Source organism: Saimiri boliviensis, chromosome 12, assembly GCF_048565385.1.
Source record: "Saimiri boliviensis isolate mSaiBol1 chromosome 12, mSaiBol1.pri, whole genome shotgun sequence".
Lineage (NCBI taxonomy): Eukaryota > Metazoa > Chordata > Mammalia > Primates > Cebidae > Saimiri > Saimiri boliviensis.
The window spans coordinates 74,181,097-74,301,174 of record NC_133460.1 but is presented as its reverse complement, the minus strand read 5'-3'; the positions used below and the strand labels follow the sequence as shown (position 1 = coordinate 74,301,174).

Below are 120,078 nucleotides of genomic sequence, written 5' to 3'. Positions count from 1 at the left end.
ATTGACACAGTCAAGCTATAGAATAATTCCATCACCATAAGAATCTGTCCTGCTGCCCTTTTGTAATCCCACCCACTCACTTCCTTCCTGCCACTGCCTCCTCAACACCTGGTGACCACTAAACCATTCTCCATTTCTTTTCTTTCCTTTTTTTTCCCTCGAGACAGAGTCTCACTCTCTTGCCAGGCTGGAGTGCAACAGTGCGATCTCAGCTCACTGCAACCTCTGACTCCCTGATTTAAGCAATTCTCCTGCCTCAACCTCTCTAATAGCTGGGATTACAGGCATGTGCCTCCATGTCCAGCTAATTTTTTTTTTGTCTTTTTAATTTTTATTTATTTATTTTAAGACGAGATTTCGCCATGTTGGTCAGGCTGGTCTCGAACTCCTGATCTCAGGTGATCTACCTGCCTTGGCCTCCAAAGTGCTTGGATTATAGGCGTGAGCCACCACACCTGGCCTAACTGTTCTCCATTTCTATAATTTTGTCATTTAAAGAATGTTATATAAATGTAATTACACAATATGTAACCTTTTGGAACTTACTTTTAAAACTCAGCATAGTTCTCTGGAGATTGATTCATGTTGCATGTATCATCAGTCAGTTCCTTTCTATTCCTCAGTTAGTATTCCATGATATGGGTATACCACAGTTTGCTTAACTGTTCACCCAGTGAAGGATAGATGGGTTGTTTCTGGTTTTAGGTGACTATGAATAATGCTGCTATAAAAATTTGTGTATAGGTGTGAGATAAATGCTCAGAAGAAATTGCTGGATTATATGGTAATTACATGCTTGCTTTTTCAACAAATTGCCTTACTATTTTCCAAAAAGACTGTACCATTTTACATTCCCACTGGTAAAGTGTGAATGATTCAGTTTCTCTGCAACTTCGCTAGCATTTGGTATTGTCACTACTTTTTATTTTAGCCATTCCTGTAGCTATGTAGTGATATCTCTTTGTAGTTTTTGTTTTTTTTTTAAATTTTTTGGATGTGATGTCTCACTATTTTGCCCAGGCTGGTCTTGAACTCCTGAGCTCAGGGATCCTCTTGTGCCAGACTCCTGAGTAGGCGAGACTACAGGCATGCAACACTGCATCTGCCTCTCTTTGTGATTTTTAATTTGTGTTTTCCTAATGCCTAATGATGTCAAACACCTTTTCATGTGCTTATTTGCAATCCGTATAACCTGTTTAGTGAGATATCTGTTCATGTCTTTTGCCCATTTTCCAAAAGAATTTTTTTAACTGTTGAATTATGAGGGTTCATTATATATTTTTAGATACTAGTCTTTAGTCAGATATGTGTTTTGCAAATATTTTCTTTCCATCTGTAGTTTATCTTTTCATTCTCTTAACAGGGTCTGGATCTTTCACAGACTAAAGTTTTAAATTTGATAACCATTTTCAATTTTTTTCTCTTATAGGTAGTGATTTTGATGTGAAGTCTAAGAAGTCTTTGAATAGTGCTAGAGCCCAATTTTTCTCTTTTATAGTTTTGCATTGTACATTTATGTTTGCGATCTATTTTGAGTTAATTTTTATATGATATAGGACTTAGATTAATGCTTATTTTTTTCATCTGTGGATGTCCAATTGCTCCAGCATCTTTAGTTGTAAATGCTCTTTCTTTTATTGAAATACTTTTGCAATTTTGTCAAGAATCAGCTGGGCATAGTTCTTCTGAGTCTGTTTCTGGGTTCTTTATTCTGTTCCATTGACATATGTGTCTATTCTTCTGACAATACCACACAATCTTGATTATTTTAGCTATATAACAAGTAATAAAACTGGGTAGACTGATTACTTTCATTTCTTTTTCAAAATTGTTTTAGCTATTTCTAGTTGTCTTGCCTGTCCATATAAATTTTAGAAGAAATTGATTTATATCAAAAAAAAACTTTCAGGGATTTTGATTTCCCTCATGAATATAGATGTGAGACCTCGGTAATATATTAGCAAATCAAATTCAGCAATATATTAAGAGAATTATACACCACCACCAAGTGTAGTTTATTCCAGGGATGGAAGGCTGGTCTAATATTTGAAAATCAATCATATTAAAAGATCAAAGAAGAAAAATCCATGATAATTTCAATCATTGCAGAGAAGGCATCTGAAAGAATTCAATACCCACCAAGGTATGAATGTTTTTGGGTTTATTCTGCTTTTGGTTCAGTCAGATTCTTTTAATATGCAGGTTTATGTCTCTTGCTGAATTTGGGGAATTTCTAAATATTATTTCTTTGAGTATCTTTTTAGTTTCTCCTACCCTTTGGAAACATCAATGACGTACATATTAGATCTGTTGTAATCTCACATATCCCCAAGGCTCTGTTTATTTTGTTCAGTCTACTTTTCTCTTTTGTTCACACTGGGTAACTTATTGCTCAATCTCCCAGTTCACTGATTTTCCGGTCCTCTTCATTCTGCTGTTGAGCCCATCCACTGAGGTGTTCATTTTGGTGGTTCTAAAATTTCCCTTTGGTTCTTCTTTATATCTCTTATTTCCTTGCTGAGACTTTCTAGTTCATCATTCATCTCAAGCATGTTCATAATTGCTCATCTATGTATTTTTGTTATGGCTGCTTTAAAATCTCTTTTAGATCATTGTTGCCTCTTGGTCCTCTTGGTGTTAGCATTCATTAATTGTCTTTGCTGTTCAGTTGAAGTCATTCTGGTTCTTGGTATTATGGTGATTTTTAAAAACTGAAACCTGGACATTTTTGTCTTATTATGAGACTCAATCTTATTCAGACCAATTTTAACTGTTTTTCTTTTCTTTAAGAGCCCTGACAAGGATCGGAGGGGCACAGCCTTGTTAGCACTAGGTGGAAGCAGATGTCTAGGCTCCCACCAAGTCTCCTGAGGGCAGGTGGGAAGTCCCTGTTACTGCTGGATTGGGTGAGAGTTTCTGCTGCTGATGGGGTCTTCGCTGACACTAGGGTGGGGTGATATCATTGCTACCAGGTGACGCTGAGTGTCTGACTCTCCAATAGGCTTCCTCTGATGACATCTTCCTTATGTGGTAAGAGGAAGGGGTGCCTCATTACAACTGGGTAAGAAGTGAAAGTCCAGAGTCCTCCAGTGATTTCTGCAGATACCACCATGGGACAAATGGTGGAAACTTGTTATCAGGTTGTGTGGTTTTAGAGATGAAAATCTTGTCTCACTACTTGGACTTTGTTAACACTTCTCTGGTGGCAATTTTGGAATGCCTCATTGCAGCTTATTGAGTGAAGTAGGGTAAGTTCCCACAGTGACTGTCTGCATGAGTGAGAGGGAGACCACAGTTTTCTTCTTGCTGTTTGATTGGAATAGAGAGGTTATAGCTAAAAGTTTTCTGTCTTGCTAGGCTTCTCCTTTCCTTGTCCTTTCAGATAAAGAAGGCCTTTTTGTCTGTGCTCATTGGCAATCTTAGGTCTCTGGCTTCTTCAGTTCCCAGTATGGAATATGTGACACATAAAGGGAACCTGGGGTAACTCGCTACTTTGTTGTTTCCTGGGTCTCTAGGGTCCTAGCTGGTCTGGTGCTCCTCTCCATATAATGTCTAGAGTTTTACTTGTATTTAACAGAGGGAATAAGGACAAGTACTTCTACTCAATCCTGCCAGAAGCAGAAGTCAATCAATTAATTTTTCTGATCAATGCATTTTTATTCCACATACACTCTCTTGAGTTCAGTAAATAAGAATCTAAATAATTCACAAAGGGACATGGACATACTCAGAATATACATGCAGAATCCAAACATCATTCACCTTCATCACAATCTCTACTGTGGTCCAAACCACCACTGTCTCTGATCTGAATTATTGTAATGATCTTATGATTGATTTCCCCTGCCCCTACTTTCTATATTCATTACAGAATCCATAGGGATTCTATTAAGACATGAGTCTGATCACTGCTGAAAATTTTCCCACGTGTTCCCCAACCACCCTCAGTAAAAGCAGAAATTTGTACAATGGCTTAGAAGGCCCTACAAATTCTGCACCCATCCTTTTGATCTCATTTCTTCCTCTTCTGCCTCTACTCAATCTGATGCGTCCGTGGTGTTCCTCTCACATGTTGGTCTTATTCCCACCTCAGGATCCTTGCATTAGCTCTTTCCTTTGTCTGTAACGCTCTTGCCCCATATTTCCTCATGGATGGCTCCTTCATTTCTTGTAGATCTTTTTTCAAATGTGTAACCTTCCCAGGCCATTCCTCAGCATCTTGGTTAATGCTGCAACTGTCTGTCACTTGCTCTACCCTCCATGTTCCTCTTCTTGCTTTATTTTCTCCATAGCAATTTCCTCTTCTGATATACTATGCAATTTACTATTTTATTTTGTTTACTTTTTGCCTCTCTTCATTAAAATATAAACCCATGCGTGGCTTATTGTCTATTGCCATGTTGTTCACATTAAAAACAGTGCCTGACATAGAGGAAGTGCTCAATAAATATCTGCTGAATGAATAAATGACTTTCCAAGTTTCGTTGAGGTAGAAATGTTTCATAATGCAGCAATGGCTCTGGTGGTCTGGCTGCCAGCAGCTGTGATGACACAGAATGAACTCTATTAGATATTCCTTTGGAAGCACTTATACATGGATCCCTGTCTTAATGTTCAGCTATATTTCTTAGATATTCTTTCACCCTTTGCTTCCCTCTGCCTTTCCTAGTCCAAACCTGCTACAAACTATATGGTTTTCTCAATAATCTCTAGATTTAAAAAAAGAATTTAATTCATTCAGTGAATTGACAAAACTCCTAGAACATCTATGACATTATAGGTCAGTGGCCAGGGAATTCCCCTTGGCTAACTCCTGGGTCGTGTGGTATAGTAAATGGCTACCTCTGCTTGATAAATTGCCTAGGGCAGTTCTCTCAGCAACAGCAAGAGGACAAGGCAGAGGCCCAAGAATGAATCAATTCTTTTCTGATGTGCTGATATAACTCCAACAACTCTGTAGAATTGTAAAGTTTTAGATTTGAAAATAAAGTCTTCAAATCCTTCTATTAACTGTTACATCTGTATCCAAGCTACTCAGCCAGTATCTTAGAAAACAAAAACATAATCATAGCTAAACATTTACCAAAAATGACCCCTGACTTTTTAGACATTCTGGATAGGAAAAGATTTAGCTCCTTGAGAAACTTAAGAATCTATGCAACAGGTAGCAAATAGTTTAACTCGACTTTTATTTTTGACATAAAATTGAATTTTAATGTAGAACAAGATTTTTCTCTTGCATTTAATGTTTTGTCAGAAAAGTGACAAAGCCCTTTTTTTTTGAGGCCTCTGCTAGTGAGACCCCACAAGACCCTTGAAAGTTCTTGGGGAGTTGGGGGTATTCTGTGTCTCAGATATGATGGCTACACTACAGTGCTTTTCTGAGATATCTGGGAAATATACAAAAACAAAAATGTCAGAACCAACTGTTGCTGCCCAGCATGACAGGTAAGAAATGGCAGTTCAGAATTGGTGTAAATTTTGAATTTTTGGTAGGAATTCTTTTCCTAACCATACTCAGGGGAAAAACTGCTTCTAACACACAGAATGCAATTAGGCTCGTTGTATAATCTTTCACTTTTTATATAACATGACAGATACATTGTAAATAAACTGTTCCATGACAAGCAGCTTACAAAACATGAGGAAAATAATATTAAGCATATTTTTTGCTTAGGAAATGTCATATCCAACAGCTGTTTGTCATGTTGTTTGGAGAGCTTTTTTCTCTCTTATCTACAGATGAAAGGAAAAAGCTATTATGAAGTGCAAAAAAATTACTAAATCCCAAAGAGCCAGTGGAATGATTTCATATGAGTATATTTAATTTTGGAGAAATGGGACCAATTTCAAATTTCAGAGACTTTGTTTTCACTTTTCTTTAGAATCATTTTCTTTTTCCTATTGAACACGAGGTATTGATTAAGCAAGCTTTTATTTACTTTTCATTGAACCCCTCCAAAAATAGAGCCAAAAAGTTTACCTTTCGTTGGTGGCATAAGTAAATGCATTAGCAAAATGAACATATAAATAATATCTTCCTGTTTTTCTACCTTATGGAACATTCCTTTATAATTGAATAAGCTTTTAATTCTCCTGATTAGAGTGCAACATTACCCAAATTGAAAGGAGATAGATTTAATAGTAGCAGGTCTAAATTGGATGAATTATCTGCTGATTAGAATAGAATGACAAGTAATTACCATGCTTTTTTCATCTTCATTTGCCCAATTATCTTTACCTGTTTAATTATCATGGGTGGAAAATGAGGCCAATAAAGTTTTCAAGACAGGCATTTGTATCATTTTAGTGCAGCTAGCATTGACAAACAGCAGACAACTAAAATAATCAGGACACAATGTCAACATTTAAAAAGTCAATTTTGTGATATTGCTTTGTTAATATTTAGTGTACTTACTGTTAGCCATTGGAGCCATAGTGAATCTGGCGCAATCACTAAACAAAGGTCTTAAGAGGGCAGGTTGCTCTTTCCCCCTTTCCTCTGGCCCTAATAACACTTCAGGGCTATACATTTCTGAAAAATTAAACACCAATTTGCCTAGCAGACAGCATCCAAGAAGGATGTAACTCTGCCAACCTCTACTGATGAAGGACCTGAAGATTTTCTGGCATAATTCAGCAATGCAGAGTAGATGGAGCTGCACTGAATTGGAAGCTTCTTGAGGGCAGAGACTCATATATTCCTCTTCATAACCCCAGGGTCTAAAACTGCCTGCCACATTGCAGGCAAACATTTAAATTTGGCAAAAGCAAATACAGGTGGGGTGAGAAAGGTAATTCTTTCCTATGTTATAATAGTCGGTCTTTCCCCATGATATTTCCCTACATCAAGAAAGGTTTACTTTATATAAATGCTCCGGTATAAAATTGGAGGCTAAAAAGCACAGCAGTGGCAAGAAAACACAAGCATGGCTTATTTCTGCAAAGAGATGCCTGTTTATTTGGGCAGGTATTTCTAAGTAGACTGCATGGTCTAAACATGGGTCCTTGCAGGCAGTCATAGGTAACAACGACATGGTCCTAAATAAAGTACTAACCCCTCTGACTCGTTTCTAATTTGCATACTGCAAAGGAGGACTGGCCTTCAAATACAATCATGTGAAATCAAGCAATTACTAAAAACATTAAGTCACTACTGTAGTATAGTAGATATGAATTATTCAACAGCACTCTAGTACAAGAAATTTACATTGCTTTATTTGTGTAAATCAAATTTTTGTGTCATGGCCCCACTTTTCAAGGTTGCGTGAAATTCAATTATGAATGTGTTTTAGGAGGCCCTCCACCTCCTTAGAGGTAGTCTTTCATGTTGCCCAGAAAATGAGGTTCCTATCACCATCTTTGCTCCTTCTGCATTTTGCTGTTGAGCTTTCTCATGGGAGTCCTCTCCAAGTTCCTGCCATGGAGGCTTTGGCTCTCCTCTCAAAGTGGCTGTACTTGAAAGCCTGCCTCCACGGATGATTCATGGCACAGCTATCCTCCAGTGTGGCGTACCAAGTGTAAGTGGGGCATATATGTCTGTCCGTCAAAGATACTCCCTAAACACTCATTATCTTCTCATGCTTGAAAATATTAACATGTAGTCTCTCTCGTTCTTTCTCTCCTGCCTATCTGCCTCTTTCCCTTTCTCTTTCTCCATGTCAAGATTTGCTTTTTCGACTCCCAGCGGCAACTTCTCCCTTTTTGCCCAACTATAATTAAACTCCCAAAGAAACAATTCAAGACAGAGAAATGTCCTGAGGAAGTATAGCAGGGACTTGAACTTTTCATTTTTAACTCTGAGAGCAAATGCTATAAGCAAGCCCTTGAGACAGAGGAACTCAGAAGTACATGCCACCTTCAAGGTACAGGGAAGTAAATATAACTCCAATTCTACTCTAACAACATCTGACATTAACATTTTAATAAGTTATATATGCACATAGGTACTGTTACTGTTTGTGCTTTAGATAAAAAGGACTTCTTGGTTGGATTTCATCGATGGAATCCAACTGTCCAGCCATAGAAAAGGTGCTCAAAGTAGTATGACCTTCCTTGTAAATTCACTGTGACTCAGAACCTATCCCTTGTCTGTGCTTGGATGCTGAATTGTGCTATAGAAGCCAACAAGATTGTAATTAAAAAGTCATAATAGCCACCAACTAACTGAAAATCAGAAATAAAGTGGGAACCAGACCAGATACTCATTTGAATCTGATCAGTAAATTAACTAGCAGTAGACAACATCTATATAGGAGACCAAATGATGCCATCGCTTGATGAGCATGAAGTCAGATCAAAGTGAGTGCACTGTATGTCTTAGCCTGACGCATCAGTTTTCAGCAACAGAGAAATGGAAACACCAGAACTTGGGCATGTGTCTGGAAATTGTCTCTAAAATGATCCTGATGGTCATGTGCCATAATTTTTCCTTTTCTCTAGGCTTTAGTGGTAATCTATATCTGCCTCCTTTTTGACTGACATTCTGTATATATGTTAGAACTTCCAATCTAGCTGGTGAATTTTCCCTAACATGGGAGCCATCTATTAGACATACCGTGAAAATTTGCATGTATTTAAGAAGACATCAAGCTTCACACAATGGCCAACTATGTACCCACCACTTAGCTTTAGAAATAAATCTAAGATAGTCACAGCCACCTCTCCTGTATGCACATTGTCTTATGCACTCCCCTCCTTCCTTCCTTCTCTTTCTCCCAGAGGTAAACATCATCCAGAATCTGGTGTTATCATTTTCTTTCATTTCTGTGTATTTTTATTATGTAGGTATGTGTTTCTAAGCTATATACGGTATACTGCCATGTGTTTTTACACTTTACAAAAATATTCTATGTGTGCTTTTGGCAGCTTTCCTTTTTCTCAGTATTATATTTGTGACATCCATATGAATACATGTGGCTTTAGTTTATTCATTTCCATTGCTGTGTAATATTTCAGTATAGGAATAAAATGAGATATTTGTTTTTCCAAAGAAAAAGAGAGCCAGACACTTATTAAAGGTAGCAAGACAGATGTTATTTTATTGATATTGCTGCAGTAGGAGAGAGAGTCCAGTCTAAATTCCAGCTCAAATCCAACTAAGAGGAAGGTGGCTGAGATTTTTAAGGGGAAAACAAGGAATAAAGGATTATTGGGAAGTACAAAAGGGGAAGAAAAAAAAAGGACTAAGGGGGTATGTGAAAATGGAAAATGATAGAAGAGGAATTAGGTGAAGAATTGCTGAAAATTGTTTGGCAAGATGAGTTGAACGATATACATTTTGCCTGCCACATTGTAGGCAAACCAGGTTGCCCAGGCTGGTCTTGAACTCCTGACCTGAAGTGATCTGCTCACCTTGGCCTCCCAAAGTGCTGGGATTACAGGTGTGAGCAACTGCGCCCAGCCACCCATCACAATTTTTGTCCTAATATTATAAATAACATTTATGGGTGTATTGGTTCCCTAGGACTGTTTTAACAAATTGCCACAAACATAGTGGCTTAAATTAACAACATACAATTTATTCCCTTACAGTTCTGGAGGCTAGAAGTCTGAAATCAAGGTCTTGACAGGCTACTCTCCCTCTGAAATCTTAGGGAAGAATCCTTTCTTGCCTCTTCCAGGTTTGGTAGCTCTAGACATTTTTTGGCTTGTGGCCACATCACTGTAATCTCTGCCTCTGTGGTCACACTGCCTTTTCTTCTTTTCTGTTCTCTGTATCTTCTCTATGTGTCTCTTATAAGGACAGTTATCACTGTATTCAAGCCTCACTTGGCTTATCCAGAATAATCTCCTCATCTTTAGATTTTAAATAAATTATATCTGCAAAGATCATTTTTCCAAATAAGGTCATATTCACAGGTTCCAGAGGTTAGGTCATGGACATGTCCTTTCGGGGGCCACCATTCAGGCCACTACAATTGGTTTTCTTTTTCTTTTTCTTTTCTTTTCTTTTTCTTTCTTTCTTCATCTCTTTTTTTTTCTTTCTTTCTTTCTTTTTTTTTTTTTTTTTTTTTTTGAGACGGAGTTTCGCTCTTGTTACCCAGGCTGGAGTGCAATGGCGCGATCTCGGCTCACCGCAACCTCCGCCTCCTGGGTTCAAGCAATTCTTCTGCCTCAGCCTCCCGAGCTGGGACTACAGGCATGCGTCACCACGCCCAGCTAATTTTTGTATTTTTAGTAGAGACGGGGTTTCACCATGTTGACCAGGATGGTCTCGATCTCTTGACCTCGTGATCCGCCCGCCTCGGCCTTCCAAAGTGCTGGGATTACAGGCGTGAGCCACCGTGCCCGGCCTTCTTCATTTCTTTTCTTTCTCTTTCTTTCTTCCTTTCTTTCTTCTTTTTGGAGACAGAGTCTCGCTCTGTCACCCAGGCTGAAGTGCAGTGGTACCATTTTGGCTCACTGCCACCTCCACCTACCAGGTTCAAGAAATTGTCCTACCTCAGCCTCCTGAGTAGCTGGGATTACAGGTGTGCACCACTATGCCAGGCTAATATTTTTGTTCTTAGTAGAGACAGGATTTCACCGTTTTGGCCAGGCTGCTCTGAAACTCTGACATCAGGTGATCTGCCCATGTCTGCCTCCCAAAGTGCTGGGATTATAGGCATGAGCTGCCATGCACAGTCTACAATTGGTTTTCTTCTTTTATCGCATGTTAGGTTTTGGGGTACATGTGAAGAACATGTAAGATTGTTGCATAGGTACACACATGGCAGTGTGGTTTGCTGCCTTCCTTCCCATCACCTATATCTGGCATTTCTCCTCATGCTATCCCTCCTCAAAGTCCCACCCTCCACTGTCCCTCCCCTATTACCCCCTCCACAGACCCCAGTGTGTGATGCTCCCCTCCCTGTGTCCATGTGTTCTCATTGTTCAACACCCACGTATGAGTGAGAATATGTGGTGTTTGATTTTCTGTTCTTGTGTCAGTTTGCTGAGAATGATGGTTTCCAGGTTCATCCATGTCCCTGCAAAGGACATGAACTCATCATTTTTTATGGCTGCATAGTATTCCATGGTGTATATGTGCCATATTTTCCCTGTCCAGTCTATCATCCATGGGCATTTGGGTTGGTTTCAAGTCTTTGCTATTGTAAACAGTGCCAAAATGAACATTCGTGTGCATGTGTCCTTATAATAGAAGGATTTATAATTCTTTGGATATATACTCACCAATGGGATTACTGGGTCAAATGAAATTTCTATTTCTAACTCCTAGAGGAATCACCACACTGTTTTCCACAATGGTTGAATTAATTTACACTCCCACCAACAGTGTAAAAGTGTTCCTAATTCTCCACATCCTCTCCAGCATCTGCTGTCTCCAGGTGTTTTAATGATCACCATTCTAACTGGCGTGAGATGGTATCTCAATGTGGTTTTGATTTGCGTTTCTCTAATGACCAGTGATGATGAGGATTTTTTTCATATGTTTGTTGGTATCATGTATGTCTTCTTTTGTAAAGTGTCTGTTCATATCCTTCGCTCACTTTTGAATGGGCTTGTTTTTTTCTTGTAAATCTGTTTTAGTTCTTTGTAGATTCTGGTTATTAGCCCTTTGTCAGATGGGTAGATTGCAAAAATTTTTTCCCATTCTGTTGGTTGCCAGTTCACTCTAATGATTGTTTCTTTTGCTGTGCAGAAGCTCTGGAGTTTGATTAGGTCTCATTTGTCTATTTTGGCCTTTGTTGCCAATGCTTTTGGTGTTTTAGTCATGAAGTCCTTGCCTATGCCTATGTCCTGAATGGTTTTGCCTAGATTTTCTTCTAGGGTTTTTATGGTGTTAGGTCTTATGTTTAAGTCTTTAATCCATCTGGAGTTAATTTCAGTGTCAGGTGTCAGGAAGGGGTCTAGTGTCTGCTTTCTGCGAAGGACTAGCCAGTTTTCTCAGCACCATTCATTAAACAGGGAATCCTTTTCCCATTGCTTGTTTTTGTGAGGTTTGTCAAAGATCAGATGTTGTAGATGTGTGGCATTGCCTCTGAGGCCTCTGTTCTGTTCCATTGGTCTAAATCTCTGTTTTGGTATCAGTACCATGATATTTTGATTAATGTAGCCTTGTATTGTAGTTTGAAGTCAGGTAGTGTGATGCCTCCAGCTTTGTTCTTTTTGCCTAGATTTGACTTGGCTATGTGGGCTCTCTTTTGGTTCCATATGAACTTTAAGGTGGTTTTTTCCAGTTCTGTGAAGAAGGCCATAGGTAACTTGATGGGGATATCATTGAATCTATGATTACTTTGGGCAGTATGGCCATTTTGACGATATTGATTCTTCCTAACCATGAGCATGGAATGTTTCTCCATCTGTTTGTGTCCTCTCTTATTTTGTTGAGCAGGGGCTTGTAGTTCTCCTTGAAGAGGTCCTTTACATTCCTTGTTAGTTGTATTCCTAGGTATTTTATTCTCTTGGTAGCAATTGTGAATGGCAGTTCGTTCTTGATGTGGTTCTCTTTCAGTCTGTTATTGCTATATAGGAATGCTTGTAATTTTGGCACATTGATTTTGCATCCTGAGACTTTGCTGAAGTTGCTTATTAGTTTCAGGAGATTTAGGGCTGAGACAATGAGGTCTTCTAAATATACAATCATGTCATCTGCAGATAGAGACAATTTGACTTCCCCCTTTCCTAATTGAATACACTTTATTTCTTTTTCTTTCCTGATTGCTCTGGCTAGAATTTCCAATACTATATTGAATAGGAGTGATGAGAGTGGGTATCCTTGTCTAGTGCCAGATTTCAAAGGGAATGCTTCCAGTTTTTGCCCATTCAGTATGATATTGGCTGTGGGTTTGTCGTAAATAGCTTTTATTATTTTGAGATACATTCCGTCAATGCCTAGTTTATTGAGAGTTTTGCCTTCTCTGCATCTATGGAGATAATCATATGGTCTTTGTCTTTGGTTCTGTTTATGTGGTGAATTACGTTTATATATTTGTGTATGTTGAACCAGCCCTGCATCCCAGGATGAATTTTTTTTTTTTTTTTTAAACAGAGTCTCACTCCCCTTCCCAGGCTCAAGTGATTTTCCTGCTCAGTCTCACGAGTAACTGGGATTATAGGCACCCACCACTAGGCCTGGCTAATTTTTGTGTTTTTAGTAGAGATGGGGTTTCACCATGTTGGCCAGGATGGTCTCAAACTCCTGACCTCAGGTGATCCACCCACCTCAGCCTCCCAAAGTGCTGGGATTACAGGCATGTGTGCCACCACCCCCACCCAGTAACCCCAGTTTCTTTTTACCAACTTTGGTTATGGAACTCGGCACGACTCCCAGGTTCCCATAATGCAAATTGTCCTCCCTAATTATAACTGCCAGTTTGTTTTCATCTAAAAAAAACAAAACAAGACAAACAAAAATTTAAATGCTGGTCATTTCTGCGGACAAAAAGATAAGTATGGTCAGGTGCGCTGGCTGATGCCTGCAATTCCAGTACTTTGAGAGGCTGAGGTGGGCAGATCACCTGAAGCCAGAAGTTTGAGACCAGCCTGACCAACAAGGTGAATTTCCCTCTCTACTAAAAATACAAAAATGAGCGACGCGGGATGGCATGCGCTTGTAGTCCCAGCTACTCAGGAGGCTGAGGCAGGAGAATCGCTTAACCCAGGAGGCAGAAGTTGCAGTGAGCAAAGATTATGCCACTGCACTCCAGCCTGGGCAACAAGATCAGAACTCCATCTCAAAAAACAAAAAAGAAGTAATATGACTGCGATTTTCTGGTTATAATCACAGAGTTCATGTGGAAAAGCTAAGCAATATGGAAACATACAGAGTTAAAGTTTTTTAAAATTACCCCACATTGGATCAGCAAACCTTTTTTTTTTTTTCTCTTGAGACAGACCAGGTCTTGCTGTTGCCCAGCTGGTGTGCAGTGGCACAATCACAGATGACTGCAGCCTCGATCTCCTGGGCTCGCTCTGTGCTCCTGCCTCCCAAGGACTGGGACAACACCTGGGACTACACCAGGTAGGTACACACCCCTACACCCAGCTAATTTTTAAAAATTGTTTTCGTAGAGGTGAAGTCTCACTGTATTGCCCAGGCTAGTCTTGAACTCCTGGCCTCAAGTGATCTTCCCACCTCAGCCTTCCAAAGTGCTGGGATTATAGGCATGACCGTTACAGAGGTCATCAAGTTAAAATGTGTCATGAAGGTGGGGCCCTGATCCCATATAACTGATGTTCTTACTAAAAGGGAAATTTGCTGCCAGTAAAAGAAAAAGAAAGAAAAAAATATTTTTTTCTTAAGACAGTCTTGTTCTGTTACCCAGGCTGGAGTGTAGTGGTGTGATCATAGCTCAATGCAGCTTCAAACTCCTGGGTTCAAGTGATCCTCCCACCTCAGCTTCCTGAACAGCTGGGACTACAGGTATGTTCCACCATGCCCAGCTAATTTTCTGTATTCTACGTAGAGACGGTATCTCACTCAGCCTCCCAAAGTGCTAGAATTACAGGTGTGAGCCACCACTCCCGGCCTTGTATTTTTTCAGTAGAGATGGGGTTTCACCCGATTGGCCTGGCTGGTCTCGAACTCCTGACCTCAGGAGATCCTCTCATGCTCCCAAAGTACAGGAATTACAGACATGAGCCAAGGCATCTGGCCTGAGACAACAAATTTGTCTTGTTCTAAGCCACTTAGTTTGTGGCACTCTGTTACAGCATCCCCAGTAAAGTTATACCCAAGGAATAATCCATTTCATTGTTAAAGGACACAGAAGCTCATGCCCTAGGTCATTCATGAATGTGTAATTAGGTTTTGGCCAGGAACAGAGGCTCATGCCTGTAATCCCAGCGCTTTGGAAGGCTGAGATGGGAGGATCACTTGAAGCCCAGAGTTTGAGGCCAGCCTGGCCAACATGGTGAGACCCCATCTCCACACACACACACACACACACACACACACACACACACACACACACTAGTTGGGCATAGTAGCATGCATCTGTAATCCCAGCTACTCAGGAGGCTGAGGTGGGAGGACTGCTTGAGCCTGGGAGTAAGAAGCTGCAGTGAGCTATGAATGTACCACTGCACTGTAGCCTGGACAACACAGGAAGTCCCTATCTATCTGTTAAAAAAAAAAAAAAAAAGGGTGGGGGTTTAATTTTGTGTCTTTGTTGTTGTTAATGTTGATTTTTGAGATGGAGTCTCACGCTCTGCCCAGTCTGGAGTGCAGTGGTTCAATCTCCGCTCACTGCAACCTTCACCTCCTGTGTCGAAGTGATTCTCCCACCTCAGCCTCCTGAGTAGCTGGGATTACAGGTGTGCACCACCACACCCGGCTCATTTTTATATTTTTAGTAGAGATGGGGTTTTACCACGTTGGCCAGGCTGGTCTCAAACTGCAGACCTCAGGAGATCCACCTGCCTTGGCTTCCCAAAGTGCTGGGATTACAGATGTCGGTCACTGCACCCAGTCGATTTCATGTTTTGGCTGGGTTGGATCTGGCAGGTGTATGGTTAATAAACCAGGTCTAAATATCCCTAGGCTACCGGTGGCTCGGGCACGAACTGACAGCAGTGTTGTGGATGGTGATATTGGCTTTGAACATGGATGAAAACAAGATCTGGTCTCCTTTTTTCACCCAGACAGTGTCGACGAGCTTTTACCTAGGAGATAAAAGGACAGGTACATGAGGCCCCGTGTATATCCTGGGAAAGGGGATGCCAACTGCTGGGACCCCAGGCCCCCTGCCACCACCCAGCCCACCTGGCCAGCGGCTCTTCCATGTTCATTACAGCTTTTGAGAGGTTTGCTATTCAAAGGTGGATGAATCAAGGAAAGTACAGGTGTGGGGCACAATTCTGTTAAACATAACAATGAATATGCTTTGGTTCAAGAAAACCCATGGCCAGGCACGGTGGCTCACGCCTGTAATCCCAGCACTTTAGGAGACCGGGGGCAGAAGATCATTTGAGCCCAAGAGCCTGAGGCCAGCCTGGGCAACCTAGTGAGACCCCACCCCCACCCCCCGCAACTCCACCAAAAATGTAAAAGGAAGAAAAAAAGATGTAACTCAGGCATTACCCATCTCCAGGTAGCCTTCCTGATAGTGCCATACCCAGGTGGGCAGCCTCTGTTCTCCAGACATCAGAAGCTGCCTCCCTAGGGCAGTAGTCCCAGGTCAGCTCCTGCAGGAGTCCAGGCACAGAATGACAGTGGATGGATCAGGACTGAGGGTCAGAGATGCAGAGAGGGAGACAGCTTTGGGATGCACTTGGTGAGATCAGTGGGATTTGCTGCAGTGTGACTGTCAGGGTGTAGGGGAGAATTCTGGACCGGCCGTGCCTTCATCTCTCTCTTCCCTCCAATCCCAGGAAAGCAAATGAGGCAGAAGGACTTGCGGGCCCTGCTCACCAGCTCCATCCTCAGGAACTCGAGGACCATCAAGTACCATGGCTGGGAGGGAGCCTTTCTGGACAGAGTCCTAGGCATCCAAGGCCAGGAGCTGGGCGCCTTGCGGACCTCCGGCCTCCTCTTCTCTGTGTCGCTGGTGTCCTTCCAAGCGTCTACCTTTCTGGTGATGTCACTCCAGTCTCTATGCTGAGCAGGACTGGAGAAGGAGTGTGGGGGTCAGGGGGTAAGGTAGGTGGAGCCTCCCAGATCTTACCACCCTGTCTATCAAAACCCACACATTCTGGATCCTGTTCTTGGGGTTCCTGCTGTCTTCTGCATGAACGAATTAATCACATCATTCTGGTGAAGGTGGCAGTGGCTGATGAGGTCTGCTTTTTTTAGAGTTCCAGGAGGAGGATTCATGTGCAGGCAGGCTGCAGAGGTAGAATTCGGGGTCTGAGTGGCTTCTTTGTTGCTGGCCAGCAGATGTCCACAGCCACCCTGTCACTGACGTGATCCTTGTCCTGCCATTCTGTCATTTATTTCTGATGGCTGTCAGAACACTCTTCCTAAAGCACAGCTTTCAGAAGAATTTAAACATGTTGATGCAGAGGCCAGGTGCAATGACTTATGCCTGCCATCCCAGCTCTTTGGGAGGCTGAGGTGGCTTGAACTCGGGCGGTGGAGATCACAGTGAGCCGAGATTGTGCCACTTCACTCCAGCCTGGGTGACAGAGCAAGACTGTCTCAAAAACAAAATGAAGCAAAACAAAACAAAAGGACCACAAATGGCACCAACACCTAGAGCCCTCCCGGGCTGCTCTCCCCAGGAGTCCCCAGGCTCAGCCCTCATGTCTATCACCTTCACAGAGAGGCCCTTCCTGACCACCTTCACCACCACCACAGCACCCCTGCTCATGCTAATACACCTGCACCTGAATTTCTCTTTACTTTTTTATTTTTGAAGACAGGGTCTTGCTCTGTTTCCCTGGCTGGAGTGCAGTGGTACAATGTCGGCTCACTGCAACCTCCACCTCCCGAGTTGAAGCAATCCTCCCACCTCAGCCTCCTGAGTGGCTAGGATTACAGGCAGGTGCCACTATGCCTAGGTCATTTTTTTTTTGTACTTTCAATAGAGATGGCATTTCACCATGTTGGCCAGGCTGGTCTTGAACTCCTAACCTCAAGGGATCCATCTAACTCAGCCTCCCAAAGTGCTGAGCTTAGAGGGGTGAGCCACCATGCCTGGCCATGACCTGTATCTTGTGTGACCTTCTGTCTCATCCTGTGACTTAGAATGCCTAACCATCTGGGAATGCAGCCCAGTAGGTCTCAGCCTCATTTTACCAAGCCCCTATTCAAGATGGAGTTGCTCTGGTTCACACACCTGTGACAAACGGGCAGGGTTATGCTCCAATAAAACTTTATTTACAACAAAAGGTGTAGGCTGTAGTTTGCCAGTCTGTTTTGCATCAGCCAGGATATCTTCCTCTTCCCAAAGTTTTGATCTAGCCGTCTTCCCCAGGCCCCCTCTCCCTTGCCTGCCCCACCTCCTGATTTGTTCTCTGTATTTTCTCTGTGGGTTCCTTGGAGCATGTGTGATTAGCTGGAGTAACTGCATTGGTCATCAAACCTGCTCCTTCAAGAGGGTCTGAGTTCCTCCCACCACAGGGACACAGATGGCACTGATAACCCCAGGGTGTGTGGGAGCCAGTGCCAGGTTGCTCAGGGCTGGCTGTCTCTCTGCACAAGGCAGCCCAGCATCTCCTTGGTGGCATTCCAGGTCTTCATGGACATTCACAACGGCAGCTCGGGTTTTGAGCATTCTGGACGCATCCTGATGGGACCCACATCTCTCAACTACTCTGTGAGCTGCTGTTACCATGATGAGCATCTGGAGCTCTCTGGCCAGAGCCAGCAGAACAGTGAGGCCTTGTGGGCTGGATTCCCAGGCGAGGCGCCCCTGCTCGCAGAGCGGCAGATACATGGTAAGGCACTCAGCGCACAGCCCTGGGACTGGGGAGCTAGCCTCTTCCATGCCTGGGCCAGCCAGCAGCCTCAGGCCTGGACCCAGATAGCACCCCATCAAGCCCAGTGTGACCCTGGGCTCTGGGACAACCAGGACAGCCTTGCCCATGAATGGCTTCACTCCCAAGGCAGGCAGATTAGTTTCCTAGGACTTCTGCAACCAAGTCCCACACACCGAATGGCTTAAAACACAGGAATCTTAGCCAGATGTGGTGGCACGTGTGTGTGGTCCCAGCTACTCAGGAGGCTGAGGCAGGAAAATCACTTGAGCCAGAAGGTCGAGGCTGCAGTGAGCTATGATTGCAACACTGTACTCCAGCCTGGGTGACAGAATGAGACCCTGTCTCAAAATAAAACAAAATAATCCGCAGTGGATTGAATACCCATCTGTCTTAAATGTGAAGTTATTTTTACTTATTCTATCGGTAAAGATGATTTACTTATTTATTTATTTATTTATGACAGAATCTCACTCAGTCACCCAGGCTGGAGTGCGGTTGTGTGATCTTGGCTCACTGCAACCTCTGCCTCCCATGTTCAAGTGATTCTCCTGCCTCAGCCTGCTGAGTAGCTGGGATTACAGGTATGCACCACCATGCCTGGCTAATTTTTGTATTTTTAGTAGAGAGAGGGTTTCGCCGTGTTGACCAGGCTGGCCTCAAACTCCTGACCTTGTGATCCACCTACCTCGGCCATCCAAAGCCCTGGGGTGAGAGTTGTGAGCCACCGCGCCCAGCCAAGACCCTATTTCTAAATAAGTCATATTCATAGGACCGAGGGCGAGGGGAGTGGGACTTTATTATCTCTTTTTGGGGTCCATGGTTCAGCCCATTATGGGGGGAAAATAAAAGCAATAAGAGGAGCCAGCACTGGCTGGGCACTTACTACCTACATGCCAGGCAAGCTTTGTACACACAAGAGCTCAGTACAGTACAGCTGTCCCCATCACACAGGGGGATGCCACAGCTCTTAGAGGGGCCTGCAAGCTGGCAGATCCCGCCCCCTTTCCCCATCTCACCTCGTCTCCAGGCCCCCAACCCCACCTGTTCCACTCCTTTCTATTCTTTAACATACCAGGTTTGCTGCTGCCCCAGGACCTTGGATGGGCTGGTCCTGCCGCCTGGAATGCCTCTCTCCCACATACCTGCCTGTCTCCCTCGCCTCCCTTAGCTGTTTTTCCAATGGCATCTCAGGGAGGCCTCTTTTCCACCTCCCCATCTTCTCCCACCCTCTCCCCTGTTCTGTCATTTGAACACACCGTGTAGTATGCAAATATCTTGGTTTTTCATTTTCTCTACACAAGAATCACCAGAATGTGTGCTCCATGAGGGCAGGGATGATTGTTGTCTGCTTTGCCACAGGGCACATAGTAGGTTTTGAACATGCGTGAATGAGCATATGAGGTAGGGTTAGGAATGCCATTTCCATTTTGCAGATGAGGAATGGAGGCTCAGAGAGGTTAAGTCACCTGGCCCAGGCCACACAGCTGGTAATGATGGAGCAAGGATTGAACCCGGAGCTACCCTCTGACCCCCAGATAGATTATGGAGACCTGGCTCTCAACCATTCAGGACCCCTGGGTCTCCCTAGTCCCCTAGGAAATCTTCTGTTGGCCTCAAACTTTTTTTTATTTTGGGGGCTTGGTGCCATGGCTCATGGCTGTAATTCTAGCACTTCGGGAGCCTGAGGTGTGTGGATCATTTGAGGTCAGGAGTTAGAAACCAGCCTGGCCAACATGGTGAAACTCTGTCTCTACAGAAAAAATTAGCTGGGCATGGTGGTGCATGCCTGTAGTCCTAGCTACTCAGGAGGCTGAGGCATGAGAACCACTTGAACCTGGGAGGTGGAGGTTGTAGCGAGCCAATATCGCACCACTGCACTCCAGCCTGGGTGACAGAGTGGGACTCCATCTCAAAAAAATAAACAACAACAACAAAAAAACAACAAAAACTTTATTTTTCGCCCTCAGTCTCCTGAGGGGTGAATGGGGGACTGGATCACATGAGAAAATTGTCCCTAGTCTGAGCTGACCTCAGAATTTGTTGGGGACAAGTGATGGAGTGACGGGAGGTCATTCTGAATGAACACTTTCACACCGCTCTAGTTTCTGGCCCAGGATGCCTGGTGTGGCCACCCCCAGCCAGGAGTGACCTCTCCCTCCTCCCATGGCTGTCCGCAGTCTGCTGTCCCCACTCTCGGGGACACTTTCTGCCTGTCATTAACATTCTTGGTACCTCTGACAGCCAGGCGCTCCGGGCATGGGAATTGTGTTCCCTCCCTCCTCTTGTTCTGCACGTAGTAGGTACATGTGGTTGAATGTGGAATGAGGAAGGAAGGAAGCATTTCCCAGGCCTCCTGCATGCCCCACAGGCGGTCCTCTCCCAAGTGTTACCCCCTTTACTCTGGATGCTGTCCCTTGAGGTAGGTGGGCTGTGCCCCCCTTCCAGATGAGGACGTTGAGGCCCAGAGCTATGGGGCTTATCCACCCTGCTGGCCAGATGGGAGGTGCTGGAACCTGGCTGAGTGTCACTTGGGCCTGAGCCATGAGCTGCACCCCACGGGGACCTGGCATCTGACATAGAGTAGGCGCCATCTGTTTGCTCGGGGGCTCCTGGACCCGCTGGGTTTCTATGTGTAGCAGAGGGAATGTAAGTCAAAGAAGAAACTCCTATTGTGAGCCAGACTCTCCTCTTCTGTGGGGGGTCATGGGAGGGATGGGACCCTCCAGCCAGGGCAAGGTGGCCGCAGGTGGGTATCAGGTCGCAGTGGCCATTTATCAAAGGCAGACCTCATGCTGATTCATCTGCAGGCTGCTCAGAGAATCCCCAAGAATCCCTACAGAGAAGCAGCTTCCCTCAGTCATTCAGAAAGTACTCACTGACTCCCTGTTGTGTGTCAGGAGCTGTCCTAAGAGAAACCCCATGCCCGGGGGGCTGGCATTCTCATGGAGTGGCAGTAGGGGAGCAGGAACCTAGTAAATAGGTGAGTGAGGTCATTTCGGGTTGTGCTGGGAACCCCACTCCAGGGAGTTGGATGGAGGATACCTGGCAGCAAAGAATTCGGAGGGACTTCAGAGGGGTAGTCAGGGGAGACTTCTTGGAGGAGGTGTCATTTCAACAACTTCAACTTCAATGAAAGGAGGAGCCACCCAGGCCTAGATCCTCAGGGACAAATGATGACAGATGATGTCAAGGAGGCTCAAAAGGGGTTGACCCCACCCAGCCCCCCATGGGAGCCTTTTCCTTTCCCGCTGGTGTTGTGTTTGAGGGCCACAGGGCATGGCCCTTCCCGAAGTCTGGTGTGTTCCTGGGCTGGGAAGGGAGGTGAACCTGTCTTCAGTAGCCTGTGCCATTTTCTGTCTCTGGAGTCCCAGACCCAGGCCAACATGGCCCTCCGTGGCAGGGTCGGTGGTGCCAGCATGGACCTGGCAGCCCTGGTGGCTTGGCCACTGCATGGCCCACTGCAGATGGTGGCCAATGCCAGCCACACAGTGCCCGCTCTTCAGAGGCTGGGCCTGCCCTTCTCCAGCCAGGTAAGGAGTGGATGGGGAAGACCTCCCTCCAAATTCTGCCCCCTCTGTCCAATTTCTGGGGTGCAGAGGACCCACTGTGTGCAGGGCAGATGGGGAGGGCCAGGCCTTGGGTATCCCCAGCACTTTACAGTTTACAAAGGCTTCATTTGTAATCGCTGTAACCAGGTCTGCTGAGCAGTCTCTGCCTTCCCAATCACAGGGCTGGTGTGGACGGGTGCCCTGGATTAGCGTCTGGCTTCTCACCTGTCTTTCTGTCCTGCAGTCTTGGGTCAGAATCAAAGCTCCTGCTTGTCCAGTGCCCGCCCCATGCCAGCCCCCTTTGAAGGGTTCATGGGCATTTGTTAGTTTTATCCTCCCAACGTCCCAGAGAGGGAGAATGGCCCCTTCCTTACCAAGCTTTTCCCAGTGTTTGGATCCCACCTCTGCTGCTTGCCAGCTGTGTGGCCCTGGGCAAATTCCTTTACCTCTCCGTGCCCTCATCTCTTAATCTGCAAAATGGGGATGATGATACTATCTATAGCAGGGAGGGTGTGAGGATTGAGTGAGTTAATCTCATGAATGCCTGAGTAGATGCTTAAGAAGCACTTGTTGTGATAAGGATGAAAAAGGTGATGCTGATGGTGTGACAGTGACCATTATCATTATCACCATTGTATCTGGGTCACAGGCAAAAGTGTGGGTGACTTGCCCAACGTCACCTGGCAAGCAAGCAGCAAAATAGGGCCTCAGACTTGGACCCAGGCCCTTCCTCATGGGGCCTTCCTGCCTCGGCGGAGGAACCCACAGGGGGCCATGCCATGGCCACTGTCACTTGGCATGAACTTGCCCTGCCTGGCTGGCCCTCCTTCTCCAAGAGCCACAGAGTGTGTTCCAGAGCAGGCTCCAATGCTTCTTTCACATACACACTCCTGTTTCAGATTACCCAGCAACCCCTGCCCTAGTCCACTCTGCAGTGGGAGGAGAGGGTGGCTCCTGGGGGTTCAGGGGGCCAGGATGTTACCCCTCCTGCGAAGGATCTCAGCTCTGTACCCCACAACTGAGTGGACTGGATACCCCATGCCTCTGACTTCATCTACACTCTATCCTGGACTTGAGGCCAGGTGATGGGGAGCCCCCCGGGGAGCATGTTCTCGGCTGATGTCTGGGCTGCAGCTGTCCTTTGAGTGGGCATTGCCATCTTGAGCTGCAACAGGGACCGACCCCTTGCATCCTCAGTACCCATGAGAGTGTTGCATGAGTCAGGCCTGTGGGGCTTGGGGACAGGGACGTGCTGGGCTGTAGAGCTTGGCTGGGGTCCCCACCTGGCCGGTAAGGGTCCTCTGGCTGTCCCTACCCGCACACCTCACAGTCTGCTCCCTCCTTAGCTTGTGTTTCTAGGACTCTGGGCAGCAGAAGAGATGAGCTCCTCGCTGCTGCTGACCTGCGATTCTCAGGCCAGCTTGGTCGTTGACGTCCATGGCCAGAACCAGGGAGTCAGGTGAGGCCCCCACCTACCAGGAGGAGAGGAGTTTGGGGGAGGAACCATTGGCTGGGCACCTACTGTGTACCGATGCTGGACACAGCACCTCTCAATCTTCTGCTCAGCCCCACTGCACCGATGTGGGCGGGGAGGCTCAGAGAGGGCAAGTGACTTCTCCAAGGTCACCTAGCTATAAAAATCCCTCAGCCTCTCCAGGCAGAGCACTGATGAGTTCTTGGTCTCAGAAACTAAGTGCATCCCAGGCTCTAGACACTCACTAGTGATTATGACTGCCCTTAGGGCTGGGTGCTTGGTGAGGTGCTCGGTGTTCCCACGCATGTGCTACATCCGGCGCCACCAGCCAGTTTCCACTGCTCAAATCTCAGCAGCTAGGGAGGGAGTGAGGAAACCACTTGCTGAGGGGGTAAACCAGTAGTTCTCACTTAGAGGCGACTGCTTCCCTACCCCTTGGACTTTTGACATGTCTGGGGAGTTTCTGGTTGCTACACTGGGGAGGAGGACACTATGAGGGTCAGTGTACAGATGCCACGGATGCTGCTAAGTATCTTACAGTGCGCTGGATACACCCACGACCGTGAGTCCATGAGCCAAGACGTCAGCTGTGCCAAGGCTGAGACCCTAGGGTGGAGAGGAACCCGCAAGGCTTAACCCTTGATACCAATGGGGAAACTGAGGCTCAGAGAGGGGCAACTGAGATGTTTGCCCATGGTGCCAGAGCTAGGTAGAGGCCAAGCTGGAATTCAAACTGAGGTCACCTGGCTCCAGAGTTCAGCCCTAACCAGGACACTGTATGACCCTTGGGTCTCAGGGTGTGCGAATAGCCCTGCATAGGGCCACTGATGTGATCCTGGCTCTCTGATTCTCTCTTGGGGAAGTTGACTTGGTCTCAACCTGGCCATGGGGGCACTGGACAAGGCGGCGTCTTGCCAGCTTCAAGCCCTCTCTTTCCTTCCTTCTAGCAGAGCTGCTATTCTCAGGCCGGCATCGCCTTTCCTCCCTCCTGGGCTGCTGCCCCAGCTCAGCCTCAGTCTCAGCTAAAGTAACTGTGCCCCAGCCACCTGGCTCCTAACTGGTTCCAGATACTTGCCCCAGGTGGTAGGGGGCCAGGCCCCTTTGGGGCACGTTAACGCATGCTTTCCCAAACATACCCAGGTTTACATTCCTGGGCCGGCCCACAGCCAGGCCCATGAGCCCTTTGGGAGACGGGGGAGGCCTCCTCACCCAGTGTCTGGCATTGCTTCACCCAGCCTGGCGCACTTGTAGAGGCTGGAGCTGATGCCGCAGCCGTTTGAGCTGAGCCAGTGTCACCCCTGTTTCTGCTCTGCAGGAAGGACTAGGGGGTCCTGGGAGTGGACAGAAGGGCCCATTAGACTTAGGCCAGGTTCCTCTGTCCCTTTGAGCTGTCGTCCATGTCCAAATCTGGAGCTCCCTGGAGGGCATGCCTAGTGCCTGGCACAGGGGCCAGTGCATAGTAGGTGCTCAGTAAAAAACAGAGCATGAATGGGTGAGTGCATGCATGAATGGTCACATCTGCCAAGTGGTCATTTCATTTTCCGGCCAGCCACCATGTTTTGCTAGGCACCCTCCTAGTCCTGGCCCAGGCTGAATTTCTTTACAGAGCACATGCTATGTGCTGGGGCTCTCTGCCGAATTTACACATGATTTTGGAGTTCCCTACACTTCGCTACAACTGCACAATCATTCAGGGAGCTTCTTTCTTTCCTTATTTATTTATTTTTTTGAGACAGACTCTTTCTTTGTCACCCAGGCTGGAGTGCAGTGGCATGATTTCGACTCATTTTAACCTCCCCCCCGGGTTCAAAGGATTCTCCCGCCCCAGCCTCGTGAATAGCTGGGATTACAGGCACGCACCACCACACCCGGTTAATTTTTGTTTTGTTTTGTTTTTGTAGAGATAGGGTTTCACCGTCTTACCCAGCTGGTTGCAAACTCCTGACCTCAAATGACCCACCACCTCGGCCTCCCAAAGTGTTGGGATTACAGATGTGAGTCACCATGCCCGGCCTTGCTTTTGATTTTTAAAATTTCTTTTTGAGACAGGGTCTTGCTCTGTCACCCAGGCTGGAGTGTAGTGACATGATCATAGTTCACTGCAGCCTCAAGCTCTGGGGTGCAGGTGATCCTCCCGCCTCAGCCTCCAGGGTAGCTGGGACTACAGGTGGTACCGCCACACCTGGCTCCATTCAGGTAGCTGCTTAGTTTTCCTCCGAGTTTTGTTTTGAGTCATTTGAACCTATATAAAAGTTAATGTGGGACAGTGAACATTGATCAATTGTTAATGTCTTTCCATATTTCTCATCTATGTTACATAAATTTGTATTATCATACATTTTTTTCTGTATCATTAAGAATTAATATAGAGATGTTTCTGAACATGTCAACTTTTTACTCTGAAATACTTCACCTCTTTCCTGAAACAAGGATATTTTCTGATTTAACACAATAATTACAGCATTCAGGAAACTGAACATTGAAGTAATACCTTCATTTAATATATAGCCCATATAAAATTTCCCAGCTTTCCCAATAACGTTCTTTCAAAAAACTGTTTTGTTTTGTTTTAAATCTGGGATGCAGGCCAAGATCCACAGTGTGCATAATTGCCATGTCTTTTTAATTTTCTTAATGTAGAACAGAGGTCTACAAACTTTTACTGTAAAGTGAAAGGTAGAGGAAGCAGGCCTTATGATCGCTGTTACAGCTACTCAGAATTGACATTGTAACACAAAAGCAGCTCTAGAGGACATGTAAGTGAATAGGCACGGCTGCGTTACAATAAAACTTTATTTACAAAATCAGGTTGTGGGCCACATTTGACCCAAAATCCAGCTCCTGATCTTGAACATTCTTCCACACGCTACCTTTCCTTAACCAATGTTTTAATTTTTTATTTTATAACTTTTTTTGATACATAGTTTCTCTGTTACCCAGGCAGGAGTACAGTGATGCAATCTTGACTCACTGCAACCTCCGCCCACTGGGTTCAAACAATTCTACTGCCCCAGCCTCCTGAGTAGCTGGGATAACAGGCATACACTACCACACCTGGCTAAATTTTGCGTTTTTAGTAGAGATGGGGTTTCACCATGGTGGCCAGGCTTGGTCTCAAACTTGTGACCTCAAGTGATCCACCCACCTTGGGCTCCCAAAGTGCTGGAATTACAGGCATGAGCCACTGTGTCCAGCACTCCCCCAACATTTTAGTATACAATTTTTCAGACACTAATAAATGGAAGTAATTTCACAGTTGAACACCCGCATACCTAGATTTTCCTGTTTACATTTTATTTTGCATAATCACATAGCTCTCCATCCATCTTAGTTTTGGATACATTTCAAAGTAAGTTGCAGATATCAATATGATTTCCCCTAAACATTTTACTATCATTAACCACCTTCAAAAAAAAATCCCAAACGGATGCAGTGGCTCACACTTGTACCAACACTTTGGGAGTCTGAGATGGGAGAACTGTTCAACTTCAGGAGTTCAAGACCAGCCTGGGCAACCTAGGGAGACCCTGTCTCTACAAAAAACGAAAAAATTAGCCACACATGGCAGTGCCTACTTGTAGTCTCAGCTACCCGGGAGGCTGAGGTATGGGAGAATTGCTTGAGCCCAGGAGGTGGAGGCTACGAGCTGTGTTCACACCACTGCACACTCCAGGCTGGATGACAGACCCGACCCTGTCCCTGTCTAAAAAAAAGAAAAAACTGCATTGACAATTTTGAAGTGTCAGGAAGTTATTTTGCAAAACATTCTCCTAATGTGGATTTGTCAGATTGTTTGCTGAAGACAAGATTCAGATTGAGCATTTTTGACAGGGATATCACTAATGTAATGACACATCTCTGGTGAGCTTATTAAAAGTACCAGTTCTTGGCTAGATGTGGTGGCTCAAGCCTGTAATCCCAGCACTTTGGGAGCCTGAGGTGGGCAGAGCAACTGAGGTAAAAAGTTCGAGACTAGCCTGGCCAACATGGCAAAACCCCCATCTCTACTAAAAATACCAAAATTAGTCGTGCATGGTGGCACATGTTGTAATCTTAGCTACTCGAGAGGCTGAGGCAGAAGAATCACTTGAACCTGGGAGGTGGAGGTTGCACTGAGCCGAGATAGTGCCACTGCTCTCCAGCCTGGGTGACAGAGTGAGACTCCATCTCAAAAAAAAAAAAAAAAAAAAAAAAAAAAAGTACTAGCTCTTGAACCTCTTCTCAGAGACTCCGCTTTTGTAGGTTTTAAGTGGGAGCCCAGAACATATTTTTAGTGTTGCCCCTAGCGAACCTGCTGTTCAGCCAACCTCGAAGTTAGCACATTATTTCATACAATGTTGAAAGCAACCCATAATAAAATAGATGTCCTTATCCCTGGTTTTGAATTAGAAGGCTGAGGCTCAGGTGGTTAAGGAACTAGCTGGAGATCACTCACTTCTCTGTGGTGCATCCACACTTGGAGCTCTGTGTGTTTGATGTTGACACAAGCCCAAGCATTGTCCTTTCTGCTAGACTGTCCCCTGCTGTCTGCCACAGTACTGCAACTAGAGTTCTTGCCTGCTAGTGCCAAGCTGGTAGATATTTTCAAGTCAGTGTTCTAGCAGGGAGGGCCTGAGAATATAGTTGCTATGGCCACATTTGATGGCCTAAACTGAGGCTCCAAACCCTTACTTCGCCAAAGTTCCTCCAGCCCAGGAATCTGTGGGTCTCTTGGGCCTGGGGCTTCAGGAGGCAGAGTTCACGGCTTAAAGCCAGCATCTGCTTAAATGTTCCATCAGAGCCCTGATGAGATTTGTGTGTGTGTGTGTGTGTGTGTTTTCCTGATTCAGCTACACTACTCCAAGGGTGAGGTTCAGAGCATGTTTGCCTTGGGCATGGAGGAGCATCGTTTTCGCATCAGCACCCATCTGGTAGCTGCTGAGGCCAGTCTCACCAACTTCATGAAGCTGGAACATTCCTTCCTGCAGGTGTGTGGAGGACAGCTCAGGCCAAGGGCATGCTGTGGTGGTGGTGGGGGGCTTCTGGGACAGCCCTTGGAAAAAATTGTCCTAATGTCATGATTCCTGGGAAGAGGGGCACGCAAGGCTGTGAAATGGACAAAATTTGCTGGAGTAGATTATCAGCTGGTGTCTTTATCCATCCCTTCTTCCTTTGGCATGATTTATTGAACATCTACTAGGTGCCAGGCACTATTTCAGAAGGTGGGGTGTGGCCTAAAATGGAACTGATCAATCCTTCCTCTCATTGTGTACTGTAGTGGGGGAGATTAACTACCCAAAATGACACAAATAGACAGTAGTAAGATCTGGAGAAAATGTACGGAAGTGACTGAGTGAACAGGGAGTGTATTTAGATTAGGTGGCCAGGGAAGGCTCCACTGAGGAGGTGGTGCTTGAGCTAGCCTTGGATGATAAGTGCAGCCATTTAAAAATCTATGGGAAGGCCAGGCATGGTGGTTCATGCCTGTAATGCCAGCATTTTGGGAGGCTGAGGTGGGTGGATCACCTGAGGTCAGGAGTTCAAGACCAGCCTGACCAATATAGAGAAACCCCATCCGTATTAAAAAAAAATATATATATATATATACACACATATGTATATATACATATATATACGTATATATATGTATATATATACATATATGTGTATATATGTATATATATACATATATGTGTATATATGTATATATATACATATATGTGTATATATGTATATATATACATATATGTATATATATGTATATATATACACATATATATATAATTGCTCTTGTGTATTATATATATACACATATATATTTTTTATATATATATATATAATTAGCCAGGAACAGGCATCCCTGGAAGGGGCTGTCATTCGTGGTCTGTGCAGCCATGCAGACTGTCAGTTTCTGTGTGAGAAAGCCCCCTGGGCACAGAGAAGAGCCCAATCCCAGGCCCACCAGGTGCAGAGACACAGCGCAGACCCCAGCCTGGGGGCACGGCTTGCCAGGAGGCTTGATGGAATCCTCTCAAGTGTCACATTTGCCACTTGTGTGCCCTGGAAGGCAGAGGAAATGAGCAGGTCCTCAACAGGCCAAGGCAGTGTGCATGTGTGTATGCCTGTGTATGTGTGCACGTATGTGTGCATGTGTATGCCTGTGTGCATGGGTGTGTATATATGCACATGCACGCATGTGTTTGTGTATTTGTGCCACCCTTGGTGAGCCTCACAGCTTGCAGCCCCACACTGTGGTCACCGTGTTGCACGTGGTGGGTCAGCGGGTGGCAGGGAAGAGGCTTCCAGCCCTGCATGTGGTCAGCCTCCCCAGAATTAGTGACTGGGTGATGCCCCAAGAACTAGCCAGTGTCTCTGGGCACAGCTCCCTGCAGCCCATCTGAACAGGTGGGTGCCCTTTGTACAGAGCTCAGAGCTTACCTCAGCACAAAGAGCCCCCAGGCAGCCTCCTGCTGTAGGGGTCTGGGAAAGCAGGACTGTGCAGGGGCCTCAGGAGGCGGGGGTCAAGTGATGCAGGAGGTCAGGGCAGCTTGACTCACCTGGGGGACAAAGAAAATCTAGGGTGTGCTGACTGTTGCGAAGACTCAGCTATGGGGTGCCACCTGTCATACCCCGAGATGGAAGGAAAGCATAGAACTGGGTGGCATGGGGACGTGGGGAATCTGAGAGGCTGCAGGTCACCCTTGCATGTGAGACCCCCAAGAGCAATGCAGGTTGTTGGAGGTTGAGGTTGCTCCCATTAGATCTTGATTCAAGATGGTAAAAACCTGCTCTGAAACTCAGAGGCATCAAGCAAGCATTGGTCCTTGCTCACAAGGCTGTGGGTTACCTGGGCAGCTTTTCTGTTTTTCCACCTGTTCAAGGTCTGTAGGGTGAGCAGGCGGCTCTGCTGGCCTTGGCTGGGCTCTCTGACCTGCTCGGGGGCTGGCTGTCAGCTTTGCTCGAACATCTTGAGCTGAAACCAGGCTCCCTCCAATCCTGGGTGGCACCTGCCCAAAGGCGAGCAGGGTTGGTTCTCATGTGGCTGGGAAGGGGTTCAAGGGAGGAAGTGTGGTGAGGCCTCTTAAGGCCTGGGCTTAGAACTGGCGCTCGCTTGGTCACTTCACCAAATTCTATTAGAATATCACGAGGCCAGCCCAGGTCTGAGGGCTGGGGAGGCAGATGTCACCTCCTGGAGAAGCCTTGAAGTCTCATTGTAATGGGTATTCCCATAGGGACAGTGCAGGGTGTCAAGTGGTAATGGTGACAGAGTGAGCACATAGCTTCAAAATTTTGTGAAAATTATCTGGGTGTGTGGCCCCGAGTGGACACCTGCCTGAGCTGGCAGCGGTGGCAGCTGAGAGTCCTCTGAACGACACTGGGGCTGGAGCTGCTGACCTCAGCTCACATGGCCTAGCCTTTGTGTGTGTACTCCCCCGCCTAGTGGAGTTCACCCACCTGCTGCCCCTCTCCCTGCCTCGACACTGCAGCCTCCACCTGTCCTCAGAGCATTCGAGAAGCAGCCACCGGGAGGGCCTGGTTGTCAGCTGGGATGGCAGGAACCAGGTAGGTGTCAGGGCTGAACTCCACCCTGCAGGCTGAGCAGGGTCCTTGGGGCCCTCCCCTGCTGGAGGAATTTTACCTGGGGCTGAGAAGGCTGCACCATGTCCCAGTCTCACTAGAAGGGCAGCAGGAGACCTGGGTCTTTACAACACCTTGACAGGCACGGCAGTGACGGTGGCTGACAGGCCCTGAATACTTATCCCATGATAGGTGCTGTGGGTCAACCCACACCTCAGCCTCCAATCTGCTCAGTGCTATTAATAGCCCCGTGTTCAGATGATGAAATTGAAGGACTTAGAGATGGTGTGACCTGCCTGGAGCCACAGAGCTAGGGAAGACAGTGGAAGAGGAGGGCGACCTCCAGTTTCATCTGTCATGTGTTCATCCAATCCTCTCCAAGCCTCGATGTCCTCCTCTGAGAAACGGGCTGAGCTCTCCCAGGGCCTTGCACAGGGCTCGGTTTGTGCTCAATGCCATCTGTCCCTGCAGCCTTGACCTTGATGGAGACGGTGGTCTGTGCAGGTGGGAAAGAGGTGCAGCCTGTCTGGGTAAGGCTCCTGGCTGAGTCTGTCCCCCTCCCCAGGTGCTGGTCTCTTTCTCCCTATGGCTGGGGAAGAGTAAGCTGGCTGCCCGCCTGGCCCTGGCTCACCCATTCAATGTCTCCTGGTGGCAAGCTGAGGCCAGTGGCCTTGCTGAGAACAGAGGTGGCAGGCTGAGCCGGCAGGTGAGCAAGGATGTCCTGGGCGCCCTTGGCGGGGGCAGGAGCCAGGAGCCAGGAGCTATGTGGCTGAGCCTGGGGGCGCTGGGCACCTCAGGTAGGAGGAGACTGTGTTCATCGGTGACAAGGACTTCTCCAGAATCACAGCTCCCTGAAGCCTGGGATCTCCAGGGTCCTTCATTCAGTTGTTGCTTTATCAGTACCTCATTAAGCACCTACTGTATACCATGCAGTGTTTGCAGACAGCTCACATTTTAACATGGGAAACAGGTCTGGTTGTCTCCAATTCATTTATAGTTGCCTGTTTAGAGGTAGCTTTGGGGACTGAGTGAGCAGCTGGGCACCCCATCTGGCTAGGTGGCCTCTGGCGTCTCCCATCGCCTCTCTGAGTCTTTGGTTTTTCCATCTATGAAAGGGAGGACAATATGCCAGTTGTGTGCAGGCAGAAGGTGCTCTCCAGAATTCAAGCCAAGGAATGAATTTAAAAATCAGAAGGTGTGGTAAGCACCATAAAGCAGTAAAGATGGGCTGGGCGCACTGGCTCACGCCTGTAATCCAAGGACTTTGGGAGGTCGAGACAGGTGAATCACTTGAGGTCAGGAGTTTGAGACCAGCCTGGCCAACATGGCAAAACCCTGTCTACTAAAAATACAAAAGATTAGCTGGGCATGGTGGTGCACACCTGCAATCACAGCTACTTGGGAGGCTGAGGCAGGAAAATCGCTTGAGCCCTGGAGGCAGAGGTTGCAGCGAGCCAAGATCGTGCCATTGTATTCCAACATGGGAGACAGTGAGACTCCATCTTGGAGGAAAAAAAAAAAAAAAAAAAAAAAAAAAAAAAGAGTACATAAGATTGAGAGTAACTGGGCAGGTGGGTGTGGGAGCTACTGTAGGCGGGTGGTCAGTAAGGGCCTCATGGGGGAGGCAGCACTGAGATGGGAAGGACCAGGCTTGCGAAAAGCTGCAGAAGCAGCACTGCAGGAGGCAGGAAAAGCATGTGCAAAGGCCTCTGTGGTGGGAAGGAGCCTGGTGCTTCGGGGAGAGCTGGAAGGGGAATAAGACAGGGGCGGATGACCAGGAGATGAGGTCAGATGGGCAGGGACAGATCCTGCTGGGCCTGGAGGCCCGCGATTGCTTTCTGCTTTTGGAAATGCTGAGTCTGGGTGTTGGGGATGAGGCGTTTTTTCAATCTAGATGCTTTCACTCTGCAGCCTGGGAACAGCTCTGGGCTCTTCCAGAGATGAGGGGCTGGGCAATCTCTTCACCCTCCATCCTAATTCCTCTACAGGGATATTGCAAGGGGGCGGTGTCAGCTTCTCCATCCTCCCTAGCCTCTCATTTCCCAAGAGAGATGGAATCTGGGGGTGCCATTAGCCTTTCTCCCCCGAGTCTCCCCCTTAACCCCACCACTGCCCTCCCATCTCAACACAGGTACAGTTCACCTGGAACAGAAGACAGCCTGCGACTCTGCAGCTCGCCTGGGCTGACAGGTTCTCAGCACACAGCACTGCCTGGGATGGCTGCCTGGCTGCCTCCCTGGGACAGGTATGTGGGGTCTGGCCGCTGTGCCCAGTGTGGGGCTCCCTTTGCTCCAGGCTTCTCGGCTGCCCCGCCTCCCAGGTCATGTCTCCTATTCTCTTCCCTATCTGCTCCAGGAAACTTAGGGGCCTGTAGCCCCTCCAGGCCTGCAGGGCCATAACACAGAACCCAGGAGTGTTCATTAAACAGCTCTACCTATCCTGGGGCCAACAGCACATGCAGTAGAACCTGACATACAAGGTGAGGCCTGGGGAGCAGTGTCTAGGCAGGGAACCCCCACACGGCTCCACATGCTGCAGGAGTGCCCCACTCTGGGACTGTGTGGTCTTGAGTTCCAGGGCTTGTGGGACCCTGGGCAACTCACTTCCCTGCTGTGCACCTTGGTTTTCTCACCTGTGAAATGGGCACAATACTTCCTTCCTACCTGGGATGTGGTGAGGGCTCTGGAAGACAAGGAAAGCATGTGTTTCTAACATGAGATGCTGGAAACAGATGGGGAAGGAGGTGGGTGTCAGTGGGCTTCTCAGGAGAGGGCAGAGGGAGATCGGGAGCTCAGGTTCATGGAGGCATCATCAGGGACCAGGTCTCCACCAGCATCACTACCTAATGGGCTCCTCATGGGGCCGAGCACTGTTCTGCAGAGCCTCGGGCAGGAACCCGCCCATGGAGAACTGGGGAGAACTGGCCCTGGAAGCCCCCTCCTCTTCTGGGCCTCGAATCTGGGTTCCTGGGGCTCTGAGGCCCATCCCCCTAAGTGCTCACAGCAGAAATCCTGCCATGGTCAGGGTGCAGTGGCTCACGCCTGCAATCCCACCACTTTGGGAGGCTGAGGCAGGGAATCACTTGAAGTCAGGAGTTTGAGACCAGCCTGGCCAACATGGTGAAACGCTGTCTCTACTAAGAATACAAAAATTTTTAGCTGGGCGTGGTGATGTACACCTGTAGCCTCGGCTATCTGGGAGAATCACTTGCACCTGGGAGGTGGAGGTTGCAGTGAGCTGAGATTATGCCACTGCATTCCAGCTTGGGCTACAGAGCAAGACTCTGTCTCAAAAAAAAAAAAAAAAAAAAAAAAAAAAAAAAAAAGAAAGAAAGAAAATACTGCACCAGAGTGTTAAGGGAGTGCTGTGGCTGATGAGGGCTCTGACGGTGGATTCCTGGGACACGTTCTTGCTAGGTGAGGGTCTCCACCTGCAGCTGGCCATGGGCATTCTCTTACACGATGAGCCCCTGACACATGGGATCTCTCATTCCAGAGGCATCGGCCATCTTAGCCAGGCAAGATCATCATGGAGGCCATGTTGGAGCACATCCTCAGGGCCTCTTGTGCCCGGCACAGCTTCTGGGGAGACGTACAGACTACGCACACTGGCTGCAGCACTCCCTCCACCTGGGGGCCTGTGATCTGCGCAGGGTGAGTTTGCCCAGGGCAAGGGGGCAGCTGGAGGACCAGGGACCCATGGTGATGGGGCAGTACAGACGGTGGTGCCCGCAGAAGGCAGGGGTGTGAGCGAGGCAGCCAGACACCAGCATGGTGGCTCTGCCATTTGCCTGCTGGGTGACTGGGCAGGGCAAATCTCCTCTCTGAGCTTCCAGTGTTTCATCTGAGGAATGGAAGCAGCAGCAGGTTCCAGGATGTAGGGTGATGGTGAGAGTTAAGAGAGATGTAATGCAGGAATGCTCAGCCTTGGTGCCTGGCAAAGAAGTTAGCATTGCTGTTGTCACGATTGCCTCAGAAGAGAGGTGTTGGTACCCCTTTTCCTCAACCCCTTTCCCCTCCTGTGGTTGGTAGCGGGTTCATTGGTTCTTTTATCCACCCACCCATCCATGCATTCACCCATCCTTCCTTCCTCCTTCCCATCTTTCATCCATCTCCCTATTTCTGCCCTCCCACCCTTGCATCTCTCCATCCCTCCACCATCCATCTATCATCATCCACCTACCATCCATCCATGCATCCACAGGATCCACACTCTTCTGTAAAGGGACACAGTAAATATTTTAGGCTTTATGAACCATCCAGTCTCTGTTTCAACTACCAACTCCACCACTGTCTTGTGAAAGCAGCTATGGATGATATATAAGTGAATGCATATGGCTGTATTCCAGTAAAAGTATTTGTAAGAGTTGGTAGTGAGCCAGATTCAGCGCTGAACCATCGTTTCCCACCCCTTATCTATTCCTCTGTTCATTCAGAAAACATGTATGTGTTTTACCTATACCAGGCTGTGCTCTAGGTTCAGGGACTGGGTAGTGAAAGAGACAGCCCAGATGCCGGCCTCCTGGGTGGTACATTCCAGTGGGGCCAGGAAGATACAGCAAACTAGAGCTGTTTGGTCTGTGGTCAGGGCGTGGTAAATGCTGTGCAGGGAGGAAGGAGGGAGAGGGGGCAGGGTGTTGGAAAAGGGGCCTCACTGGTGAGGGTGAGCCCTGCAGAGGGCAAGTGCCTGAGGCAGGACTTTGTCTTGAGGACCATGGGGCAGCCCTTATGGAGGGAGCGAGGGAGGTAAGGTTGGGAAGACAAAACAGTCCACAGGCCATGCCAGAGCCTGGCTTCTCTTAAGTGCAAGGGATAATGTCTGATTTGCTTTTTTTTTTTTTTTTTTCCTGAGACAAATAGTTTCGCTCTGTAACCCAGGCTGTAGTGCAGTGGTGCAATCTCAGCTCACTGCAACCTCCGCCTCCCAGGTTCAAGGAATTTTCCTGCCTCAGCCTCCTGAGTGGCTGGGATTATAAGCGAGCGCCACCATGCCCGGCTAATTTTTGGTCAGGCTGGTCTTGAACTGACCTCGTGATCCACCCACCTCGGCCTCCCAAAGTGCTGGGATTACAGGTGTAAGCCACCGAACCCGGCCCTGATTTGTGTTTCTTAGAGGTTAGCTGGGGCAGGGGCAGGTGTGGAGGCTGGGAGGTGACAGCTGCTGTGATATTCCAGGTGCAGGGGATGGTGAGAAGCAGCTCTTACCGCCCTCCCCCTCGCCCCCCGACCGTGTCTGCCTGACACCCAGACTCTTTCATCCTAGGCCCTCTTGATCTCCGGGGAGCACATCCTGGGCCAGGGTGGGCTCCTGCTGCATTCCCACTGGGCCTCGCCCCAGCCCCAGACCACGGCCTGCACCTCAGCCTGACCCTCCAAAACCACAGCAGCTCTCATTTGCCTGAATTCTCCAGGGAGCTGGAGGTGGGCGGCCAGGACCAGGCTGATAGTCCCTGGGCAAGATGCCCGGACTTCCTTCCCGTTCCTCCCTGGCCAGCAGGTCCTCACTGCCTGCGCATCCTCGCCATCTAGTGGCCACCTGAGGAACTGCAGATGAGCACCCTGGATGGGGCCAGAGCATCACTCTGGGTGCAGGGAACACCTGCTGAACCCCAGGCTAGGCTTGGCGCCAAGACAAATCAGCTCCTCTACCGGCCCAACACCCAGCCCTTCCTATAACGGAGGTAGTAGCTGAGCTGCCTAAGTTTGAATCTGAGCCCAGCTGCCTCCTGGCACCTGAGTTTCCTCCCCTGTAAAATGGTCATAATTGCACTGGCCCTATCTCCAGTGGGGTTAATATTGAAAAGATCACATACGTTCATAGGCATAGATTGCTTAGAGCAGTGCCTGATGGAAAACTGCCACTATGTAAGTATTTGCTGTCATTAGCCATTATTGGCCCCATCTCCTCCCCTTCCTGCCTCCCAGCAGCCCTGCGAAAAGGCAGAGTTTGCCTCCAATGCCTACTCTGCCCTGACCTGGCCAGGTGATCCCAGCAAGGAACATCTTTGAACATGTTTCCTCATCTTGGATCAGGTATTTCATAGGGTGGTTTTTGAGGATCAGGATAGCAGTTCCCACTGCCTGCATAGCCAAGGCAAGTGACACAGCAGGTGCTCTCAGTGTTTCCATTGGCCTCCTCTGTCTCCCTGGCTGGGTGAACTTGACCTTGTGACTTCCTTTGCTGAGCCTGTCTTCCCCACTGTCGAATAAGAACATCTAACATCTCCCTTGCAGAATTCTTAGGAGGAAAACAGACATTTGTACATCTGCACATAGTAGGTGCTTGTGAGAAGGGAATTCCCTCCCTTCCTGGCATCTGGAGCTGGATGAGGATGGCATTTGTGGCTTGATAGTCCAGCAGCTGTGGCCATTTCAAAGGAGCTTCTCCTTCCAAGCTTCTTGTTCTCTGGGACTGATGGTCACTTCCCGTTTCCCACCCAGGCTCCTGGCTGCTCCCAGATCTGTAAGCCCCATGCCCGATGGAACCAGATGCCTGGGAATGAGCCTGTGGTGGACACTCAGCAAGTGACTGGTCTTGCTTCCGTGTCCCAGATTTATTTGGGACAGCTGTTCCGGTACCTCCTCATTGGCTCCATTCTGGGATCTGTGGAGTGGTCAGAGGCTTTCTCAGCCTTTGTTCCTCACCACAACCCAGTGAGCCCAGGAAAGATGAGGGACAGATTCAGGGAGGTCAGGCACTCTCCCAGGCTGCACAGAGGCATGTGGGGCCCTCACTCTTCAGTGATAGCCAGCAGGGCTGAGGCCGACTCTGTGTGGTCTGCAGACTGTCCCCTGCCCCCACCTGCCTGGCAGGATCACATTGTGCTCTGTGAAATTCCACAGGAGTCTTAGGCTGTACCTTCTTACCAACTTGGATCTCCTCAGAGATCAGTTGTGCTTCTGCACGTTTAGCAAGCACGCTGCATTAAGTTCCAAGAGCTACTGTACTAAATTGCCACCAACTAGAGGGCTTAATGCAACACACGTTTGATATCACAGTTCTAGAGACCAGAAGTCCAATATCAAGTTGTCAGCAGGGCCACATTGCCTCTGAAAGTCCTAGGGAGGATCCTTCTCTACCACCTCTAGCTTCTGGTCGCTGCCGGCAATGCTTGGCTATGGTGGCATTGTACCAGTCTCTGGCTGTCCCACGTGGTGGCCTTCTGGGAACAGCATTCATTGGGTGTGTGGCCTACCTTCATCCACTGTGGCCCCATCTTAACTTGACATTTGCAAAAAAATCTATTTCTAAATAACACCACATTCACGGGTATGGGGGTTCACTTCAACATATGTGAGGAACCAAATTCAACCCATAACAGACACGTGTACACGTACACACACACACACACTTTTAAGTCCTTCTAAGTTTTGTGAACCATTGTTCTGTATGTTTTACAGACCTTGGAGCTGAGGCCCAGAGAGGGTGCCGCCCTTACTGAAGGGTGCACAGCTTCTTAGCTGCAGTGTCTGGAGTAGAATACGGGGTAGCTGAGGCTCCTTCCCCCGCAGGGCCTCCTGCAGGCTTGTGTTCTCTTGGGACCTCTGAGCCTCTCCCCAACCCCATTCTAGACACCTGTCTTGGTCCTGTTCCCTGCCATGCCCCAAGGATAGGCGCCTGCAGGGATTTACGTAAACTGTTCAGTGCCTGGGGTGTTATGCCAGGTGTTACCTGCATCTCCTTTAACTTGCTTAGACCTTTGCAGCGGTTCCTATGCGAACTCAGAAAGCCTGGGCTGTTGGCAGAAACACTGGGGAACTGCAAATGTTAGTAACACAAATGCCCGGGGTGCCCCCTCAAACCAATTAAATCAGAGTATCTGGGTGGGGCCTGGGAAGCCACCTCTAAGTTGGCCTGTGAAGGCTGCTGCTTGGTTGGTGGGCTCCTAGATGGTTTTTTTCTTATTTTTTATTTTTGGAGAAAGAGTCTCACTCTGTCACCCAGGCTGAAGTGCAGTGGTGCCATCTTGGCTCACTGCAACCTCTGCCTCCCAGTTCAAGTGATTTTTCTGCCTCAGTCTCTCAAGTAGCTACAACTACAGGTGTGTGCCACTACACCTGGCTAATTTTTTGTATTTTTAGTAGAGACAGCGTTTTACCGGGTTAGACAGGATGGTCTCGAGCTCCTGACCTCGTGATCCATGATCCACCTCCCTGGGCCCCCCACAGTGCTGAGATTACAGGCGTGAGTCACCGTGCCTGGCCTAGATGGATATTTAAAAAATTGTTTAAATCTATTTGCTAAGGGACTGGCTAATTTTTGTGTTTTTGGTAGAGGCGGGGTTTTGCCATGTTGCCCAGGCTGGTCTCAAACTTGTGGGCTCAAGTGATTTGCTCACCTTAGCCTTCTAAAGTGTTGGGATTACAGGAATGAGCCACTGTGCCGGGCCCTGAGTATTCTCATAGGTGCTTTCTGTCATGAGGCACTGGGAGCCTTTCGGGAGGGATGTGGCACAGAGAACCTGGTGCCCTGGAGATTGGGTGTGGTTATTGTGCCTTCCCTTTGTTTCCTACAGGCCTGACTGCAGCCTCCTCAGCCAGCCTCTTCCTAAGCCTGGGGCTGGCAGGAGACAGAGACCAGGGACAGACTCCACTCAGGACTTTGCCCTCCCGCTCCCAGCTTCGCGGCTCTGAAGCTCAGCAGGTTGGTCTACTGGGATGTGTCTCCACCTCAGATTCTAGCAGCCCAGTCCAGTTGGAGGGAAATGTGGACAACAGGGAGCAGAAAGTGAGGCTGTCCATGTCCAGGGCTCCAAGCTGTCTCCAGGCTTGTGTGTCCCAGGAGGAAAGTGAGAGGTAGCTGGGTCCCAGCTCGGCTCACTGGGTCATGGCCCCCATTGGCTCAAGAAAGGGTCTGGGCATTAAGATTTCAGAAGTCAGGACTGGGCCCAGGGGCTCACACCTATAATCCCAGCACTTTGGGAGGCCAAGACAGGAGGATCGCTTCAGCTCAGGGGTTCGAGACCAGCCTTGGCAACATAGTAAGACTCCCATCTCTACTTAAAGCCTGGTGAGGTGGTGTACTCCTGTGTCCCAGCTGCGATGGTGCCACTGCACTCCCGTCTCAGTGACAGTGAGACCCTGTCTCAAAAAAAGGCTCAGGAAACCCTGTCAGGACTGCATGGCATCCCTCACTGATAGCCGTGTCAGGTGAGGCTGCTGGGAAGGGTACAGAAGTGGGGGCTTCAGGTGGCTCAGTGGGTTGGTTGAGGTGGCGCAGCTCCAGGTTCTCAAGTCCTAGGGCAGGCGTCCCCAAACTACGGCCCACGGGCCGCATGCGGCCCCCTGAGGCCATTTATCCGGCCCCCTCGCCACACTTCAGGAAGGGGCACCTCTTTCATTGGTGGTCAGTGAGAGGAACACAGTATGTGGCGGCCCTCCAACGGTCTGAGGGACAGTGAACTGGCCCCATGTAAAAAGTTTGGGGACGCCTGTCCTAGGGCTTTGAGGCTTGGCCTGAGGCAGTAGGGAGCTACGGAAAGCGGTGGAGGAGGAGGCTGCTGGAAACGTAAGCGTGCCCCAGCAGGTCCCCTTCTGGCTCCAGGGGGCCGAGAAGAGAGTGTGGTACTGGGGTCATGTGCCCACTGGCAGTCAGCAGAGGTGGAGGTCCTGTTCCAGGATGGCAGGCAGCCCTTCCAGCCCCTGGGACACCTGACCTTGCAGGCTGCCAACCACAGCCTCCTGCTGGCTATGTACGGCAGCCAAGAGTGCCTGCTGGGCCATGTGGAGGTGAGAGGGCCTGGATTGGGACACAGGGAAGGGGTTACCATTCTCTCTGGGCAGAGGCCACAGTGCCAGGAATCCTGAGCCCTTTGGGTCCATCTGTGCCCAGAAACCAGAGCACACAGCCCCAGGGTGAGGCCTGCACCTGCCGCTGGCACCGAGACCTTTTGTCTATTTCATTCCTATGTGGCCCCGAGGGAGTCCCAGCCTCTTCTCTGTCCTAACAGTCCAGGACTGCAGCAGTTGGCTCCCAGGTGCAAGCCTGGCTGGAAAAGAAGGTTCAAGGCTTGGGTGCCTCTGTGAGAAGCTTCCAGCACCTGGTGGGTGGCACAGGGGAGAAGGATTGGGTGGAGAGCTCCCTCTCTAGCCTGGCTTGTAGCCCCCACTTGCCAGGCATCCCACCCCGGGAAGGAGGGTCTGGAGCTCTCTATGCCCTGGACCTCACCCTGATTCTGCCTTGGCTTCCCTACCCAGGTACAGCTGGCATGCACCCTGGATGGCGTGGCAGGCCTCCTCTTTCGGCTGTCCCAGGCAGGGCTGGAGGCCATGCAGGTGAGTGGTTGGGCGGTCACCACCTTGTGGGGCCAGAGCCAGGCCAGGCAGGCACTGACCCAGCACCTGCCTCTTTACCTGGAGCAGCTGCAGGTGGGGCTGGAGCAGCTGTGGAATGAGCTGGAATATGAGTGTGGGAGGGAGGGCTCAATCCTGCACCAAAATCCATGCCCAGTCCAGGGCCCTAAGCCCTCACATTGGCCTCTGGCACTGTTTCAAACAGTGGTGGCCTTGCTTCCCACGGGCCTGCAGCCCAGCTCTGTTGAGACCCCGCCTTACTTCTTACAGACCTATAGCCTTTTTTTTTTTTTTTTTTTTTTTTAACACGGAGTCTTGCTCTGTTGCCCAAATTGGAGTGCTGTGGCACGAATTTGGCTCACTGCAACCTCTGCCTCCTGGGTTCAAGCAATTCTTGTCTCAGCATCCCAAGTAGCTGGAACTACAGGTGAGCGCCACCACGCCCAGCCAATTTTTCTATTTTTAGTAGAGATGGGGTTTCACCATATTGGCCAGGATGGTCTTGATCTCTTGACCTCATGATCTGCCCGCCTCAGCCTCCTAAAGTGGTAGGATTACAGGTGTCATCCACCATGCCTGGCCCAACCTTTTTTTTCTATTGTCTGCCGTCGTCTTCTTACAGGGTCTCCAAGCTAATATCCCTTATGCCTGCTGCCTAGGTTTCTCCAGTCTTCCGCCTGCTTTCTTTTGAGTGGACAGCCTGGTTTCTGTGAAGTTCACTGCTGCACCGTCTCTTTCTGGTTCCATGATGAGCTCTCTGTGGCCGTGTGGTCGTTAAACGCTCACAGCTACTGCCCTCTTGGCAGGACTAAGAACTTCTGGCCTCTCCATCATCCAGGGCTAATGTCCGGCCCAGTGCAGAGCCCCCAAGACCCTGCCCAGCGTCAGGGTGGGTATCCCTCTGACTGGCTGTTGAATGTCACCTCCATATCCTCTCTGCTGTGCCAGAGTCCCATGGCCACCCACACGGCAGTGAATTTGAAAGAGTGCTCCATGACTCGGCACACTGTGCTGTTCAGAGCTGTCATTGACTACAGAGACAGGAGGCAGGAGTGTTGGTACAGGGAAGGGGGCCGGGGCGGAGTCCAGGGGGAACCAGGGCCAGCACCTAGTGTCCTCTCCCAGTCCCAGCGCCTTCACACAGGATGCACTTGGCTGTCCTAGCACTATGTGACACAGGGTGTCTAGTGGGGCTGCCCCATTGGCAGGTGCTGCTTGGTGCAGACCACACTGTCAGACTTCTAGGAGGCAAGCAGGGGTTCAGCATAAACCACGTTTGTGCAAACAGTTCAGGTGCAGAGAGCCTCCGTATCACTTTCTAGGAGTGGAACCCTTCCTCAATCCAAGTTCCCAGACAAGCTATGAGCAGACCATGCAGAGGCAGTTCGGGTCTGCTGTGACAACTCACCCACAATCTCCAGTGCCTGCTGCTCTATTCCTTTTCCCCCACTCCCCCACCATCTTTACCCAGAAAGAGACCCTGTCTTCTTGAGGCCTGGGCTGGGCCTCTGATCTCCCCAGAGGCCTCATGGTGGGTGTTGGCTGCCAGTTGCAGGGCCCCTGGCCACACTGAAGGACTCCTACCTGGAGGTGATGCTGGGCCCCTGAAGGAGGTGTCATAGGAGCGGACAGAGGAGGCCATGTGGCGGCTGCAGACCTGGGTGCCCAGGATGCCAGGCAACGGGGGTCCCAGGCCCATCAGGGTAGCCCTGGGGGCCATGAAAGGCACCCTGGAGCTGGTGAGTCAGAGCAAGGATGGGGCTGTGGCTGGCAGTTGAAGACGACCGAGACAGCTCTCACTGTCCCCTCCCTCTCCAGGTGGCCCACCAGTGCTGTCCTGGGCTGAGACCACATTCTCACGGGCACAGAAGAGACTCTGCAAACCCCTGCTGGACCTGTATGGCCTCACAGCCAGGTAACACAGGGTTGGGAGTGGCACATCCAGCATTCCTGCCACGTATCAGGTGCAATGTTGAATGCTTCCACATGCTCTGACTCACTGACTCCTCTGACCATCCTGCACAGAGGCTTATTCACTCCCCATTTCACAGAAGAGGAAGTTGGGGTTTCTTCCTCACTCCATAGAGACATCATGAGCACGGTTCCAGTGCAGCCAGGATTTTAGTAGCTGCTGTGGAGGGCGCAGTGGGCAAGGCTGACCCCTGCCTTCAGGAAGCTGTTTTTCTGAGACAGACACAAAGCCCAAGAAATCTGCAGCAGGGTGTGCACAGCTCCCTGCAGAGAGCCTGAGAGTCACCTCTTAAGCAGGCCATTCCACTGTCACATTTCCTTTTGTTTTGTAATCATCTTTTTTTCTTTTTTTGAGATGGAGTCTTGCTGTGTAGCCCAGGCTGGAATGCAGTGGTGTGATCTCAGCTCATTGCAACCTCCGTCTCCTGAGTTCAAACGATTCTCCTGCCTCAGCCTTCCTAGTTGGTGGGACTACAGGTGCGTACACCACTGCACCTGGCTAAGTTTCTGAGTTTTTAGTAGAGGCAGGGTTTTGTCTCTACAGGCTGGTCTCAAACTTCTGATCTTAGGTAATGCATCCCCGCCTTGGCCTTCCAAAGTGTTGGGATTACAGGCATGTGCCACCACTCCCAGCCTGTTTTCTAATCTTTTAAACACACAAATCCCTTCTTTCTTGCAGGCCATGCAGAAGCTGGCCACAGGCTGGGTGTGGCACACTGCTTATCATTTACCACCACTGAGCCATACCTTAGGTGGCAAATGCTAGCGATGGAACATTGGTGAGATGGTGGGGTGGGGATCCTATGGTGTGGCCATGGCCAGCTTTGAGGAGAAGGTACAGTTCAAGCAAGAGCTATGGGGCCAGTATGGCAAGAGAGCTCCAGTTGCAGTCACCACTGCACAGAGGCCTGGGAGAGGGATGTGCCTGGCCTGTTTGTTTTTGAGATGGAGTCTCATTCTCTGTCACCCAGGCTGGAGTGCTGTGGTGTGATCTCAGCTCACTGCAACCTCTGTCTCTCAAATTCAAGCAATTCTCCTGCCTCACCCTTCTAAGTGGCTAGGATTACAGGCATGCGCCACCATACGTGGCTAATGTTTGTATTTTTAGTAGAGTCAGGATTTCACCGTATCAGCCAGGCTGGTCTCAGACTCCTGGGCTCCAGAGACTTGGCCTCTCAAAGTTCTGGGATTACAGGTAAGAGCCACCGTGTCTGGCCTGTTTTAATAGCAAGCTGGTTGGGCTGAAGCAGAATGTGAGCAAGGGAGAGTGGATGCAACTGGGAGGGACTGGGAGGTCCTGAGGCCGGGGCGGGAGGACTCTGGCTTCTGCTCTGACCTAGGAAGGACAAAATCACCCTTTGACTTCAAAAGGTCCCTTTGGTCCCTGTTTTGAGAACACGGCAGTGGTGGATGGAAGTGGGGACCCAGTATCCTTTTCCCTCCTAGGCATGAGACTCACCAGGAACCGGGCTCCAGGAAGGGAGGCAGCTCCCTTCTTCCATGCCGGTGGCCTCCCAGAGCGTCTGGACTCCAGCTCTGCCTCGGCTCTGCATGCCTGTTTTCCCAGCTGTAGAATAGGGACTACGCCTGCATCATGGGGAAAAGGCTCCATGTAATACAAGTTCCTGCTCCTGCTGCCTTGCGGTCAGAATGTAGGCCGAGGAAGGGAAGAGCTCCCAGGGCAGGGCTTTGGCTTGGTTGAAGAATCACCTGCCTGGTTATTCGCCTACCTGGTGAGTGGGATCTGGTGGGGGTGCCAAAAAGTGGATTTAACAGGCAGGGAAGGCATTCAGGCTGCTTCCTGCCCCCAGCTGCAGGGCCTCTGGGCTCCCTAGAAGGTAAGTCCACCTGCCCCTGCACCCCCTTCACCAGCCCGTCAACAACAGAGTGAGCAATGTTCCTCGTCCCACTCCACCCAACGTGAGCAGAGATTTCCCTGATCATTCAGATCTCCCAGGCTTGACCCTACTCTACATATTGAGAAAGTTCCAGTCCTCCCCTCAACTGTAGATATTTCCTAGACCTGTTAGTCAGGCACAGTGACTCATGCCTGTAATCCCAGCACTTTGGGCAGATCACTTGAGGTCGGGAGTTCAAGACCAGCCTGGCTAACATGGTGAAACCCAGACTCTACTAAAAATACAAAAATTAGCCGGGCATGGCATGAGTGCATGTAGTTCCAGCTACTCTGGGGGCTGAGACAGGAGAATCACTTAAACCCAGGAGGCAGAGGTCGCAGTGTCAAGATAGTACCACTATACTTGAGCCTGTAACACAGAATGAGATTCTGTCCCAGAAAACAAAACAATTTCCTACACCTTCCAGCTCCTGTCCTTGGCATCCCCACATACAGGCCCCACGCTGCCCAAGACCCAGGGGGCAGATCAGGCATGACATCAGACATCTGTGGACTTGGATTCCTCCAATGTAAAATGCAGGTAACCATGTGGCTTGCTCACATGGGTAAGGGGCATGTACGGTTCTTAATGCATGAGGGAGTCCCTCATGTCCTCAAAATAGGGCAGGTTGTTTCTGTCCTGGCCTCAACCCCACCTCCACTGTCATGCCAGCTTCTGTGCTCCTCTACCTTGTTATGGGATTTCCTAAAACAAGGACAGCCCCTCCCCAAGAGGGCCACCGCCACCATGCTTTCCATGGCAGAGCTCTTTCTGCAGACCCGTGAGCTCCCCCTCTGCAGCCAAAGGAAGCACAGCTCGGCCAGGCACAGCGACTTGTCCTGTGCGTTCCCTCTAGGAGCTACTCAGTGGTGATGCTGCTGCTGCTGCTGCTGCTGCCTGGGGGTGACGTGGCCTGGGTGACTGGCTATCTGGTGGAGGAGAAGATGTTGCGGCCACTCCAACAGCTGTCCAGGGCCAACGTGCTGGCTGAGTTCTACCGGCTCAGACACCGCCTGCCCCATGGGCACAGCAGCAGGGCCATGTAGGGGCAGGTACTGTGGGGGCACAGGGAAGCCTGTAGAGGCTCGTGGCATCACAGTGCCAGGCCCAGAGCTTTCTGGACTTCCCAAAGTCCTATGGGACAAGGGCTGAGGTTATGCATCCTGCTTTTGTCCAGAACATAAGGCCTGGCCCAACAGAGGAGCATAGTGGGTGGTTTAGGGCTTCAGGCCAGCTCCCTCCCTGTGGGCTCTGCTGGAGCAGAAGGCAGATCTCCCATTACAGCTGGAAGGGCATTAACTGAGTTCAGACTCGCAGGTCAGGGGCGATCTGGTGCTGGGATGACTGGCTCTGGACTCCTGGGGAGCTTGCATGTGGCTCAGGTGAGTCTGCTAACCTCTGTGGACTTGGATTCCTCCAATGTAAAATGCAGGTAACCACGTGGCTCGCTCACATGGGTAAGGGGCATGTACGGTTCTTAATGCATGAGGGAGTCCCTCATGTACATGGGGGAGCCACAGTACCCAGGCCTGGCAAAGAGCGGTTTATCTTTGTGTGACTTACATGGAGGCCTAGGGCTCCCTAGAAGCGTGGATGCAGTCATGTCTAAGCAGCACGCTGATGCCGTAGAAAACAGCCTGCTCTTCAAGTTTGTGTGTGACCATGGGCTTCTCTGTGCCCCTCAGTTCTGACAGCTGACCACGGTACTGGTAGTGCCTCCCACGGGATGCTGGCCCTGGCCAACAGGTGTCTGGCTGTGAACGATGGATGGTGCTTTCCCGCCACGGGCACGAGCACCCCCAAGGCACAGCTCAGGGGCCTCGCTGGCTGGACTGGTCAGACCTGCTCCTTCACAGTCCGTCTCTTCCCTACCCTGAAGAGGGCAGGTCTGCAGGACACTGCTGTCATGTTTGAGGGAGCCGATGGCCATCCACTTAATGTCTTTTTTTCCCCCCAGTAGCTTCCTCAAGATTAAATGGATGACTTGTGTGATCTGTTTTGTTGTTGTTTTTGAGACTAGGTCTCACTCTGTTGTCATGGTTGGAGTGCAGTGGTGTGCTCTCGGCTCACTGCACCCTTGACCTCCTGGGTTCAAGTAAGCCTCCTACCTCAGCCCTGCAAAGTGCTGGGATGGCTTAGCACCACTGTGCCTGGCCAATCTGTGAATTTTAAGTGCACGATTCAGTAGCTTCTAGTTTATTCAGAGTTGTGCATGCCTCACCATAATCGATTTTAAAATGTTTCTATCATCCTCAAATGAAACCCTGCAGCTGCCAGTCTGCCTGCTGTGTCCATGGCTGTGCACTGGACATCTGATATAAATGGAAGCATAGAATATGTGGTCTCTGAGCCAGGCTTTGTTACTTAGCACAGCAGTTTTGTAGCGGGTCTCAGGACTCGATTCCTCGTTAGGCTGAATTCACTGTAGCCCTTCAGCTCATGTCATCTTGAAGCTGGTGGGGGATCACTGGGCCTCTGGCTGCTGCCAGAGGCAGGAGGGGAAGGGGACTCCTGGCCTCAGGGCAGCCTAAGCTGGGGCTCTAGGCATTGGGGTGCCCAGCAGGCTTTGTGCTCCCACTGCTGTGGGTGGAGCTGGCTCCACTCACCCTGCCTTTGGGTCTGCTTCTCCCTAGACCATGCCCTGGTGGCCGGGGCCCAGCATGTGGTGACTTTCGACAGCAGGGTGTGGAACCTCGGTGTCCAGTGTGGTAGCATCCTCCTGGCCCAAGACTTTGCTCATAACACATTCTCCCTGATCCTGAGTCGGACAGGCTTGGGGCTCATGGCCCTGACTGTGGAGCTGAAACACGTGACCCTCGTCTTCTACCCCAGCCTGCAGGTGAGGAGGAGAGGCCCGAGCTTCCCCTGAAGACCTGTGCCTGGGGCAGGTTGCCTGGGGGATGGCACTTTCAAGCTTGTTCCCTGGCTGTGGGTCAGCCCTCCTGCCCACCCCCTCTGGTCCACAGGACTATAGGCTATACAACTCCTACCAGCGGGGGGACAGCTGTCCAGACCTCCAGCTGCCTCCTGCCATGACAAGGAGGGTCATCCCCAGGATTGAGCTGGCCAGTGAGGACGGGGTCTCCATCTCCTGTGACATGCCCACCAGCCTCTGCAGCCTGACCCTGGGCCTCTGGCACCACGGTGAGTCTGGGCCCTGATGGGGTTGGCCCCACCACCAAGAGCCTCTTTGGGATGCATCATTCTCAGCTTCCAGTACAACAGGTCCCCGGGCTGTAGGTGGCGACTGTGGTTGAGATGATGGCACTGAGGCCCAGGGCTTTCTGCCCCCATCCCTGGGACATGCGGCTCCCTGGGATAAGGGAGAAGTGGGCCCTTCTGTGGTCCCTCTGCCAAGGAACATAAAGGGTGGGCCTGGATTCCAGCCACTCGAGCTGAGGATGTGGAGAGGGGTCAGGGGGACACATGCCATCCTTAGTCCCTGTGCTTTCCCTCCTTCCTTTGATGAGGATATAGAGCCAGAGCCCTGGGCTCCGGGAGTCTGGGGTGGAGGTGGCGAGATTCTACCACTTCTCAGTGTGCCTCAGGCTTGCCTCTCATACAGGTCTCCAGGGGGAGGATCACGGGCTCTCAGGTCCTCCTCAGCTTCCCTCCTCCCGACAGGCATATCCACTGGCCCTCTGGGTACCAACGACAATGACGCAGGCAATGAGCTGATGTTGCCGGACGGCTCTGTGGCCCACAGCCTGGAGGAGCTCAGCCTGGCCTGGCAGGTGAGCAGGTGCACCTGCCCTTCCTCCCTCCGGCTGAGGCTCCTGAGGGCTGCTCGATGCAGAGTACCAGGAGAGGAAGGTGGCCTGCTGGCTCTGCAGAGGTCTTTGCAGACCCAGGGTTGGGGAGAGTCTCCTGCTGAGGCCGATGTATGTGGGGGAGCCACATGGTCCAGTGGGAGGACTGAGTCTTGCATCTGTCCCGCCAGGTGGATGGTGACTGCTGGGCCACTAAGAAGACTCAGCCGACCTGCTCAGGACAGAGCCCCACCTGCTGGGCCTTCTTCCAGGACCCCGTTCCAGCTTGAGGAACTGCTTCTAGGTGGTGAGTGTGAGCCTGGCCCCTGGGGCATAGAAAGCCCTTTCCCCAGTCTACCCTTGGGGGTGGCATGGAGGAGGGGCCCAGGCTAGAGACAGTGACTGGGTGGCCCTGATTTTAGGTGGACCTTGAACCATTCCTCAGCCTGTGTGTGCAGGACCCCTGTGGCACCTGGGAGCTCCAGCCTGCCTGCACTCTGGCGGCCGCCTACATCCACCTGTGTGCCTGCAACTTCGGGCCCCTGGCCCCTCCTCCACAGTCCGGTAAGCCACCCCAGCCGGCTGGCACTCTGCCCTCTCTCTGGCATCTGCCTGCCAGCTGGAGGGAAAATCTGTCTCGTCTCTCTCTCTTGCCAGGGAGAACAAATAATTGTCATTCAAGGAGCTAAGAGTCAAAACAAAACATTTACTGCCTGATACAGCTTGGATGTGTGTCCCCTCCAAATCTCACGTTTGTTAGAGGGGGTACATCCCTCATCGATGGCTTAGCATCCTGCGTTTGGTGAAGCGTGAGTTCTTGCTGTTAGTTCACCTGAGAGCAGTTTGTTTATAAGGAGCCTGGCCCCTCCTCTCTCTCTTTGCACCCATTCCCATTTCTGCCATAATCATAAGCTTCCTGAGGCCTCCAGAAGCCAAGCAGATGCTGAAGCTGTGCTTGTATGGCCTGCAGAACTGTGAGTCAAGTGATCTCTCTTATTTACAATCTACCCAGGCTGGAGTGTAGTGGCACAATCTCACCTCACTGCAACTTCCACTTCCCAGGTTCAAGCAATACTCCTGCCTCAGCCTCCCCAAAATACAGGCAGGTATTTTTGTAGAGATGGTATTTTTCCATGTTGGCCAGGCTGGTCATGAATTCCTGACCTCTGGTGATCCACCTGCCTTGGTCTCCCAAAGTGCTGGATGACAGGCATGAGCCACTGTGCTCAGCCTCACTAGGGATTTGAATGTCCACTCTCGTTTAGGGAAAATGCTCAGCCCCTGTTTTCCCTCTGCTCTCATACAGCAAAAATCATCATCAACACAGAAGATGACTTCTGTGAGCAAATGTGTGGGGGTTTGTCCCTACTATCAGGGTGGACCTCTAATTCAGTTCTAACGCTAGCTACCTTGAGATTCTTTAGCCAGTGCTGCATATGATTGCCGCAGCCAAAGCCCCACTAAAAGGGCATAGAAGTCAGTGGCAACAAGAAGAGTGGACTTCCAAAAGCTTCAGATGCTGGAATTAGTGGCTGCCATTCACAGACATTTAAAACTTAATGAATTCAACAGCAGAAGAGAAAATTAATCAACTGGAAAATACGACAAAGGGCAGATGACATCAGAGGATCCAACATGTCTCAAAGAAATTCCAGGCCAGGTGTGGTGGCTCATCCCTGTAATCCCAGCACTTCGGGAGGCCAAGATGAGTGGATCACCTAAGGTCATGAGATCAATCTGGCCAACATGGTGAAACCCCATCTCTACTAAAAATACAAAAATTAGCCAGGTGTGGTGGTGTTTGCCTGTAATCCCAGCTATTTGGGAGGCTGAAGCAGGAGAAACGCTTGAACCCAGGAGGCGGAGGTTGCAGTGAGTTGAGATCTTGCCACTGCACTCCAGGCTGGTGATAGAGTAAGAATCTGTCTCAAAAAAAAAAAAAAAAAAAAAAATTCCAGAATGAAAACAGAGACAGGACCCAAGACCCTTTAGAGTCAGGAGGCACAATCTCCAAATCCATCCATACCTAGACCCATCCAAACACAATTGCAGAAAAGACAAAGAAAAGGTCCTAAAAGCTACTGAGGAGGGTGGGAAAAAGGAAGAACATGATGACAATTGCTTTCCCACCAGCAGCAACAGAAGACAGTGGAGTAAGAGAACGTAAGCATGAGGTTAGAGATAATCCACAGCTTAACTATTACTGAATGAAATAAGCTCTTAGCACAGATCTGTCTAGAGAGCTCTTTACCACAAATGGATGCTTACTCAAGGGATACATCCACATGTTCATTTACATACTGTCTGTGTCTGCTCTCCTGCTACAGCGGCAGAGTATTGCCAAGAGAGACCATACTTTTGCTCTCTGAAAAACTCGATTAGAAAGATGGAAAGACAAGCTACAGATTAGAAAAAATGTTTGCAAACCACCTATCAGACCAAGGACTCATCTCCAGAGAGACTCATCTCTAGAATATATAAAGAACTCAAAGCTCAAAAGTAGGCCAGGTGCAGTGGCTCATGCTTGTACTCCTTGCACTTTTGGAGGCTAAGGGGAGATGGCTTGAACCTGGGAAGTCAAGGCTACAGTAAGCCATGATTACACTCCTGGCTGCGTGACAGAGTGAGACCTTGTCTCACAAAACAAAACCTCCAAAGTAAAAAATGGGAAATAAACACATCAACAATGTTTGCACTCCCAGCCGTAGAGAAACAAGTAAGTGCTACACACCTGAGCTCCGGTGAGTTCCAGTGACTCTGCGGCATAAAGCATTAGTTGAACATCCAAATGGCCAGGTTGTGATTTCAGCATCCACTTATGAGTGTACTAGAAAAAGCACTGTTCTAGTACCAAAAAGGTGGTGGCTGCTGAGAATAAAGCTAGGCTTAGAGGCAGGAATCAAGGTCATGGTCTACCAACCAGATACTCTCGGGAAGCAGCATTGGACTCATGAAGTGCCAAGACAGCAGGTGGTGTGGCTCCACGGGAAGGTTAGAGAATCTGGGAATCAAGCAGAAGCACTCATTGTTCTGACTGTGTAAATACAAAACTGTCAGCCACTACAGCCATCAACAGAACATCTGGCAGGACAAGCAACTCAGATTTATAGCCACAGGGTGACAATGGACTCTTATCTGCAGTTAAGGTCCTCTCCCTTCTTCTTAGGGTGTATTTATTTATTTATTTGAGACAGAGTCTTGCTATGTCACCCAGGCTGGACTGCAGTGGCACAATCTCGGCTCACTGTAACCTCCATCTCCCGGGTTCCAGCAATTCTCCTGCCTCAGCCTCCTGAGTAGCTGGGATTACAGTCAGGTGCCACCAAGTCCAGCTAATATTTGTGTGTGTGTTTTTAGTGGAGACGGGGTTGCACCATGTTGGCCAGGATGGTCTTAAATGTCTGACCTTGTGATCTGCCTGCCTCGGCCTCCCAAAGTGCTGAGATTACAGGTGTGAGCCACAATGTCTGGCTGGGTTTATTATTATTATTATTTTTTAAACAAGGGCGAAATTCTTCCTCTCTCTTGGACACCAGTGAAGTATTTAAGAAAAGCAGTCACCAATTATAGTGAAATTTTGAAAGACAAATTAAAAGGTGGTTATAATGTGACATGGGATATGCCCCATAAAACTGCATAACTCAGCCATATGTCGGCTTTCTGTTGAAATTGCTCTCTGTAACCCTGATGTGACAGGCAAGCAGTCCATACCCACGCCATCTTGGCCCCTGCGACTTGTAATAGGTAACTAAGGTCTGTAATTTCCACCCTATCCAGACAATGTGTAAACTACGCTTATCTTGACTTCCGTGAACCACTTAAGTAACAACTGGAATGACCAAAGAACACTGGCCCTGGGAATGTCTGAAGCCCCTCACCCTCACCCTAACCCAGGACGTGGTTTACAGGCATAAAAGGTCTTGACATCCTCCCTTTGAGGCCACGGGTTAGAGAGACTCGAGTCCTCAGCACCACTGGCTATGAAGACCCTGTAATTTGGCCTAGTCTTTGTCTCAGTGGTGATTTTGCGCTCGTTCGGTTACAACAATAAGTTACAACATAAAGGCATCTCATGAACTCTCATAAGAAACAGAGGAAGAAATTAAGACAGTTTTTATTATCTTTTTGAGACAGGGTCCTGCTCTGTCCTCCAGGCTGCAGTACACTGGTGCAGCCTCCCAAGTATTTGGGATTACAGGCATCTGCAACCACGTTTTTGTATTTTTAGTAGAGATGGGGTTTCACCATATTAGCCAGGCTGATCTCGAACCCCTGACCTCATGTGATCCTCCCACCTCGCACCTGACCAGAGAAATTAAGACATTCTCAGATAAACAAAAGCTGAGAGAGTTCATTACACTGGGACCTACCCTGCGAGAAATGCTAAAGGGAGTCCTTCAAGTCGAAACAAAAGAATGCTAGGTGGACATTCGAAGCCACATGTAAAGACCTGTATTATTGGAATTTTGATTGATATCTCTGATTTTAATTATTTTATTGGATTTAAAAGAGATGTGTAACCATAAGTCTGTCTTGAATATATAATTTATTTGTAAAAAAATTAGGCATGGTGGTGTGCATCTGTAGTCTCAGCTATGGAGGATCACTTGAGTCCAGGGGCTGGAGGTTACGACGAGCTATGACAGTGCCACTGCACTCCAGCCTGGGCGACAGAGTGAGACCCTCCTCTCTAAAATGTAGATATACTTTGTAACAACAACATAGGATGGGGTAGAGCTGTCAAGGAGCAGATTATTTGTATGTGATTGAACTTCCTAGTTTAAAATTGATTGCTACAACTTCAGGATGTATTATGTAATGGTACATTACAAAGAAATGTAATTACAAAGAAAATGGTAATTACAAAGAAAATATCTATAGAATGTGCACAAAAGGAAATAAGAAGGGATTCTAAGTGTGTCACACCAAAAAAATCAATTAACACAAAGGAAGGCAGAAGGAAGAAAATGAGAGAGAAAACAAACCATAAGCTATGCAGAAAACAATCGACAGAGTGGCATCGGGAGGCCCTGTAAATGGTGGCTGGAGTCCTCCCAGAGGAACTGCTCATTGAGCCCTTGGCTGTGGGCCTCATGGCACAGTCACCCAACAGGGTAGTGAGCTTCGTCAGATGATAGTCTTTAAAAATGCAAATGAATTCTACAATCAAAAGACTGTAAGAGACTTACACATTGGTTGAAAGTGAAAGGATCAAAAAGGATATTCCATGCAAATGGTAACCAAAAAGAGGAAGGAGGAGCTAGACTAATCTCAGACTAAATAGACTTAAGGTCAAAAGCTGTTTTAAGAGATAATAACAGTCAATTCACCAAAAAGATGTAACAGTTATAAATCTGCATGCAGCACACCTCAGAGCTCCTAAATACATGAAGCAAACACCAACAGAATGAAAGGAGAAACAGATAGTTCTATGGTAACAGTAGGTGACTTTAACATGTCACTTTTTTTTGAGACAGAATCTGACTCTGTTGCCCAGGCTGGAGTGCAATGGCATGAGACAGGTCACTGCAACCTCCTGGATTCAAGTGATTCCTGTGTCTCAGCCTCAGAGTAGCTGGGATTACAGGTGTATGCCACCATACCTGGCTGTTTTTAGTAAAGACACGGTTTCACCATGTTGGTAAGGCTGGTCTTGAACTCCTGACCTCAGGTGATCCACCTCCCTTGGCTGCCCGAAGTGCTGGGATTACAGGCATGAGCTACTGTGCCTGGCCCAATAACTCACTTTCAATAATGGATACAACACCCAGACAGAAGATCAAGAAGGAAACAGAGGGCTTGAATAATACTATAGACTAATTGGACGTACCAGACATACACAGATGAGTTCACCCAGCAGCAGAATACACATTCTTTAAAGTACACATGGAATGTTCTCTGGAAAAGATCATATATTAGGCCTCAAATCAAGATTTAATGCATTTTAAATGACTGAAATCATACTAGCAGGAGGAAAACTAGAATATTCACAAATCTATGGGAACTAAACAACATACTACAAAACTATGGATCAAAGAAAAATAATAAGGAAAATTATAAAGTATTTTTGAGACAAAACATATCAAATCTTTTGGGATGCAACAAAAGCAGTGCTATGAGGGAAATTTATAGCTGTACATGCTTACATTAAAGAAAGCTGGCCAAGGGTGGTGGCTCACACCTGTAATCTCAGCACTTTGGAAGGATGAGGAAGGCAGATAACCTCATGTCAGGAGTTCAAGACCAGCCTGGCTGACATGACGGAACCCTATCTCTACTAGAAGCATAAAAATCAGGCAGGTGTGGTGGCAAGCACCTGTAATCGCAGCTACTTGGGAGGCTGAGGCAGCAGAATCACTTGAACCTATGAAGAGAAGACTGCAGTGGGCCCAGCTTGCACCACTGCACTCCAGCCTTGGCCAGACAGCTAGACTCCATTTCCCCCAACCCCTGCCCCCCTCCCCCCTCCCCCCACCACACAAAGCAGCAGCAGCCAGGCCTATTGACACTGTTCTATAATCCCAGCTACTTGGAAGGCTGAGGCCAGGAGATTACTTGAGCCCAGGAATTTGAGACTAACTCAGCAAGTGGCAAGACCCTCTGTCAAATAAAAGAAAAAAGAAAAAGCTCTCAAACCACAATCCTAACTTTGTACCTTAAATTATTAGAAAATTTATGAAGAACAGCCTAAACCCAAAGCTAGGAGAAGGAAGGAAATAATAAAGGTTAGGGTAGAACAGAAATAAATAAAATAGAAGATGGAAAAACTGACTTATAACTACCAACGAGATTGAATAGGTGACCAAAAACTTGACAAGAAAGAAAAGTACAAGAACAGATGGTTTCAAGGGTGACTTGTACCAAACATTTACAGAACCAATACCAATCCTGCTCATCTTCAAAAATCCTGAGAAAAGAATATCTCCAAACTCATTCTGTGAGGCCAGCACTACTGATACCAAAGGCAGACAAAGGAGCAGAAGAAAACACACCACTATCCCTGATCAATACAGATTCAGAAGTGCTCAAGAAAATACTAATAAGGAGAATTCAGCAGTGTCATAGATGAATTATACAACATGATCAAGTGAGAGTTCTTCCTGGAATGCAAAGGTGGTTACCATAAAAACATTAATGTAAGATACCACATTAACAGAATGAAGGAAAGAAAACACATGACAATTTGTTTCAATTAGTATAGAAAAAGCATTTAATTAAGTTTAATATCCTTTCATGATTAAAAACATACTGACTAGAAATCAAAACAACTTCAACGTAATAAAGGTCATATGAACAACTTCCAGCTAATATCATTCTCAATGATGAGAGACAAAGTTTTCCAAGATGATGAATAAAACAAGGATGCCTGGTTTCACAATATTGGATATCCTAGCCAGAGCTATTAAGAAAGAAAGGAAAAAGAAAAGGCATCCAAATTGGAAAGGAAGAAGTAAAATTTTCTCTATTAACAAACGACATGATCATCTTTGTGAAAAATACTGAAGATTGCACAAAATAAACTGTTAGAACTAATAATTTGTCCAAGTTTCAGGATTATGAAATCAACATGCAAAAGTCAGTTCCATTTCTATATACTAACAATGATCAAAGAAGGAAATTAAGAAAACAGTTCCTGCTGGCTTGGTTGTGGAATGCCCATAGTCCCAGCTACTTGGGAGGATGAGGCAGGAAAATTGCTTGAGCCTGGGAGGTCAATGCCGTCAGTTTTTATAATGATTATTCCTGTGAATGGCCAGTGTACTCCAGCCTGGGCAACATAGTGAGACACCATCTTAAAAAAAAGAAAACAGTCAGTTTACAATAGCATCAAAAAGAATAAAATAGGAATAAACTTAACCAGGAGGCAAAGACTTTGGCAGGATTTAAAGTTCCAGAGACTGGTTGTGTAACAAATGTAAAATACAAAAAATCTTGTATTTATAGATTATAAGGCTTAGTTTCATTAAGTTGTCAATAGGAAACAAAGTGATCTACAAGTTTAGTGTAACTGCTCTAAAAATCCCAGTGACATTTTTTCTTCAACTATAGAAAAATCTACCCTTATAAACTGTGTAAAGTTTATATGCAATTTCAAGAAATTCCAAATGGCCAAAGCAATCTTGAAAAAGAATAACAAAGTTGGAAGGCTTTTACTTCCAAATTTTAAAATGTATTATTAAATGCTACAGTGGTCAAAAGTGTGGTATGGCAGTAAAGACATAGGAGACCAGTGGAATGGAATACAGAGTGCAGAAGGAAACCCTTACACATACGATCAAATGAGTTCAATAAGGATGCCGAGACTTTTCAATCAGGGAAGGGACAGTCTTTCAACAAATGGTGTGGGAAAACTAGATATCCACAGGCAAAAGAATGAACTTAAAGCCTTATCTTATATCATGTTAAAAAAACAAACCAAAACCACCTCAATAATGAATCAAAGACCCAAGTGTAAGATCTAAAACTATACAACTCTTGTTTTCTTGGAATGGAGCCTCACTCTGTCGCCCAGGCTGGAGTGCAGTGGCATGATCCCGGCTCACTGCAACCTCGGGCTACCGGGTTCAAGTGACTCTCTGCCTCAACCTGCCAAGTAGCTGGGATTACAAGCACCCACCAACATGCCTAGCTAATTTTTGTATTTTTAGTAGAGACAGGGCATCTTGATCAGGCTGGTCTTGAACTCCTGACCTCATGATTCACCCACTTTGGCCTCCCAACGTGCTGGGATTATAGGCGTGAGCCACCATTCCAAGCCAACAACTCTTAAAACATAGAAGGAGAGCTTCCTTTGGCAATGATTTCTCGGATATGACATCAAAGGCCCAAACAACAAAAGGAAAAGTAGACAAATGGGATTGAATCAAAGGGTACTATTAACAGAGTGAAAAGGCAACCTGCGGAATGACAGGACAGAGGTACAAATTACACGTGACAGAGTTCCCATCTAGAATAGATAAAGGACTCTCACAATGCAACAACAAAAACCCAACTAACGCAGTTCAGAAATGTGCAAAGGATGTGAATAGACAGTCCTCCAAATAAGAGATGCAAATGGCCAATCAGTACATAAAAAGATGCTCACCATCACTAATTATTAGGGAAACAAACCAAAACCACATGGAGAGGCTGGGCATGCCGCTCATGCCTGTAATCCCAGCAGTCTGAAAGGCTGAGGTGGGTGGATCACTTGAGGTCAGGAGTTTTAGACCAGCCTGGCTGACATGGTAACACCATATCTCTACTAAAAATAGAAAAATAAGCTGGGTGTGGTGGCATGTGCCTGAAGTCCCAGATGCTGAGGAAGCTGAGGCAGGAGAATTGCTTGAACCTGGGAGGTGGAGGCTGCAGTGAGCCAAGATTGCACCACTGCACTCTAGCCTGGGTGACAGAGCGAGACTCCATCTCAAAAAAAGGAAAAGAAGACGACCTACATGGAGAGGCCACCTCAGAATCATTAGGATGGCTGCAATCAATACAGAAAATAACAAGTGTTGGCGAGGATGCTGAGCAGTTGGAACCCTTGTGTACTCTTACTGGGAGTTTGAAATGGAGCTGCAGCTATGGAAGACAGTATGACAATTTATCAAAAAGGTAAAAATAGGCCAAGCGTGGTGGCTAACACTTGTAATCCCAGAACTTTGTGAGGCCAGGGCAGGCAAATCACTTGAGGCCAGGAGTTCGATACCAGCCAGGCCAATAAGGTGAAACCCTATCTCTACTAAAAACACAAAAATTAGCCAGGCGTGGTGGTGCAGGCCTGTAATTCCAGCTACTCAGGAGGCTGAGGGATAAGAATCGCTTGAACACAGGACGCAGGGGTTGCAGTCAGCCAAGATTGTACCACTGCATTCCAGCCTGGGTGACAGAGCGAGACCCTGTCTCAAAACAAAGAATTACCATATAATCCAGCATTTCCACTTCTGGGTGTGTACTCCCTACAATTCAAAGGGCCTCACACATTTATACACTGATGTTCATAGCGGTGTTGTTGAGAGCAAATTCTGATGTGTGTGAGAAATCATATTGTTTGCTGAGAAATCCTATTGAGAGTGGTGACAAGGGAATCCTAGTGAGCCCCCTAAAGTAGAAAACTGCCCCCAAAGCAGAAAACTGCAAAGCACTATAAAACAGTAACGAATATAAATATGTCTCACGCCAGATGAATTAGTTCTTTGAACACAGGATATGTGACCCTTTCCTTTGTTCCCTTGTAAAGAGTGCTTTCTAGTTTGTCTTTAACCAATAGTAAACACACACTAGCTGCCTGGTTAGTTTACCTTTAACCAATTAAAGAACACAGAGCATCTGCTTGTAAAACTTGTCACTGTAAAGTCAAGAATAAATACGTAGGTCAGAGTTTGCTCTGGACTCTCAGCTGGAAATGCTGTGAGACCCCTGGTACTCTACTCTGAACCCACCTTTTGCTCTCTATCTCTGTTTCTTAATTCCTTCAGCACCGGGTAGGTTGGGGATCCCCATGATTGAGCTGGTCTCCTTATTCATAGCAGCCAAAAAGACAGCAGCAATCCAAGTGCCCAATGACAGATAAACAAATGTGGTCTCTCCATACAGTCAAACATTATTCAGCCTTAAAAAGGAAGGAAATTCTGACACATGCTAGCATATGGATGAACCTTGAAGATGTTATGCAAAGTGAAATAAGCCAGTCACAAAAAGAAAGAGAAATACTGTATGATTCCACTTATGTGAAGGACCTAGAGTAATCAGATTCACAGAGACAGAAAGTAGAGTGGTGGCGGCCAGGAGCTGGGAGAGCCAGTAATGGCTTATTTAATGGGGATAGAGTTTTAGTTTGGCAGGATTTAGTGAGTTCCAGAGTTTGGCTGCACAAAAATATGAATGTACTTACACTGAAGTATGTACTTTAAAATGGTTATAGTAAATGTTTTATGGTTTACCACATTGAAAATTTTTGACATTAGGAATGTATATTTATTGAGCACCTCCGTGCTGGGCATAATGATATGATTATGAACACTGTAGTTATAAAAAGCACTCTTAGGAAGGTACAATTCTAAGTGTAAAAACTAGCACAGAGAGTAATAGACACAGACCTACAGGACTCAGATAGTAGGCGTATTAGAGATTATAGATTTCAGAAGGGAACTAGAAATTATTAAAATTACTAATCACTAAATTTGTAGTTCAGTAATTAATTTAGCCAATTAGCTAATTTACTAATTACTGAAAATTACATACTGAAAAAGAACCAGAATGTAGTAGAAAGAGATGACAGAAAAGGCCACCTAAAATCCATCTTTTAGACAGTGGTCTTAGCAGATGAGGGACAGAAGGGCACTTTCTGGCCAGGCGTGGTGGCTCATGCCTGTAGTCCCAGCTACTCAGGAGGCTGAGGCAGGGGAATCACTTGAACCCAGCAGGCAGAGGTTGCAGTGAGCCGATATTGCACCACTGCACTCCAGCCTGGACAACAGAGCAAGACTTGATCTCAAAAAAATAAATAGCAGGGTGCAGTGGCTCACACCTGTATTCCCAGCACTTTGGGAGGCCGAGGCGGACCGATCACTTGAGGTCAAGAATTGGAGACCAGCCTGGCCATACCCATCTCTATTAAAAATATAAAAATTAGCTGGGTGTGGTGGCAGGTATCTGTAATCTCAGCTGCTCAGGAGCCTGAGGCAGAATTGCTTGATCCCAGAGGCAGAGGTTGCAGTGAGCCACTGCACTCCAGCCTGGGTGACAGGATGAGACTCCATCTCAAAAAAATTAAATAAATCCCATCTTTTAAACAGTTCTCCTAGCAGATGAGGGATACAAGAGCGCTTCCTTACCCTGGCAGCTCTGAGTGTCCAGTCTGTGCCCTTTACCACCACACTTGATGGGGAACCAGTAGAGCAGCCTCCATTGCAAACTGTACTGAAGATCCCACCCACACAGTGAGAGTTCCCTTTAGCCTGAACTTTGGGTTGGATGCATCCCGAGCTCTCAATGCATCGTGTGCTAAGTTCCACCCTCCGCCGGGCTGGAAAGTATGTCTTGGTCTTCTGTCTCCAGGGTGCTGGTGGAAGAGCCTGACATGGAGTGAGTGCTCCATAGATGCTTGTTCAAGTTCCTAGGAACTCAGCAGGCTGGGCCTAACACCACTGCCTGCAAAGGCTTGGCAGGTGTAGGGACTCATCAACCCGTCCCTGCTGCTCTTACAGAAAGGGGAGAGGGAGATGGGTGTGAGTGGATGGAGAGTTGTCCTTTTAATAAGGAGGGCCAGCGGCTGTAATAGGGGCCCTGGCATAATTTATTTCAGGAAACAACAGGGGCCCCTAGCCTGGCCTTACTTCTCTTCTCTCTTCTCTCTTCTTTACAGTTTGAGATTTTGTTTAAGCCAGCACTAGGCTGCCAAAGACTTCAAACTCCTTCACCTTCTACTCTAATTCCAGCTCCTTGATAAGGGCAAGATGCTTGGCTGGGACAGAATAACCAGCATGGAATGCCAGGAAACTCAGAACAGCATGTGCTTCAAATGCAGGGAAGCAGAGCTATTTGCCATTGCAGTCAAAATACTTCTGAGGACATGAAACTCTCCCACTGGTCTGGGTAATTCCCTCCCTCCCTCCACTGTAAACCAAGAGACAGCATAGCCAGCGAGTCCCAGCCCTGCAGAGAGAGCTCTACCCACCTCTTGTTCATGCCCAAGGTATTTATTCACTTATTCAACAGTCACGTGGGAAGCCACAGCTTCAGAACACTGACTGTGTGGAGTGGGACAGGAAGCCAGGTTCGCAGCTGGCTGGTCCTAGCGTTCCCTGCCTGATCCAGGGATCTCCTGAGGCAGGAGGTTCTTTGAAGAGAACTGATAGCTCTTCAGAAGCCCCAGGCAGAGAGCTGCTCTCTTTGGGATAGACACACTGGGACTGAATGCTTCGGAGGACCTCTGTTTTGGTAGAGGCACCTGAGAATTCGGGCCCCCAGGCTAGAGCATTCAAAGTTTTTAAAATTTATTTTGGAACATAACCTTTTCCTTTGAGTTTTCAACTGAAAAATAAAGCTAGCAGAATCCAAGAATGTGTCTCTGGATTGCTGGGGCTGATCATCTGCTCAGGAGATGGGGAGACATGGGCATCTATGGAATCTTCTCACTGATAGAGGGTGCTCTTGAGCACTCTTTGGGCTGAGACTTTGGTAGGAGATTGTAGGGTCTAGATTTTAGAGCAAAGGGCCAGGTTTCAGCTACAGGGACTGAGGCAAGCTGAAGGCCAGACACCAGACTTGGCTGTCCCTGACCTCCCCACCCATGAATCCCTGGTGCACAGCAGGTGCTAGATAAAGTTCAGAAGAAAGAACTCCAGGGTAAATGGGAATGAGAAGATTGGTTCTCCACATTCCCACACTGGAGCGAAGAGAAAGGAGGGTGGCTGGGATCTGAGTGTTTGCTATGGTTATAGCCTAAAGACCTCGAGCCCTAGCACTGCTGTGAGTGCCTTGAAAGATGTTTGACCTTAAGCCTTGCAATAGTCCAATGAGGAATGGATGATCTCCCTAATGAGGGAAGAAACCAAAGCTCAGAGATCTGAGGGGATTCCCCCAAGGTCATATAACCTACAAATGGCCAGGACGGTGCTGATACGGGCCTGTCTGCCTCCGAATGCTTCCCAAGCTCAATCACCCCCCACCACTTCTGCTTTTGCAATAATAGCCTTATGTCACATATTCTACCAGTTACTTTATGAAAGGAAGTCAAGTAAACTTTAGCCATATCCCAAGCCATAACAGGTAGCTCCTGTTCAAAATACCCTGTAAATCAGGTCATGCAAGATCAGCTATGTACCCACAACTGTTACAGGTGCTGTGCTAGCCACTATTTTGGGGAACTCAGCCTAGGAACATGAGTGAAGAGACAACTCACAAAGAAAAGCAAACCACTGGCACGCAGGGGGCCCTGAGCAATTCAGAGTCAGAGGCAACCAGAATGTGCGGCTACCTGACCTGCTGGTTTCCTAATATGCTTAATGGATCCATGATGTCAGGTCCACAAAGGAAATCCAGAAGCCTTCCCTTCCTGCCTCCCACACTCTGTGGGTCAAATATTTACCAAAAACACAGCAGTGGACTGGACAGCAGCAGAGATACAAAGAGGGAAAACCAGTTCTCCCTTCACAAGGCAGGTTGGACAACATCAATATTTTGCAGTTAGGATGTGTGGGTGGAGTGTGTGTGCATGCCCAGAATTTAAAGATAAACAAATGGGAGAGTGAATAATTCCAGCAGAAAGACCAATAAATATTCACATCTACAATGTGCACTGAACTGCAGCCTAGACAACATAGCAAGGCTCTGTCTCCATGAAAACTTTAAAAATTAGCCGGATGTGGTGGCACATGCCTGTAGTGTCAGCTACCCAGGAGGCTGAGGTGGGAGGATCACTTGAGCCCAGGAGTTTAAAATTACAATACACTGTGATCACATCACTGCACTCCAGCCTGGGAATCAGAGTAAGGCCCTATCTCCAAAAAAAAAGCAAGACATTTACAGAAAAATCAATATATGAAAATCCAAAATAAAATATTAGCAAATAAACCCTATTGGGGCTTAAAAATAAAACTTACCTAAACCAAGAGAGACTTGTACACTGTGAAAGGGATGGCTCAAAATTAGAACTTTTCATTTTATTTATATTAATATATTGAAAATCATAATCATCATAGATGTTAAAAGGCATTTGAAAAATTTACTGCAAAATTTAAAAAAGAAACATCAAATTAGAAAGAGGGATACTCCCTTAAATTACACACAATAAAGGAAATTAAACCCAGAAACACACCCTTCAAGCCAAAGCCCAGCATCATTTGTAAGGCATGGAAGCGATAGAAGCTTCCGTCAACCTCTGGAACAAAAGAATGCCCTCTGTTACCACTATTATTTTGGAGGCCCTAGCTAATGTAACTGGGCGAGGAAAGTATGACATTAAAGAGAAAAGCAGAAGGTGAAATAGTTACATTTACTCTGAAAAGTGAGGCACAGATTTTGCTAAGGAGTTAAGTACAAGGGAATATACTAAACAGCCTTCCTTTTTCTTAATTTTTAAACTATAGAGATGGGGCTGGGCACAGCTCATGCCTGTAATCCCAGCACTTTGGGAGACCGAGGCAGGTGGATTGCTTGAGGCCAGGAGTTTGATACTAGACTGGCCAACATGGCAAAACCCTGACTCTACTAATAATACAAAAATTAGCCAGGTGAGGTGAAACACACCTGTCATACCAGGTACTTTGGAGGCTGAGGCATGAGAATTGCTTGAACCTGGGAGGTGGAGGCTGCAGTGAGCTGGAACTGCATTACTGCACTCCAGCCTGGGCAAGAGCCTGTCTCAAAATAAATAATAAATAAATAAATAAATAAATAATAGATAGATAGATAGATAGATAGATAGATAGATAGATAAGATAGAGATGGGGTCTTATTATGCTGCCCAGGCTGGTCTCAAACTCCTGGGCTCAAGCAATCCTTCTGCCTCAGGCTCCCAAAGTGCTAGGATGACAGGCCTGAGCCACCACACCTGGCCTCTGAAAGTCTTCCTATGTACAAACAAGCAGTTAGAAAAGAGAAGAAAACATCCCATTTGCAAGAGCAAACCCCCCAAAAAACAAAACTCAGAAATAAATATGCAAAAATATGCACACACCATCCATATAAAGAAATCTTTCAATGAAACACTTTGAATGCAAAGAAAGCCACGGCTGCACATGTTATTGAGAAAGATTCAACATTAAAAAGATGTCACAGTCAGATGTGGTGGCTCACACCTGTAATCCCAGCACTTTGGAAGGCTGAGGTGGGCGGATCACAAGGTCAGGAGTTTGAGACCAGCCTGAGAGGCATAGAGAAACCCTGTTTCTACTAAAAACACAAAAAAATTAGCCAAGCATGGTGACCTGCATCTGGAGTTCCAGCTACTCAAGAGGCTGAGGCAGGAGAATTGCTTGATCCAGCAGGCAGAGATTGCAGTGAGCAGAGATTGCGCCACTGCACTGCAGCCTGGGTGACAGAGTGAGACTCCACCTCAAAAAACAAACAAAAACGATGTTACTATCAATATCAAGTGGGGGGGTGTGGAAATGGAGCCTTCACACATGCTGGGGGAACATAAGATAGCATGGCCACTCCAAAAGACAGTTTGGCAGTTTCTTAAAAGGTAAATATAAATTTACCTTATGGAGTTGGATACTGTGGCTCAGACCTGTAATCCCAGCATTTTGGGATGCCAATGTGGGTAGATCACCTGAAGTCAGGAGTTTGAGACCAAACTTGGCCAACATAGTGAAACCTCATCTCTTCTAAAAATACAAAAAAGTAGCCCAATGTATTGCGGGTGCCTGTAATCCCAGCTACACAGGAGGCTGAGGCAGGAGAATAGCTTGAAAGTGGAAGGCGGAGGTTGCGGTGAGCTGAGATCACGCCACTGCACTCCAGCCTCAGTGAAAGAGCCAGACTCTATCTCAAAAAACAAAAAAAATTAGGTGTGGTGGCACATGCCTATAATCCCAGCTATTCGGGTGGCTGAGGCAGAAGAATCACTTGAACCCGGGAGGTGTAGGTTGTAGGGAGTCAAGATCATGCCACAGCACTCCAGCTTGAGCAACGGAGTGAGACTGTCTCCAAACAAACAAATAAATAAAGGGTCAACATCGGTGGCTCTTTGTATACTCACAGAACGGTGCATCCATCACCACAATCGATTTTAGAACATTTCATTTCCCCAACAAGGAACCCTGCTATCCTTGGTCATCACCCCTCCCAATTCTTCCTTCCACCCCCAGCACTAGGTAACCAGTAATCTGCTCCTTGTCTCTCTGAATTTTCCCATCTGGGCATTTCATATATATGGGATAATACCGTATGTGGCCCTTGGTGACTGGCTGTTTGAACTTGGCATAAAGTGTCAGGCTCACCCACATGCGGCCCATGTCTGTGCTTCATTCCTTTTCACTGCCTTATTGCCCAAGTGGTGTCATAAGCACTGCAAGTGAACTGTGAAAAGTTAGGGTGTGTGTTGTAATCCCTAGAACAATTGCTAAAGAAAGCATATATAGCTAAAAACACAGAGCAAAAAGATACAGCCAAAAAGCCACTAGAGATGAAAGGATATGTGAAGAATCACTCCATTTATCCAAAAGAAGGCAGGAAAGGAGGAACAAAAAACAAAAGAGAAATAGGCCAGGCACGCTGGCTCACTACTAAAAATCCAGAAAAAAAAAAATCATCTAGGCACAGTGGCACACACCTGTAATCCCAGCTACGTGGGAGGCTGAGGCAGGAGAATCGCCTGAATCTGGGAGGTGGAGATTGCAGTGAGCCGAGATCATGTCACTGTGCTCCAGCCCGGATGACAGGTCAAGACTGCCTCAAAAAGAAAAAGAAAAAAAAAAAAAAAAAAAAAAAAGAACACAAATGGCGTAAGTTAGAAATTCCATTGAACTGTAAGTGAACTAAACACTTCAAATTAAAGTGAGATAGTGAGATTGGGCCGGGCGCAGTGGCTCAAGCCTGTAATCCCAGCACTTTGGGAGGCCAAGGCGGGTGGATCACGAGGTCAAGAGATCGAGACCATCCTGGTCAACATGGTGAAACCCCGTCTCTACTAAAAATACAAAAAATTAGCTGGACATGGTGGCGCATGCCTGTAATCCCAGCTACTCGGGAGGCTGAGGCAGGAGAATTGCCTGAACCCAGGAGGCGGAGGTTGCGGTAAGCCGAGATGGCGCCATTGCACTCCAGCCTGGGTAACAAGAGCGAAACTCCGTCTCAAAAAAAAAAAAAAAAAAAAGAAAGTGAGATAGTGAGATTGAATTTTAAGAAACACAAACAAAAACATGACCCATCTATCTAATGTATAGAAGAGGCACTCTTTAAATACAAAAACATAGCTAAGATGAAAACAGATATCTATGTAAACATTAGTTATAAGAAAGCTCTATTAACATTAGATAAATAGATAAGCAATATGTGGGCTTCCTACTTCTTTGACGAAACAATTAAAAACTGACAATATGAGGCTAGTGCAGTGGCTCAGGCCTGCAATCCCAGCACTTTGGGAGGCCAAGGTGGGCAGATCACCTGAGGTCAGGAGTTCAAGACCAGCCTGGCCAACATGGTGAAACCTTGTCTCTAATAAAAATACAAAAATTAGCCAGGCACGATGGCAGGTGTCTTTAACCCCAGCTACTTGAGAGCCTGCTGTGGGAGAATGGCTTGAATCTGGAAGGCACAGGTTGCAGTGAACTGAGATTATGCCATATACTCCAGCCTGGGTGACAGAGTGAGACGCCATCTCAGAAACAAACACACACCAGAGAACGGTATACTTTAAACTGCTGCATTTTGTGGTATGTGAATTACATGTCAATTTCTTAAATGACTGGTAGGAGAAGGAAGGCACTGAAAATTTTATTTTGGTTTTGTAATTAAACAAGAGATTTCTTCCTTTCTCCCCGCAAAATGTCCCCTTTCAGTTTCTGCAAACTTTCTCCTTCCCTCCCCTATCCATCCACCCAGAGGAACTTTTATTTGTTCCCACCCAACCAGATTAGAAGCCTCTGTCTTTTAATTTGAGGCCTGGTAGGTAAATTAGAAGTTCCAAATCAAAAAAGAGAGGCATTTCAGAGCCCTGTTACATCTGAGCCTCCCACGTCCCATGACTCACTTTACCCCATAACACACCTCTCCTCTGGTTTACCATCTGAAAGAAAGAATAAACTTGTTTTTCTAATTCACCAATAATTTATATAAACCAAAAATTGCAAACAAGGGTGTCCTCTGCAACCTGATCTCATTCTCTTCAAATACCAATTGCTCTCCAGTAAAGGGACTGTCTTTCCAGACAACATCAATTCACTTGGAAATCTCACTTAAAACAGAAAAGTTAAGGTTTTCAAAGGTTTGCTGTGGGCTAAGCATTTGCAAGAAGGCATGGGGCTGAAGGTCAAAGGCAAAGGAAACAAGGCATAAATTCTTTTGCTCTCATTTCATTTGTCCTTGTACGTCCATGTCCTTTGTTAGTCATTAGTGCAGTGACAAAAATCTGCTTTTGAAGGTTTTTTTTTTTTTTTTGAGACAGAGTCTTGTTCTGTAGCCCAGGCAGAGGTATAGTGGCACAATCTCAGCTCACTACAATCTCCATTTCATGGGTTCAAGAGATTGTCCTGCTTCAGCCTCCTGAGTAGCTGAGATTACAGACACCCATCACCATGCCTGGCTAATTTGTGTGTTTTTAGTACAGGTGGAATTTCACCATGTTGTCCAAACTGGTCTCAAATTCTCACAGGAGAAACATGTGATCTGCCCACCTCGACCTCCCAAAATACTGGGATTACAGGCATGAGCCACCTCGCCTGGCCAGGTCAATTTTCTCTAATGGAAGCAACAAAACAGGTATAATCCAAAAATCATAGATACATCAAAAATTTTAAAACAGTGTTGGAGGCCAGGGACAGTGTCTCATGAGTATAATCCCAACACCTTGGGAGGCCAAGGCAGGAGGATCACTCGAGACCAAGGGTTCGAGACCATCCTGGCCAACACAGCAAGACCTCTTATCTATAAAACATTTTTTAATGATATAGGAAAATGCTCAGGGTAATGACAGTTTCAATGCATCATTGCCTGGTCTTCTGGATTTTGCTCTGAACCTTGTGATAGATGATTAAGTCATGTGTCCAAGCTCAGGGACTTCCCGTTGTACACAGATGATGCTTCCTAGAGCACCCTGCTCCAATCCCCCTACCTTCAACTTGTTCCAGTGTTATCATATTCAGCCCAGGCCAGGGTAAGGCCCACTCATGTTATCAGCCTTGCCTAGGCCAATGGCCTAGAAAAGATCCCCATCAGTCCCCGCAAAGGGCAGGGTGACTCAGTTCAACCACATGGTGCAGGCCAGCTGCCTGCCTTGCACTGTCTCCAGACCTGAGCCAGTGTACAAACTACACAGCCAGGGCCCTGTGCTCAAAAGAGTCCCTAACGCTTGCTTGAATGCTCTGCTGCTTTAATCTTTTTTCTTTCTTTCGAGACATAGTCTCTCACTGTCACCAAGGCTAGAGTGCAATGGCATGATCGTGGCTCACTATAACCTCCACCTTCTGGGTTCAAGCAATTCTCCTTCCTCAGCCTCCTTAGAGGCTGGGATTACAGGCACCCACCATCATGCCCAGCTAAGTTTTGTATTTTAAGTAGAGGCGGGGTTTCACCATGTTGGCCAGGCTGGTCTCGAACTCCTGACCTTGTGATCTGCCTGCCTCGGCCTCCCAAAGTGATGGGATTACAGGCGTGTCCACTGCACCCAGTCCACTTTAATCTTAATTTCTGAAAATTATTGATTTTCATTTTGTGCTGATCCCTGCAGATTAAGTAGCAGTTCCTACTTCAGAGCCACTTAATGAAGATTCTTGGGTGGCTAGAATAGGCTGCTAAAGTAAGGGCCTGGCCAGGCACAGAGCCTCTCCAACAGGGAGACCTTTCCCTTGCTCTAAAGTAACCCTCTCAGAGCCATTTTCTAATGGAGTCTGAAACAGCCTGGTGACCTGCCCTCAACTGTTTTAATCACTGGCTGTCCCCCTCTTCAAGAGCGGGTGCATTTCACATTAAGTGCATAATTAATACTAACAAGAGGGCTGCGCCCATGGGATGGGGTCCTGTTATTGGCATTCTGTGTTTGGGGTCCCTGGGAGGCAGAGGACCCAGATCTGTCCTTAGAGTATGACAATAGATCACTCTTCAGTGCCCTGTCCTAAGCAGGACAAGACCTAGCAACCCTTTCGGTCAATGCTAAAACGTCTCCCAGGCACGAGCAATGGTGGCATTTGCAGGATGGTTGGCAGCTCTTGGCAGTGGGCCAGCTGTGTCTCAGTGGCTCTGGCGGTTCAAACCCACAACCCAGCCAACTCACCCTGGGCTCCAACCAGCCTAGCTAACTGGAAACAGCCATTCCCAGCTGCACTCAGACATCTGAAAGACCCTTCCTTTCCTGCGAAGCCTCTTGCAGGGTTTCAGGAAGGAAATGGAAACAGTAAGGGGAAACCACAAACCCATATAACTCTAATACCATCACCTCTTGGTCCATGGGGGTGGGGGGAGGGTGCCTCCTATGTTGAATTTCATACTGACACCAGCCTGGTGGGGGTAGGAGCAATGCCATTTGCTTCATCTCACAAACAAGATTGCATCAGCCCTCCAAGAGACGAAGCCAGGACCAGGACCGACCAGGCCTCTCTGACTTTGGAGCCTTAGGGCAGGCTGTTGGTGTCCACGGATACCGGCCTAGTGTAGCCTGTGTGATCAGCTGGGGCTGAGGTTCCCTCTGCTGACAGTTTTCCCTCTTAAGGACACTGGTAGGGCCGTGATCCCGTCAGATCATCTGTCCCTGGGAACACTCTTCCAGAGAACTCCAATGAGGAAGAGAAAGTGGGTTCACTGACTTCCGTGTCTCTCAAAATAACTTTGTAAAAGTATGTAAGGACCCAACACTACACTTATAATCAGACAGTTCGGGACCCTCCGCTCTAAGAGCATCAACATTGGCCGTATCCTTCTCCTGTCTGGGTCTCAAACTCTGCCTCTGGAGCCTTGTTTTGAAGGCTAAGTTTCCAGCCAGCACAAGTGCCCACCCTCGGTTCTCCCAACTCCATGCCCCTGCCATAGCCAGGAAGGCTAAGGACAGACAGGGTCTTTGCTTCCCTAGACAGAGCTGGCCATGACTGAAGGACCCTCAGAGGCAGGCAGAGCCCTTTGTCCTTTTTTGTCACTGTGCTGACCACCTGGGGAGCTGATTCTGCTCCTTAAACCTTCTGGGAACACTTAAGGCCCCCCCCCCCCCACCTCCAGCACTGCAAAAAAGGATTAAGTCAACTGAGATGAGACATGTTTTTCCAATTAGTTATAAACCACCCATGTTGGAGTTTTTATAAAACTGGCTGGTTGCTTTCCCATTACCCAAGATTCCTCATTCTTTCTGCATAATTTCACAAGGTTTTCAAGTAAAGTTGGCACTAATGGCCTATGACCATGGAATAAACAGGACGCTCACAGTGAAGGGCTAAAGCCAAAATCTTCCTTCCATGTGCCATGCTATGAGAAAGGAGATAGAAAGTAACTTCCACCTACCAAACTTCCCTACCTCTGGCTTCTTAAGACACACATCAAAGGTGCAACAATGTCTGTGTTGGGATATGCATTTTACTACATATGTACATCTTTAAAAAGACTTCCTGGCCGGGCGCGGTGGCTCACGCCTGTAATTTCAGCACTTTGGGAGGCTGAGGTGGGCAGATCACAAGGTCAAGAGATCAATACCATCCTGGCCAACATGGTGAAACCCCATCTCTACTAAAAAATACAAAAATTAGCTGGGCGTGGTGGTACATGCCTGTAGTCCCAGCTACTCAGGAAGCTGAGGCAGGAGAATCGCTTCAACCTGGAAGGCAGAAGTTGCAGTGAGCCGGGATTGTGTCATTGCACTCCAGCCTGGCAATGGAGCAAGACTCCATCTCAGAAAAAGGAAAGATTTTTCCCACTGACATTCATTTCTCATGCCAAGTCGGGGCCTGCTGGCAAACTGGGGAGACCAAGATCCCAGAGCCAATGTGCTCACTTCTCCTTAAAGGGGTGTGACACCAGCCAGAGAGGCGGGCAATGTGGTAAAGGCAGGGAAAACACTGTCTCACACTTAGGAAGACAGAAGAGGTCTCGCAATGGGCAGGGCAGCCCTGGGAGCAGGTGACTCGTAGCAGGAATAAATATTACAGCAAGGGCATCCACACATGGGAGAAATTTAACAAGGCTGTTCTTTTTTTGTGATGGAGTCTTGCTTTGTCACCCAGGCTGAAGGGCAGTGGTGCAATATGGGCTAACTGCAACTTCTGCCTCCTAGGTTCCAGCGATTCTCCTTGCTCAGCCTCCTTAGTAGCTGGGATTACAGGCATGTACCACCATGCCTGGCTAAGTTTTTGTATTTTTAGTAGAGACATGATTTCTCCATGTTGGTCGGCTAGTCTTGAACACCCGAACTCAGGTGATATGCCTGCCTTGGCCTCCCAAAGTGCTGGGATTACAGGTGTGAGCCACTGCACCCGGCCAATACATTTGTTTTTTAAGCTCCTAAGTTTGTGGCAATTCATTATGCAGCATTACCAGCTCTGACCAGAGGTCTCAAGCATCAAACCCTGCTGCCATACCTGTGGAAAATGCCAAGTCCTCACATGCCTCTCCAGGCCTCCAAGAGATCTCCTGTGGTCCCATCAGCCTCCTAAAGGCCCCTTAGGGCACTGTCACTACTCTCTGCAGGAGCCATGTGAGGGCAGTGAGAGGAGTGGCTGTGGAATTTAAAGTTTCTAAGTCCTGGCCCCCCAGGGCCTCAGGTGTCTTACCCAGGTGTGCTGTTAACGTGATGGATCACTTGATGTTAACCTTGGCTGGCTGTCTGGGGCAGTCTGTCAGGTTTTGCCACTGTAAAGTTACTCTTTTATCCCCCTTTCCGTTCTGGAAGAAAGTCACTGTGCACAGACCACACTGATGGAGGAGGCATCCTCAACTTTTATTTACTGAGTTTGGCAACTCTGCCTGTCACACCAGCACATTTCAAGTACTCCATAGATCCATGAGGCTGCTGACAATCACATTAGACAGTGCAGCTCTACTCTAGAACATCAAGGAAAAGCAAGTACCCACACATCAGTCTCTCAGGTACCACCATACTACTGTTTACTTAATAGTTTTCTGTAAAAGGGCTCACTTTTTTTTTTTTTTTGAGATGGAATCTCACTCTGACACTCAGGTTGGAATGCAATGGAGTGATCTGAGCTCACTGCAACCTATGCCTTCTGGGTTCAAGCGACTCTTCTGCCTCAGCCTCCTGAGTAGCTGGGAATACAGGCATACACCACCACATCCAGCTAATTTTTATATTTTTAGTAGATACAGGGTTTCACCATGTTGGACAGGGTGGTCTCGAACACCTGACCTCAAGTGATCTGCCCGCTTTGGCCTCCCAAAGTGCTGAAATTACAGGTGTGAGCCACTGCACCCAGTCACAGGGCTTTTTTTTTTTTTTTTTTTTGAGATGGAGTTTTGCTCTTGTTACCCAGGCTGGAGTGCAATGGCGCGATCTCGGCTCACCGCAACCTCTGCCTCCTGGATTCAGGCAATTCTCCTGCCTCAGCCTCCTGAGTAGCTGGGATTACAGGCACGCGCCACCATGCCCAGCTAATTTTTTGTATTTTTAGTAGAGACGGGGTTTCACCATGTTGACCAGGATGGTCTCGATCTCTCGACCTCGTAAAGTGCTGGGATTACAGGCTTGATCCACCCGCCTCGGCCTCCCAAAGTGCTGGGATTACAGGCTTGAGCCACCGCACCCGGCCACAGGGCTTTTTAAAAACAGAACTTGATATCACTACCTTGCAACGGCCCAGTATCAAGGATGGCCCTGGACATCCAGGAGGTAGAGCAGCTCTATTCCTCCACATGGGCTTTTCCAGCCTTCCTTTCTTCTCCTCCTCAGAAGCCTGGGGCAGGCGGGGACCTCTTGGTCCTGGTCCCCTGGGCTCCAGGGTCCCCACTCGAGGGAGCCTTCACCAGTTCACAACCAGCATCACAGGCAGCTCTGACTCCTTCTGTGCCCCAGTTGTCTCTGGGCCAGAAAGCTGTAGATCCGTGCCTGCCAAACCTGGTTGATGATGAGAGTCACCGGAGAGCTTTCTAAAAGCTTAGACTTTCTTGAGCTCCCAGCACGTGGATCCTAATTGAAGATATGGGTAGAGACCAGGTAAAAACAGCCCAGGTGGAGCTGATAATTAGCTACGTGCCGGAGTCCTACAAGCAGGACAACCAGGCTTAGCTGTGCTCTGGCAAAATTTTCACCTACAAGTAATGCACAGCTGTCTGATGGAAGACTCCAGGGCAGGCCCTGACTCCGACTCTTTTTCTTTTTTTCTTGAGACAGAGTCTCCCTCTGTGGCCCAAGCTGGAGTGCAGGTTCATGATTTCCGCTCACTGCAACCTCCAACTCTGGGTTCAAGAGATTCTCCTGCTTTTGCCTCCTGAGTAGCTGGAACAACAGGCGTGTACCACCACACCTGGCTAATTTTTGTATTTTTAGTAGAGACAGGGTTTTGCCATGTTGGGCAGGCTTGTCATGAACTCCTGGCTTCAGCATATCTGCCAACCTTGGCCACCCAAAGTGTTCGGATAACAGATGTGAGCCACCGCACCCAGCTTGACTCACTTTCTAAAATGAGCGGTACCGGCTGGGCGCGGTGGCTCAAGCCTGTAATCCCAGCACTTTGGGAGGCCGAGGCAGGTGGATCACGAGGTTAAGAGATCGAGACCATCCTGGTCAACATGGTGAAACCCCATCTCTACTAAAAATACAAAAAAATTAGCTAGGCATGGTGGTGCGTGCCTGTAATCCCAGCTACTTTGGAGGCTGAGGCAGGAGAATTGCCTGAACCCAGGAGGCGGAGGTTGCGGTGAGCCGAGATCGCGCCATTGCACTCCAGCCTGGGTAACAACAGCGAAACTCCGTCTCAAAAAATAAAAAATAAAAACAAAAAAAATAAAATAAAATGAGCAGCACCTACAGAAAAAAAGTGCTCAGCCTTCTCCCAAGCTCACAGGACATGGAATGAGGCGCTGACAGACCCTTCGGAGAAACTCCTTTCCCTGTCCTCTGTGACCAGGAGGAAAGGAGGCTGACTGGTCTAGTATTTCTGGGTGTACAGCCTCTTTGTTTCTTCCTTATCTTTCTGGCCCATATCACATATCAGGTCCCTTGGATCAGGGACAGAACTAGATTGTACCCCTCTGGGTGGCCGCTCACTACACTTTAGGGCCAGGTAACTGGTTTAGTGAGTTCCAGGTTCACAGAGGGAGAGGGACTGCTCAGGATAGGTCATCCCCAGATCATCCCTCATGCCAGATTGAGGTGATTCAGGTGACAAGATTCAGAGGAGATTTTAGACTCCCGGGTTGATGTTATAATGGGATGAGGCCTTGGGACAGGGTGAATGTATTTTGTATTTGGACTGAACATACATCTTTGGGGTCTAGAGAGCTGACTAGATAAGCAGACTGTCTCTCCCCACACAATGATGTCCATGCCCTAATCCCCAAGAACCTCTGAATATGTCACCTTATGTAACGAAAGGGACTTTGCAGGTGGGATTAGCAATGGGTTTGAGATGGGGAGATTGGCCTGGATACTCAGGAGAGCCCAATCTAACCACATATGTTCTTAAAAGCACAGGACTTTCTTGGGCTTAAACAGGAATGATAAGGAGGAATGGGAAGTCTGAGAAGTCACCACGACACACAGGGAGTAACCATGAGTCTTGTTCACCTCACGTATCCCCAGAGCCTGGAACCCAGCAGGTGTTCGGCCACAGAAAGGCCAATAAAGTGAACTTTTGTGGTTTCTTTTTGTTTTTGACATGGAGTTTTGCTCTTGTTGCCCAAGCTGTAGTGCAGTGGTGCAGTCTTGGCTCACTGCAACCTCTGCCTCCCCACTTGCAAACAGACAGCTTTAGACAACTATTTAGATTGCTAAGCTTTCTGTCCTTCTACAACACTGCTTATTATTGCATCCACCTGAGAGAATTCCCTCCACTCATCTACTGCACATAGATATCACTAACTTGGCTCAGACACAAGTCCTCTCCAAAAGTGACCTTGTGATCACCTAGTTCTGAGTTTATTCATTCATTCAACAAAGACTTAATGAGAACTTACTATGTGCAACATACTGTACCAGGTACCAGAGATGAAGAGAATAAAAGAGATACCTCTTCTTTGTGTTCTCATGAGGACCCGGTGCCTCCTCATCACAACACTGACCACACTGATTACTGATTTCCTAATTACTTCTCTGCAACCCCTACAGAGACTCTAAGCAACCTGAGGTCAGGGACCATAGCAAATCTGATTTGCGCTGTATCACATTATTTTGAATAATACGTGATAAAAAAAAAAAAATTGAAAAAGAATGAGATGTCAGCACAATATAGCCACAGTATAGCTATTTGTATGGTCAGAGACTCATGCAGAGCAAACTCTGAAGTGTGTAGAGACACAGACTTTACAGGTCACTGAGTCTCCCATCAGTGCTGAACATAGCCTGCCCCTGAGATCTTGGCTACATCTAGAGCTTGATCCAAAGTATATGAAACAGATATAAAATTACATGATACAAATATAAAATATGCATGTATTTTTATAAATATATATATTAGATTATCTTTTCATTGAAAATATGTCTATACAAGGTAAAGAATAAAACTGCACATAGATTAGCTAAAATGGAATTTCTTAGATGAAATGCGCCAATTCCAGAAAAAACACAAACTACAACAACTCATCCAATATGCATTTAAATTGCCCTATAACTGTTAAGAAAACTGGCTTTGTAATTTAAAATCCCATAAACATCTCTAGGCCAGTGAGGTGCAGTGGCTCACACCTGTAATTCCAGCACTTTGGGAGGCCGAGGCGGGTGGATCACCTGAGGTCAGGAATTCAAGACCACTCTAGCAAACATGGTGAAACCCTTCTCTACTCAAAATACAAAATATTAGCTGGGCGTGGTAGCGGGTGCCTGTAATCCCAGCTACTCAGGAGGCTGAGGCAGGAAAATCCTTGAACCCAGGAGGTGGAGGCTGCAATGAGCCAAGGTCATGCCATTGCACTCCAGCCTGGTCAACAAGAGTGAAACTCCATCCCCCACGCCCCCACTTAAAAACAAACAAACAAACAAACAAACAAACAAAACCAAACAACTTGGCCCAGATGGTTTTACTGAAGAATTCTATCAAATTTTTTTTTTAGAAAGAATTAACACTGGTTTTACACAATCCATCCCAGAAAATAGAAGAGGAAGGAATACATCTCAATTCAATAAAGGGAGTGGTCTAGACCTAAGGAGACTAAGGAGAGTTTAGAACCAAATGCAACCTGTAATTCCAAACTAGGTCCTGTTGTTAAACAGAATTTGATGAGATAACCAGTAAAGCTTGAATAAAGTTGAAGACGTGATGATAGAAATGTATTAATTTTCTTTTTTTTTTTCTTTTTCTTTTTTCTAATTTTCTTTTTTTTCTAATTTTCTAATTTTGTTGGTCATTTTGATATTACACAGAAGAATGTCCTTAGGAAATGCTACTAAAATATTTGGAAGCAATGGGTCATCAAGTCAGCAACTTATTAGCAAATGGTTCAGGGAAGAGCAAATTTTATCTGAATTGTACTGATAACCTTCCTGTAAATTTAATCTTGTTTTAAAGAAAAAATATTTCTTAAAAATATAGGAGGCTACCTTTATGATCTCAGGATACAGAAGAATTTCCTAAATTAGGTATAAAAACACGGCAAATATGAATGTTATAAATTCAGTCACACGAAGATTAAGAACTCTATAAATGGAACATTATTCAGCTTTTCAACAGAAAAGAAATTCTGGCTTTAATGAGTCAAATAAAACGTCTAATTCTTCTTCTCAGTAGCTTTAAAACATGCAAATCAAATTCTAAATTTTCTACTGTCAACTGGCTGTATCAGCTGTGACTCAGGTCAGATACAGACAGGTCACTGATGCTGACTGTAAATCACCTATATTTTACTCTTATTTTTATTTGCAATGCTTTCACGAAAAAAAATTTTGGTTAAAATTTTTCTTATCATTCTACTCAAAGTGCCATAGGCTCTTTATTCTATCAAATGAAATTCTTCCTCTGAAAAATACAATGGAATTCTTTAAAGATAAAATGTGCAACCTCCAAATAGAATCTTGAGTCCTGCCCTGTTGCCTGAACTTCAGATTCACATCTTCAATGTTCTTCACATTTCTACTTCGAAGTCTAGCCAGCATCTAAAACTTAACACAGTGGAAAGGAGTATCTTTCATATCCACCCTTTCTCATATTCCAACAGCCATTTCTCTTCTAGGCTGGTGTAAAAGGCTGTCACACTTACCTTCCACTGAGCTGTTAACACTTAACTGTCCATGGGCAGTGAAGCTAAAAGAGCACTGATTGTAACACTCCTTCTGGGGCCTCAGGGCTTGCACAGAGTTTTGCTCCTCCCGACACCCAAAAGCATTCACCCCAGCTCCTACACACAATTACCTGCTTGTTTCCTCCCATGATGGGTTGAGCACAGGGTGTTCTAGTGAGTGGAGTCTGCCCCTGCCAGCACCTAAGTGGCCAGCTACTTCCGGCACCCACACCCCAGTTCCCGCCAGCAAAGGGTTCAGGGAAATTATCCTGCTTCACTATCTCAGGTGACCAAATCTACATCAACAGTGATCAGTCACATTGAAAGTACACACCCTTTCCTTTGTAAGATGTGATGAAAAGGACACTTCATCTTTTCAGTCTTCCTCCCAGGCATCCACAAACCCAGACATATTATGAGAAACACATTTGATAAATCCCACTTGAGGGACATTCTACAAAATACATGACCAGCAGTCTTCAAACCTGACAAGGTCACCAAAAAAAAAGGAAAGTCTGAGAAACTGTCACAGTCTAAAGGAAGCTAAGGAGACACAAAGACTAAATGTAATATGGTAACCTGCATAAGATCCAGGAACACAAAAAGGACCTTGTTATAAACTGAATGTTTGTGGCCTCCCCAGAATCCTCATATGTTGAAGCTTTAACCTCGAATATAATAGTATCTGGAGCTAGGGTGTTTGGGAGGTAATCAGCATTAGATGAAGTCATGAGGGCAGGGCCCTGGTCTGATGGGATTAGTGCTCTTATAAAGAGACACAGAGAGCTTGTTCTTTCTCTCTTCTGGTGAGAACACACCTAGGAAAAGGGACTGTGCTGTGTGCAAGTGAGGAAGAGACTCCTCACTGGAACCCAACCGTCCTGGCACCTGATCTCAGACTTTCCACCTCCAGATCTGTGAAAATAAATTTCTTTTGTTTAATCCACTCAGTCTATGGAATTTTGTTATGGCAGCTAACTGATACAGACCTTAAGTAAAAACTAAAGAAATCAATCATGTATAGAATTTAGTCAATAATAATGTATCAATATTACTTCACTAATTGTGACAAATGACCACACTAATGTAACAGTGTAACAATTGGAAAACTGTATATAAGTTATTTGGAAACTCTCTCTACTATTTTCACAACTTTCTGTAAATTTAAAAGTCTTCTAAAATACAAAGTGTATTTCTAAAAATCTGATGGCTTCCCATCATATTTTTCTTAAGCCAAAGGCCTCCCAATCTCTTTTACTCATCATCTAATAATTACACCTTGTTTACTCTGGTGTACCATGTTCCCCTTTACAAGGGTTAAACAGTATGAGTTACACACATGTCCACGTTTGTCAAAATTGATCAAACTGCACACTTAAGATCTATGCATTTTTCTATGTATGTTATACCTCAATTACAATTGTTTTAAAATATATGATTGCCAAATGAATACTCTAATGACCTAAAAAGTACCCTTGAATTTGGTGGCTGAAAACACTAACATTTCATTTGCTCTGGAATCTGCAATTTGGACATGGATCAGCATGGACACTTCATTACTTCTCTATTTGCCAGTAGCCAGTGACTGGTATTATCTAAAGGCTCGCTCACTCACATGTCAGATGGTGAATGCTGGCTGTCACCTGAGACTTTAGATGGGCCTGTAGGTTCAAGCACCAACACAAGGCATCTTTATGTGCCCTGAGATTCCTCATGATATGGTGGCTGTGTTAGAAAAACTTTATATTCAGTGTGACTCTAATTCTGTTTCAATATACACACACATTCTAAAAAAAATTAACAGAAGTTTTCCCTGGATTGAAGGAAAATGAGTGATTTTTAAACTTTCATAGTTATACATTTTTATTTTATAAATTTTATACCATAAACATGTATTACTTCCTAAATCAGATGAAAAAAATTGGGTTCCCTATTAGCGTACATAATATACTAGCGTAAACACAAATGAAATTGAAAATGCAAAAATGTCAAACATATTTACATTATTTAAAAAAAAAAAAAGAATTCACTCACAAACAGCAAAAAGGTTACAAAATACTTGATTCATTCTGCCTTACTTCCCCACCTTCCCCATCAGGAGACAAGAGTTTCACTGCTGTTGCCCAGGCTGGAATGCAATCCGCTCACTGCAACCTCCACCTCCTGGGTTCAGGCGATTCTCCTGCCCCAGCCTCCTGAGTAGCTGGGATTACAGGCATGCACCACCATGCCTGGCTAATTTTTGTATTTCTAGTAAAGATGGGGTTTTACCATTTTGGTCAGGCTAGTCTTGAGCTCCTGACCTCAGGTGATTCACCTCCCCCAGCCTCCCAAAGTGCTGTGATTACAGGTGTGAGCCACCTCGCCCAGCCCACCTTACTTTTCAAGTTACAGATGAACTGAACATCAGTACATCAGAAACCAACAAAGAACACAAATATGCTCAATGATATCTGATGTCTTCTAAATAACACATCTGGCCCTTTTCATGGCACAGCTCTCCCTTAGTCCAATTCCTTCCTCAAAACCTTCTCTCCACATTTTCCTTTAATCAAAATCACCTACTAAACATTACCCTAGAAATAAAATCATCTGGAAAGCAAGGCCTACAAAGGCAAACCTCAGATACTAGATATTTCCTATCTTACAGCATGGTGTAACCTCACTTGATAATAGATCTTAGTTACTAAGATTTAAGGCCTACTGAACAAATACTATGGCTACCTCAAGGTCACTCTGGAATTCTCAGTAATGATTAAACAATACAAAAGTCAAAGGCAAGATCTTTTGCTCCTTTTCCTTCCCTGGCCTCAGCATTATTGCAAAACACTCCCTCCTTTCTGCTACGTGGCCCCGCAAGGCACGTTCTTACTTACATTCAATACGGATCAGTAATTTCTATCATCTCATAAACTCTATACTTACTCTAGTAAAAAGTTAACTGTTTTTGTTACACTAAAGTCCTTTTCTTCATCTGACATTAAACTACTTGTATAATTTTCTAATTTTTCAAAACACTGTTAATTTGCACATACCAAATTAACATACGTATAAGTTGTATTTTTGCACTTTTCAGTTCCTGATTTGCCTTTTTCCTGCCAACTCACACTATTTGATTACAACAAATTCCTAAGCTTTTTTTCAACCTGGACTATTTACATTATAAAAATATCCCATGTTCTCTAAAATGCTCAACTTTAAAATGATAGCTAAATGATTTTATTCATCCAATTTTACAATATGGATTTTTAGTTATTTCAAGAACTTCATCAACAAGCAAGTCAATTCTTAGGTGCTTCAAAGAAACAACTGTCAGTATGAAAATTTAAGGCTTATGTGGTATTAATTAAATATTCTCGAGACTTGTTCAAATAGAAAACAACTGTAAATATACTCATGTGTTGCTTAATAATGGGAGTACATTCTTAAAAATGCATTATTAGGCAATTCACTGTGGACATCATAGTGGACTTACACAAACCTAGACAGTCTAGCCTACTACACATGCGCCTAGATGGTATAATCTATTACTCCTAGGTTACAGACTTATATAGCAGCTTACTGTAATGAATACTATAGTATGTGTGTATCTAAACATAGAAAAGGTACTGTAAAAATACAGCATAAAAGATAAAAAATGGTATATCTATACAGGGCACTCACCATGAATGGAGACTGCAGGACTAAAAGTTGTTGTGGATAAGTGGGTGGTGAACGAATGTTAAGGTCTAAGACATTGCTGTACACCACTATTGACTTTATAAAGACTTTACACTTAAGCTACACTGAAAAGTACTTCTTTCTTCTGTTAACCTTGGCTTACTGTAACTTTTTTTATTTTACAAACTTTTAAACTCTTCTATAATTGCACTTAGCTTAAAACACACATTGTACATCTGTACAAAATATTCTTTCCTTATATTCTAATTCTATAAGCTTTGTTCTATTTTTAATTTTAAAACTTTTTGTTAAAAACTAAGACACAAACACCCACTAGCCTAGGCCTACACAGGGTCCAGATCATGCACATCACTGTCTCCCACCTCCAATCTTGTCCCACTGAAAGGTTTTCAGGGGCAACAGCACGCATGTAGCTGTCACCTGCTATTATGACCGTGCCTTTTTCTGGCACTGAAAGACCCGCCTCAGGCTGTCCTATAGTTAACTTTTCTTTTTTAATCAACAGAAGTACACAGTAAAACAATGATAAAATGGGTAGAAAATACACAAACCAATAATGTATTTAACGTTATCAAGTATTATGTACTGTACATAATTGCACATGCTACACTTTTACAGGGACTGGCTGCACAGTAAGTTTGTTTACACTAGCATCACCACGAAAACATGAGTAAGAAATTATGAATACTACAGCTTCACTAGGCAATGGGAATTTTTCAGCTCCCTTATAATTGGTGGGACCAAAATCATATATGAGCTCTGATGATCTCACTGGCACTATGCAGTACATAACTGTACTACACAAATTAGGGCTATACGTGGCTGTACAAATTTATAGTAGTCCCAAGCTACAAACTCAAGACATTCAGCTAAACAAAGAAAGATGTCAAAAAGTTTTAAGTCTTGTCTCCTTCCCATGATTTTCCTGATTATTTCAGTACTAAAAAGAACTTTCGCTGGTTGCTGAGATGTTTAAATGAGTTCATTACTATGAAATCACTTTTAAAAAGTTATAAGCATTATATAAATTAAAAGGCATTATTAGCATAACAGAGAAAATATTTCGGCATGGGAGGGAGGGGTAAGCCTATGGCAGACACGGGGATCGGAGAAAGGAAAGAAAGGGGGAAGAGAAAGAGAGAATGTGAACACACGCTGGTCTCCCTAAAAGAATGTAAATGTATATGGCTATCTCCCTTGCTCTTCATCAGCAATATATTTTTTTTTGCAGTCACCTTCCCTGCATTTGCTGATACACTGGCAGCAGCCTGTTTAAATCAGGAATGTGACATGCTACACTGCATGTCAGGGTGAAAAACAGCGATGATTTTCCACAGGGCTGAGAAGATGAAAAACACCTAATTCTGATCAATTTATTAATAAACAGAGAATAGTATTTTCTTCAAATACACGATTAATTTCACTACCAATACTTTATTTGCAGGATACACGTTATAACTGCTGTTAAAGATAGGTGGGGATGACCGCATAAGACATTTCAACAGAAGGCAGAATTATTTATTTTTTTCTATTTAATTATTTTTTATTTGACACTCGTTCGACATAAGTTTATTTAAAAGAGTAAAGTGCAAGGCAGCCTGTACCCTAATGTCAGGTTTTCAGCTTGCTGCTAGGAAAAGCAGTCTGGATAAGAGAGAATCTGTACTATAAATGAAATCCCCTAAGACTAAACAACATGCGCACATTCCAGCTAAGGACAGTGAACCAGTATCCTTTGTAAAGTGCAAATACTTACTTCTAGGTTAAGTATGCTACAAACAATCGTAAGCAAAATTTCCAAAGTCAACTACTTTTAGCTGGGGCTAGAGCAATCACCTAACTCTACCTCCCACACCTGGCATCAACAACTTCCTTAAATCTTATGCTGAATTCTCCCAACAAAATACTTCCAAGCTTTCTTTGCTGAATAAAAATGGCGCTGCTTTTCCCGCCACAATATTGTTGATTTCTCAGTAATCCTTAGGCCCTTTAACCATCAAACTCAATTGGCCCCATTTAAATGCCACTTTTCCCTGAATACTGCCAAGTGCTTTTTTGAGGGTTGGGCCAGGAGGTAAAGGTGGCTGCTTCTATCTACAAGGCTGCAACTTTCTTAGCTAGAATCCTGGGGATAACTCTCTCTCACTTTTCTTCATAACCTCTGCCTTCTCCAAAACTGTTGCCTCTGTCTCCCTTAAACCACACTCCAATGCAAACTGTCCCCAAAGTGCAGTAGCACTTAAGCTTCTCTGTGCCTCTCGCACCCATCGACGCCATCTCTAATGCACCGTTCAGACCTAGACCCACGCATCAGCCCTTCCGAGGGTCCTTCAGAGCCACCCGCCGGGCAGGCACCACCACGCCAGCCTCTCCGGAGCACAGCCTTCCGCTACGTCTACATCCCAGACCGTTCACCCGAAGGGACCCAACCGCGGAGTCCCAGCCCCGCTGCAGTGGAGGACAGAGACCAGCACGCACACCCTCCAGTCTACATGAAGACCCTCCCAGGGGCTGTCGCCGGCACCAACGCCGCGACCACCCCGGCCCTGGGCGTCGTATGGAGGTCTGGGGCGCATGCCGAGGAGGCAGGGAGGAGGCCGGCGGGAGCGAGAGGTCACTGGGACAGGCTTGTCTTCCCCTCCCTTCCAGGGGCCGCGGGCCCCAGTCCCCACCCCTCTCCCAGGCCCCCGGTCTGGCGGCACCTGGCCGCTAAGGGCGTAGAGGGCGTGTGGCCGACTCTTGGGTGCCTTGCGGTACCCGAACCCACCTGGTTGAGTGGCGGCTGCACCGCGTTGCCGAGGGGCCGCGGTAGGGTGGAGTCCATGGTACTGGAGGTCCCGGAGGGCGGAGGAAAGGCTTAGACTAAGGACTGCTCTCAACTTTGCACCCTGCCGCTGCCCGAGCTCGCTGCGAGTGGCAGCTCGCCCGCCTCCGACTTCCAGCAACTCCCAACGCAGATTCCCAGCTGGTTCCCCACCTAGTGCACGCAGGCGCAGACGGCCGCCCACGGCACAGCAGCAGCGGGGAACCCTGACGCAGCAGCCAATCAGAGAGCGCCGGCGGCACAGCGCCCCTCCCCCGTGCTGAGGGGCGGGGCGAAGGGAGGAGGCTCGGGCCAAGGCTGTAGCCTGAAGGCACCTCGCGGGCATAGTGGGATGCCTTTCCAGGGTGGGACTTTTGGAGGGCGTCTTTGCCCCCTCGCCCCTCCTTTTGTCCTCCCTGGAATGTCACGGCCATCCACCTCTCTCTAGGAGGAACAGCAGGTAACCTAGGGGTGGGCAGTGGCCCCAAGAAAAAGGAGCAAAGTGAGGGATGTCCCAAGCATTGCTGGGGACACTGGGGACCAAGCTTGGGCCTGGGAGGAGGGGGACGGTGAACCAAACCTAGCTGAAAAGCCCCTTTGTCTTTGAAACTGCTGTGTGAAAGCCCAAAGCTGAGAACAATCCTGTGGTCTGACCTTTTCAGTCCCCCTCCAGCCGCACCTGAGCCTTCCAGGCCCAGCGAGGTGTTCCTGGGTTGGATGCCTGTGGTCTCAGGGAGACCGACTCACCTTTGTTGCGTTAAAGTTTAGTTCTTTGGTCGCCAGCCGCTCTTATTGAACGTCCTGCCTTCCTCCTCAAAGAGGCAGTTTCTAGCATCCCTTCACGCCCTGAGCACAGTCACCCTCAGACTTTTGAATTCTTCGTATCTACATACCTTCTGGGTGTTGAGGGAGGGTCATATATATGTGTAATTCATTTGCCCCAAACTTCATAAAAGTAATCCATTTGAGGCCGGGCGCATTGGCTCAAGCCTGTAATCCCAGCACTTTGGGAAGCCGAGGCGGGTGGATCACGAGGTCGAGAGATCGAGACCATCCTGGTCAACATGGTGAAACCCCGTCTCTACTAAAAATACAAAAAACTAGCTGGGTGTGGTGGCGCGTGCCTGTAATCCCAGCTACTCAGGAGGCTGAGGCAGGAGAATTGCCTGAGCCCAGGAGGCGGAGGTTGCGGTGAGCCGAGATGGCGCCATTGCACTCCAGCCTGGGTAACAAGAGCGAAACTCCGTCTCAAAAAAAAAAAAAAAAAAAAAAATCCATTTGAGCTCTTTGAAAATGCAACATCAGCTTTTGTTCAGCAGACTTTTTAGAAGAGGAATGCCACAGGAGTGTTCCTAATTCTCCTTGGGAGCTCAAGACTTAAGGGTTTGGTAGGTTGTAATTCGGGTAAAGATAGTGTTTACTGGGAGTTTAACTGCATGTTTTAATACTTTTGGTAGAATAGCTCAATAATCCTCACAATTACGCTGTGAGATAGATACGATTATACACCGTCTTTCAAATAAATTGATGCACAGAAAGGTTATGTAATTTGCCCAAGAACACACAACTAAGTAGATTGGAATCCAAGTAACCTACCTCCAGAGCTGACTGACCTTGCCACTAGACATTTGTCTTCCTCACACCTAAAGCCATTCCAGAAATTCCCATCAGCTAGCAGTTATATCATTTGCTTTATGCCTAGTCTGGGATCTTGAATAATAGGACAGCACAGATAAGAAGAACACACCCACTTTAGTAAATCGGTCTGTGGGCTTTAGTTTCTTTGAAAAGGAGGCAGTTGAACTAATCAATGCAGTCCCTTTCTGCCTAAAATTGAGTGGTCAATGTAATCTTAGTTTGGTAGATTCGCAACTGAAACTGAATAGAGGATGGAAGAAAGAATAAGAAAAAACTGGAACTTCAGTCAACCTGGGGAAGTGTTCCCAGTGGGAGTTGTAATCAATTAGAGAGAAACCTATTGAGTTAGGTTCTTATTAAAGAATATTAATCCAAAAATATAGATTTCTCCATTAATACAGTATTAGAAAACAATATTTTTTCGTTTTCTTCACTTTGGAAACGTGCAGAGGAAGCATACCATTAAAGATGTGTATAGGGAACATACTGCAACCTGGAGTAGGCACCATGGAGATAGTCTCTGTGTGCCACCACGCCCAGCTAACTTTTGTACTTTTTGTAGTACCAATAATGTTTAAAAAAGGAGTTTCTTTAGGCTGAATTTTTATTTTAGTCATACATGACAGAACGTAGCCTATATTTGGGCTTACCTCACCTAAAAGGCTTAACAGAGTTTTGTGTTTACAGAAGTAAATAGGGCAACAACTAGTTCTGATCTATTTTGAGCTTTTACAGACTACACAGTAGGAAAGGATTTCAAAAGAACGAGCTGTAATTATATAAAGATTTTCATGGATGAAAGTTAAGCAAATGAATGTATATCTTACTTGGATTATGGTATTACTTTGTGGCACATTTAAAATTATTACTCTGATTGGCGATTTTGAAAATTCCAGGCACCGTTAGACTCCATCCTTCTGTACAGTATTTCTCTAATTCTATACATATTTATCTTTTTTTGGTTGGTGTCCACCTGTTAACCAATTAAACAATACTACATTATTCTAGGACAGGACCCAGGAACTTTGGTCTTATGGCATAAAACTACTCTATTACTCTTTGTGTAAAATATATTCCACTACTGGTTCCTAGATACTTATGCTGGAGAGTACTTAAAATTGTTCCCTTTGCAGTTGCTTCAGTGTCATTGAAAAATAAAAGAAAAAATCAAGTCATGTATATCTGATACAACCCAGCAAGAGAGTGGGTCTCTGTGGGGTTCCAGGACCATCTTTATTAGAATCACTCAGGATGCTTATTGAAAACCCAGATTCCTGGGCAATAGTCAACACATAAAAGAATCAGGATGTGCTATGTCAGAGCCCTACAATCTGCCTTTTATCGGTGTTCATGGGTGATCCCTAAGTACACGGTGAAGTTTAAGAACCATTGCCGTGGGCCTTTAATACCTCTCGTTTTGTTAAAAAACTTGATTATAATTCAGCAAATGCAAAAATAATTCACATATGCTGATTCTTATGCCAGAACAAGTAATTTAATTAGGTTTTATTCTGTGTTTCTAATTTACAAACAATAAATCCATACTTTTTCTATGCTAAATGTGAAGTAAATTCACTAACATTAAATCAGCACTAGTAACTATGACAACTAACATTTCTAGACCCATTTTATCATTGAAATAAAATAAAAATCAAATGCCCAGGGCCCTTATTGATTGTATATATGTCATAAAGATATAAATACTCCTGTATATTTCTGAGTAACCATAGTTTCTTACAAATCATAGTTTGTAAGATCTGTGTAGATCTGTGTCCTAGTCAGCACAGATCTAAGCCAGCAGAAAGTTATTTGGTCCCTCCTTCAGAAAAATCAGGTGGAATGCTTTACACACATGGCATTTGAAATTGTGTTGTGTATTTGTGTCTGTTTACTGATTTGCTGCCTGCATCCTGACCCACAAAGTGAGAACCGTATTAGTGCAAGGGCTCTGTCTGCCACTGAAGCACCAGCACCTAAAATAGTCCCTAGTGGATACAGGTGCTTAACAAATATTTATTAAATAAACAAAAAGAAAGGGAATCGTCCCACATTAAGACAGTGCATAATATAAAAACTTCACTCTAAATCATCAGTAAATCTTTGAAACCACAATGTTTATTTTCAATAATCATTTAATTGTGTCAGTTTGTTTTATTAGCCAAAGTTTGTAGTATCATACTGCCCTTTTATGCTATTTATTAGCCAGGAGGTCCCTAGTAGCTAGGGTGGGCTGGGGGGCTGCTACAGGCCCTCTGGTGAGGGCCGCAGCCCCCTAGCCAGGGGTTCCCTAGCAGCTAGGGTAGGCCAGGGGGCTGTGGGCTAGGGTGCTGTGCATACTTTTCACCTATTTCTACATGTGTACATAATTTATATAATGTGCACATATATGTACACTTGTACATATAGTGCATATGTACATAGTGTGTACATTATGTACATGGGTACGTATGGTATCACAATAAATGTACATGTACATAATATGTACACAATACATATGTACACAATGTGTACAGTATGTACATTTTTTATAATATGTATTATATATTATTGTGATTATATATATTGTGATTATATATATCACTGATATTTCAATAAATGTACATATTATACACATTATGTACCTACGTATTATGTACACATTATATAAATATAAAGGTACATATTTTACAGACCATGTACATTTCTTCTACATATGTATTGTGTGCACATATGTACATCACAGTAAATGTACATATTGTACATATTGCATACATTTATTGCAATATACCAATAAATGTACACATTATGAGTACATTCTGAGATATTATTTTTAGTATATTAGATAAAAATTACTCCTATTATCAAAGTGGGTATACACCCATGTGTGTACATATTGTACATATTATGTACATGTGTATAGATGGTACATATCTACATAATGTGCACATATATGTACACGTGTACTTATTGTACATATCTAGATAGTGTGCACATATATGTATATTGCACATCTGTAATGAGCACATTATGTACACGTGTACAATGTATATAATGTGTACATTATGTACATGTGTACATATTATAATATCACAATAAATGTATATGCACATAAGCATACAATATGTACATTTATTGTGATATTATGTATTACATATATATTGTGATTATATATGTTACTGTGATTATATATCATTGTGATATTACAATACATGTACATATTGTACACATTATGTACATATGTATTGTGTACACATTATGTACATATAAATGTACATATTGTAAAGATTATGTACATTTATTGTACATGTGTATTGTATACACATATGTACATCACAGTAAATGTACATGTAGTACATATTATATACATTTATTGTAATATCCCAATAAATGTACACATGAGTATATTCTGGGATATTATTTTTAGTATATTAGATAAAAATTACTTCTAATATCAAAGTGGGTATATACCCATGTGTGTACATTTTGTGATATTATCCATCATATCCTAAGTAGGTATTACTCTCATTGTGAAAGCAAGTGTACACTGTGATTTTTCCAATATCACGGCAGTGTACAACGCTTCTGTGACGTAGTTCTCTAATAGCCTGAGGAGAGAGGATGATTATACCCTGACTATCTCAGAAAGTGTACACCACCACCGTAATATTGTTTCTAATATCCAAAAACGGAGAGGATATTACTCCAAATATTTCAGGAAGCACGCAAACCCCCAGTGATATTGTTCCTAATAACTAGGGGATTACAGATTATATGACCCACGATGTGACTGGGGCTGTACAACCATCCTGTGATATTGTTCCTAATATCCAGGGACGGAGAGGATGATGTTACTGCCCATATGAAAATACTCTCCATATGGCAAGAAGTGTACACCAAGCTCTGATATCATCACTAATGTCCACAAAAAAAACCAATTATATTGAATTAAACATTGCAAGGGGTGAAACCCCCCTGTGCTTTCAATCCTAATGTCAAGGGGGGTGAGAATGACATTTTTGTCAATATCGAAGAGGTGTAAGTAGAGCTAGTGTTATTGTGCCTAATATATTTAAAAAAAAACCAGAATAACATTATTATCTCCCTATGATATGGTTCTGAGTATCATATTACACCACATTTTCAAAATAGCCAGTCCCTAGCAGCCAGTGTGGGCTGGGGGGGCTGCTACGGCCCCCTGGTGGGGGCTGTGGGCACAGCCCCCTAGCCAGGGAGTCCCTAGCAGCCAGGGTGGGCCAGGGGAAAGTGTCTAGCTCAGCCTTCTTCCAAGCTCACAGGACATGGAATGAGGCGCTGACAGACCCTTTGGGGAAACTCCTTTCCCTGTCCTCTGTGACCAGCAGGAAAGGAGGCTTAGTGGTCTGGTATTTCTGGGCATACAGCCTCTTCATTTCTTCCTTATCTTTCTGGCCCATATCACATATCAGGTCCCTTGGATCAGGGACAGAACTAGATTGTACCCCTCTGGGTGGCCGCTCACTACACTTTAGGGCCAGGTAACTGGTTTAGTGAGTTCCAGGTTCACAGAGGGAGAGGAACTGCTCAGGATAGGTCATCTCCAGATCATCCCTCATGCCAGATTGAGGTGATTCAGGTGACAATATTTAGAGCAGATTTCGGACTCCTGAGTTGATGTTATAATGGGATGAGGCCTTGGGGCAGGGTGAATGTATTTTATATTTGGACTGAACATACATCTTTGGGGTCTAGAGAGCTGACTAGATAAGCAGACTGTCTCCCCACACAATGATGTCCATGCCCTAATCCCCAAGAACCTCTGAATATATCACCTTATGTAGCCAAAGGGACTTTCCAGGTGAGATTAGCAATGGGGTTGAGATGGGGAGATTGGCCTGGATACTCAGGAGAGCCCAATCTAACCACATATGTTCTTAAAAGCACAGGACTTTCTTGCGCTTAAACAGGAATGATAAGGAGGAATGGGAAGTCCGAGAAGTCACCACGACACACAGGGAGCAACCATGAGTCTTGTTCACTTCACGTATCCCCAGAGCCTGGAACCCAGCAGGTGTTTGGCCACAGAAAGGCCAATAAAGTGAACTTTTGTGGTTTCTTTTTGTTTTTGACATGGAGTTTTGCTCTTGTTGCCCAAGCTGTAGTGCAATGGTGCAGTCTTGGCTCACTGCAACCTCTGCCTCCCGGGTTCAGGTGATTCTCTTGCCTAAGCCTCTCCAGTAGCACATGCCACCATGCCCAGATAGTTTTTTGTATTTTTAATAGAAATGGGGTTTCACCATGTTAGCCAGGCTGGTCTCAAACTCCTGACCTCAGCTGATCCACCCACCTCAGCCTCCCAAAGTGCTGGGATTACAGGTGTGAGCCACTAAAGTGAACTTTTAAGCACTGGATTCCAGCTAGCAGCCATGTGGGTGAATTATTTAACCTCTCTTACCCCCTGTCATCCCATTTCTATGGATATCAGAAGTAAGGACAGTGAAATAACCCATCCAGTGTTATCCAATGAATGAACAGTGGGACTGGCCCCACTGCAAGCCCTTCAGAACCCTTCTGGTTGTCAAATCCAGCAGCCACCCACCCCCACCTCGGCCTGGCCAAAATGGGCAGAACTCCTGGGTAAACAGGAGTGAAGCTTCTCATGGCCCCATTTTGTTCCTTTGCTTCATTCTGTGCCTTTGTTTCCTGGTGACTGGTTGTCATCCCATTTCCTGAGCACAGACCAGCAGAGGGTGCCAGTGCCCTGCAGAGACCTTCAGCTCCCAGAGCTGCCCTGCGAAAGAGCTGCTGTAGGGAAGTACTTGCTCCCGACCACCCACAAGTGTCCCTAATGATGAGGGGCACCTATTGGTTCATAACCTGGCTCTGTGGCTGGAGAGAGCCCCTGGACAAAGGATTTCACCTCCATGGCTGCAGTTTTCACAGCTGTGAAAGGGAACAGGGGAAATGCACCTCCCAGGGGTACTGGGACAGTAAAATGAAGCAACTCATGAGACGGCTTCTAGCACAGTCCCTGGCACTTAATTCTTTGTTGAACTTCCATTCTTTTTTTTGTTTGTTTTTTTTTGAGACAGAGCTTTGCTGTGTTGCACAGGCTGGAGTGCAGTAGCGCAGTCTCAGCTCATTGCAACCTCCGCCTCCTGGGTTCAAGCGATTCTTCTGCATCAGCCTCCCGAGTAGCTGGGATTACAGGCACACTCCCCCCCAACACACGCACACACCACGTCTGGCTAATTTTTGCATTTTTAGTAGAGATGCGGTTTCACCATGTTGGCCAGGCTGGTCTTAAAATCCTGACTCCAGGTGATCTGCCCGCCTCAGTCTCCCAAAGTGCTGGGGTTACAGGTGTGAGCCACTGAGCCCAGCTGATTTTGCATTCTTTATGAAGAGTCAATCTCGAAGGCTCCTCATTTCAGATTCTGCCCAAACCACATGAACCATTTTTTGGACTCAGCTGGCTATCTCCTTTTCCTCCATGCTTTTATGTCTTTACCAAGTCTTCCCTCTGTACTTACAGAGCACTCCCCAGCAGTCTAGCCATCACCCTCAGGTTCACTATAAACTATACAGGGGGCCCAATTCAAAAGGTCCTCCCAAGCAGGGGGCTCCTTTCCTTTGAAAACTGCTGCAGGCCACATGTAAATTCAAGACACTGCCTTTGCTTATATATTTCCACTGTCTTCCAGCCTAAAACCCAGCCAGTCCTAACATTGACTGACTGCCCATGTATGTTACATAAGACCCCATGCTGGGCAGGGATACTGAAATAAGACACAATCACACATCACTGGAAGCACCTCCAACAGAAGCAGAGATAGCAACAGATGATTTCAGAATAGCATATGTGCCTGTCTACAGAGACCCACTCTCAGGAGGGGAACATTAATTCAGTTTCCAAGAACCTACCAGGTAGCACCCTTCAAAGGAAGAGTGATCTCCACTTCACAGACTGACTTTCAAGGCCAAAGTCAAACAGAAACCCCCAGGACCAGGACAGGACCCCAGGTTTGGCTGACATCACTATCTCCCTTATTGCAAGGAGGCAGAGGCCCCTTGAAGATGTCCTTTTGTACAAGCTCCAAAGTATCTACTAAATGTAGGTCATCATGGCTGAAAATGCGTTTTTCCCCTTGTCCTTGCAGCTGCTCTGTAAGTTTGGGCTGTAGCCTGATGTTCATCTGCCCAGCCCTAGCCAACTGCTGACCAACAGATCACATGGTTGTGACCCTTGGAATTGGAAGCCATTCTACACACAGTGTCTCTTCCAGGTGCTATTTCTCATCAACCATTAAACCACAAACAGGCCAAGTGACAAAGCACTCAGTTCCTTCACATGGTCATGTCTTCCCCCTCTTGCTTCGCCTGATGCAGAAGAATTTGTCAGTCAAATTTAAGCATTACAAGAATATGTAACAGAAAGAATTAGAGAACTCAGTAATCCAAAAGCTGCTAAATGAGGGTTTTCTTCATTTTGGGGGGTAATGTAGAGCAGTTCCAAGAAAAGTGAAGTTACAGATTCTTCAGCTTATTTTTAGTTCTTAGAAAAGAGCCAGTGTTGAAGAGAAAGCGGGTCTGCCCCAGGACTCCATTGTCTGGCAAGGGGTGTTTGCTGATAAACGAGCTTGAATTTGACACCAGAAACCAAAAACTTCTGACTTATGTTTTCAGTTGGTGATATCAAGGAGGAAACACAAGCCAAAGCAGTGAAAGTTATTAACATTCAGAGAAACCACACAGCTCAGCTAACATGCTGGGGTGACACCCGTCCATCACCAAGCCACCAGCAGTTTTGAGGTGACTGTCAGTAAAACACAGTGGCCTCCTTTTTCTACTACACCCCCCTCCCACATTCCTGAGATGTGTTATCACTCAGGCCACCGTGTCAGCCCAACCAGCATTTTTCAATGGACACTATTTACCAGAAGTTGGGGGAGGACAAATGGGGCAGGGTATGGTGCAGGTGGTTTTTGGCAGCTTGGGTCTGCTTTCTGGCATACAAGCAGGTTTCACCACAGTAGGGCAGACTACAGGTTAAGATCTCAGGAGTCTACTACACATCCAGCTTGGGGGCTACTACCAGGTGCCCTATAATAATTTTGTAAATAAAGCTTGCCCTTTATTATTATTATTATTATTGAGACAGAATCTGGCTTCATCTTCTAGGCTGGGGTACGGTTGCACGATCTCAGCTCACTGAAACTTCCACCTCCTGAGTTCAATAAATTCTCATGCCTCAGCCTCCAGAGTAACTGAGATTACAGATGTGTGCCACCGTGCCTGGCAAACATTTTTCTATTTTTAGTAGAGATAGGGTCTCACTATGTTGCCCAGGCTAGTCTCAAACTCCTGGCCTCCAGTGATCAGTCTGCCTGACCTCCCAAAGTGTTGGGATTACAGACATGAGCCACTGCAACCAGCCATTGTGACTGAATTTTAACCTAAGAATTCTGTAACAGAGATCTCATTGTCTGCACCAAAATTTAATTTCAATGTAATCAAAAGAAACTCATTGAGTGACCCAGCCAGGGAGAGTGCCTAAGGAGAAATGATGATGAAATGGAATGCAGTGCCCCAGATGGGACATTGGAACATGAAAGGACATTAGGAATAACCCCAAGAAATCTGAATGAAGTACAGACTTGGGTTAATAAAAGCATCTCAATATTTGTTCATTAATTTTAACAAATGCACCATACTAATATAAGATGTTAATAATAGGGAAGGCTGGGTACAGGTACATGAGAACTCTGTATGATCTCTGCAATTTCTCTGTCTCTGTCTCTCTGTCTCTCTCTGTCTGTCTGTCTGTCTCTCTCGCTCTCTCTCTCTCTCTGTGTGTGTGTGTGTTTGTGCATAGACAAGCAAGAATGTACTGATACTACCAGCAATAATGATTTGGTACCTACCAAGTGTCACATACCATGTAAAAGTGATCTACACATATCTTCATTTATTCCTCACACTAGTGCTATGAGCTGGGCATAATCTGTGTTTTACCGATAAAGAAACTGAAGAACAGAGATGCTAGGTACCTTGCTCATAGTCACATGGCTGGGTTAGTGGCAGATAAAGGGCTCAAATTCAGGTTGATAGGACAGCTCAGCAATATTGCCTCAAATATCCCAAACTGTGAACATAAAACTGTTCAAAACAAGGTGCGTGAGGGCCATGAAAACAAGGCACACTTTCCAATCTGCCCCACATTAAAAAGAAAAGAGTTTAAAAGCAGAGTACATGCCAGGCACAGTGGCTCATGCCTGTAATCCCAGCACTTTGGGAGGCCAAGGCAGTCGAATCACTAGGTCAGGAGATTGAGACCATCCCGGCCAACATGGTGAAAGTCTGTCTCTACCAAAAATACTTTTTGAAAAAATTAGCTGGGTGTGGTGGCATGTGCCTGTAGTCCCAGCTACTCAGGAGATTGAGGCAGGAGAATTGCTTGAACCTGGGAGGTAGAGGTTGCAGTGAGACAAGATCATGCCATTACACTCCAGCCTGGCAACAGAGTGAGCCTCTGTCTCAAACAAACAAACAAACAAACAAACAAAAAGCACAGCATACCCAAGACACTGACAACACTCAGTGCTGGAGAGGATGTCCTTAAGTCTACCAATATCACCATACATTCTGTGCGATCAAGAAATTTACTTGGATAGGGGTGGGGTGGGCTCCTGTGTGTAATTCCAGCACTTTGGGAGGCCAACGCCAGTGGATTACCTGAGGTCAGGGGTCTGAGAACAGCCTGGTCAACATGGTAAAACCCCATTTCTATAAAAAATACAAAACTTAGCCTGGCATAGTGGCACACCTATGAGTGAAAACAAGCGGTGTTTCATTTTCTGTTCTTGGGTCAGTTTGCTGAGAATGATGGTTTCCAGTTTCATCCATGTCTCTACAAAGGACACGAACTCATTGTTTTTTATGGCTGCATAGTATTCCATGGTGTATTTGTGCCACATTTTCCCTGTCCAGCCTATCATCATTGGGCATTTGGGTTGGTTCCAAGTCTTTGCTTTTATAAACAGTGCCACAATAAACATTTGTGTGCATGTGTCCTTATAGTAGAACGATTTATAATCCTTGGGATATATACCCAGTAATGGGATTGCTGGCTCAAATGGAATTTCTGTTTCTAGGTCCTTAAGGAATCGCCACACTGTCTTCCACAATGGTTGAACTAATTTACACTCCCACCAACGGTGTAAAAGTGTTCCTATTTCTCCACACCCTCTCCAGCATCTGTTGTCTCTGGATTTTTTAAGAATGATTGCCATTTTAATTTTTTGTAACGATTGCCATTCTAACTGGCGTGAGATGGTATCTCAATGTAGTTTTGATTTGCATTTCTCTAATGACCAGTGATGATGAGCATTTTTTAATATGTTTGTTGGCCTCATATATGTCTTCTGCAAAGTGTCTGTTCATATCCTTCATCCACTTTTGAATGGGCTTGTTTTTTTCTTTTCATTTCATTTGAAAATCCTATGGTTCTGTACTCTTTCTTTTTTTTTCCCCTATAAAATAGTCAGTAAAATGTGTGCATCCCACTGAACAGAGAGTTCTTCAGACAACCCAGAGCTTGTAGGTAAGTGAGTCATTAAACACATTTCATACTGATGGCATGAAAATAATTGGGAACTAGCCTCTCCCACCCTAGGAAGTGTTCTGCCTGTAGGGAGTTATTTTAAAACCAAATTAAATCTAATTTAATTTAATTCTAATGCTATCATTTAAATAAATCTAATAAGTACAGATTGATTTACAAAGACTGTTTTCAAAGTATTTAATGCATCGGTGACATTTTATAGAAAGGCACATTACAGGACTCTGCTTTTAAAAATGTGATTGCATCTAGGTTGGCAGATAAAATCAATACAAATTAGCCAACATGTTGTCTGAACTGAAATCAAAAGTTAAACTGCTTCATATTACTTTTTTCCCCCCACATTTGACCAGTTTAGTTTGGGGAAAATGAAAACTGAAATTCAAACAAATTTTTGTTTCTAAAGATTGTTACTCAACTATTTTCTTGAATTTACTCATTCCTGAGGAGCATTTAATTTTATTTCTTGAAAAAATGCAAAGAGAAGAGAAAAGAAAATATGGAATTGAAAAAAGAAAGAAAGAAAGAAAAGCAACAACCTGAAATATCGGGCTCAGGTTCTGCCTGCTTTTACTTGTTTATTTTGGTTATTTTACCTGTATATTTGCATATTTCAAAATGTGTAGATGCTGATCAAAATAAAAAGAAACAGAGAAAATACTAATAGAAAAGATATGACTTCAGAAGGCCATTCAACTGTTAAGAGAAAGAAGGGATGGTAAATTGAGTAAAATTAAAAAATGAGTTGTCTGATAGGATGTACGGAATTTAGCACAATACTTTAAACCAAGAAGCTAGTGACTTAAAAGGAGGTAACAGGCAGGAACTTGGGAAAATTAAACTGGTGCAAAATTAACAGTTATCTTAATCCATGTAGAAATGTCAGGAACAGATTTCTTTAGGACATTAAGGTCTTTTGCGCTTTGTTATCAAACGTGAGTTAAGCACTGCCTGTTTAGCATGACAATGTTCTCCTCCTTGTAAATTTTACTTAGTGTCAATGCAAGCAGAAGGCAGTCTTCAAGGGGCTGACAAATCAGTGGGAAAATGTGGCAGATTCTGCTTTTGTTATTAATCCTGAAATGTGTTCCAGATACTATAGGAGTGTTGCCATGTTGTCTTTATTTGCCTCTGCCTGCAGATGTGTCTCTCAGCTCTCAATCTCACTTCTTTCTTCCTTTCTGTCATTCTCTGTGCTTCATTCTTTGTATGGCTGCCATAAGCAGCCCCGTATCAGGATAAAAGTCGGTTGCTCTAGACAGCAGTTTCTTCAGCTCTGAGTACTCATGAGAGGTTAGAAAATGAGCTATCAGCGAGTTTTACAGTTATTCTCTAAAGGTGTTGTCATATCCCATGCCAGCAGCTTGGTTGCTAGCCCAGTGTTTATGAACACATTGTACATGTCAGCGGTTCACATGCAAGAATGGGAACATGCAGAAAGGAGCGGGTGGAAGCAAGGATCTGCTGTCAGATGAAGCCCCCTGTTAAGGAACCAGGGCCAATGTCCACACAGGTGTGTGTGCCCTTGATTATGAGAGCCCTTTCAGTGTCTGCCAGAGGAATAATGGTATATATTTATGGGGTACAATGCTATGGTATGATATACAATTGGCTCTTGAACAACACAGGTTTGAACTGTGAGGGTCCTTTTACAGATTTTCTTCCTTCTCTGCCATCCTTCAGACAGGATGGCCACCCCCTCCTCTTCCTCCTCCTCAGCCTACTCAAATGTGAGGATCATGAAGATGAACACCTTTGTGATGATCCACTTCAACTTAAAGAATAGTAAATACGGCCAGGCATGGTGGCTCACGCCTGTAATTCTAACACTTTGGGAGGCTGAGGCAGGAGGTTCATGAGGTTAGGAGTTCAAAACCAGCCTGACCAACATGGTGAAACCCTGTCTCTACTAAAAATACAAAAATTAGCTTGGCGTGGTAGTGCAGCTACTCAGGAGGCTAAGGCAGGAGAATCGCTTGAACCAGGGAGGTGGAGGTTGCAGTGAGCTGATATTGTGCCACTGAACTCCAGTCTAGGCAACAGAGAGACACTCCATCTCCTCAAAAAAAAAAAAAAAGAATAGTAAATATATTTTCTCTTTTTTATTATTTTCTTCGTAACATTTTTATTTTCTCTAGCTTACTTTATTGTAAGAATGCATTATACAGTACACATAATATAAGACCTATGTGTTAATTAACTGTTTCTGTTATTGGTAAGACTTCCAAGCAATAGCAGCCTATTAGTAGTTAATATACTGTGAAATGATTAACTCAAGCTAATTAAAGTATCCATCAACTCACATACTTACCATTTCTTTGTGGTGAGAACATTTAAAACATAAAACTTAGTGATTTTGAAATATACACTATTATTAACTAATAATGGCTAATATCATCTAATGCCCAGTCTAAGGACACATTTTCCTCATTATTTCAAGCATACATTTTTTTTTTCTACATCTTTGGTTTGAGCTAGGATCCAAACAAGGTCCTCATGTTCCAACTGTGGTTTTGACTCTCAAGTCTTCATTTCTTTTTTTTTTTTCTGTAATAGTTCTCTAATCATCTCTTTCCCTTTCCATGTCAATCATTTGTTAGGGAAAGAGAGTCATTGGTTCTATAGAATATCCCACATTCCACATTTAGCTGATTGTTCTCCTGGGTCATCTAACTTGCTTTTGATTCTTTGTATTACCCATAAATTGGTATTCAGCTATAGAAACAAATAGATTCTGATTTATTTGTTTGGCAAGAATACTTCATAGGCACATAATTATTGGTTGTCTCACTTTACTGAATTGTCTGCTAGGTTCACACAGTGTCAGGCTGATTACAATGAGGAAGTTACTAACTCTATGTGAAACAAGGAAGTCAATAATTTTAGTATGCCACGGCTATGCAGAGAGCAAAATGTACCATAGGCTGGGCATGGTGGCTCACACCTGTAATCCCAACACTCTTGAAAAGTCAAGAAGGCAAGCAGATGGTTTGAGTGCAGGAGTTCGAGGCCAGCATGGGCAACATAGCAAAACCTTGTATCTTAAAAAAATACCTAGAAAAAAAAATTAGCTGGACACAGTGGCTTACATGTATAGTCCCAGATACTCAGGAGGCTGAGGTGGGAGGATTGCTTGAGTCCGGAGGGATTGAGGCTGCAGTAAGCAGTCATTGCACCACTGCACTCTAGCCTGAGTGATAGAGTGAGACCCTGTTTCAAAAAACAAATTACCACAATCATTAAAATGAAACTCTGACTTTTAGATTAACTATAATTAAGGGAATCTGGTGGGAGAACAATACTGTGTTGGTGAATGCTTCATTAGCTCAGAGGGTTCAAGGGCAGGTAACTCTGGTGACATTTGCTGATTTCTGTGGTGTAAATACTCACACTGTGGCCAGTTTTCAACCTAACAACTATTTAATACTTGTCTTATACAATTTCTGTATTTAACAATCAGCTCACACTGGCAGATGAAATACGCTCCAGCACACCATTGCATTGGGTTATATGAGGATCATAAAATTAGATACTTCTCTTTTAATATAACAGGAAGCCAATGTCTAAAATTAATACATCAAGATAAAAGAATAAGCATCTTAAGTTCAAATGTAAGACTAGGAAAATCCCCACTAGTTCAATGTTTTTAATTATAAGCCTTTTAGTTGTATTTAATTTTAAATATGTGTATGTTCTATGTACATGCTTAAAAACTTAAAAATTTAAAAACTTTAAAAATTTAAAGATAACACAGAAGACAGTAAATCTTTGTAGGTGAGGTCAGTGATGGAAACTGCTCCTCTCAAAATTAAGGTCTGTCTCTGGGAAAGCCTTAACAACACAAGTTCTTTAGTTTCTACAACTGGGAATTGTCCATTCCATTATGGAAATTCTACTGATTTGAAAGCTGATGTCCTAGACTGGCCCAAACTTGGTAATGAGTAACCTTGTCAAAACATAAAGTCTCCATGATGAGTACAAAATGAAAGTATGTGGCTCTTGTGGTCAGTGCTAAACCTAAACCAGGTGAGATGATGGGACTTGAAGTTAGGTGGGCTCCAAAGACTGGCCACAGCTAACACCACTGCCAAGGCAAAATCTGGTGACAGACTGGTGAGCTTTTGAGAGCCAGGTGTGGGCCAGCACAGGTATAACAGAAACTGTAGATTTTTACCTCTGGTCATTGGTTCCTTAAAGGCAGTGAAAGTGGGCAGGGGCTGCACTATTCTCACCTAAGCATCCACAGGCTTCACCTGGAGATTAATGCAAAACACCCAGTTCTCAGGAAATTGCTTGCTGTTCTGGGAATGCACCTGCACTCCGGCTCTGCTCCTAGGGAGTACACGGAGTAGAACTTCCTTCTGCTTTGCTGATGTCCATGAGGAGGCTGAGGATGAAGGAGCACCCAGCCCTGCCACGCATCCTGTGCTCTGCACTTCAGGTGTGCTCCCTTCTTTCTCATCTTCAGTTTAGTCCTCTCTTTGTCTCCTTTCTCTTTTTAAGTGCAAGGTGGTGAGTTCATCCTTGTGAAACAACAGTACAGAAATAGGAAAAATAAGAGGATCATTGGCTCCTTCAAATCCCACATTTCTCCAGAACAGGCATCTACTATAGCATAATGGCATATAGTAGATAGCGAACAAATGTTTACTGAGTGATAAAATAATGAGATGTTGTGCTGAACCCCTATCGACCTTCATAAGGAAGGCACCGGGTTTAAGAGGCCAAACAAGATGCCCAGAGCCAGCAAATGAGACTTGGGATTTCACTAGGGGTTTATATACAAGAGAGAGAGTCTGGTGGCAGGATCTGGACAACATGACCTCATGGCCCAGTGGTAGCAGGCTGGGCAGGAAAGCTGCAATCGCTTACCAACAGTATGCAGTTGCTATTGTGTTTCAGTTAAGGCTCTCCCCTTAATGACCTCCACCTGGCAACCTTCATTTAACCTAAAACTCAGGGCCTCAATCTCCTGTGACCCATGTTCCACAGGACAGGATGGGGGCTCAGATGTTCTTCATAGACAAGAAACAAATCTCCTAGTTGGTTACTCCCGGATTCCCTATCTCAGAACACATTGAGGTACATCTGCCAGACAGGGTCATCCTCAGGTTTCTCTGAAATTATTCCTACCACGTGTGTTTATCCTGCAGGAAACAACTTCAGTAGCCTCACTTTTACATATGCACTTCTTTCCTTTCCGTTCCTCTCTTTCCCTCCTTTTCCCCCATTATCTCCCCCGAAGGAAGGCCACCATATCTTCCAAATTGTAACTTTGTGCCTAATTGGAGTAATGATCTCAAGAAGAAGTTGAAAATCTATTTATATTCCTTATACATTTATTTTTTATTTGGATTCCTTATTTTGTCCAGTCTTTATATGCTTGTTTTACGTTTGGTTTATCGTATTTATTTATTTAATTAAAAAAAATTTGTCCGTAAGTTATTGGGGTGCAGGTGGAGTGATCTGGTTGAGATTGGAGACTATTATTCTAAGTGAAATAACTCAGGAATGGAAAACAAAACATTGTATGTTCTCACAGACATGTGGGAGCGAAGCTATGAGGATGCAAAGGCATAAGAATAATACAATAGACTTTGGGGACTGGGTGGGGAGATTAGGAGGGGGTGAGGGATAAAAGACTAAAATATATTTCTTATTTGGCTACCTGGTAAGAATTTTAGCTTACATAGGCATTCAATAAATGTTACTTTAGTTTTTTGCTAGATTTATATTTTGAATCCTCCTTTACCAAGGAGGGCTCTTCCTCCACTCTCCAGGATTGCTTGTAAATCCCAAGTGTGTATCCAAACCTCAAGGTGTTGGGGGAGAATCTGTCTACAACAGTATTTGTGGAGATAGTCCCCTCCTTATCTCCAGACTCATGCAGACGGCTATTGTTTCTGCACAGCTAAGCCTCCTAAGCCAGATTCTTTCTCAGCTGCTTTATACTCCAAGGCCTTTTAGTCTGGCTCAGGCTTACCTGGCCAAATACACCTATGGCCTTTTCTCCCAGTCTATGCGAGGTACAGGGGAACTTCGTATATCTGTATCCAGGGAGTAAATCACAGGTGCTTCTGCTCTTACATCTGTCAAACGTGGTGTTTCTGTCACTTGTCATCCATCCATTCTTGGCCCTCCCAAATCGGCGTCCCCCTCCCTGTCAACATCTGGCATCTCTCTCTTCCTTCCCTTATTCCACACCTTCCCAGCCTATGAAATCTTTATGTAGTTGGGGAGTAGAGTGGAGAAACTAGAAAAACTGTCTCTAATTATACATTTCTCTAAATATTTTGTTTATGGCATAAACTTTACGCTCTGAATCCTAAATAGCTTCAACCATGGAAACTTGAGAGCTAAGAATGAATTCTCGATTCCTGCTTTTCTGCTGCAGTGACCTATCTCTTAGGCAACGGATGTCTTTATGAATGTAGGGAGAGCTGGATGACAACAGGGATTAACAGGAGCAAACTCACATCCTTAACATTCTGTATTATTATCTCACTGCACTTGCAAATATTTACTGAGTACCTGGAGACATGGAGGAGTGAGGAATGCCACAAAGGTGGGTAAGAACTGGCCTCTGTCCTAAATTGACTTTACAATCTACTGAGGAAGATAGGCACATCCTCAAAAAATAAAAAGAATTAGCAAATAAAGAATCAAAGCTTGAGCGAGGGGAAAACATTGTACTAACTCTCTGGTTTCAAGGTTCTGAATGGATCCATGGTGTTAAGGGCTGCTTTTAAACCTAGTAGTGGTCAAGGGTCCCTAGGGGAATTCTTCAATCTCATTCCAGCAGGGAAAATAAGAATAGAAAAATTACATTCAAGTATTAGGGTTGTACAGGGATAGAGGTGTGTGCATAGGTAGAAAACATGATTTTTCTGTTCCTTCAAAGAATTTATAACCTAGTTGAGGAATAATTATGTCAAGATTATGTAACCAAAGAATAAAACAAGATAGTATAAGCAGGACTGACTGGGTGATCCCAGGTTCATTTACTGGGGTCAGAAGATGCAGCAGGGGTTGAGCGATGGACTTAGTTAGGAAAGGCTTTCTGGAGAAGTTGAGTCATTTGGGGATCTCTAAAGAAGTGAAGAACTTTGATTATTACTAATAAAGGCTAACACTCAACATTTCTGTGCAGTCACTCTTTTATGCATTTTATGTTTATTATCTCATAGAATCCTTACAACAATATTATAGAGTAGATACTATTTTTCTTATCCCCATTTACACATGAGGAACTTGGGGCACAGAAAAGTTAAGTAACTTGCCAGAAACTACACATCAGGATTGGAATGCTGGCTGCACCCTTGAATCGGTGTGTTATTCCACCTTCAACAAAGGAGTTGAGAATTGCAATGAAGAAAACGGCTCTAATTAGAGTAGGAGGGAAGAGGGAGAAGGGTGCATGGGGCTTAGCTGAGGCAGAGGGTTATGGCTGGTGCATAACTGGCCAGAGACACTAGGTGTCTCAACTAGATCTTTTGCTCCGTATGGGTAACCCGACAGTAGTCAGCACTACACCTACATCCTAGTTGAGAAGTGAGGAACGCAGAACACCAAGATGCCTGGAGAGTCTCAGAGCAGGAAGTCAGACTTTATGATGCCTCTAGCTTCTGATCCAAGTTCTTGTTGCTGTAACAGGTGTGAAGGTAAATAAATAGCCCTCAGGGCTACACCTAGGCATCTGGGTTTTATACAGTGTCATTTTCAACCCTTTAACTAGGCCAAAACTCCTATAAGAATACTGACTTGTCAGATGCAGGATCGTAGGAATGACCCCATTTCGAAAGGGCAAAACTGGACTAATAGAAGCCTGATTTTTGGTGGCAGGGGGAATGGAATGGAGGAGGTTAACAGGGATCTAAAAGACTTCTCAAAAGTCTTTGCCTTTTTTGGGACTCCAGAAATCTTACAGAGGGAGGTAAACTGGTTTCTCTAAGTATATGGGTTTAGAACTCAAACCACAAATGGAGTGCCAGTTTAAGCTAGAAGAACAGTGGTCAGCACTGGATTCATGTAAGTTCCAGGATAAAACAATCTTGGGATATGTAAGACTTATCTGGGAGCATTTTAAAATGCAGACTCTTGGACTATATCCCGAGCAGCTTTGAAATGAAACTTCAACCCCTTTCTAGTGAGGATAGACCTGTGTAGGGGAAGAAGAGATTTTGGAATGGGACTAATTTCCTCTCAGCTGTCTCTCTCCAGTGCTGTATCAGACGGGAGACTTCTAAGAGGCCAATTGTGTTTTCAGATACAAATATTTTTGGCAAGGCACTAGCCCTGACTCACCTATAAAAGGGATAGAAACATGGGCACATACTGAAATGAACATTAGGAGAGCTGCTTACACTGAGAGCAGTATGACTTTGGAATTTTCATGCATAAAATTATTGCTTAGTAACAGCGTGTTAGAGAAACAGAGTGCTCGTTTGTCATGTGGTCACTGAATCTGGCAGCAGTTCTGTGAGGCTCTGGCTCAGCTGATTAGGTATTCAGTTTCTGGCTCAGTGTGTCCTTGGATAAGATAAACAGAGCCATGAACCGCACAGGACAGAACAGCAATAAGAAAACAACCAACACAGTGTATGAGGGAGAGAGACTACAAATAGGAAAAAACAATTGAAACTAGAGAGGGAAACTCACTTCTAATGGGCAGGATGCCTACTCGTAGAAATGAAACTTAACCACTATCAACATTCCAGGACCAGCTCTATGTTCGACTGACTAGCTAAGTGAACTTGATTTCACTTAAACACTGAGTTGCCTCAACAGGTATAGAAAAAGGTTGGCCTTGAAGAGTGCAACAGTGCAATGAAAGGTTGGCTGCAAATTAGAAAATTCCTTGGAAATCTTTTAAAAACCCAGATGTCTGAGCCAATCTCCAGCCTAATCAATCAGAATCTCTGGAACTGAAGCCCAGGCATGAGTATTATCAGTAAGTTTTCTGAAAAAAGTAATCCCAAAGTGATTTTTTGTGCATGGTTTAAAACCACTAGACTAGATTTTTGCTACTCAGGATATGGTCGGTGGACCAGTGGAGTCATCATCTACTAAAAGCCTAGAAAATGCAGAATGCCTGGTCCCTCCACAGATCTCCTGAATGAGAACTTGCCTTTTAACATGCCCAGATGATTTGTTGGTACATTAAAGTTTGAGAGATACGTTTCCAAATGATCCCTGGAGCCCTTTCAGGTCTAAATGCTTTGAATCAGGAACTCATTCCTAATAAACACCTATTGTTCTATGAGACTCTGAGTCTAGAACTTCATTCTTCTATGCTTTGGTTTCCCCATGTGCACTTTAAGAATCTATGCAATACCAGAAAGGAGGTAGGTCAAAGTGCATTGGTCTCTGTACTTTGACCTACCTCCTTTCCGGTATTAAGTGTCTGATGTTTGCTTTTGAGACTGCTCATGTTTGCAAACTTGCACCAATCATGTCCACAGAGAAAATACTCAGCTACTAGGAACTTCTCTGCTCTGAAAGTCCCAGTAATCTTCATACCACCTCAGGGGTCTTAATGGCTGTCTTTGGGCTACTATGATTTACTTTTCTGGCTGACTACCACATGTTCCAGTTCTAACCTAACTTCTGTGCTTTCATTGTTTTACATGTCAAACATTCACCTGGAATTGTCTATATAAATTGTTGGAAACATTTACATCATTGAACTGGCTCAAGATATTACATAGATCCTATTGTGTCTATTGGAAAAATCCTCAGGATCCTGGAAAGCAAGTTGTTTTTAGACTGAAATACTTTGGGACTTGGAAAGTCCATGTCTATAAAGGAATGAGAAGAGGTGAAGATGTTTTCTAGTTGCAATTGCAATTTAGGATTATAAATTGAGCTGGAAAAAAAAAAGTTCTAACACTTGTGCCATCCCCATGTTTCTGGGAAACCTGTAGACGTTTAAGGAACCTGTGATCCAAATTTATTGTTAGCATGTCCAAGGCAAACTTCATTGCTCTAAGCTCCTTAATCATTTCTAAAGTCAGCAAACTATGAATTATCATTAGGAACAGGCCAGGTACTCTGTTAGGACATCGTAGGGCATGTTTCCAGTTCTCAAGTGACCTGTCATGTAGCAGGAGACAGACTGATAAGCACTTAACTTGCTTTAATTTTTTTATTTTATTTTTTTATTAAGCACTACATAACACACTGCATGCTGCATAATATACTGTATAATCTTTTAGCAGGTGTAGATGACCGTAATTGTGTTATTTTTTCATCAATCAGGAAAATGCTTCTTTAATCAATGTTCTCCAAACCCTTTGACTTCTAGTAAAGATCAACTCCAGAGATACGCCTATCTCTTTCCGTCAAATTCCATGGATACAAAACATGAGCAACCCTTTTTTTCCTTGCCACCATTAGTGAATTATTATTAGGTAACAGGCCAGGTACTCTGTCGGACATTTTAGGGCATGTTTCCAATTCTCAAGTGACATGTCATGTAGCAGGAGACAGACTGATAAGCACTTAATTTGCTTTTAATAAAAGCAGTACACATTGGTTGCTTTGCAATAACAGGATTGAATGTTATCACTTCCTGAGGTTCATGAAAAAGTTCCTCGGTTAACTTTTGGTTTTTAATCTGAAGTGTTTGACAAAATCATAGTTCTGTTGGCTCCCCTACTGGGAGAATACTCTCAAGACTGTCTAGTCTGTGAGCAGGTCTGACCCCAAAGGGGTATTCTGATCCATTTGTGCTAAAGCTATCATAATTTAGGCCTAACACACAAATGTAATGCAGCCAAAGGCTTGTGAGGTGTGGTGCTTATGGATTATACATAGAAGCGTAGCCAAAGTTTACAATAGGGTTACTGGGAAAGATTTCTGAATAACTCTCTACTAGTGGAATGTTAATTCACAAGTTCACCACACTATATTTCTTTCCTCCTTTCCTACGGGTTGTATGCTCCAAGGAACACACTAATATGCAGCCCAACATTAAGAGAGTCAATCAACGACACTTCAAAATAAACGTTGTTTAATATTTTCTTCTCAGGGCTTTGACAGGCCAAGGCAGGAGGATTGCTTAAGGCAAGGAGTTTGGGACCAGACTGGGCAACATTGTGAGACCTGACTCTACAAAAAATTTTTAAAAATCAGCCTGGCATGATTTTTGCATGTGTATGAGTTTATATGTTTGTATGTAGTTAAAGAGATGCTCTGGGGCATATCTTTCTCTGGATATTTCAGATTTTTCCAGATTTTTCCTCCATCCTTGTGGTGCACATCTGTAGTATTAACTAACTGGAAGGCTGGGGTGAAAGGATTGCTTGAGCCCGAGTTCAAGGCTGCCTTGAGCTATGATCATGCCACTGCAGTCCAGCTTGCGTGACAGAGCGAGGTCCTGTCTCCGGAAAAAAAAAAAAAAAAAAAGGTTTCTGTTTCTGGCACAAAGAAAGTTCATGCTGTACTGAAATGCCTCTGTAAGCAGTAATCACCCAAACACACACCCAAACACACAAAACCCGCAATCACAGTTCTCTCACACATAGTAGGTGCTGGTTACTAGGGAAACCAGCTTTGGTTTTCAGCACCAGGGGTGGTGGGAAGGTTGCTATGTGAGATAATGCAATCTAACTTCCAGTAAATTTTCTACGCAACTTTTAACCAAGAAGGAACAATATGTCCTTTGATTTGCATATGCCTAGATGAGCCAATAATGGGAAACAATACCCATGTTGTTTACAAGAATAAGTGGTTTAGAAATAATTGCAGGACGGAGCTAGAAGCAAGAGGCTTAGAGCTGTCTGGAGAAATGTCTTTACAATCTCTAATCAGCAGATCTCTCTCTCTGTCTTTAGATTTTATCTTTAGCTGTGTTCCAGAAGGAAAGTCAAATCTGTCCCCTGCACAGAGGTCTGCAGTGGTAGTAGGTAAGGAATTCAAAGAGAGGCCAGGAGAGCTTCTTAGAAACCCCTTGATGGTATACATGCACTGGTAACGTTCTTTTGAAGTAAACTAATAAATCTCACTAAAACTAGAAAGGAATTATTCACGCATATCAGCTACATGAGGGGCTCCATAACCCTTCCCGGCCCTTAAATTTCTGTGACATTTGTTGACACTCTCCAATTCTGTGCAATTCATGGAAAGCTAAATTTTTCCCTGATGTCTTTTATTTGTAGGTAGAGGTTATGGGGTGAGATTGGCGTCCTTGGACGAAACAAACGTCCAGTCCTCTCCAGGAAGGCCAGCTCCATCTGCTACCACCTTCTGGATGGCTTTGCCCACCAGCCCAGAGCCCCCTGTCACTAGAATCCACATGGACCCCTGGGGTTCACCCACATCTACTGCACCGGCATCCTACCTCACCTCCGGCTTCCCGACAGTGGCTTCTGGACAGGTGTGCTCCGGCTTTTCTCGCGTGTACACTCTCACATATACCACCTCTAGTCTCTATGGTGTTTGTGCAAATTAGAAAAGAGTGCCCTTTTCTGTGAGTATATGTGTCTCTTGCCAGGACATTTATTTTGGAGAGCCAAATGTAGACTGGGTTTCATTCTCCTCTTTTGCCCCTTTGGCTAGTGAATAATCTGAACAATAATGGTTGGCTGCCTTGGCAACAAGCAGGAGAGATTTTTCTTTTGTGTTGATTATGGATGTGCATTCCCTGACATGGGCCATCTTTTTCCCATCTAGATTGTGAGCCATAGGCATATTCTGGGGTGAAATGTTATTAAACAGTTGTTACTCTCTAAATAGATGCTAAGCATTTAAAATCCTCCACGTTCCCATATCTTTTAAAAACTGAGCAAATAAAGGGCAGTAAGATAATTCATTCTTGTATGTTTTATGATTAGGAGGCAGAGAGTCAGGGAACCTGGTTAACAAAGCAATTCTGCCCCACTTACTACACGTATGATTTTAAGTAATTAACTTCAATTTCCAAATACTTTATTTGCAAAATGACCCAGTAATAGTTATAATTGTTCTAGTTATAGAACTATAGTGAGAATGCTGAGGTAATGCAATAAAGATCAAGGCAGAGTGAGCTAATTACCAAGCAGAACATAGAAATTAGTCATGAGCATTAGGATTGCGGTTATCATTGTGTGTGTGTGTGTGTGTGTGTGTGTGTGTGTGTGTGTGTGTGTAAGAGAGAGAGAGCTATCCAGGCCCTCAGTGGATGGGGCAGAGGAAGATGCCCATCAACCAGTAGGTGACAGGTGTTTTCCCAGGTGAGCACCCTTTTGTATATTTTTGGGATTTCTGGGAGGAGCAACTCACCCTGCCACAGTCTTGAGCCTCTGAGAATAGGGGCAGTTTGATGAGTGAGCCTCTGGGAATGAGAAGCAGTTTCAGTCCAGCGTAATCTAGAGGTTCTCCCTGAGGTCCTTCAGGTCAGAGAGTTCTGGACACACCCGAGCATTTTGCTGAAAAGCCTCTTGGTCAGGCTGGCTGCTAAGGTCCTGGGCAGGTCAACCTGGTTTCCTGGTCCGCCCCATTAGGATTAACATGATTTCGCGACCAGGGATCCAGTAAATGAAAATAGGAACCTCTTAGTAGTGAATCTCTCTCACCAATATCCTATTCCTCAAATATTTTACTTTTAATTAACTAATTCATCAATTTATTTATTTTATTTTATAGCTTTATATATTTTGGGTACAAAAATATAAAAAATATGTGCCCCAAAATGTGTCCTCCCTCTCTAAAGGATGCCTCAGATCAACTCTCCAGATTATGGTTGACTGAAGCCCACATCAAGCTTCCTCTATTCCCAGAGGCCCAAGACCTTGGGCAGGTTGAGCTGCTCCTCCCCAGCAGTGCCAAAAATGGACAAAAGGAGGGCTCACCTGAGAAAACCCCTGGCACCTGCTGGCTGATGGGCATCCTCCTCTGCCCCATTCACTGAAAGATCTGATATTTTGATACACGTATGTGGGGAACATTCCCGTGTGAGACCCCCAAAAGGCGTGAGTCTCACTATACGGTGAGTTTGATCCCAAACACAGTTTCCTGCTGGAGGCAGCCGAGCTATCCGGAAAAAGAACTTAAACATGAATGATCAGTTTCTAATATCAACCACAATATCGTTTGGGCCTAAAACTATGCAGTGCTGCTAGACCGAGTGACCCCCTGCCAGCAACCGGTTCCTGCTTTTAACTTTTTATGACTTTCTTTAAGAATAAGTTTTAACCTTTTCTTTACTTACCTGACTGCCTTGTACCCTAGATAATGGTTTAACTGTCGGGATATTTGCAAAGCAAATGCCACCATAAGGGATGGCTTTGATTTCTGACTCAGAGACTCCTGAATGGGGAAGTTGAGATAAGTTGAGTCAGGAGTAGACAAAGGAGAATCTGGTTAAAAGATATTCTGATGAGCAAAACCAGAAAACCTTTTCACATCTCAGTTCTAAAACAAGATCAAACCAGAGATACCTGCAGCCAGGAGGAATAATGTCTGGATGTAAACAAGCTTTGTGATCACAGGAAATTCTGTTACTTTTTACAGCCACTGATTGTGTATCTGACTTTTCAATTGTATAGGCCATGTAAGGTATACATTTGCATTTCCTCTTGCAACCATTGTGTATCCAACTTCTCTATTGTATAGGCCATGTAAGGTATACATTTGCATTTCCTCCTGCTATGACGTAAACCAGAGCAATAGAAAGTGTATTTATTCCTGGCCTTTGAATAATAAAATTTGCTGTTTAGGCACGGCCTATCAGCCCTCCAGATCCCCACTCAAGTGCACGCTGTCTTCCAGGTATTGGGACCCTCTTGCAGGTCGAGAGACCCCCGGCAGACTTGCCTACCCGTCCCGAACGGTCCCCGACACACGTATGCAGTGTGTAATTATCAAATCAGGGTAACTAAGATGCCCATCATCTCACTAATTTATTTTTTCTTTGTGTTGAGAACATTCCAATTCTTCTAGCTATTTTGAAATATACACTAAATGATAGCCACCCTACTGTACTATTGAACACTAGAACTTATTCCTTCTGTTTAACTGTATTTTTGTGTCCATTAACAAACCCCTCTTTATCTTCCCTTCCCTCTACACTTTCCAGCCTTTGGTAACCATGATTCTATTCTCTATGTCCATGAGATTCACTTTGTTCTTAGCTCCCACATATGATCAAGAATGTGCAATATTTGTCTTTCTGTCCCTAGCTTATTTCACTTTGCATAATGACCTCCAGTTCTATCTATGTTGGTGCAGATGACAGGGTTTCGTTCTTTTTTATAGTTGAATAATATTCCACTGTGTATATATGCCACATTTTCTTTATTCATCCACTGATGGACACTGAGGTTGTTTCTATACCTTGACAGTTGTGAATAGTGCTCCACTGAACATGAGAATACAGATATCCCTTTGAGAACTTGATTTCGGTTTTTAAAAATATGTATCCAGCAGTGAGATTGCTGTATTGTATAATAGATCCATTTTCACTTTTAGGGGAAAACGTCATACTGTTTTCCATAGTGGCTGTACTAATTTACATCCCCACCAACTGTATATGAGGTTCCGCATTCTCTTGCATCCTCACTGGCATTTGTTATTATTACTTTTTGATAATAGTTGATAATAGCCATTCTAACCAGGATGAGATGCTATCTCATCGTGGTTTTGATTCTGCAGGGGATTTAATGGGAACTCCTGGGACTGTGGCTTAGGCAGCCAGATTATCTTCTTACCTCATGGAGGAGCTAATAGGAAGTGGTCTCCGTCCTTCTTGCACCTCTTCACAGCAGGCAGTTATAAGTATCTAAATGGTGGAAAATGCATCCAAAAATAGGATCGTCTTTTTTTTTTTTTTCCCTCAGTTCTCCTTCTCCTGACATTATATCAGATGGGAAGATTCTAGCAAACCAGTCAGTATAATGTTGAGTAGAAAATACTTTCTGCAACTTATCAGCACAAAACCAAACAGGAAAGAGAGGAATGTGTACCTTTTGAATAACATATACCTTAATTTTGGTTAGGTTTTATATTTCCTAACATCTATTGAAAAAATAAATCTTATTTTAGTGGTTATCATCACAATAAAACCCCAAGCTTTGATGCTTTCAAATAAAAAGCAAACATAGCTACCTTTAAAATTATTATCTACCTTTGAGTGATCCATCTTAGCCTGAATAGATTAAAACTCACTCCTCTCATCATCCTGTCCGACCCTTCTCCTCTCAAACCTCAGGTCAGTTTTGTCTGGTTTGCAATTCTAAGAACATCTCTTGTGATGTCTTCATTCAGTTAGAATTATGACACAAATACCATGACTTTTACTGTTATGACAACTTTATTTTCTATCTGGATCTGTGTCTGTTCAGCTAATAAGAAAGCATAATGGAAAAGTTAGAAAGTTTGCCTTTCTTAGAAGGAGCCTGCTTAGAAGGAGTCTGCAGAGAAATCTGCATCCCAGAAAAATGCAGGAATTAAAAAATATGCTAGAAACAAAAGTCTAGGAGCACCAAGAGATGGACTGCATGGTTTCTGTGAGAGAGGCAGTTGCTCTGTAGTGCCTGGTGCCAGCTGAGAGGCTCCTCAGGTTTGTCATGTGTCTTTTGGTGCTTCTTAGGCAAGTGAGAGTTTTACATTCAGGGAGGATTGCCTGATGATCTTGTTTCCTATGTAAATATGACTGCTATAGTATAATATGAAATATCTCTTTACCCTTTGCCCCTGGTTCCTTTTACAGAGCTTCAAAAATCCTTGGAATTTCCAGGAGTGATAGGAAGTATGTTTTCTTATTCATAATAGGCCCCTTTCAACCATGCCTGAGTATATACTAATGAAGTCACACTTTTGGGGGCCTCTAGATAGTTCATTATGGGGCTGGTTGCCAGAAAGATCAAGGCATGATTAGAGGGTTGGAACTTTCAGCTCCATCCCCCAACCTTTGGGGAGAGAAGAAGGGCCAGAAATTGAGTTCAATCACCAGTGGCCAAGGATTCAATCAGTCATCAAATTCTTACCTATATATTGTGAACCTCCATAAAAAATCCCCTCTAGCAGCAATCCCCAGCCTTTTTGGCACCAGGGACTGGTTTTGTGGAAGTCAATTTTTCCACAGATAGGGGCAGGGATGGTTTCAGGATGATTCAAGTGCATTACATTTATTGTGCACTTTACTTCTATTATTATTATGTTGTAATATATAATGAAATGATTATACAACTCACTGTAATGTAGAATCAGTGAGAGCCCTGAGCTTGTTTTCCTGCAACTAGACTGTCCTATCTGGGGGTCTTGGGAAACAGTGACAGATCATCAGGCATTAGATTTTCATAAGGAGCATGCAACCTTAGATTCCTCATATGCACAGTTCACAAGAGGGTTCATGCTCCCATGAGAATCTCATGCTGCTGCTGATCTGACAGGAGGCGGAGCTCAGGCAGTAACTTGAGTGATGGGGAGCAGCTGTTAACACAGATGAAGCTTTGCTTGCTTGCTTGCTGCTCACCTCCTGCTGTGTAGCTCAGTTCCTAACAGGCCTCGGATCGGTACCAGTCTGTAGCCCAGGGATTGGGAACACCTGCTTTAAAGGATGGCGTTCTGAGAGCTTTTGAGTCGGTGAACACATTGAGATGGTGGAAGTGTAACATCCCAAGATAGAGCATGGAAGCTCCACGCCCACCCTTTCTTCCCCTACACACCCCATACCTTGCCCTGCACAACTCTTCCACTTGGTTGTTCCTTAGCTGTGTTACGGGAAGGGGGTCCCATTCCAGACTCTAAGAGGGCGTTCTTGGCTCTCATGCAAGAAAGAATTCGGAGCAAGTCCATAGGGTAGAGTAAAAGCAAGTTTATTAAGAAAGTAAAGGAATAAAAAAATGGCTACTCCATAGGTAGAGCAGCATGGGCTGTTAGACTGCACATACTTATAGTTATTTCTTGATTATATGCTTGCTAAACAAGGGATGCATTATTCATGAGTGTTCTGGCTAAGGGGTGGGCAATTCTAAGAACTGAGAGTTCCTCCCTGCTCTAGACCACATAGGGTAACTTCTGAATCTTGCCATGGCATTTATAAACTGCCATGGTGCTGATGGGAGTGTCTTTTGGCATGCTAATGCAGTATAATTAGTGTATAATGAGCAGTATAATGTATACTGAGCAGTATAATGTATAATGAGGATCACCATGGGTCACTTTCATTGCCATTTTGGTTTTGCTGGTTTAAGCTGGCTTCTTTACTGCATCCTGTTTCATCAGCAGGCCTTTGTGACATGTATTTTGTGCCAAACTCCTATGTCATCCTGTGACTAAGAATGCCCAAGCTCCTGGGAATGCAGCCCATTAGGTCTCAGTCTTATTTCACCCAGCCCCTATTCAAGATGGAGTTGCTCTGGTTCAAATGTCTAATAGTTGTATCCTTTATAACTTCAACTGAAGAATAACAAAGTTCATAAATTTGGAAAGGAGAGCTTTATTTCTTATAAGGGGGTTGCAGCCTTTAGGCTGAAACCATGTTTGCAAAAATTATATCAGCGAGAAAATTATGACAGGGAAACAGATCTAAGCTAACTCACCACCCCCCATCTTGCCTTTCCCATAATTATTTCTGGGCTATTGGGTTGAGCTAACTTTTGAAGACTTTTAGGTTATAGTTTAAATGATAATAGACCATCCACCAGACTCAACCACTTTTGTGAAGCAATCTTAATTCTTGCCTCCTCAGAAGAAAGAATTTGACTGAGGGGCAAAAGGCAAAGGAGAGATTGGAGAAAGTTTTAGAACAGGAATGAAAGTTTATTAAAAAGTTTTAGGCCAGGTGCAGTGGCTCATGCCTGTAATCCCAGCACTTTGGGAGGCTGAGATGGGTGGATCACAAGGTCAAGAGATCAAGAGCATCCTGGCCAAGTGGTAAAACCCCCTCTTTACTGAAAATTCAAAAATTAGCTAGGTGTGGTGGTGCATGCCTATAGTTCCAGCTATTCAGGAGGCTGAGGCAGGCTGAATCACTTGAACCCTGGAGGCAGAGGTTGCAATGAGCCAAAATTGTGCCACTGCACTCCAGCCTGGCAGGAAAAAAAAAAAAGTTTTAGAGCAGGAACAAGAGGAAGTACTTGAATATATTTTATATTCTTGACCTTGAAGAATGTTAAGCGGGTAACTGAAGAGATTCTAGTGCATAGTTTAACCTTTGACTTGGGGTTTTGCATGTTGGCATGCTTCTGGGCCTTGCATTATTTCTCTGATTCTTCCCTTGAGTTGGGCCGTCCACGTGTGCAGTGGTCTACCAGCGCTTGGGAGGGGCTGCATGCTCAGTGTGTTTACTGAAATTGTGCACATGCTCACTTGAGGCATTGTTTCCCTACCTACAGTCGAGTGTTCCTAGAGAAAGTTCATATACCAGTTAAACTCTGCCATTTTGCTTCTTAGTGCACACGCTTGCACCCACTTGCCCAACTCCTGAGATCTTACTTGGAAGCTGCTGATCACCAATTTCAGGTGTTTCTACTGGGAGACAGCCCTTCCCTGGCACTGGCTGCAACCAATTATCATTTTAGGGAGAGTGTAATAACTACCCGACCATCACCTGATGGTCGCCTGGTGGGAAAGGAGGCCCTCTCCTGCCCTGCTCACGTCTGACCAAAGTACCTACTCTAACAATTTATGCCTTAGTCTGTCTCAGTGAATCTGCATTTTTACATGAACAACAGAGGAGAGGAAGCAACCAGATACACGTTTGTCTCAGGTGAGCAGAGTTATGACTCTCTGTCCTGTACTTGTGATGACAAACTATCAGTTTACATTGCTAGGGTGAAATTCAATTTTTTTGGGTAAAAAAATTGAACTGTTTTTTGGGTAAAGATCTTGAAGCCTGCAAGAAATTTCCTTGTTGAAATTGTGAGGGAGGTATGTAGCTTTTTTTTTTTTTTTTTTTTTTTTTTAAATCTTTGCGTCTGTCTTATTTAGGAATAAAATGGGAGCAGGTTTGCCCGATGCATTTCCCAGCTTGACTTTTCCCTTTGGCTTAGTGATTTGAGAGTCCCAAGATTTATCTTCCGTTCATATGTCTATTAAAATTTTCTCTGCCACAGTGCCATGGTCTTAGTGCAGTGGGCAGGAAAAAACCCTCCAGCAGTTATAAACTTAGCCATTCTGACAGACTGGGAAGCATAGCCTTCCAACCAGAAGCCACAGACACTTTGTGGGAGGGAAGACTAAGACAGGAATTTCTGCTGAATGAGGTGTCCAAATATACGTATTCAAGAAACTATAGGAGGAGTCATGAATATTTATGAAAGGGGAAACATACACATGTGCAATAAAGTCTCATGCCTTTTCATGAATCATATGTTTTTAAAAATGGTGGTGTTAGCATGATCCATGGGTGGAGTTTGTTGCCTTCTCATGTCAAAAGATGAAGTAGACGACATGAAAACCCGCACTGCCCTTCCTCTGAGAGGCTGTGATTGAGCCAAAACTGGTCTGGAGATAGATGTCAGCTTTTAGAAAGGGTTGCATTGTGAAACTGATGAGTTGTCAGGTTGAAACTGCAAAGAGGGAGGGGGAGTTGAGCAGTGGTCTCAGATGATTGGCTAAAGGCAACAAAAGGAATGTGTCCTCTGTTTCTTGTTTTCCAGAGCTGGTTTCTGCTTACTCCTTAGGAAAGAATTCTGGTTAAAGGTTAATAAGGAAGGAGTGTGTCTCACTTTTCATCCCATCACGGCTGGACACTTGGTTTTTAAGGTTTCGCTGGGGTCCCCTTGACCAAGAGAGGATATGTTCAGTTGATTGTGGGGCTTAGGATTTTATTTCTCAGAGGTTGTCTCCAGATGGAGATACACTGAATTGAAAAATCAATTTTTAGATGCTAGAGAGCCCTTGTGGTGTCAGATGCCTGACCCTTTAAGGCTGATGATTTTCTAGGCTGATGTGTGTATTTTTTGAGTGGGTCAATTAAGACTCTAAGCCTGACAAAATAAAAAGGGCCTGGGAAAGCATTTCTTGTCCCTTGGACTTGGACCATGCTCTCTGACCCTTAAGTATCTTGGTTTTGTTGCTGCCAGAAGAAAAGAAGCTGGTTTCTTTGAAATCCAGAATTCACATATCCTAATTGCTGGTTCTGACTCTAAGCTGAAACCTGTGGCTGCCTGCGGTTAGGTTGTTTCAGTCTTGGTTTGTGTCATGCTGGACTGAAAGTGGGAATAGGCATGGTGGACAGAACTCAGATTCTGGGTCCTTGCAAATCACTGCTCTGTGGAACCATAATTTATAAAATCATCATGGATACTTTCTGAGGTTTTCTGGACTATATGGATTTTTCTATGGTTAGACAACCTGAAATCCAGTTGCTGATGAGCTCCATATTTGTGATTGTAGGAGGGGAAAAAAATACTCTGTACATTAAAGATTTTTATTGAGACAGGGTTTCTGCTCTGTTGCCCAGTCTGGAGTGCAGTGGCACAATCACAGCTGATTGTAGCCTTGACCTCCCAGGCTCAAGCCATCCTCCTACCTCAGCCTCCTGAGTAGCTGTGACTACAGATATGTACCACCATACCTGGCTAATTTTTGTACTTTTTATACAGACAGGGTTTTGTCATGTTGCCCAGGCTGGTCTCAAACTCCTGGACTCAAGTGCACACCTCAGCCTCCCAAAGTGTTGGAATTACAGGTGTGAGCCACTGTGCCCAGCCCAGCAAACTTTATTTCCTCTTCCCATCTTAGGTTCATAAGCTGGGGCCTTGCAAATAAGATTGACCTAAGACAGATTAACAAGAGAAAAACAGACAGATGTTTATTAGCACGTGCATAGTGCATACACACTGGAGAACTCAGTGATGAGCAGCCAAAAGAAGTGGCTAGAACTTGGGGCTTATTGAGTATCTTAACTAAAGAACAATACATTTGTATAGAAGTGGCCAGACAAAAAAGAAGGATCTTTGAGCTTTGAGGGGTGTCAAAGTGTGCAAAGATAAACATTTGGGAAAACTGATGGTAAATGAGGGCTAGTTAGGTAATATTTGTTGGTGTCGACTTTATCCAGTGATGAGATTGTTATCCACTTTCTTGAATGGAAGTGGGGGTGAGGATACCATCGCAAGAGACATTTATGTTCTGCTTTTAGGCAGATAGAGGTAGGGCAGACAGCTTATCCTGTGTCTGCTTTTTCTCAATTCCCTTTAGCTCAAAATAATTCTTGTGTCAAAATGGCATGCTCTGTGGTGGCATAGTCCGAGCCCCTTCATGATACAGAGGCTAATTGCATTTCTGAATTATAATCCCTGTTGAAAGCCATAAGTTGGAAGAGGACACATCACAGGTAGTGTGACCCCTCCACCCATTCCTCACAGGTTGGACTCTCCCCATCTTGAGACAATCTCATTGCTGTTGACTTGCTGTTTTCAACTTTCCCAATCAGTTTCAATCTGCGAAAATGATCTGACAGCCTGAATCTACATCCTTCACCTTTGTCCAAACACACACACCCCTTAGTTAGGTAAGGTAGGGGAGGACACGTTTTCCCTGTAACTTCTGAGGACTTGATAATTGAGTCTAGGAAATAAACTGAAAACTGGCAGATTAACAGGACAAAAGTTATACAAATTTATTATGTGTATGGGGCATTATAGGAAAGGAAAGTTAATACCCCAAACTCAGTGAGATCTGGAAGCTTATATACCCTCTTCATAGAGGAGAGGGGTGGGGAGATGTAGGGAACTTATGGGGGAGTAAATTGTTTCGATGAAAAATGAATGGGCCCTCAGAAGAATAGGTGACAGCCTGTGACAAAGTCTGTCTGGACATGGGGTCAACCTCCAGTGTCCTCTCCCGTGATCTGAGTTTAATCTTCACTAGTTGATAAGATTTCTGGGAGGGGATTTGTGACATCTGAGTTTCTTTAGGAGATCTATCTTTATGCAGATAAAGGGAGCTCAGAGAAAGTCTTGTCTTGCATTCGCTGTTTTGCAAGTGCCTTCAGTTTGAAGTCCAAAGCAGTATATTTTGGGGTGGCATTTCCTGACCTTCAGAAGTTTGAATATTCAATGCAATTGAGCCCATGAAAGGATTACTCATTTCTAGGCTCACCGTATATTTGGATAAAAGAGATGAGAGGTTATGTTAACCAATTTTGAAAGTTTTTGAAAATTCAGGATTTCATTCTGGACATGAGATGGAGCAGGGACTCCTTCTTAGTGGCCTTCCAGGACCCCCACCAGAGCATGGAAATACAGGACAATCTCAAGTTCTTTCAAGGGAAATTCCGGGCACTAGCTGACCCTGAGAAGTAAGTTGGTAAGCTGATAAGCAAGAAGGTAATAACAGCTTAGAACAATAGCCAAGGAAGTTAGAGCCAGGAGATGTTTGGTTCTCTATAGAAACTAAAAATAAGGTCTGAAGCGTGAGCTGTGTGACTCTCCTTGAGTGGCAACCTGTAAATAAATGCCCTCCTTTCTCTTGCTGCAAAACCCCAGTGTGGGTGTTTGGCTTTACTGGGCTGGGCAAGTGGACTCCAGTTTGGTTCAGTAACAGACAATATGAACATGATATCTCTTTATGCTTAAATTGTATGAAA

At 45.4% G+C, this 120,078-nt stretch overlaps 1 protein-coding gene across 1 annotated transcript; it reads right to left on the bottom strand.

Moving 5' to 3' along the window:
- Positions 1–32,498: 32,498 nt before the first annotated feature.
- Positions 32,499–84,692, bottom strand: LOC141580517 (uncharacterized). The gene is made up of 4 exons (XM_074381580.1): positions 84,311–84,692; positions 44,668–44,795; positions 35,128–35,161; positions 32,499–34,878 (listed from the first exon to the last, which is right to left on the bottom strand). The coding sequence occupies exons 1-4, from the start codon at positions 84,690–84,692 to the stop codon at positions 34,544–34,546; spliced, it is 879 nt and encodes a 292-aa protein (XP_074237681.1). The 3' UTR covers positions 32,499–34,543.
- Positions 84,693–120,078: the final 35,386 nt, after the last annotated feature.

What these genes read in the sequence shown, in the direction of transcription:
- LOC141580517 (XM_074381580.1), bottom strand. Translation starts at nt 84,692, where the DNA reads ATGCCCGCGAGGTGCCTTCAGGCTACAGCCTTGGCCCGAGCCTCCTCC. An exon ending in TGCAGCCGCCACTCAACCAG is followed by an intron (nt 44,796 to 84,310) that starts GTGGGTTCGGGT and finishes CCCATGATGCAG; the next exon opens with GCGTAGTCCCTATTCTACAG. An exon ending in TGTGGATGCATGGATGGATG is followed by an intron (nt 34,879 to 35,127) that starts GTAGGTGGATGA and finishes CTTCTTTGCCAG; the next exon opens with GCACCAAGGCTGAGCATTCC.